Here is a 144179-nt window from a genome sequence, read left to right on the forward strand (position 1 = left end):
GCAGGGCCACCCAGAGCCAGCTGCCCCAGACCACGTCTAGATGGCTACTGCATATCTCCAAAGATGAAGACTCCACAACCTCTCTAGGCAACCTGTTCCAATATTTGGTCACATGCATCCAAAGCTCCTGGAATCACATCTGTTGATGGCAACATTCCAGTTCAACTTTCACTAAAAAAATTAATCTAATCAAGGAAAAAGTTTTTAGAAAAGGGCAGTGCAGCGGTCAGAGCAATTCTCAGGACATACAAGACACTCGGGTTCAAATGCCCTGCCTCCAGCCTACAAAAATCTAACGTGGAGGATCATTCCAAAAAATGCCAAAAAATGCCCTCGGGAGTTCTCTTATTGTATATAATTATATGCATTACCAAGTCAAATATTTGGGGCTGATGAAAGGGTTTTGAGAGGTGTATTGGGGGGGTGTGTTATTGTATTCATATTATATAAAGCTATCTCTTGATTTCCAGTACAAGTGGTGGGTTTGTTTTGGGTTGTTTGTTTTGGTTTTTTGATTGTTTGTTTGGGGCGGGAGGGGCTGGGGCAGGGTTTAACAGTATTCCAGCAGATGAAATAAATTTGATTAAAATGCTTAATTTATATAAAGTTTCTATTTTGGGATTTTTCAAGTGGATACATTAAATCCTCAGTTGAAAACACAGGTAACCAGAAACATGAAGGGTTCCATCCATCCCTCCCACAGAACCAAGCCTCTTTGTTTCCTACAGGACAAAAAGACAGACTTCATATATGAATCATTAATCAATCTCTTTAAATTATAGCTAACTATAAATCTTCATTATAGTCACTTAAGCGATGTCTAAATTGTAGGAATTAGGGACATTTAAACTCATTGTAAGACCTGGATACTTAAAAGAGCCTCTTCTCTCCCATATCTTAGTTTCCCTGGGAAGCAAATCTTGGTTTATAGCCTGGAGGAAATGAGACATACTTGGCAAGTTGCACAGTTTGGATAACTGAAGCACCAGGACTAAAGAGCAAACGTCTGAGAACATCTGATCCACAAATATGCTTACTTCAAAGGGATGGCAACTCAAAACTCACTTTCTTAAGTAAGAAAATATTGTCTGCTTATTTCTCTTGAATTAGCCTTGTACTGGAAATCAAGATATAGCTTTATATAATATGAATACAACATATATCTCTGTAGAAGTATATTCAAGAATCCTTGGGCATCCGAGCTACCATGCAGTGCTGAAGCAGTGCTTAGTGACTGTTTCAGCTTTGATTCTCCTTTAACTAATTTTACAGAGCTGTAACCACCATTGCCATTGAAGTCAAACAAGCAAACAAACAAACAAATATATGATGTATGAAACAACCAGACCCAAAGCTTCCAGAGTCAGGTCATGCTAGTAGTGCCTACCGAAATGATTGTTGCAAATGCATCTGGTTCATCATCCATCATGTCACATATTCAGACTGTCCAGAAGAAACTTGCAATTTTCACCTGGTATTTAGTCCAATTCCTATTGTTGTAGGTTAAATGATCTTGCAGAACATTACAGCTGTTCTTAGGAAGAACATACTATTCTTTGATTCTGATCTGACTCACAACTGAATGCCATTCATATAAACTTCACTAACTGACTAACTGGCAACTTCCCCCCCCCCCCTCCCCCCCCACTCAAAAAGTACATATTTAATAACGTGAGGCCTGAAAAGGCTGACTTTTTCAGAATCTCTGACAGCAGTCTCCAGGGAAATCCTGACGCAAGGTATACTTCTTCCAGTCAGCTGAGGGCACAGTCTCTAGATTCTCCAGTTTGGTGGAGTTAATTTACCAAGAAATGCATGACTGAAACACTTATTATAAACAGGCAGTGGGTGAGGGGCAGCAAGGATTTATCTGACCTAATCTTGACAGTATTTTGCCAATACTTTCGAAAATTTTCGGACTGGGGAGACAGACATTGAGCGTTTGGTGACATTAAAGGAGTTAACACAGCATTTGTGTTTCAGTGCAAATGAACTTCCAGAGGTAGTATAAAAGACCACCCGTTTTTAAAAAAGACAGATCAATTTTAATCCACACAATCCCACTTTTGAGTTTAAAATAAAAATGTGAATACGGTGTCTCGAATTTTGAGAGATCAATTACTAAAAGATACTAGCGTATTCTTTCTACAGGCTGTCTTTACTGAAAAAGTGCATGGCTTTGTAATTATTTTGAGTGTAGGTAAATGACACAGTGCAGTTTTATGCAAAGATACCCTTATATAACACCTGTGTTGGCTTCTATTTCTCTGTGGTGATGACAATACTGAACTTCCACCCTCCACTTTCAGGAGTGAACTTTGCTCTTCTATGACTTCAAACTGCTTCTTTTTAACTTCATAGTATCTTTCTTTTCATTCTCACCAGACTCCAAGCCCTTATTTTCCTGTTTTCCACATTCCTCCAGACCATCCCTTCCCTATTTACGTCATTTCCCCATAGCAGTTTTCCCAAATTCTAGCTTCTCCCTCATCTTATGTCCCTGGGGCCTTCCTGAGCTTTGGTGCAAATGAAATATTCACTTCAAACCAAGAGTTCAAGATTAGGAAAAACACACCATTGAAGTAACACTCATTTACTTAATTATACTATAATACTTCTTCAAACCATGACCAATGGCCTTCTCATAATGTATTGCATTGATACTTCATCAGAAAGTTGTTTTCCAAGACAGAATTGGAGCCAGAGAAGATACATATCTAAGGAAGAATACATATGAAAGGTAGTAGTGAAAAAATCTGTTTTTTGAGAAAGGTAATAAACTTACACATTTTTCACTGTTTATTTTTAAGAAAAAAAAAAAAAAAGCTGTTGTTTTTTTTTTTACTTGGTTAAATGGCTCATCATTTCTATTGTGTTCCAATTCAAATCTTTATCTTAACCTGCTTATTATAACAAAACTACATAACATTTTCCAATTAAAGCTATATTGTCTTGAGGCTTAAAAAGCGACTGCAGCATTTGATGTGTATATGAGAGGAAACAACAAGTGGGAGGAAGGAGGTTACATTACTGTAGGTTACTTAGCTATAAATTAGATTCAGGATTATTTGGTAGTAAAAATGAGAATGTTTTTGTGAAATTAGTCCCGTGCCCATCCCAGCAATATTTCATATAAATAGTAACTGCTTCTGTTAGAGGAAGGAGTGATGATTCATGCAGCCATGTCCTGGTAGTAATGGGCTAGCTGACTTATCAAAAAGAAATTTTATATGCAGCAACCTGAATCAGGCACTCTGTTCTAATAAACTGAATTTTAATGAGAAAGAGAATCAGACTTTATATACTAAAGACGTTGACTCTACTCAAGGTGATACTTACTGCTACGAATATTGCCTACTATTAAAAAAGAAAATGTTCGCTGCCATACACAACACTGGAAGGGGAAGACAGGAAAGCATTAGATTACCCTTTCAGCAACAAGTCTATGCTACAAGATAGAACTGCCAGTGACTTTAAAAACATTACAGAATACACAGCAGGCAGCATTAACTGAAATCAACTGGTGTTTTTTACAGGATTGTCAGGACTTTCACAGGATTGTCAGGATTTTGGCCCTGATAAACCATCTAACCTGATCTAACCAATAGTAAAGTCACATATTTAATAACTACACTGACATTTATACTTTATTCAAGTATGGTGTTGCTGAATCATCAATACATTCAGAGGAAAACACTGGTAACTTGTCTATTCGATGGATTTCTGCTACAAATTGTTTGTACAAGATCAATTTGACTCCACCAACAATTGCCCTGCTGCAGCTCATCTTACCATTCTTACCACTTAAATTTCATACTGACCCATTCCTCCTACCCAAGTTATCTCAGTTGATCTTGACCTGTTGTACTATCAAACTATCTCTATTAACAAAATTTCTGCTTTTTTCAATTGACTCTCCTCAGCATTTGTGTTCTTCCCTTCCAGTTTACAGTGACTGCAAGTTGCTGAGGCCTTACGTCTATCTAGTTCAGCCTGGTCACATTATGATAGAAAAACTGCTTAACACAGAGCATGTAAGTACCTCAGTTAGCTTTGCTGAATCAGGATGATTGCAGTTAGTTCTTTTGATCTTGCTGCCTTATATTGTTTTCATAATATTCCTTCCTCAGAGCTAAAAGCTTATGTTATTTTTGGTTCTTTGGTAAATAAATGCGGTGTTATTATCTTTGTTTATTTGTTTGTTCTACAGTACAAATGTGAACTACCCATATATTCAAATTAGTGCTGTTCTTAAATAATTACAGTTGCAACAGAACCACTAAAAAATCTTTGCATCTGACAAAAAAACCCTTTCATTATTTGTGTCTCGTTTCTTCCTATGCATTTGGGTAGAAGGCTGAGGCACTGGCACTCTACCAGACTTCTCAATGGATAATTTCCTCTAAATGATGAACCAGAGCTATTTTTACTTTTGTATCTTAATATGCACCACTAGCTTCCTTTTTGTTATTGGTATGAGAGAGTAATTTATTGCATTGTTATGCGACAACCAGCTTCTTCTCTTTCTCCCTCTCTTTGTTTACATATGCCTCTCTCTACATATACACATATATCTGTTTACTCATTGAAGTAACGCAGCAAACTTGTCTTGATATAAAACCTAGGAGACTCCCAATACATCATTCTTCATTCATGCAATTTGAAGTGAGACATTTGAAGTAAAATCAAGAGTGTTCTACCACTAAGTCTTTAGTGTTGTCAGTCAAAATAAGAAGGGAATAACAATAATGGTCTTTGGGATCTTCCTCAGTAATTCCAGAGCATCTAAGTTAACACTTCCATCTGCTAACTTTAGTCCTATCTATGTCCTACGGGTAGAGCAAAATATTCAGGAAGGGCCTACATTTCACCCTCAGTCACAAGTGAGATGTTATGTCCTAAAATTGTTTAACAAGCTCATTTGTCTGTTTAGCTTCCATACAACCAATCCAGCTTTACTTCTACATTCCTGCTAATGTTTGCAAGGATTTCCCTATAAATACTGAAAAGACATTTTCTGTCCCCTTTTAAATCCTTTATGAAAACCCTGCCTTTCTGCGAAGTCTATAGAACCCTTGATACTGATACGCCAGGAAGCAATCTATCTATCTAACCGGCACTATTTATTGGGTTTCTTTAATCTTCTGTCATACCTACCCAGCATCTTATGTCTCTGACTTAATTCCTCAGCACCTGGGGCAAGGATAATTTATTAACTGTGTTTGTAGAACATCAAGTGCAACAGGGTTATGATTCATGCCAGAGCTGACAAATTAAATAGCCTGTCTGCTCCCTGAGATTCTTGAACACTGGTTTTCAGAACATTAGTAAAACAAAAACTGGAACTAAATAAAGTGACTTGGATGGTGAGCACAAAAAATAAATTCTATGGGTATTTCTCTCAAACTCAGGGATGCTGATTCTCCTAAATACTTGTGTTTCAAGAAATCTTTCAAATTTTTTATTTTTTTTTCCCAACAAAAAACCCTGCATAAAGTGAACATAAGTTTAGGTGCAGGAACAGAATAGTAGGAACTATGGATTGATAGATACAGGTATATATCAATTATAAGACACACAATCAATATTTGTTCATCACTCTCTGGTTTTCTGGTAAGCACCTGATCAAACCTCAAAGACTGCCTTTCATCAGAAATAAAGTAAACATATCTGAAAGCTGCATACATGCACACAGACTGGGTTTTTACATTCATAAATATCTCCAAAGGGTGTTATATGTCTAAGAGCTCACATGACATATCTGTTTTGGAAGGAACTACTTGGCTGTGTGCATGCAAAGCAGGTATACTTTGGCATTTCAACTTTCTAAATGTGTATTATTCCTTCTGACTCTTGAGAATAATATAAGAGATTCTTTAGAAATGGTTTTGATGGAACTGTTGAAAATCTGTTGCACTCTGTTCACTGATAAAGAGTCAAGCAGATTCAGTCAGAAGCATTAGTGTTCTATTCTGTCACTAGACGCCTTTGAAATCGACCTACTTAACATTTAAAAGTTTTAGCTTGCTGGATTTGGCATAGATATATAAGCCCTTGCCACTATTTCATGACAGGTGACAGAGAAGAGATGATGTCCTCTCAATATTTTGCTCCAATCCAGCTCAACTAGTGAAAAGCTCCTACTGAAGAACAAAGAGTAACGGTTTTAAAAGAAGGGGGGGGGAATAAAAGGGGGAAAAAGAGAAAAGAAAAATGAACTAGCATGGCATCTGAGAGATGAATTCAATCTGGGCCATCCTAATTACCACACTAGGGCAAATCCTAGATTTTGAGTGACTTAATACACAAGGTATGTCAAACTGGACTTGAAAAACTATCATATTACCATTAATCTATCATAGAACTCACAACGAATCGGTATACGGTCCCACATATCCTGTCACTTACTAACAGAATTCAAAGGCTTCATTTTTTGTCATTCTGAAAGAGAGTTTTTCAAGATGAAAGTTTTTTCACCTCTGTGACCAATATAGTCTTTCTACTCATGCAAACAGGCATGCTGCTCTAAGAGTCCATGAAACAGTGAAAAAACCCAAGTCATCAATTACATGCTTAAAAACATACGTAACTTGACAAATATATTTGATATTTACTACAATACTTCACCGAACAGAACATGCTCATTTCAGAAAAGAAGTAAAGTAGCACTAATAGCAAAGACTCTTACCTGGAGAGGCTAGGGTCACAGCTCTTACGTATGCTAAGAGAAAGCTTTTCAAAGATTCTGTTTCCCAAAAGGCTTCTCTTCAGGATATATGGCAACAGACTGCATACTACTAAAATTCCAGCCTATACACTGTATTAGCAAAAAATCAACACCATGTATATGACAAGTTATTATTTCAGTACAGATGCAGTCAGTCTGACCTGTAATGTCATTCAAATTGTATGTGCAAACTCTGACCTCAGTCAAACTACAGAAAGAATGAAGAAGTAAACTTCTCCTATTAAGTGTTACATTTTCTGAAAATCTGACCCCAGGGATATAGATTTCCTTGGTTAGCCTTTACAAAACTGAAAACATGTCCAGCTCTATTATTTTTCATCATTCAATCAAATTTAAACAAACACAGTTTCCCCCTCTCACACTGACCATACTTGTGCACTTGTGCTATTGAAACTAAAAGACATATCATTAACAAAGGACAAAGCAAATGCAGAACACTAAGACTGCAATATTTCATTTCTTCAGGTAGATGGAATTGTAAAAGATGGCAGAAAAAACAGTAAATAGAATTCCTTAGAAAAAGGATTCCTTTCCAAATTGGATAGAAAGCCAGTTGATAAACTGGATACAAATCAGATAGAAATAGATAATTACAATCTACCTTTTAATATTCTAGCTAAATTTGATTTAAGGCCATTTTCAGAAGGAACAAGTGTTCTGCCCAGGTAGACACACCAAGGGAAAAAGATAATAAATTCCAGCATGCATGAAAAGCATGCTTTAAAACTATGTGTCAGCAGAAAAACACTGTTACATGGAAGAAGGAAAAGTACAAAGAAGAGATTTTTCATGTCAAAGGCAGTGCTTGACAAGAGAAAGGGCATCAGCTTCCTGAAAGAAATAAACTCTTCTCCATGCAGTCTGACATGAACCCCCTGGGAGAGAAAACGAACCAAGTCAAAAGTACTGCTCTCACAATGGCCGACGTTCTTTAATCTTTGTTACCCGTGGTCCATACAACTTAGAGGCATAGCTTCGCACAAAAGAAAAATTCTGGGGATTTAAGAATAAATCTGTCTCACTCTGCCCTTTCTTAAAATGGCAGGTCTTATTTATCCTATGCTTATTTTTCCCATTTTTTCCTCTGGAGTAGCAACTGATGATTTATCTTGACAGATACAAAAGATGGCTGAGGGGGAAGGTCCTTCTGGCCTACAGCAAATGAAAATTATTACAGAGAGATCTAGACTGTGAGATGTCGCAGCAGCTGGAATACACACTGGCAGAGAGGAGGCTACTGTCTGTGGAACACCGGATATAGCATGCAATATTATATGGCCTGATCATGAGTACCATGATACAAGCATATGTTGTGCTTCTCAGGCAAATTTCCCATAATCATACTTCACAGATAGCCATGTATATAAATTATTCTCATATGCTTGCTATTGAACTGAAGCAGTTGTCCTCCTGTCTAGACATGTGAATCACTGCCACAGTCTGTAGACAGATTACCATCACTGAGCATGAGCTACTTTGCTGTGGAATCACAACTATTACATGATGAAGTAGCAACGGCATTTTTCAATCACTTTGTGTTGATTTGCCACTTGCTGCTCATCTCTGTGCAGTCAGCTGACCTAAGTCATTTTGTAATCATAGGCTATACAGCCACTTTAAAATGTTATCACAGTCACAAGAAATTATGTGCTATTATAGTCAAGGGATATCAATGCAGGACAGCTGGGATAGCTCATGGACCAGGCTTTTTCTAAAGTTAGGGTCTTTGGAATTTTGTAGTGTTGCGATCAACAAGTAATTTAGAGAATATTAATTAATTAGTTAATGCTTAATTTACACAGATTAACTCACACAGGTTGCTCAGGGCTTTATCCTGTCTGGTCTTTAAAAACCTCCAGGGTTGAAGACTGTACAACTTCTGTGGGCAAACTGCTCCGTTGCTTGACTTTCCTCATAGTGAAAAAGATCCCCTAAACCCACCCTAAATTTCTGTTGCTTCAACTTTTCCCCATTGTCTCTTGTCATCTTACCATACACATGTCAAAGCCAGGCTCCACTTTCTTGATCATGTCATCATATATGCTGGCATGTGGCTGTTATGTTCCCTTGGAACTTTCTTTTCCAGTGTGAACAGGCTTCTGTTCCCTCATGGCTCTCAGGCACATGCTGCAGCTTCCAACCATCTTGCTGGTCCTCTGCTGAATTCACTCCTCTTGACTGATGTCCTTCTGTACCAAAAAGCCCAAAACTAGATGTAGTATTCTAGGTTTGGTCTAATAATGAGTGCTGAGTAGAGGTGGATAACTTTCCTAGGTGTTCTGACTACAGTTGTGCTAATACAGCCGATGATGCTATCGGCCTTCTTTGCTACTAGGGCATATTACCAGTTCATGTTCAGCCTGTCAGGACACTCAAGTGTCATACCATAAAAAATTTCAGCGGGGGGGAGGCGGGAGAACACACCAAACACACCATGTTTTAACAGGCCATTAATTTGGCATTGGAGAGACCTGACCAATGTTTACTGAAACCTATCAAATCTTGTTGCTTTCAACCTTTCAGGAGCCTGGTCCTAACTACTGGTTAGAATGAAGAAACTCAAAATCTGTGTTGTGTGTTCCTTTCTTCACTCTTCTGGCATACAGGTAAGCCTCTCTAGAGTGCATGCACATATATGTGTACCTTTAAGAGCTTCACTTCTACAACTGTCTTGTATCTGGGACAGGAAAATAAAACTGCAAGGTATGCTTGGTGGATAGTATTGAAATTTCCATTTTCCTCTGAACAGAATTTTGAGCAGAGATCAAATGAAGAACAAGGACTGCTAAAAGCAATGAAGATTGGAAGTGCTATGAATGGACAAGTTGCAGATCTTACTCAAGAAAATGCTCCCCACTGAAGAATGCATGATTAAGCTCCAGATAAATTTTCTAAACACTAAAAGATTCCATTAATAGTTTTTATTTAACAGAGGACTTAACATGAAACCTTAATTATCAGAGTGACTCTCTAAAGGCAGAAGAGAAGCACTGGAAGATAGAGAAATATAACATCCACAAAATTTGCACTACAATTCACTGAAATACAGAGGACCTTGGATTTTTAATCAAGCCCCTACCCCAGCAATGAAGGCTATGTATGAATATACACTAAGACGGAGTAATAGAATAAGGATCAGTTAAGGGAAAGAGATAGCCAGTGAACAGCAACAAAACTGGAAATGGGACAATGTATTTAAATCAAAGATTGATATGTGTCATTATCAGATGGCCTTCTAGTGCTTGTTTTCCTAGTGAGTTTAATACTGCACGTGACACAGCTATACCCCAGTATGCAATACAGACACTGTAGGTTATACTACTAAGCTTGGTTCCCTTCCATAATTATTAAATCACTTTTATTATTATTATTAATATTATTATATAATATATAATTTTATATATATATATATATAATATAATTATTAAATCGCTTTTGTTCTTTAGATTTATGTCACGCAGACTGAACTGTGCAAAATGACACTCTTGCGGGGAATCCGCAATAAGGACTGTTTTGTTTCATTGTCCAAACACAAGAAAGGTTGCAAGTCTGAAGAACTGCATTTGCATTTAAATACTTTTACCTTTCAAAAAGCACCTTCTAGAAGTACTAATTAGGCTGCAGTATTAAAATAATATCAGGAACGTGCTCAGGTAATAACAGCATGTCGTGTAAGAACTCACCTAATGCAAAAACAGTACCACTACAGAATGGTTGTTTTATGTTACTGAACACCATTCATACACAAACAACAGGTTTATATCTCATCTTTCTAAAATTTCTCTTACACAGGAGTATCACAGAAGTCTCCTGTGGAGAATCAGGTAGTTATGCATTGCTTTTACAGACGGCATACACTGCTCAGGTTATCAGTTTGATATCAGTTCTTTTGACTGTCAGGAGTTAAGCAAGGCTGCTAAGGTGAAAATCAATAGCAAAGAGCACAATGAGAGAAATAAGATATGTACAGCAAACAGCCCCAAAGTAGTTAAAATAACACTGGCTTGAGCTGTTTGCCAAGTGGGAGATAGTGGTCTGGCACCACCCAGGCTGCTGGCTGGGCTTAACCTTATCTGGCTGTTTGCCTATAGTGGAAGGAAATCCTAAACCTTAAAATGGTGTTGGCCAAACAAAATAGGAAAAGCTGAATAACTATCAGAAGCTTACAGCTTTAAACTACACAAAAGAAACAAGTGGATAGTTAGGGAGGTGCCCAACATATAAGACAGAGGTAATAAGAAGCCTGTTTTTCATACTAAGTAGCTAGACTTGAAGTCACTAGTTTCCAGAGTTAACCATTCAGGCAATTCGGAACACAGACACTCTTTGTAAAATAAAATCGTGCCTTTGAGTTGTCTAAAGCCATCTTATGTTCCTGAGTTTCCTCCCAGCTCTACTGCTACACATTACCTTTTCACTGCCAGAATTCTCATCCTCCTTTAATGTGAGAGGGCTGACCCACCCATTTTCTTTCTTTCTCTCAAAGCAAACAGAGCTTGTGCTTCTTTTAAACACAGTATAGTCTTTGAAATGGGTTTTGAAGACAAATTTGTCATGTTCATGCTGTTAAAATCTCTATACAATGCTATTTGGGAACACACTACCAAACTTTTCACGACGAAGATTTAATGTTTTATCTTCCAATGTACAGTACAAGTTCAGAATTTCAACAGACATTTCAGTATCTTCTTACACTTCCATGCTCCCTCCATTTCAGTTTTTCTAACGTCACCAGGTACCTTTTCCATTTTCTTTGAACAGAAATACCATATCCTGGTTCTTTGTTGTTTTTTTTTTTTTTTTTTTTTAATGCAACTGCAGTAAAATTTCTTACACAGAAGCATTTGTTATAAAATACGCAAATTCCAGTAAGAAAGCTAAGAAGGGTGGACTGTATCTTCCCATTAACTGAACAGTTTAAAACACAGAATCAAATCAATGCAAAATTCAAGACAAAATTGGGAAAAATTAGAGTGCTGCCACATTCCAGTCTAAAAGAATACATTCAAAAGACTGGGGCGTGAATGCCCTCAAGAGGATGTGGTCTGTGGGAATATAAGGAATGAGTGAAAGAAACACTTGAAAATTCTACAGAAGAAGGAATACCAAGTTATTCTGAAGATGCTCAGTGCAAAGTCTTTTAAGCAGGCTAATCCAGTTTCAAAAATAGCTTCTTCAAATGAAATCAACATTATAGATTCCACAATTTGGAATCAGAATACCACATCTGCTTCTCTTACATCTCACCAGAGAAAGCATTGCACATTCAGTAAAACGAGATATGTGACCATATATGACCCAGCAGTGACTGCAGAGCACCATTTTATATTGCTTCTATCATATCAGACAGATGTCATTCAGGTCACAAAGTTCCAATTGTGATGTTGAATACATGGAATATAAAAAAGCATGAAGTTTTACAGGTTTCTTCTTCTTCTTAAAAAAACATACAATTTTAAAAAAAAAAAAAAAGCTGTTTATCATGTATTGAATGAAATACCTATTTAACATACACGTACAAATATTTTACAGCATCTTCCATACCATGTAAGCGTTACCTGAAGACTATTATGAAGATCACAATAGTACTTTTAATAATTGACCAGACAGGGGGTGTTGTATAGTTGAGGGGGAAAAAGGGGTCTGAAAACAAGCTTTACCATCTCTTTCATGATTAAACTTTAGGATTAGATACAAGAATTAGTACTTAAAGCTCTACATATTATATCATTAACTTGGTAACTCAGTAGGAATTAAGAAAAGGTTTACAGACCATTTCATTGCAATGATATGCTCTGTAACCTACAACAGCACGTGCTTACCAGAAAGCCAATGTCAGTTTGGAGAGGAAACAGAAATCTGACTCTAGGATAAATTATCAGATACTACACTGTTGGTCTCTGGGAGGTCTCATGCATGTCTAATATATTTGTAATATGAAAGTGTTTCCTAATGATAAATTCCTGTTCCTTACATATATAAAACAGAGACAGCGCAAAACTGAGTACAGCTGGTTTTTCCCACTGAGCTGTGTAAATAACTGCATTGTCCTTGTGCTACCGGTTAAGCTAATGGAGTAGAAAGAGGATGATTCTTTGCTTCCAAAATTGAGTGTATCATCTGGGCACCAAAGACTCATGTGATATTCCTGTTACCTTTTTAAATACTCAGAGGATAATATGAAAAGGGCAAAGAATGGGTTTATGTAGGACAAAAATGAAATTACTTCCCTTGGCTTACTAGACAGTCTAGACAGTCATTGACAATATGCTGCAGATCTGCCACCTCTAATTCATGCATAGGACTCAGTATATCATCTCCTTTGCTATTCCTCTGCCTTTCTGAAGTAAGAAAGAAGTTGCGTAAATAATGACATTAAGATGATAAAATGCCTGTCCTCCTAGTTTGGTCTGATGCCTGCCTGGCAATAGTTCTGTATTTGTGCCAGACTACACAGACTGAATGCTTGCTGTGTCCTGTCCATGTCTCATCCCTTTCCTGTCAAAGTATATACTAATGCACATCTTTTACCGAGCTTTCACAATGGGAAGGTTCAGTGTACTTTCCTCATCTATCTGATGAAGCATTTCACCATTGCCTCTTGTGAACTCGTACTTTTTCTCTGAAGCTGATCATTAATATATACAAAATATGAACAGTTCAGATAATGGCCTGTATTCTGCCTGCTACCTGAACATTATTATCCTCATGCAAAATTTTCTATTACTATGTGCTGTACTCAATAGGTTCACTGTATCTTAGAAAGGAAAAATAAAATTACCATTGTGTCTGGTGCCCAAGAAATTATTCAGTGCTATTTTATTGAATTCCAGACTGTGGCACTTAAAATGAGACATAAATTGATAAAAGATGGTTCATTGTTTTTCACTTTCTGCCATTTTCCCCCATCAAAATCCTGAACATCACACCACTTTCCTACATCTCATTTTAAGGCCCATCCTATAGTAATGCCTGGTAGCACAGAGAAATTTATTGTTGTATATCCAAACAGTAATACAAAGACTACTCTTAGTAGCTGATGAGGCTAAACTTTGCCTAGAAAATCTGGTCTGGATACTATCAGACATACATGTAGAAAAACAGAATGGGAAGGGAAGCTGGAGTCAATAACATCTTATTTATACTCATTTATATGATAACTTAACATGAATTCAGTTTGTACTATGAACAGCTCCAAGTGCAATACATTCACTGATCTTCTAACACTTGTTCTGTTATCTAAGTACAGCACATACTCACCTGAACCTATTGTCTTCTTTTCTTCTACAATGGTTTTCTGTCTGCATTTTTCCTCTCAGTCTTTCCTTTGTGTCCTACCTAACTAGTATCAGTTTTCTACTACACTATCCTTCAGTGAAGCAGAGAGAAAGAAATAACTGATTGCTGGGTATGGAATCTACAGGTACATCTCTACTGTCACATCAGCTCACACATAAATTCAAATTCCACGGTTGCCCATGCTGCCTAGCGGTTTACTCCCCTCACTAGGGCCTGGCAGTGAAACTCAGACATATACAACGACCATCCTGAGCTCCAGTTCTGTCTCTACAGAGTATGAATGGCATAAAGTCAAGGATCATAGCATGACAAATTTGAATCCATATAAGATACAGCTAAAAAAGAACCTACAGACAGCATCTGAACTTTGTATTGTATTACATGCTTAGGGAATAGTCCAAACCTCAAGTTTTAGCATGCAAGCTAAAGCTTTAAGTTTATATTGGAGGATATGGTGTGCATTTATGTACTCGTAATGAAATACACCATCTAACACCCATACTAAGTTGCTGGAGAAGCAATAAATAAATGAGAATCTAAAATAATGTCAACAGCCAGAGGAGAGTAAATAATAATAATTTAAAAAAAAAAAAATTGCACATGCAAGTTTCAAACACCCATGATAGTTATAAGTTGTTGTGTGTACAATCCACAGGAATTGCATTCAAAGATTCAAAATCCTTTGTATTCCTGACTAAACTTGAAAAATGGTAGTGGCTTTAATGAACAGTGGTATTGAATGGTCAGATAATATAACTTTTTCCAGTAATGAAATAAAGCAACTAGAGATGTAACAACTCTCAGAAAACACCAGCTTTCTATAATTATGCAGTGTATTAGAGCAGGAAAGTTTGAATTTTAGGAATTTTCAAAGGGATTTAGGAATCCATGTAACTTCTTTCAAAATGACTTTGACATAGACAAGCCTGTCTTTAACTGAAAGTCAGGGGGAGTTAAGCTTTTCAGTGATTTTTAAGTATTTTAGGCATAGCAATTTATGGCTAGATCTTCAAATGGCATAAAGAAACACAGCTCCACAGACTTCATAAAGTTATGTGGCTTCATAGTGGCCAAGAAGCTGACCCTGTAACACTAAACATAAAGTTCTTGATGTACCACCAAAATGCAAAAGGTTTTGGATCAGTAGCTAAGTATGTTTATAACTAAAGGTCTGATAAACACTAATAACTGATAAGTTCAAAGTTTACTGTATATTACTCAGAAAATTTTCACATTAAAATGCTTTAAGACTTATAATGACCAGCAGGCCATTCCTGAATGATTTGGACTATTTCAAAGACCTAGAATACTTTATCGTCTCAGATGTAAACAGAAGAAATAAATATTTTCACATTGCTTTGCCATGGCACAAGATAAGATTGTATCTGACTTCTCTTCCTAAAGTCTATAAGCTATACTAGTCAAAAAATCAAAAGTACACTGTGTGTGATATGTTTGCCTATGAATCCTAGCAATAATATGTAAATAGCACTTTTTTATTTTTCTCTCTTTACCTACCCCACCCTCCCCCACCCTGGAAGATTTTACACTGCAGTCTCAAAAAAAGACATGTACGAATGCATCCTTGTCACCACAGCCTTGCAGTCTATAATGCACTGCAGTCCACTCTTTGCTGAAGTTAAATGGGGATCTAACAAACCCCAAGTGTAATTGACCAGTTTCCTTAAGATCACGCACAGCTGGATCTACGAAATTATTTAGCTTCAGGCATTAATTGAATTTTGAGTATGTATAGTCAAATCCTGACAGAGTTTGAGTACCTGCAAGCAGTATTTCAACTTCATCAGTCTTGTTAGCCACATAATTGCTGTTTCCAGTCTTACAGGGTTGGGGTATTTTTCATAACTGGATACATCTCACAGCAGGTGCTTCCCAGCAAAAATAAGTATTCATCATTGTTTATTTGTTATAAAACAATTGTTTGACTAGGATGAATTTCTGCTCTTAAAAGGTAGCCTTAAGGAACAGAACATTTTTCTGACTGTTAACTGAATGCTACCATGTCTCTTTTTCCACTTTGATTATACTTCAAAGAAACCTTAAGTGAGAATTTTTCATACCAGAGTTGTTGAAGGAAGTGTGAGGAAGTGCTAGAACCTTCATTAAGTTATAACACCAACATCACACACGAACAAAAACCCAAAAAACAGTTCCACAAAGGAAAGAAATTCAGAAAGCAGAGAAACAACAACTTCTTAAATTCAGAATTACTCATATCCCATCAGCAAAACTACCCCTGATATACTTTATTGTCTAACTGAATAAGGGAACTCTGGAAACCATTAGCAATACAGCATCACTACCACAAATTATTTTCACATATCTTACATGATCAAGATGACTTTTTTATGTCTATCCTTCATTCCCATAGTAGAATGTCATCATGTAAACACTGAAATTCAGTATTGGTCAACTTACAAATGTACTGTATTTAATATACGCATGGAAAAAAGCAAGTACCTAGCAGATACAAATTAGCATAATATGAACTGATATCAGTAAACTGTGTCTATGATTTTGCTCAAAAGCACATTTAAATGTATACCATTTATTTTAAAGTTAACTTTTTACACAGAAAAATATCACATTGTAATAGCTTTCATTTATTTAAAAACAAACAAATATCACATTGTAATAGCTTTCATTTATTTAAAAACAAACTTGATATTATGCATTTATTCAGGGAATTTTAATTTAAACTAACTAAAAGGAGTTACTGACTGTCCACTGGAATTATTCTGCAAGCAGTTATCTTTTGATATTAGGAATACTGAGAATTAATTTGTTACAATTGGTTGTTCTGGTGAAAATAACATTTACTGTTTTGCTCATTTCAGGAAAGGGTGAAAGTTTGTAAACAGCAGCCGTACAGTCAAGTTTTTCACTTGAAAAAAATGGCTGCAGTTAATCTTCTACAACTTTAGCTTGCAAAAGTCAAGCATTCAATTTAAGCTTACTTTTCCTAGGATACTTCTACAAAAAGCACAGACTGCCGTCACCTTTCCACTGCAACTGAGCTCATTCTGTGACTGAGGGACCTGAATGCATAAACTTCACTGCCTGCACAGGGACCCTAAGTGAGGAGCTCAGGTCTAACACCTAACCTTTAGATTATTAAACTGAGACAAATCTCAAGCAAAGAGAGAGACAAGGAATTTATTGTCTCTGGTCAGGCACAGCTCGTGCAGCCCCTGACAGGCAACGCCTGGGGACATAACACACACCTAGGCTGCTTATGGCTTTATTATATGTTGCACGTGTTCAGCATAAAGGACTGGTTAAACTTCATTTACCTCAAAAAACAAACAAACAAACTACAACTAACCTGTTAATCTCTGAGCCGTTGCCGAAGCGCGCAGAACCTTCCAGAAGGCCAGCTGGGGAGAGGCAGCAGGTGGCCGTTAGCACCACAGTTAACCCCAGCCAATCAGCGTCCAGCATTCCCTGGCCCTCCCGCACCTGGGGCCGCGGGGCGGGCAAGGCGGGAGGGGCTGGCCGGAGAACAGAACAGTTCTCTTGGAATAGAAGTTTTACTAAAAATGTAGTGATCATCTAGAAAGATTTTGGTAAAAACATAGCACCTATCTAGCCAAATTTAGGTCCCACTACAGTGAAAAATCCCAAGACAGCTAGGCTGCTATTACTGACTGCTGAACCCTACAGCCCGCTGACACACCTGAGGAAGCCAGGTTACCCTGGGTGCGGCCACCTCCACCGTCAGGCAGAAACAGGCACTCGGCAGCTGTGGCACAACAGCAGCACCCCCTGCTCACTGCTGGCTGAACCAGCCTGCACAGCCACCAGTTTACCTGAAAAAATGTTTTCTTCAATTAAAATTTCTCACCTACGCTCTTCAACGTCTTTTTCATTTTTGCCTCTTCTCTGCCTTAGTAGTCCAAATTTTGACACTTTCTATATCAAGAGTTCTGCTTCCCCTTGCCAGCCATGTGTGTTTGCATTTGCTAAACCAAATGCTTTGCCTGGATTTACCATTTAAATATTTCATCTACATCTGACGTTTCCATGCCTATGGAAAGCAAACACTGCAAAAGTTAACATACATATGGCATACTTTTAATCTTCCCTAATCAGAGTTTACAAATGTAGTATAAAAAAAAATCAAATTAGCAAAATACTACTTTGTATCTCTGAATAAAAACACCCAATATTTATCTCTGACTTTCTTGCTTTCTGAGTCAATAACTGCTTGTTTACAGATGAATAACATTTGCACTGGTCATTGTGTCGGCTTTCACCAGCACGTTTTCTAATTAATCAGTACATCTGTTAAACCACCTCAAAGCAACCTGGGCGTATGAACAGCCCGAACAGTCCCCACCCGCCCGGTCAAAGCATAACCTGGGATCAGCACAGCTGGTGTGTCCACCAGCCTGGTGGCCAGGACAATGACCACTGCAGCTCCACTGGCAGAAAAGCAAGGTGAGCTATTAGCTGGCACAAGACTAAAGCTACATTTTAAAAGGCGTGGAGACTAACGCATAACGTGTCACACACACAAAACCACAATTTACTGTTTGTGCAATCATTCTATTCTGCTAATAATGTTCTGTATTCTGCACAGTATTTTCAGTTGTACTGCTAGTGGTCTGAAATTGTATTTTTCATCCAGCTTGCTTTCTAAATATTCCAGCATGAATCTGTTTGTCCCAGGTGGATTTACTAAAATAAATGAGAATGTAAATTATGTATAGATCTACTATACTTCTACTAACTTGCTCCATTTATGCCTTATAAAAAATTAATACTGGAATACAAAAATCTTGACAAATGCCTTCACAAGCAATTAACCTGAGTTGATACTATGCTATATATTTTGTGCTAAACTCACAGCAAATTACATATAAAGGCAATATGGTAAAGATTGTCCAGTATTTTCAGTGTTTCAGTGATATTGAGCTACAATTCTGCTTTCATTTGAAAATGCCTAATGGCTATCAATGGTTTTGTAGACAAAACTACAATGATGAGTGTAGTCAGATGTTAGATATTTGAATCAGAAAATATAGCAGATATGTGAATGCAATATTTGTAATCATACAGACCGCTAGATTTTAAAATGCATTGTTAAACTTTACAAAAGTAGTGTCTAAGTTTAAACTAAGGAGACAAAATAATTTAATTTCCCTAAAGTGTACAGCATGAAAGCAGTATCAACTTCTACCCAAATGTTCAAAACCACATCGTCTTGGTCTGCACATGTATTTCACTGCATATAACTTTTATCTCACACATAGAAGTGGCTACTGCTCCCACAACTGAAGAACGCAGAAGTCTTGGTGTACTAGTGTAACTCATATTCTTAGTTCAGAATTGCAGTGGGGGAGATGCAGCTGACTTCATTCATAGCTGACTCCATCACTTCAGGTTACCATGTTAGCTCTATTTCGTGATCAGCAATAGTAATGAATAATCAAAGAATACCAGCAAGTCCTTCATTAATTGCCCTGAGTAACACAGTGAACATCAGTTTTCATATAACAGTCCAGTATTGAATCTGATTACACATTGGCATAATTCCTAGATCTAGGAGAAAACCAGTTTACACTCACACATTTAAAACAAAAATAAAAACACCCCACACAATTATGCCTGATTTTTTGAAACTGATTTCTGAAATCTGAATGGCTTTGGCCTATTTGGAGTCCAAATATTTAACACCAGATGTATATTTTATTTCAGTGCCTGTTTGGGACAGATCACAACTGTTTTAATTTAAACATACAAACAAGGTAACAAATTGTGTGGTCACCTCTACCTGCCTTTCCCATGTCCTCGTCCAAGCCTCTTCCATTCTTAGGCAGAGAAAAATGCACATAGAGACATGAAAAGACTCCCTGGTTACAAAGGTACCTGTTTCACCAAATACACATGGTTTAGATCTCATAGAACACAGCTGAACACACGTAGATGGGAAAACACTAATATTTAATACTCAACATATCTTGAAGATGTAATATCATGACAACCATCTGTTCTGCAGATCTGACAAGACCGAGCATTTCTGGGAATAGAAAACTGAGAGAATCTACTTAGCATTAGGATTTACTCTGCCATACAACCCAGACCTATTTATTCTAGGAAAACTCTCATTGGTGATGAAAGATGGCTGCTGAGGGGTGTGAGGATGGCCAAAAAGCTAACACTCCAAAGACATCATTCTTCTTGCATACATAAAGTGATTGGGCAGCTCTGGAAAGAATATCTATTCAACTGCCAAAGACACATCACACAAGACAATCTAATTATTAATATGCTCAAGTCTTTGTCAAATCACTATTTTTCATACAGAGAAGTATCTTCTTTAATAATCCTAAATCATGTGATGAACCTAACTTACACCAAAGAACCTCTTATTTCCTATATGTTAACAAAATCTGAGAAACTGAAGATGGAAAATTATTCTTCTCTAGAGATGAAGTTGGTATAAAGCACCGATTGCTTTGCACACTCTCTACATAAGGAAAGTTTTATTGGCTTAGGATAACAATGTGAAATATTCCTGTTAGGAGTTTGTGTATTTGTTAAAATTATGCTCAAAGTACCCCCTCTGGACTCTTCTAGATTTCTGCAACTGGCATCTGAAACAAATGTGGAACACTTAAGATAGTACTGAAGCAGTTAAATCAATCATCTGCAAATCACAGCTTACTCAATGTCCCACAGCATGGACTACGAGAAGAGATCATCAAGGGCACTGAGCTTTTACATCAAGCAATATAAAAGGTGTTTAAGTGTTCCAACAGCTGTTGCATAAGCGCTCCTGAAGGAAGCCCGCCGGTGTCTTCCTGAATATTGAAGACAATTTCATAATAGAATCAAACAAGTTAATAACCTAAAGAAATAAACTGAATGAGTGGTCTACTGAATTGTGTACTAGAGGAAACTTAACAAACTTGGGTTCTCGTCTCCATTCTGCTGACAAGACATGTAAAGGAAACCATAGTTTTTCTCACATAAAAAGTGAGAAAATGACAATACCTCCTTTCTCATCTACTAATGAGAAGTACAACATAAAAACCAAGCATGAAGTTATTTATAAACTGACACCTTAACAGAAAAGATGCAATAAAGTTATTGAAAAACACAGTAATTTTGATATTTTGTGTCTAAAGCTCATTTGCCAACATTAAAACTTATAATACTTTAATGAGAACACAGAATAATATGACAAGCTAATTCTCAGTTATCTAACGCTTTCTTAAGCTCCTTATTTATATCTTAAAACCACAGTAGCGACTTGAGCTAAAAGCAGCATCATTAGACCTCTGGGATTTGCATTATATTGTACAGACCATTAACTTCATTTTAAACTCTTTTATTCTTGCAGCCACAGATGTGCCCCTTTCTTGCCACTAACCACCATCGCTGCCATATGCTCATCCTTTTCTTTTTAATTTACCACATTTGTGTTAAGAACATTTTGACTGCGGTATTCCAGTTGAAAAAACCTCTTGCTTAGTACCACATGTACAGAAAATGTCAAACTGCCTTCTGAGGAAGATTAAATACAAGACAATTTTTCTAAAAATGAGTAAGTTGTAACCCATTATGATGTGCTCCTACAATGATTACTAAACATGTAGAAAGCACGACTCATTTAGATAAGAGTTATGATTCCAATAAGTTTGTGGGAACCAAACTCATCCTCACTAAGGCACTTAGTCATTAGAAAGCCGAGTGACCCTTCCAGGTGTGACTGTCGGCCTGACTCAGTAATTCCCTGTGTCAGTATCACTGCCAAGCTACCTTGGAGGATAAAACTCCTTCTACAACAAATTGTCAACTCACTTTTAGGACACTGATATTAGTTATAGGCTCGGACATTGATCTGTAGATCTTACAACTGGTCAGTGATTTGCTGCAGACAATGGCTCTGGCTGCAGAGTGTAAAAAGAGAACACCCCTCTCAACATCTATCCAACTCAATATTTTTCCCCAATATAATTGCAATTCTTTTTATGGGGAGGATATGAACTATGATTCATATGATCTCCCACAATCCTTTCATCATAACACATTGCTTGAACAAGCACCAATGATTTGTAGGTTGTCACTGCCGGTTCTCTAGGGAACAGTCTATTTCCACTGCATGATGCTAAACATGTGCCACAGACTTTTGAATTTCGAGATCATTAAATGTGTAATAGCCTTTCTAACATATATTAGAAACATATGGCCATAAGTAAAAGCTATTAAAATGTTTCTATTTCACCTTCCTTGTGAATACTTGGGCAGGTGGCACAGAGGTTCCCAATCTGTATATATATATTATGCATTTTTTGGTAATCCAAGTTACTACATGATTTTTCATTTTCTGTGCACAGACAAGGATTTCAAGGATCTGGCAAGGATCTCATTCTGAGGAACTCTCAACTCTCTGACCAAATCAGGAGATGAAGGAAAGGAAAGCAGGACTTTGCAGGGTAAGATCTGGCATTCCCATAAATTTTGCAGATGCTGCTTCACCACTCTAAATATTATTCACTACCTATATCATAACAACATCAACAGACTCATCATAAACTTCCACAAGTAAGACCTTCTCTGTGGATTCTGCTGGGTGTCTAAAAGTAAAACATCCCCTGATAAGGCTTGATTCTAGTTTTAAACCTAGGAAGGACTATTTCTGGAATGGCAACTTTATTATGAAAGACCAATAAAACCTTTGTATACTGTTAGTTCTCCTTGCAAACTTCAGCCTAAATAGATAAAATAATAAATAATAATAATAATAAATAAAAACAACCACCAAAACCCACAACCTTCACTGTGAAATTTTTGTGAGATAGAGTGGTATGTTTCCCAGAAAATATAACTTATTTTAATTTATTCCATGAGAATAAAACTTTGTATGCATTCTGTACAATACATATGAATTGCTGTAGCCAATTTGCATCAATGGAATCATTTTGTCTCAAGAGTTCTAGTGGAATTCAAGTTGCAGAAGCAACAGACTCTTTTTAAATGCTAATAGTATAAATTATTTCAAAAAAAACACCACTCTAGCTTAATGACTGTCTGTCAAATTCCTTATTTTAAATCTTAGTGTTTTGAAAGAAGACTAAAACAAGTATCGATCTATTAGTTGAAATCCCTGCCGCCAAAATCATCAAAGCCTTTTTTACATCAGGTTCTGTAGAGAAAATATGCTTAAATATTCATCATCCACTACATAAATAAAATTCAAATATCATTTCTAGTTCATAATTGCATCATTACCATAGCCAGGAAAATCACACCCCTACATTTCACAGAACATTCATGCACTTTAGCAATCTCCACTTCTATTCTTACGCTCTGGAGTATGTGCACCATGTGAGTATAGATTTTTTCTCTCTTCTTGTACCACTTCTGTGCAATGAAAGACAGAAATTTCTAGCAGTGCTCCAGAGAGGGTAAAACAAAGGCAAATCTTCCGCCAAACACAAATTTCTGCAGAAAGCCATTCCTGCTGCCCTGACAGAGAGACAGGGCAGAATGGGCAACTGGGTTGGTAGTACAGAAAAACTATGAGAGTGATTTTACTCACCTGTAAATATCTAGACTATGAGCAATCAAAGAGAAATGCATAGAAGTAGACATTTGGGACTTAATTGGAGTTTCAGTAAAACCTGATACTCCACAAAGTCTAACTGATCTCCAGAGTTCTGCTTCCAGTTACGCTGGGGAAACAGACATTGTTAAGGGCTTCTTGGCTGACAGTTCATTATTCCAGTAAATGCAAAAGCGGCCCTACTGAGGCTATAAACTATCAATGGAAATTTCAACCTACTCTTTCTCTTCAGAAACACGCTCAGTAATTAATTCCTGCCATAATGCTATTACTTCTATGACAGGTTGGAAAAATCTACTCGGTTTCACAAGATTATTTTTTATTGCACTATCTCTCATTTTATTCTAAGTATGTTTTGCTCTGTGTACTTGGAAAAATCTTCTGTTTTTTTCTTAATTCATTAGATCAAGATAAGAAAGCTACCACTGAGCTGCTCTTCCTTCCAAAATACTGTTCTCTACAGAGCTGAAAGCCTACTCTACCTAGTTTCTCTCTGAAAATGAGAACTTTACTAAGTCTTAATAACTTCATGATCTTTTTCTCACTTGAAAGACACAGTCTTATTACACAATATAATAATGAGAACTGAGAACATTCCATAGAGACTACAGCCTATATGCTTTTAATACTGTTTACCTTTACATTCTTCCTGTCTCCTCAAACTTTTAAGATGTTCTTAGAAGACAGAGGGTCAAATCTCACTCAGCTCCCTTTATACTTTGATATTCTGAAACTCTTACATGTTGAAGCTCTAAGTATGAGGTATATCTGATTTGATCTGGGTGCCAGTATTATACCTGTGATGTTCTGAAGCTCTTCTCCTAGATATTTTAAATGAATCAGTGCTAATTAACAATAGATTCATCTCATTTTATCATTAGTTTTAGCATGACAATTCACATTTTATAATGGATTTTCATATGGCATCCTCTCCTTTTGGAAGTGCTGAGCACTCGCTTTTGAAGTCAACAGAAGTTATGAATACTCCATACATCTGAAAAGCAATCCCTTGATTTTATGAGCATATTCAGCACCATCCATTAGAAAATTAAATAAATACATCATTGCATTATTGTCCTTCTTGCACTTCTGAGGCCTGATAATGCCCTACGTCAGTTGCACTGATTTATACATTGAACTGAGAACCTAAATCGAGTTGAGCTTTCCTGCCCTCCCTCAGCTTCCTGAGCAACAATTCAAAGAGCTGAAACCAAATCTGCAGGGCATGTAGTAAGCAGCCCTCTTAAACTCCCTCTGCAGTGGAACAACAGGAGAAACAAATAGAGAAGACAATCTGTGCAAAGACAGCACTTTTTTCTTCAGTGCTTTGCTTCAGGTGGAAACCTCTGACTTTCACGAGCTTGAAAAGGCTACAAGTTTGCACTAAGTCTGGTCTCTCAGGAACAAAACAGAAATGAGAGTAAAACAAGTATGGACATAAAGTTAAAAAGGTCATTCGCTTTTTCTTTTTTTTTTTTTGGCTATGAACACAAAAGGATTTTCTGTTTCAGCCTGTTATGTCCATGAACTCTGGTATCTTTTTCCTATTTGTTCCAGCAGGAAAAAAAAACCAAACCAGTCAACAATTCTCTTTCAGTTGTTTCTAGTATTCTAACAAGCTTCACTTGTCTGTAAGAAGTATAATTTATAATAATACCCTACATTTATCTAAGTCCATTCAGCTTCTGACACTTCCTCCTGCTTTGGAAAGCTTACAAGTTGTAATTCAGAGGTACCAAATATATCAGAAACAGACACATGACAACTACCCAGAAAAGTGGAACATATATATATATTTATATAGCTATATATAATGCTTCTATATTAATATTAGACATATCTATTACTAATTATGCATATGATGCTTAACTATGTACAAAGAAATTGTACTTCATTCATATGCCTTGACAGATGGATAAAAACACACCCATCTGTACCATGAATAGAGGGACATGATTTTATAGAACCCCAGAAGCCAGCGATGTACCATCACACAACTAAATGTACCTGTCTTTCTTTGCACTTTCACTACTAAAATTTTACACATCTTTCTGTCGAAGCCATTGCTGGGGGGTTTGCTGTCATTTGTTCCTGCTATCAGATGAAGAAACAGTTTTGATTGTCTGAATTCTTAGGCTAAATACCCATTAATTCTTAGATCAGCAGTTGCTGGTAAACTTTCCAAAAAATGGCTGATCATTCCAAATAGAAACACACTTAATGCAAGACATGAAAGACTTTTCTTCATACAAAAGGGACTTAATCAGCTGTGTAGCTGTACTCACAGGCCTAATCAAATTCTTAGTATTGAAATTATGATTTAGAAATTGAAAAATTCTAAGTTTCAAGACAAAGTTACCATTTAATTTATTTCTGAGCATTTCCCCTAAAAATATCTCAGAGCTCAATGGAGCCGATCTTTGGAATGCAAACAGGGAATTAAAGTTGAAACTAAGAAACCAGAAGATAATGTTAGTAGGATTTTTAAATATATGCATATACACACATAGCCCTTGCAATATGCTCTAGTTGATCTTGTTAATTTTACCTACAATTTAGGAAAGCTGATGGATTCCATACCAACATAATGTTTTGTGCAATTACAATTAAATATTCTTAAGTTATCCCTTCTAATATTCCTGTTGGTTTGGAGATAGTCCTGTCCTAGTGAATTATGATCTTTGTTTACTCATACACTTGTCATTTTCCATCCTGATTACAGAAGTTCAACAAATCAAATTAAGGCACAAATAACCTTTGAGAAGTTCTATCCAGGAAAACTGTCATCATCCTCCTCTGTCAGGCAGGCTGCACAATCATGCCAGACATAGTCGGAACCTTTTTATACACACAAGATTTTCATAAAAGATAAATTCAACTTCAAAGCCTAGTCATGTCTTCAGATTATTCAACAGCCTGGACCTAATGCATCAATCATGCAGCTGCTTGTGGCTGAAGGCTGAGACCTACACCTCACGCTCAGCCACCACAAACAAAGCGGGAGTCACATTAAAGCTGGGGCATCAGCTGCTATAAAGCCATGTAGGATATGGATGATTAGAAAGCTGCCCCCCACCAATTCCCTTTTCTAACACAAAACTGTATGTATTACCTACAAAAAATCCCTTCCTCTAAAAAGATGAGCCAAAAACCAAAACCCTTTTAAAGTCTATGTATTTCAGAAGTTTTTCCCCCCTGTAGAAAAGCAGTGAGAAAATAAACTATGTGTGGCACATCTTCATTCTGTTGTTTCATCAGTGACTTATGGAAGTGATCCCAAATGCCGCAGAGATGAAACAGTCAAAATGTGAGGAAAAAAGAGAAAATATAGTGAGGAAAGACTGAGCAGAGACTTTCCTCAGACAGTGGTCTGTCTCAAGGCCTTGCTCAAACTACGAAACTATAACACAAAACATTAATTAACTAATTAACCTGTCTTTCAGTACATACAATAACTAAGCCGGGGTACAGGAAGAAAAATAAATTAATGAAGTCAAAAGTGCTTATGAAACTTAATGCAGTGTCTTCCAGTTTAAACACTGTCTTTTTCAATTTCATGATGCATCCAGAGACGTTCATCTCATTCCTAGATCCACCTGCAAATTTCTGCAAGAGGCTATTACATATTTCTGGTTTGTTTCACTTTACTATGTGCTATTGAAAACAAAAGACTAAAATTACCTGTACTTTCTCAAGCACCCAGAACAGTTGTTCGTCATTTATATAAAATTGAATGCAGTCTTTGGGAACTGGCAGAGAAGACAACAAATACAGCATAGCTCACCCCAAACATCAAGAGTCAAGAAAACCTAAGAATGAGCCAAACTCACTGTTACCTTTACAGATGTATATGAAGCGTATTTTTAACACATATGTTATATAGGGTTAGAAAATAGTATAAATCTCAGTACTACCTGTCTGCAGGAAGAAGTTAATTTATCATGGGTAAGTGATCTGATTAAAAAATTTGTTTACAGTCATATTAAGTATGATATCCATCAGTAGCTGCTACAGTAATCTTTGGTAAAAGACTGATCAGTGTCTTGCCAAATGAAAACTCTGTCTAGCTATGCCTATGGGATATCAGTATTTCAAAAGCATCTCTGTACGTCAAGAGAAGGTAAAATTGTAGTAGCAATTTTAGTGTTCTAGAAGCATTAGAAGTTGCAAAATCGAGGAAAGAAGTTGTAAAATTGCAGGAAAAAATGGAAATAAAATACAAGTAGTTTCATTGCAAAATAATTTAACTTTCTAAAGTATTTTGGCCTTGCTCTGATACAGGGACAGCTTTTAGGATACTACTGAACACTGTGAGTATGAGAACACAGCTCAGAACAGCCCAGATTGCCCAACGCTATCTATATTCTTTGTGCACTGGGCAGGAGCTTTGTATTTCATACATAATTCACAACTTGCTGCAGTCATTCAGCAAGGTCAGTACATGCCTGACCGTACAGCAGTGGAAAAAGATTACATATATTTAGGGAATAAGACAATACAAAAACGTGAGCTGTTTCCTGCATCCATTTTAAAGTCTCAAGTTGCTTTTGAAGCAGGCAGTTAAGAACAAGAATAACCAAACATAGCCCAGTGATAAATTAAGATCCACTTACATACCAGGCTATAACTCCACAACACACTATATGGTTTTTTATACTTTAATCCACTTTTATCTGACTTCTCTCTCCAATGTCCTTTGTTATTGTAGGGCTCATTGTAACCTCAAGCACTCTTTACCTATTCTCCTATCAGTTTAGATTTGTGCATATTCTTCTCTACGATCACAAAAGCATTGTCTATTATCTTCCCAAATTCAAGAGAATTCTGATCTGCCTTTCTCTGTCTCTTGCGAGTCTCACTTTCTGCCACACTAACAGGAATACAATTTTCTTTACCTGCCTCCACGTCTCAGCTTTGACTGAGATGGAAAATCCTTTGGGGTGAAAGGATAACCTGAGCTCACCGGCAGTTTCAGAGCGAGGAATTCTGCTACCAAAGGAACCAATTACCATCATTTTCTAGCAGAGTTCACTGTGATGAGAAATAACAGGAGAAAGACAGCTGCTGCATAAATGACCAACTACATAACACGGATGGAACAAGAAATGTTCGTATTCCCTCACTTCTAACACTGATACATTTTTATAAAGTGGCTTTTCAGAAAGAAATCACAAAATATAAAAGAGGATAGAGAATTTTACATGGTTTAACCAGCATGTTTAGCACAGACTGTGTGTCACCATTTAATAATAAGCCATTTGAACTTATGTCAGTTTTCAACGGAAGATTGAAGTGAACCAGAAGTATGACAAAAGCATCCTGCAGACTACACCAGAAGGGATTTTCATCTGGAGGTTTATGAGATTATCACACGAGCTGTCTCTTAACTGATAAACAAACTTTTAAAATAAATGAGAAAGTAAGTTTACTAAAGAGTTAGCAGGACAATAGAAACAAGCAAGAAAAATAAACCACATCCTCCACTTAAGCTGCCTCGTGTCTTTTTCTTCACAGTGAACTTCTAGTAAATGCAATTCTATAGGACATTGTACTATATTAATTCCTCCAGGACTGATTCAGAGATGGTATATTAACGCTTTGCAATTTGTAGGAAGAGTACAAAAGAACTGAGACACTTCAGACTTTGGAGCATTATTTTTTTTGTTTGACCTAACAATGGCTATTATTCTGAACAAACTTTTTCATAAAAAATATGCTAGTTACACATTTTAAGTTTTAAAACAAAACAAAACTTTGATTGCAAGCATACTACCATCACTAAATGTTCCATTAGATTATTTTATGGTGTTTTTACAGACCTGCTAATTAATTCTGCACTGATTTTTATTTTTAAAAGACTTCAAAAGATACAATTTTCACTAAAACTTCTCTTGCTATAGCAATGATGTTCAGGGATTTCCCTCCATTTCCACAATTTAATTCTTTGTTTTTATATTAACATTTATCATTTCCTAATAAACCCGGCAAAGCTAACTCTTCAGGCATTATACCACCTAATAATCCATAAGGACAAACCGTTGTTTTAGATAAAGTGATTTGAATCACTTTTGCTAAAATGCTCTTTCTCTTGGAGACCACGCAAATTTGGAGAAATTTATAATCAGACTAAAATATGGAAATTCACAAGCAGAACATAATGACAATCTCTGTTTGTGTTTCCAACAAAATGAGTTAGTTCCATAGCTTTACATATAAGCCCCAAGAAAGAAAAGATACTGTTCAGCCTGATTGCCAGCTTTGCCTGCAATGGAGCTCAGCGCCAGGTGAGCAATGAGCTCGCAGGGACGCGCGTTCCCCCAGTCCGCCTGCAGGATTAGCTGAGCTCACGCTGCCTGCGCAAGCAGAAAGTTCTGAACTTCTACACACACTCACTGCGTACGACTGTAACCACAGGGGACTGAAAACTGACTCGGTTTAACTTGCAACTGGCTACCAAGTGTTCTTTTCTTTTTTCTAAAAAAAGAAACTGAGAACACATGAAGGAAAATTTTTCTTTGTGATTTCAGGGTCTTTGTTGAATTGAAGATTTTGTGAGCTAGGTAAACCAATAGGGCATTTGTTGCCTTTTTGCATTTGTCTTTTTTAGCCTCTTGGTTGGTAATATTGAGATATAGTATTCTTTCCTTTTTTCTTTTTTCTTTTTCTTTTTTTTTTTTTTACCAAAACGAAATAAGCTTTATATTAAAAACAAACCCACACAATGACAACACAAAAAGAACCAAGACATTTGGGAAAGCTGCTAGTCAAAGAACAGTGCTATGAACCATAGCGTGAGATAGCTCAGCTGAGAAACTGAAAAATGACCAAATAATTAGAGGGCAGGTAAGAAAATTAAAAACTGGGAGGCAAAAATAATGCTACAAGGATTAGTCACAGGAAATGCTGAGGTGAAGAACTAAAAACGTATTTGCTGTGCTTAGACACAAAATTTGTATCTGAAGGTTATATCAAAACTGTGTTTGCTCCAGACCTCATTTAGCAATCATAAAGCAAAAGGAATATGAAATGATATCATTTAAAAATGTGACAGAGTTCAGGACAATCCATGGTTTAAAAAAGCTTTCAGTTGGATATAGATGAAAAACTCTAAGCTGATAAAAAATACTCCTACTCCTTTGCAGAACAGCCCTTTCCCTATGTCTTTACCATATCTTTCTATGTAAATATGTTTACAATGTGTTTCAGGAGAGGTTGTAATTAAAGCAAGCCAAGCAGAGTCAAAACAGTTACAATCTTAAAAGCATACAACACACTAAAATAAATTATGAGCATAAAGCTAGTAATTTGTATTTATTAAGTAAGAGCACTGCATTGCTTCAGAATATTAAAATATTTAGTTAGAGGTGAAGTTTTAAGACATCTGTATTAGAAATATACAGAGGTCAAAAAAACACCTGGTTCCGAATTTTATCTTTGTAACCATAAATATGTATTTGTTCCACGGGAAGCCCTTTTTGTATGGATCCAGGCAGGAGTTTGCTGGCTGTGAAATATACACTAGAGCAGTTTCTATTATTATCCATCTAGGGTGTAAAATAGCTGTTTGTTCTGTACGGAAACAGGAGGCTGATTCAGATGCCAACAGTGCAGCCTATGCTGGCATCATAGTGCCTTCAATGCTCAGAAAGCCATAGACCCGCATGTTAAAGCCCCCATATAGTCAAAAACTTCAGTGATGTAAGGCACTAAGTATTAATAGTCCAAGCCCATATTAAGTAAAAATGAAATACTTAATACTTTAATGAGATCATGAAAGGCAGGAAGAGAAGACAGAACGGCCTTTCTTGTGACCTCATGAACATGAAGGTCCAGAATTCAAATTACAGTGAGAAGCGAGAAGCACGCGGTGATTCTCAAGGCCTGAGTGTTCCCTTTGTCCTGCCCAGACAGCTCACCTGAGCAGCCTCTGCTTGACAGGGGCTAGAAAGAAGGTGAAAGATTTTTTCCTTCAGGAGTGAAGCTCGCTCTTTGCTTGAACCCAGGGAATCCATGTAGGCCTCCCATGAAGTGTCCCCCTGACCATGACAGAGAATCCTTGGGCAATTGCTGCACTTCCCAGACACTGATATGAACTGAATAGGTACCATTAAAAAAAAAAAAAATTAAAACATTTTTAAAAAGCATACAAATTTTACATTAGAAAAGCTTAGATTGTGGGAAAATAAAAATTTTCTCATGGACTCCATTTGCTAGCTATGAAAATAAATGAAGAAAAATACGCTACAATGCTGTAGCTAGGGCAGTGGCCTGATGCATCCAAAAAGTAGAAATATATTAAGCAGGATACAATTAATGTTTGCTTTTCTTGAATTCAGGCATAGGCATTCCAAATAAACATAAACATATACTTAGCTCTGCTAGAAAATGCTCATACATGATGACAGTGTCATACACGACAAGAAAAGGGGTAAAGAATATAAAAACACCAACAGTGTGAGAGGAAATATAGGGAAGAATGGCTTTACCCAGAATGGTTCCATCTTCCCTTGGTGAAGAGCTCTAGACACTGATCACCTCAACCTCAGTGACCAAGACCAAGGACCACATCCATCAGCACTGACTACACAGCTCTGTGGTACTACCATTAATTTAGGATAAGCTTGTTAATAACAAGTGACTACTTTAAAGCGGTGATAATGATCAATAATGTTTAAGAACTAACCACTGGCAATATGTAGTGCTCCTAAATGTCAATCTAGTATACTTCTGTTTTGAAGCTTCAGACTGGCCTGATTTATCAGTTTCCAGGTACTCCACCGCAATCTCCCGCTCTCTTATTCTCTTACTTGCATACACTTACATTCACTTGCAGCTGAGCAAATAAAGAAAACATTGCTGCAAAATAAACTGTGAAAATATTGAAGTTGCAGGCTTGGAAACAAATTTTTATCTCACCAAAATTTAAAAGTCTGCATTTCTAGAATTTAGAAGGAAAATGCTGACATTTTTTACTAGCAGGTCTGTCAAGTCTCAAGCTGTCAGTACGAGACCTTTGCTGAGTTCTGATCTTCTACCTGCAATATTGGCATCAACTGAAGCATTATAGAGTGCAGCAGTGTCTCTTCTGCTTTGGGACTCCAGGCAAAAGCACCAGCCACAGCACCATGCAGCTCCAGCAGGGTCTGTGCCCAGAGAGGCTTTGCTGGCAGCACAAACCCCTCCCCTCAAACCACCTTCTCTCCTCCCTCAGGCATTTCTCTATCACACTCCACGGCACCTCCACCTCCCTTCACACCTCCTGCCAAAACACAGAGTCTAAAGCACTGGATTCACAATATTCAAGCATCTGTTCTATCATTCCCCACAGGTATTTCCTTATGGCTTGGCAAAAAGTGGAAATTTTACACAATAGGCTGTCTTGTTTCAGAAAAGTATCAGTAACATTGAGAAACAGACTGTTTTTTTAACAGGCGGGTCCAAGGAATTTAAAAAGAAGAAAAAAAAATTACTGATATAAGTATGTTAATTTAATCTCCAAAGGTCAGGCTAAGCCTGTTCTACACCAGCTTACTTTGCTGCTGAACCTGTAATAGAGCATTCACCATGAGGGAAAAGGAGAACGTACGTGCAACTGTGGCAACATAGAGGAGTTTCCCTGGAGAATGAAGTTAGACCTCAGACTTCTTCTGTGCTACACCACCTATACACACTTGCTGTAAAACTCGGGAAATAATTAGCAAGTATTGCCCCTCCCCACCGCAACCCTCACCTCTCCATGTCACCATACCATGTCACCTCTCCTCTCCTTCACCGTACAGCCAGCATAATCCTTCCTACAGCAACCACTCCATTTGCTACAGTGGTACAAAGAAAGGGAAAGGGCAAGCTGAGTTATTACTCCTGTCTGGGCTACATGGTATGGCTATTTGTGACTCAGACACACTGTTCTGACAAGTGTTGCCTCTGGACACCTCCAGCATCGTGAAGGAAGAACATATGAAACAGGAAAGAGTTCAAGGATGTACAGCTTTTAAAAGTTTGCGCCATTGCTTATGCCATTTCCTGTGCAGCCTGTATTAGATCATTTACCCTTCTGTGTGAATGATATTTTAATGACAATGTTATGAAGAGTAAAGAGTCATTGGAACCTTAGAGAATAAATGAATAAAGAAAAAAAAAAAAAACACACAACAAAAGCAAGAGAGAATTTCAGTGGAGAAAAAGCAAAGCTTTGCTTACTAATGCTTTTATCTTCTAGGTGCAGGGAGTTGCTACATCATTTGATTAATTTTCAAATGGCTTCCGAAACACTGAAGAAGAAAATGCAGAAAAGCTTCACACCAGAAGTATAGTGGACTAGTTGAATAGATTATATTTATTCCTTGCACCTGCTCTTCTCTAAAATGTCTCTTGCATGTAATGTACTGTTTACAGAATACTATTGTTTTATTTTTGATAACTCTGCAAATAAATTCTGTTTAATACTAAATGCCAACATGGAGTTCAGAGATTTCTGCATTCCATATTCCTTTAGAATTAGGTTTGCAATTCGAAGCAGAGAAAAAACTGTTGAAGAGAACGCCTGGTTCCTGCTTTTACGGGTAGCCCTTCCCATGCAAGGCAGCAGCAGTAAAACAACAAAACCCAAACTCAACCAGCCATAAGCAACTGTGGTTCCAATTAAAATTGTATTAGAGTGGCACTGAGAGAGAGATAGCACTGAGAACCCAAGGATACAGGAAGTCAGCTTATACATAATTAATTTGTTAATCTTCCATGGCATTTCATTGAAATGCGTTCTATTCTCAAATACATCCAGAAGGATGACAAGCTGTCTTTTCAAGTGTTTTATGTGCATGCGCTCTTCATTCCATATTTAATTAATAAATACAATGGGATGATGATGTTTCAACTACTTTTTAACATTTCTCCTAGCATTCTGGGATTTGTTTGCTTTGCCATATGTTATTTAGTGGCACATTTGTAATCAATCAGAGCATTCAATCACAAGAATCTAAAAATACCAAGTGGCTTTTTTTTCTTCACAAAGAAATCACCAGAAACTGACTCTTCAGAAGTGATTCAGTGTGATTCTGTATGTTTGGCGTTACAAATAATTTCAGTGTTTGTGGTTTAATTCAAACCACATATTTTATGAGGAACAATTCAACAAATGCATGCACTCCTGGGCTGCTTTGCTATTTTGTCTGACACTTTGCTGTCTACTATTTCCCAAACACTGAGAAAATAATAATTATCAAGACTCTTTAAAAAAAAAATCTCTGAGGAGGAGGAGCTACATTTTAAAGTGGTTTTACTGAGGTTGCAAATGGTAAAATATGTAAAAACCTGAAATGATACTCCAGTTCAGAGGGCTGGAATCTGCATGTGGTGTCAAAAGAAAAATCTTGCTACAAATACAAGGAGCAAAGCCCATACCTCACGGAATACTGTGAACAATATTAACAGAAATAACTTGATGCTGACCTTGAACACATAAAAATATCCAGTGCTGTATGTCAGTGCTGACTAGTGCGATGATGTTGACCTACATTAACATTTTATTACCTTTTGGCACTGTTTTTAAGCTGAGCCAAGGTAGCATTCAGTCATTACTTATTTCTTTATGGTGCCTGTTTACAACAGAGACATCCAGGTAAAAATCAGACAAAGGAAGACGAAACGAAATAAACAACAAAGTGTACTTAAATTTAGATTGAAGATATATGTTAAATACTCATCATGGAGTATTGACAATAATAGCACCTTTTTCTATTCTCAGCTGCTGTGATCTTTCGTTATGCAAAACATGAAGTTACATAAGGTTTTTATTAAAATTCTTACCAAGTAGCTACTTTCAATATTACCTATAGCTAACAGAAGGTGTAGGTAGTACAAATTATTTCAAAGACACACACACACATATATATAGATGTAGTTTCAGGATCACTTAGTAAATTACCTAGCATGACAATTACACTACTGCTAGACTGTCAAGAAAGCAAAGAGCTTCAGGAAGCCAGAAGTCAATGTTGCCAGAAGTATGCAGGCATTTAAGCAAAAGGGAGAGTCCACTGGACATAATCTGGCCATTGTCATACTCGGAGCCCAATGGTTTCCTCAGCCCTCACTCCAATGCCAACAGCAGAAAACTGGTCTGGAGGCTTTTCCTTCCTTGCTGAGCTTGCCATCAAATACTTACATCATTCTAGACTAAGAAAAACAGGAGACTCAACGAGCAAAGTAAACAATAGCAAATATAAATAATAGGATATCCACCAGACTTAGAATCCTAACCTAAACCCCCAAAATATTCAACATTTGGATTCAACAGTCAATTATCAGCTCCCCTGTTCTTTTAGCCCTTTCAATATTGAAACCATTTTTGTCCTGCTACATTGAAGCCTACTTCTTTAGGAGATATATAGCTCCAACACAAGAGATTGAACTTCATCTATAAATGAGTTTTTTAAAGCTTGTTTACAGAAGAAAAAGGAACAAATTATTACAGTAAGAAACTATGTTTTGCAAATAGAAGAGACAGTTTGAAATGAATGTTATTACATCTATAAATATACAAGAAATTACAACACTAAAGCTTTATAAAGCTTCTGTGATTGATGAAGAAAACCACAAGTATACTCCTATAAACTTATAAGTTTATAAAAAATAGAAAAAATTATGTCAAATTATAATTGGAAATACATTTTTCTAGTTTTTTAATTTAAAATCAATTTAATAAGCAAATTGAATGTATTTTGAATGGAAATAGAGGAAATGTAAAACTATCTTTGAGTACCAAAGATTTTGAGTCTTTGTTGATGAAAGAGGACAGAAAGCAGTGGACAAAAAGAAGAGAGAGGGGAGAGGAGAGGAGAGGAAAGGAGAAGAATGGTTTTATGTTATAATATAGACACAATAATATAAGCTGATAGCTGTAGAAATTAAATATAGGCAGACACATTGCTTGGAGCCCTGTAATCAGCTTCCAAATGAGATATGGTAGCACGTTAGGGTGGAATAGATATCAAAAACAATGCTCCAAGAGAGAAACAAAACAATTCCCCTGTAAAGACAGATGCTATTACTTAGAAAACTTTCTTTAAAGACCCTATAAAAAAATAAAAAGTAGTTCTTAAATTGCTGGATAACAAAAATCAACATGTCAGTACACAGAATGCAGCACTCTGAAAAAGTGAACTATCCTGAAGCTTATTCTTCGTTTTTGTCTAGTCTTGAAATTTGTAACCAAGTTGTTCCTTTTCTCTTTTCATGGCTACAAAAATTTTTATATTTGTGAGCATAGTTTATGTTATTGTGAGGGTGCTAAGAAGCTTTTTCAGCTGCCCTTTCCTACTGATGACACCACATAAAAAGTAAATCTCAACAGTTCACTAATTAGACTCAAACTGGGTTGTGAAAGATTAAGCAACTCTAACAAAGCAGTTTTACCTAGTAGACTGAAGACTATTTCTTCCAAACAGATTTTAGAGAAAATAACCTTGTCTTTACCAGGTATTCCCTGCTCTCAGCTTTACCACAGCTGCTGTTCTTGTTCAGCGATGTCAGCAGAGCTGAACCAGAGATAAAAATGGTAGTCAATGGAAAGAGAAAAAGATTGACTAAGCCAGATAGCTCTCAACTGCTCACACAACTACAGGACAGAAGGTGTAGAGGACTTTTCTATGAACGACGAGAGATCTCTAACATAAGCCTTCCTGTGTAACCTCATCTAAGTGTTCCTGCTCCAGCAGGGGTATTGGACTGCATGATCTTTCGAGGTCTCCTCCAATCCCTAACATTCTGAAAAAAAAATGGAATCTCTCTGATTCTTCTTGAGCATTCCAACCAATAACCGTTCAGAGTAATAATATATTAGCTTCTAGAAATAATTTCATTGGAACCACATGAGAAAGTAAGAGTGGCTAAATGTATCTATTTCAGCTCAGCTTTAAGTGCTGTACTGTTCATCCCAAGCTCATTCAGCTCCTTCATTTGTCAACAAAGTTGAAGGGTAAGAGTGGAAGAAAGTACATCTTAAAAGTACCATAGGGCCTTCAAATAGTGAGTAGTTAAAATGACATCCTTATAGAAGTGCTGGGAAACAGTGGCAATGTAAAACTTCCAAATCTGGGCAAAAGCTGTCAGGAAGCCACAGTCAGAGTTGTCAAAACGAAGGGATGTGCCAAGCACCTGCTCACCCTGGGTCTGAGCTGGCATATTGTGCCCCATTTGGAGCAGCACACTCTAAGATATATATCTCAGATCCAAAATAAAATGCAAAAATCATCCCTAAGAAACATGAATAGTGACACAATCATTACAAAAAATTTAAGTAACAAAGGCATAGGTTAATCAGTATGAAATCATCTGCATCACAAACAAAAGGTCCTACTTTTAGAAATCACAGAACAAATACCAGGTGATAAGAGGAACTACTTATTCTGGAATCAGTGATTTTTAAAATAATTTGAGGTTCATGATGAATAATCAGCTGTATAAACAATCATGCCCTGTGACAAATGCACTAATGCAGTTCTAGTATCTGCAAAAAAGAGACTCTCCTGTAGGACTAGGCAAGTCTTATTCCTGTACCACAAGGAGAAGGAGCATGTGTGTACATTAAGAGAAGCATAAGTGAGAGAAAAGAGGTGTGGAGATGAGAATTTATCACATGGCTTCTGTCTCTAAGAATGGCCAGTCCAAAAGTTCACTTTGGCATAATCTGATTTATTTTAGAGATGGTAGCAGAAAAGTATGTCGAAATATCTGTATTCAGAGTTGGTTCTAGGCCAATTAACAATAAATCAGTATAGTAAAGCAAAGTATAGTCTTGCTGTATATAAAACTCTACTGTATGTTCTCGAAAAAGGCACACAAGGGAAGGAATAAAATTGTTTCTTCAAGCAGAAAGATTCAAAAGCTTAACAACTAACTAACCCAAATCATTCCTGGATTTACAAATACAAGCTCAACCCCAAATTTAGCCTTTCACCTTCTTCATAAACTCTATTTTCTATGAATTCCAATCCATCTTTCATAAAAACACAAAACTTGAAAGCTCTGAACTAATGTCAGCACCATGACATTCCAATCTGCTACAAAAGCAGGCAATTTATAAATGATAACAAGGAGCCACAGAATGCTGGCACTAGTTTCCTAGGGAGGCAAAACTAGTTCTTCCAGGCAGGCAAAAAAGGTGCCCTGCTCCCGCCTTCATTAAGAGCCTTTGGGAGCTCCATTTGCATGCTAGTTTACAACTAGTCAAAGGTATTTGAGTTTCCTCTCCCCATCAGATAAGCAACTTTTCCTCATCATTCTACACACAGTGAAGCGTGAGTACATCTAGCAGCTTTTTAATGAATCTACTTGTTTAGTATCCACAATTTTGTCTTGTAGCACACTACACTTACCATCTTTGGTCTTTACTATAGTACTGGAGTCATTACAGAGAGTTGGTTCAGAGCATGCAGCATAAGCATCCTATAAGTCTTTTTAAACTGGTCCTCAAACTGTGCCTTTGTCTACAATTCTGAGCAGTGGAATTGCCACTCCCTTCAAACACGTTCATTTCTAGTCCTGTGTTCCTATCAACTACAAATAAAAGACTGAATAAATGCAGTGATGTATGATTTTATCCCATCCATCTTCTGGTTTTTTACCTATGTTACATCTATGGTTTTCTTACTTTCTTTCAAAGTTCAATATTATTTGAATGGACACAACTCAGGCAGCAGCCAAGGAAATAGAAAAAAATCTAGGGGATGACTGTAACTCTGGAACAATGGATGACACCTGTGGATAGAGCTCATATGTGAGATTGTGCAAGTCACTTAAAACAGACCATCACATGGCTCATAATTGCATACTTCTAAATGCCCTGGTCTTGAGATCAGCAGAAGTGCCAAATTCCCGCAGCTGCAACTGAAATTAATGGGAGCTATGCTTTAAGCATACTAAGTGATCGCATAATAGTAAGTCTGAAAAGTAAGACTCTAGACATTCAAATTAGGCATGTACAGTGATTGCAGATTTTTAACTTTGAAATTTCTGTATTCTCTCTTTGAATTTCTAGAAAAATGAGGCTAACAGTGCTACCCCAATCTGCAAGTACATTGTGGAAATGTATGTATTTTTAAAAGCACTCATATTTTAGTTATGAACTTCATTTAGAAGCTCATAAATAAATTACTAATAAAAAATGCCATGTTTAAGTAGTGTTTTGGGGGAAAAAAGATGCCAGAAATATTGGAGAAAATATTACATAGATGCTCAGTGAGTATTGTCCATCTTGGACCTTGAACAAGGAATGTGCTCTGCAGGTAAGTAACACAGCATAACGGGCAGGTATTTCATACAATAACATAGTTCAGGTTATGGCACTTCTGTTAAGTTGGCCAGGTAGCAATATTGACATTTCCCAGCTTCTGAATACTAAATAGTTGCAAGTCTTAGTCTTCTTTTAATCCAATTTCTAGGGTGCGTCTGCACGAATCATTCATATTACAATGCTTCTTCCTCATGATAAACACTACCAGTCATTCCAAGAGAAGATCTCTTCACATTCACCTCTGATACACAGACACATACCTCTTCAAAGCACCTCTAACCTACATCATCCCCATGGTACATTACAATCTTTAAAAAATAATGTATTCAAGGAGACACTGCCAACAGAAATGATGATTTAGAGCACTGAATAACAAGAATCACAAGACTTTAGTGGAAGAGAAAATCAGGCACACAGTTTTAAATTTAAAAAATACATACTAAATGATAAAAAAACCTACCAGAAATAATACAGCTGACTTCATTATTTAAACCTGGCATTTGGTGTAGTAACCATATTTTGTGAACCGAATTTCTTCTCTAGGATCGATTCAAAACAACTGGATTCCTTTAAGCGATGCTACACCACATTGTTCACCAGAGTCCTGTGCAGGTTCCTCTTTCCATCAGCAGGTATTTTGTGATCTACCAGCTGCTGCACAGCTGGTCTGCTTGAAGTCTGACTAGAAACTGATACTGTCTTCACTGCCTTGAGCATGGTTCATGAACGGAAACCAGAAAACTGTGCTATGAGGTCTACAACACAAGCTACTGTTAGGTAGAAAATGCACAGAATTAATAATGATTAGCCCTCAAGGGCATGTATAGCTAAAAATCAATTATAGTGGCAGCTTGGTTATCTTTTATAGCTAGATCGTTTAATGTGCTGCAAGATACTGATGTCTATGATGTCTAAGTTTCCACCAAGGGAACACACTTCGAAAATATATGTGGGATGTGAATACCTTTTTCTCACTCATGGCAAAAATAATAATATTGTTATTGTGGAAGTATTCTTACAAGGACTCATAGAACATAAAATTTTCATTACAGAGAGCAAGCATTTCCTCTCTGTGGTTTCCTTCTTCCGTCTGTTGTGAATGTCAAGCATTTCAGCGTCATTATGAGAACCAACAAAATCCTGTAGAAAAGGTGGTTTGTTAATCACAGCAGCCCACTCACACGGTGCCTCTTTCAGGAGCGGCGCTGTTGTGACTGCTGATGGAAAGCCTTTCTTTGAGGTTTTCTGAGCAGGAGGCAGCTGGTACATGGTAACTAGGTAACTAAGAATGCATGAATGTTAATTTCAATTATTCCATAATTTTGGGTAACATAAACCATATTGCTTTACAGCAAGCTGTCACTGTAATCTCTTCCTTATTTTGACCTAAAAATGTTACTATCTGAATCACTTCTGTTAGTAATTTTTTTTTTACTTTCTCATTTTATGTGTACTTATGCTTCAGATATTATATTTCCTTGCACACAAGCAGAACGACTGTGTAATTTTTTTCATAAAAGTATCCTTAAATCACTTTTAAGCTTCTCAAAAACTTATTTTAGAGCTGTCTTATATTTGGACCTTCAACTAAAATTGGTCTCACTCTTTGGCGAATAATATTAATTACGATAAACTTCTTTAATTTTTCCAGTATGTTCCTTCTTTGCTTGGAAGCTTCTATTTTCTGCACAAGAAGAGAGACGGAGGTGAAGCAAACAACATGCCTGTATTTAAATAACTGGTTGTATAAAATACTGTTAATGTTTATGAAAGTATGACAAAGGGGATTTTCTGACTAATGAAGTTACTCAATTAAAAATAAGTTAATGTGCTGGATTAGCAGGCTGTTGGGGAAAGACTGAAACAGTTACCTGGCAATTGGTCAAGGAGCCTTGTCTTGCAGAACAATACCGGCATAAAAATAGTTCATACATCTGAAAGGCTGATTACTAAAACTGTTGTGGGAGCTTTATTTTTTAGAAGAATATAGAATTAATGAGAAATAATACAAAGGGGGAGTTTAATTATTCTGAATAGAATAATTTTCTACCCTAGCCTCTCAGGATGGGTACGATTATGTAGGTCACATATCTAAAATGACTTTTATGAATATTTCATTAAAAGCCACATCTTTTCATGAAGGATAGTAAGCAATAAGCCGTCTTCAGACAGTACTCTCTTTATAGTGCCTTAAATTAAAGCTATTTCCCTTGTGGTTATGGAGCTGTTAAGAGGAGCAGTCAATAAACACAAAACCAGGTGTATTTCATTTTTAGGTTATTGTTTTCAGACAATTTTAAGTAAGTTGTTTTCTTTCTCCCTCTCTCCAAATCCCCACCATCATTTTGAATGCACAGCAATTAGACATTGGCCAGGATTCCTAGTCTGCTTGTACTTCTGGAGTGTTGCTATTGAACTGATGAGAATACGAGATAAGCATTTTCATGTTCATCCAAACAATGAGATTTTGATTCTGAGTTGATTTGTAAGACTTTTAATGAAATTGCACAAATGCAAATGAAACTAAAGAACTTCAATAATGAAATTATTGATCACAGATATTGAATTTTCTTAGCTGGTACCACTTTTGCTGGTTTCAGACAGGAAATATTTTTACGTTCCATTTTAGTGTTTTTCTGGTTTAATTTTTAACTGGATTACAGATTTTTTCATTGTAATAAAACATTCCTCATGAGATGTACACATGTAAATGCTTTCAATTATGTACACAGTCTTTTAATAATTGTTGTCGACACCCCTTCTTAGCTGCATGGCTGAGTTTTGCACATACAAGAAATGGGGGAAACGTTTGGTCCATTAAGCATCAGAAAGACTAATTATGATTTAAATTATCATTTTCTGCTTAATCTTAAAAAAAGCTAACATGCATAGTGCAGGGTCAGACGGTTTATCAGGTACTGTCATACATTCAGGTCTCACAGCTCAGTACCTGAATGGGTATGAAGTCCCAGTTTATCCAACATATTCTACTAGTGAACTGAACTGCACTTCATCGCATGTGTTCAGAATGAGAAGTCTATGTATTGACTTACTATACTACCACATCCATTTCGAGTACTAAATAATCACTTGTAATATTTAAGTTTAGGAGAAATACATTCTTGGCCATTTCTGTATTCCTGCTTTCATACAGACTCAAACCCAGATACAAATAACAATAAAGATAAAGCTGTGTTCTTGTTAAATAATGAAGACACAATCTCTATCCCATTTTGGTATCTGTCTTGGCTGAAGAACTGTGTCTAAAGTGTTTGAAGGAGCTTCTGTAGTATTCTTCCAAACTTCAAGTAACATCAATATTAATTTCATGGCTATTTCCGTAGCTGAGCTATTCTAATTTTCAATGAGCACTAGTTTAGAGAAGGGTAGTTGGGGTTAAACTGTTAACTAGACACGAAAAAAAAAAGGACAACATGCAAGGGATGTGGTTTAGCTAAGCAGAAACATTATCAATTCATCAAGGAACTACTCAGCACTGCCTCATACAGCACAAATCATGGTTTATTACTTATTTCCCTTGGTTAGAGTACTGTCATCAGTCCCCATACCCACTGCTGAGACTGAACTGCCCTCCCCTTGCATTTTTTACCCAGTTCCTTCCTCAGAATACTGACTCTACTTATCTTCTTCAATGCCACTGTGCTCTGGCTTATTAAGGGTCCAGATCCTTTCTGACCAAACTGTGTCAGAAAGGATCTGTTCCCTGACAACTGTGGCACTCTGAACTATCTTCTCACTAGACAAGACTTTGGTTGGTGTGAAGTTGCCAGCCTGCACTAAACTGGCCATGAGGGTGTGCTGGTTTTGGCTGGGGTACAGTTCATTTTCTTCATAGTACCTAGTATGAGGCTAGTGGGGTGGGGAAGGAAGCAAGCGGGGGACATATCAATGCCATTCTGCTTCCTCATGCTACCAAATCTTGCCAACTCAGGGAAATAAAAAGATGAAGAAAACATTCCTTATCTACCCCTTACCTCAATGACCTAGATATTCTTCCTCCAGGTGTATGCTAAAATCTTTATATGTCTGAATGTGTAAGAGCCCGTGGGACCAGTTCTCAAGCAAGAGGTGACATCTTCCAAAGGACCATGGCCTCCTCCCACGTGAATTCACAGGGCAGGAACAGGCAGGGTCTGCAGCTGGCTCTGATACAAACAATTAATGCTGGATTAACCACTTCTCCTGACCCATTTTTTCCCCACAGAAATCCACATGACTTAGCAGATCCTATAGTAGCATAGCCCTCCAGCGATTCACATACAACACAGCTGGAACAAGCAAGAAATATGAACTGCTTCAGAGTTGCAAGTAATTCATGAGCCAAAGCTTGGCCCCCCTAGAGCCATAAAACATTTATGAGCGAGTGAAAAATTATAAGGATTTTCATATATCTGCTAATGCAAAGAACCTAATGCTATATGCTTAAGCTTATTGATACTGACAGGAGACCTTATTGCTCTCTACAACTACCTGAAAGGAGGTTGTAGCATGGAGGGGGTTGGTCTCTTTGCCCAAGTAGCAAGAGATAGGATAAGAGGACATGGCCTCAAGTTGCGCCAGGGGAGGTTTAGATTGAATATTAGGAAAAAATTATTCATGGAAAAGACTGTCAGGCATTGGAACAGGCTGCCCAGGGAGTGGTGGAGTCACCATCCCTGGAGGTGTTTAAAAAGCATTTAGATGAGGTTCTTAGGGACACGGTTTAGTGCTAGACTTAGGATAGGTTATGGTTGGACTCAATGATCCTAAGGGTCTCTTCCAACTGAAATGATTCTATGGTTCTATGATACCTTTTGTGCTTGAATTTCATTTTGCTTGTGATGCTTCTTTTTGCTTAGTTTTCATATGCTGTCTGTATTTAGGGTACTTAATCTGGCACAGAAATTACTGCTAGTCTGCACAAGACCATATGCCACACTTCGAGAGCAGAGCAAATACAAATAAGGAGCTTTTGTTTAATCTCTTATTTAATTTGCAATGATCTAGACCACTGTGATCTGAAGGAGTACCATACCAACACCAACATATAAAATCAGAAGAAGAGTGCAGATAGCACACCTGCCACATCAGCTATATGGTGCCTGACCTCACCCACATATACATTGTGACTGGACACAAGATGTGCAGCTTACCACAGAGCTCATAGGAAAGTAACATTTTTCCAGAAATTACTACTCTGAAATGAAAAGAAGAAACAAAATGATACCCATGATCTGTGCACCCCACTGTTTTTACCTGGTAAAAACTATCCCAAGTTCTTATAAACAGTTAGACTCAGTCTCAATGTTCACAAAATATTAGCTTGATAGCTATTGGTCTGAGCCTAAGAAAGAAACCAGAAGACAAAACTGCAGTAGCTCTTATATACACAATTAAAAATGGAAAGGTAAAATCATCAGCTTGGCATCACAGATGAAAAGTAACAACTGAATAAACTCTGCATTTCCCAAATAGATTCCAGCTACTTGTACTTGTACTTTGCCGCAGCTAACAGAGGTTCCATCCAGCTTAGCTCACGCGTATTTGCTGATGCTGCTTCACGATAGCAATACAGGGGCTGTGCTTTCATGCACAGCAACTGCTTCCTCCAAACACCTTCTCAAACAGCATTTGTACCAAACATCTTCTCAAACAGCATTTGTACCCTCAGAGATGGTGTTCCTTCAACTCTGCCTATGTCTCAGATGCTGAGACATAACAGAGGCAACACAAACATCAACACTGGGATATTTTCTAGTATAACAGATACTCAATCAACATCTGAGCAATTAAACTATCTTTTTTAATATCATTGTAGATTACGCAAGAAAAAAGAAGCAAACATAACCTATTCATGTTACATATGTCATTTACACTGAATGCGACTTAAAAGGCAGCAATATGTGTATGCATGCAAGCAAACCAAGACTTTGGTAACAGAACGCTACAAATTAATGACAGGTAACTACCAAAAGGCTCCTGATTTCAAGTCAGTTCACCATCTCTAATTATTAAATGCCTTATCTGTAAAAAAGAGCTATACCTATGCAACAGGTTTATATCACACTAACAGCAAGTCCTTGCTAATTAAGAGTTTATTAGAAACTAGAAATACTACAAATGCAATGCTATGGGACTATTTTTGCATTTTCAGTTTTAGTGACTTGAAACTCAAAATGTATAACATAATTCAAAATAATAAAAATTAGTAAAGCATGTGTTTTTAGGGTGTGTTTAAGATTGGGTTTTTTTAGTGCAAGCAGGCAATAAAAAGTTGAGAAAATTTCAAGAGATCGTTCTGGATTTGTTTTCTTTTCTGTATTGTTTTGTCACTCAACATTTTTGTTCTGGCCACCCTCCCTCTTTTTATACCTCTGTTCATAATCCCTCCCCTTCTCTTACCTTCAGTGCCCTTCCACTGCTACATGCATAATTAATAAATATCTGCAGAGTAAACATTTTCTAAGCTACCACTCCAAACTCTAAAAAAAGCCCTGATAACTGAGCAGGTCAGAAAATATTAGGACCAACAGGAAAGATTTCCTTCTAATTTATGCTCTCTTAATTACCAACAAACATCATTCTTCCTCGCAAAGATTGAAAACTTATACCAAAAACATAAAAACTGCCCCATTTAGTCTTCTCTATGTGTATGTAAGTTCTATACGTACAAAAATAAATTAATATAAACAGTTTCATATGCAAGTTTTCAACCAACCTAATTGTATATTATTCTGAAGACTACAGTTTGAAGCTGTGAAACACACAGAGCAACATTTTACATAAGTATTTCTAGTATCTTCCTTTACTAGCCTGGATAGCTGTGCCATCTTTACAAATCTTTGTTGTCTTATGCAAATCTTCTTCAGAAAGGACCTACTGCTTATATTAGACTTTTGTCTCATATCAGTGCCTTTGATCCTGCTTTGATCTCTCTGCAGTCAGTCTCACAGAATGAGACTCAAGTCACATTAAATCCTTACCGTGTTTTTAAAAGCTATCATGGAATCCTTTGGAAAAGCAAGACTGTTAAAAAACTTCTAGCAAGATTTCTGTAGAGCTTTGACTGAAAGAGGTAGTCTTAAAAAAAAGTTTTACTAATGTCAATATATTTGAAATAATATATTTTCTAAATCTATTTAGGCAAAACATTTTCTCAGTTTAGAAGACTGGATAACAAAATCAAGAGCTTCTAGATCAGTGTTTTCAAACAATCAAAATATGCAGAATGCCTGTTAATTTCATTTAGGTGAAGACAATTCGTTACGAAATTACATTTTAAACATGTGTATCCCCATTCCTGGGGATACAATGTCTGTATGCCAGCCCAGTTAGGCTGCTGTTTCAAAGGTAATCTTATTCTTCTATCTGAAGCCTAATTCAGAAGTGTTTGAACACAAATTATAGCTACAGGTCTATAAGGTAAGACAATTTAGTACTATATTCTAATATATTTTGTCACAGACCTACACGGTATGCACACAGGCATGTACCTATTTGAAAACCAATAAATTCCAGATACTCTTTTTTCCAAGCATTTGCACAAAGAGGCTGGAATATTTAACAAGCAACCATTAAACTGATGTCATCAACTCCAGCTGAAGATTTTCCCATCTGGACACAGTGTACTAAATGATACAGAACCCTTCTCTGTCAAAGTATGCTCACCTTGTCCAAGGACTTCTCAATATCAGATGTGTGAGAGATTCCTTTGGTCCATGACTAGTTCAGAAGTAAAGATACACTGATCACTCAGCTAGCAAGTCGAACAGTACAGGAAAATATAAGACCTTTTCTCTGCTACTGTAGGTCTGTCCTCTGTACCAGCATTAATGCCTTTTTACCCAAAGCCAGTAAGAAATTCATTCCTTTGACACATCTATCCCTCTATAAATTTGGATGAGATTAGAACCCATCTAATTTCAAAAAAAGAATGGGAAGATGAAAGAGGAAGCAAACAAACAATGTGAATGCTTTTTTTTCCCTGTAAAAAACATGACTGAAACAAACAAGCTAGTCAACCCAAAGTCTTTCCAACATAGTTCATCTCTTGTCAGTCTGCTACTGTTAAAACAGTTCTCCGAAACGCATCACTTCCACCCCCCCAAATAATTATTTTCAAGTATTTAATGTTTTGTTGAACTTAAGCCTCATACCTTAGCAATGGACATCCTGCACATGTTCCTTGGCAGATGGAAACAGCATCTTCTCAACTAATGGCCCAGGGGTTTATCTCAGGCTGTCAGAAGTTTGTCCAGAGGCACTGTGTGCCTTCTCTGCCATGTCTAGCATTCAGTTCCTAAATTAAACCAACAGATACCCACAGCAACCATTTTATTAACACAGTAAGAACTTCAGTAACTTTCCAAATAACTAATTCACATACAGAATTTTAAGCTATTATAGATTTTTAAGCTTTTATTATTCTCCTTCCTGGTTGATCTCGCAGTTCTGCCCAATCAGAAATTTTCCTTCTTTTTCATACTATTCCTATCCGCATTAAAGCATAAAAAAAAAACCCTGACTAAAATAATTTGGACAGTTTTGACCATTTCTATAAGCTAAACAGAATTTTCACAGCATTAGATTTATATGCAAAATATTCAGTACTATGGCCCTAGACAATGCCAATACCCTATAATTTTATTGTAAGTATCTCAGCACAGCTGAGAGACAGTTATAATGGCATCAAATTGAAAGCTTACAGCGATCCAAACTGTTGGTTTTCTTGGATGAATGAATTAACGAGAACCAATGTTTAAAGTCTTTCTGTAAAAAGACTAAGACTTCCTAGTCTACAGGTGATTGTTTTTCTTTCTTCAAATTATTCTTCTAATGTAACATTAATATTCTGAGCTGTGATTTTACTTTGGCATTCATTTTGTAGCAAGCTCAAACATGAGACAGCAAATGTTTGCCTTTATACACAAATAAAATAAAACCGGAATTGATTGTGTGAATAAAGCTCTCCTTTCTCTTTAGTCTTCTTTAATCAGTTAAGAAACTAACACATCTGTAAAAAGACAGGAACACCGATTTGTGCCTTGTATTACTTAAATCCTGTCACATATATCATAATAGTTTGTTCTTGACTTTTACAGACGATCCAACTGAACTCACACTCCTTATTAACTGCAAAAATCAACTAGTTGGGGGAATATAAACAAACAAACCAACTAACCACATTGTATCCTACATTACAGGAGTTAAGTTCTCAATGGATAGGTGTAGAAGGGAAGCCTCCACAATCTGAAGCACAGAATAGAAACACAGTTGGATTCCTTTATGGCTGTGCTGGTTTTAATATTTCAATAAGCCAACAAATAAAGCTTCAGAATGAAAACAAAAAAAAACAACTGAACAAACAAACAAAAAAAACCACAACCAAACCAAAGAAACACCAACAAAAATGACAAAACAAACAAACAAAGCCTCACAATATTTCTATTGATAAATAGCAGCATTCACAAAAATTCAGCTGAAGAAATTCTCCTGCTGTTTATTTACATGGCTTGTACATCTGCTGGAGCCAACCTAAGCATTTGATTGTCTGCTAGATAAGGAGAGATGTGAATCAATGAGCAAATTACTTGAGCCACTGCACTGCCAAATTGGAACCAAGAGTGACCAAGCAGGACAGTACATTATAGTTGCAAGTATCTTCTGCATTCATATTTAACATAAAGAATCTGCAAGATGCAGGTGACTGCTACCACTGCAGGCAGTTCATGACAAAAACAGTTCTCTCTACTAAAAATAAAACAACAAACCGCTCTCCCTCTTCTTTTTTTTTTTTAATGACCTTTCATAACCTAATCCCCAGGCCCTGATCCTGGTACCACTCAGATACGCATGTGTGGAAATGTTAAATTTGTCCTTCAACGTTTTAAACACCAGGGTCCTGAACTGCACTCTACTGGTTTTATACTCATCCTTCCTTCCAACACCATTGTATTCTAGGAAGAAAGAGATATAATTTCACAATTAATTCTGGCCTGCTGTGACAGTGCCCCCTCAGGGTAAAGATGATTTTTTACATTAACACACTGAAAGCTGCTGCAGTGATTGACCCTAAAGACACTGACAAATTAGTTACTTTGCTAGTCAATATGGCATTGCAGCTTAAAGACTGGAGCAGATACCCAGCCAGTTAACATCACACATGCTGTCATCTGCTGAGTGTGACAGCAAGGCATTTGTACTACTCTTCCTGAAAGAAAAGCTATATAGAGCCTTCCAAGACATATGTTACCAACCCCCTCGCTCATAGCTTGCTTCACAAGTTAAATAAAGACTGTTCAGGATCTGTAAGAGGACTAATAGTATCTTAGGGTTTTTTGACCCACAGGTTTAAAATGAAAAAGGATACTATCTCAGATAATTCATTAAAGCTTTGGTTTTGAGCCCACTGTTTAACAGCTGGAGCTAGGGTATGTTCAAAAAGATCATGAGATTTATGTGAACACTCATACAAATGCAGATGTGAGCAAGGGAGTTCATATTTTATGTACGTCACTGTCAAGACTCAGCGCTACCCTGATTTAAAGAGCTCTCCTCTGGACTGAAAGAAAAAAAAATGGCAATAACATATAAGCTGAAGTTCCTGCAAAACAATGGTCGTGGCGAACACAGAGGAGTGACTTTTTAAAAGAACATAATTATGAGAAAGCTTGACACCATTCTTAGAAAGACTACAGCTATCTTCTGAAAAAAAAGTGGAGAGGTACCAAAACTCCATACATCTTTTTTCTTTCTGATTTTCAATAAAACACCACCAAATAAGAAAACTGAGTGATTTGTACACTACTGTTCTGTAAATAAAAATATACATCAAGCTGGCCTAAAACTATAGATATACACATAAAAATATGTACATATATATACACATAAAACTATATAATTTACATCATATTGTTCCAAAAATATAGACTGCTGGGAAATACAGCACCCGTTTTCTGCCAGACATGTTGAGGGATAAAATAAGTGACTCCCTTCTCACACACAGCAGAAGAGGTGAACCAGCTGTGCAGATCCCCACTGTTACACTGATATGGGATCACAGGACAACTCAGGCTGGAAGAGACCTCAGAGGGTCTCCAGCCCAAACTGCTGCTCAGAGCAAGGGCAGCTCTCAAGTCAGTCGGTTACTCAGAGTTTTATTCAATCTGGTCCAGAAAATCTCCAAGGACACAGACTATACTACAGTGCTGGGCAACTTGTTCCACTGCTTCACTGTCCTAATGGTGGAAAAGGTTTTTCTTATGTCTTCAAACATGCGGTATCTATAGCTTCTATGCTGCCTGAATATCAGATATCATGGGTACGATTCACTTTTCAGACCCACTAGTTGTAAATGGGGGACAGATGTCCAAAAGACCAACAAAATTACTGGAATGTAAAGCACAGCATGAGGGAAAACAAGACCTTTCACTTCGAAGTATAATTTTATTATGATTATTTATTATGGATGATTTAATCTAGTTATTCCCTATAGAATTTGCAAATGGGCTGATATCCTACAGAAAATTGAAGAAAATCTTTAATAAATTTTCTTCTCTAAAGATGAGATACTGTGTTTACTTTGACCAAGTATCACAGCCAAAGCCATGAATGAGTGGAGCTGGAATGAACAGAATCATTTCATCTGTTCATCTGCTGCGCAACAGGAGAGGAGTAAAATCAAAACAAAACTAGAGCCAACTCTCAAGCATTTGTTGTAACACTGGGCAAATGGAACACGATAAAAAAGGGATAATATGTGTCACATGCAAATTATAGTTTCCTAAATTTGATACTGTAATGAGAAAACAGAAAACAAATGACACTGTACATATTCTGGAACACAGGATTTGCTGAGCTGTGAAGTCTACCAGTGCAGCTCTCGGTGAGCACACCTACAGTGCTTCGAGACTCGGATGGAGCCACTTTGGGATCTGTTCGCTCATGAGAATTTGTCTATAACCTGGATAATTTCCTCACAGATTAAGAAGAGCAGATACCATTTGATAATTGAAGAGAGACACACCAATTTACCTTTCAGAAAGACTTACTTTAGAACCTAAAAAATCTTGTATGAAGAAAACTGAAATATCTTTTTAAAATATTTCTCTTCTTAAGACTCGCCTTTCTAAAAGCCATCTCCCTACTTCAAACTAATCTCAGAGAGAACACTGGCACATACCTTTCACAGCCACGAGCCTACATCAGTATTCAAAACCTAATCCTACATAAGCACAAGGGGAATGCCTGTAAGCATCACCTTAGATGACTACTTTTTTTCACATATTTTCTAGCATCCAGCTGGAATGAAAATATCACATATGTGTCAACTAACAAAAAATTATCATAACAGTGCCTGAGTTTATGTCATCTGCTACAACAAGCATCTTGGCTATGTGGGACAAAACCAGGAGTATTGCAAACAGCACCACGCTACTAGGTTCCTTTAGAAACCTAAACTGATTAAAAATCAAAGCAATGAACACTGTATTACAGAAAATGCTCACCCCTTAAGCTTATTTGACTTTGTGGCAAGTTGTTACACAAACTTTTCCTTCTCCCTTCTTTCCAGCAGAAATTTCTGCACAGAAGACAGACGTGAGATACTAGATACACTGATTGTATTGTACATTGCCCCATTTGGGGCAAAATATCTGGTACATAGGTAACATTCACAGCCTTAAAATAGAACAAAACATAAAATCCATCAGAATGTTTCTAATGTATTTTGTGATCATGACCTAATCTTCTAAGTACTTTTGCCTTTACATGATTGTGACAAATACTGGTATTGCAATTGAACTTTTAGTAGTGATTCCTTGTTACTGTTTTTATTATTTTGAGAGCCAGTCCTGCGGGATGCTGAGTGTCAGAAACTCCCCAAAGATCAACAGCTGAGGATACCCAGGTACTTTCAGTTCCCATAAACATCATATCATTACACAGGAATATTGCAAACAGCCTCTTTACTATAACACTCCGGTCAAAAACTATCAGAAATATCAGGAAGCTTGTGAGCAGAGTTCCGTAACCTTCTAGGAAAAGCATTTTTGCTAGATAACATTCCTCATATATGCTGTCACTTCCATGAAGAAAGCCATTCCTACATTTCAAACTAATACAATCTTTGATTTCATATTTTCATTTCTATTTATACAGTAATTTATATTGTTATTTAACTGATTTGTAATTCTGAAAAGACTATAGCCATGTGGTACTCTAAAGTAAGGGTGATGCTAACTCCTAAAAGACCAGAAAGTGAAGGATTTATTTTACTAATTTGTTTTTGATGCTTCAAGATACTTCAAGAAAAGTAAATTATAAATACGGAACAGTTTCAGAGAAATAGCTGGAGATGTAAAAGAAGTGCTTAACATGCTGCTGAGATCTAATTTCAATATTGCTTTGTCTTTTGGAGAACCTCAGATGTTCAGTGCTTTGGTACTGGTACTTATTATGGAATCCATATTAATACATGCAGCTGTCCCTTTTTAGATTTGTTTCTGGTTATTTCATAGAAAACAGACCTTTTACATTTTTCTACACAAAAAAATAGCCTCCTTTTTGTATCTTTTGATCTTTTCTTCATAGAAGGAAATTCAATAGTCTGTATCAGAGGGGATTCTCTTTCCATTGTGGACCCTGGAATGTCAATGGAAATTCATTCATAAATTCTCCTATTTCCTTTTTTGACATAAGGAACCACACTTTGCAGATCCACCTTCCATGGAAATGAAAAACTATACCTTTGTCAAAGATACTGCTAACCTAAAGGGGGCTTCCCTAAGTCATCTTAGTATAAAACTTAAATTTTTATTCACTTACCAAAGAAAATCCATAGAAGAAATTCAGAACTCAAAAATACAATAAACCACTGCAGGAAAAATTGGCATTTTTGATTGGGGAACATTATGCCAACAATATACGATCTTTTCAGATAGTACATAGGCAGAACAGTTTCTGCTCTATTTGTCTTTCAGCAGTGGTCTTAACTCTTAAACACAAGAGACACCAATCTTGTAGACTTGGAAAGACTAAGTTTGAAAACCATGTCCTGTCCATACTCATACTAATAGACATGCAACCAAAAAACCCTTCCAAGCTTAGGTTTTTGTTTTACTTTTTTAAGCTGAAGTTTTGCATATTTAAAGATATTTTTATCCTAGCTTCCTCTTTGTTAAGATCACATAGCACCTAAAAATCTACAACAGTGTTGGCTTTTCAGAGCTAGCTGCTGAAAAAGTGCACAACATAGACCCCAGAGAATCTAATCAAGACTAAAAAATTGCCAATTGTAAAGCTAATACATTTTTAACATGCAAAGCTGAAAAGCTCGTTTATAATAATATTAGTTATAATATTATAAACTATAAATTTTATAACATTAATATTATACTAATATTATAAATAAGGTTACCCTGACCATAGATTGTGAGCTTGAGTCTTATAAGGGAAAAAAACTGCAACTTCAACATACTTTGCCCATGCTAACAGGGTGGTACTAAGTGCGATTTACATTTGGGCCATACTCAGCTGCACTGAACACGCAACGCCGAGGAAGGCAAATCACCTTCCTACTGGTACTGCCTTATCTGTAGCTGTGGAATCATAGAGTGAAACACAGAATGTCCTGAAGGGACCCACAAGGATCATCGAGTCTAACTCCTGTCCCTGCATATGACAACCCCACAGTTCACACCATGTGTTTTAGGTGTTGTCCAGTCTCTTTTTGAACACTGTCAGGCTTGGAGCTGAGACACGTCCCTGGGGAGCCTGTTCCAGTGCTCCACCACCCGCTGGGTGAAGAACCTTTTCCTAATGTCCAACCTAAACCTCCCATATATCTCTGTGCAAAAGCGACCACGAGCTGCTGCATAGGCAGCAGAAGCCCACCAAGAGCCTTGGCTGGCAAACTGGTGGTATCTGACTACAACACGTTTGTTGAAGTAAAGGAAACTCCTGACTGCACACCACAATGTGCCTTTGGGAGAGCCCCCGAAGAATTCTTCAAGCAATGACTTCCACCAACCTTCACTTGCACAGGCCTTTGTGCCACAGCTCTGGCCAGATGCAAACAGACATGACAGTCCCTTGCTGGCTCACGGTCCAACCAGAAAGCAAAGTGGTGACTTTTCCCTCAGCTAAGCCCTGACTTAACTTTCTAGATGGTGGAGTGAAAGGGTGGGATTCCCCAGACAAAAATCCCTCTCCCTGCTGCGGCAGCCACACATCCCAACAGCCCGCCCTTGCCGCCTCCCAGTGCTCCTCTGCCAGGTGCTCCTTCCAGGAGAGGCGCACCTCCCCGGGGCGGCAGCGGGCAGAGCGGTGCCGGCTGCACGCTGCTCTGCGCGGAGGGGAGAGCCTGCGGCAGGCACCGCTGGGGTAATGAACCAAAGTCTGGCTGAGGGGTCCGCAGAGCCGCCCCGTCAGCCGGGATATGGCACTATAACCGCGCTGCTCCTCAGCCTGTGGCTGCTGGTACCCTTCAGCGTGCTCGGCTCGGCTAAGCCCGGCTCGGCTAAGCCCGGCTCAGCGCAGCCCCGGCCGCTCCCCGCTAACGCTCCGCGGCTCCCTCGCGGCGGCGGTGATGTCACATCCGCCGCCAGCCCCCGCGCCCGTCCAGCCGCGCTGCCGGCGCCGTCTCCCGGGCCCAAAGTTTGGCGGTGGGCTGGCCGGGGGCGGAGGGGAGGGGCGGGGGTGGGACGGGGCAGGGAGCCGCTCCGGCAGCACGGGCAGCGCCGGGCTCGCTCGCCCTCCCCGCGCCGAGGCTGCCCGCGGAATGAGCGTCCCCCGGGCGGCTGCCGCTGCCGCCTCCACTCGGGCTTCGGCGGGCGGGCAGAGAGTGCGGCTGCCGGCGCGGTCGCTGCAGCGGGAGCGGAGTGAATGACCGAGAGGAGCGGCGCGGAGAGGCAGCCCCGGAGTCAGGATGCGGGCGCCCGCCAACATCCTCAACCTCCTACTGCTGTCCTTGCTGGCCGGCCTCGATCCGTCCCAGGTAGGAGCCGGCCGGGCGCCCCCGCGGACGGCAGGTGCGGCCGCCCCGCGGCTGCGGAGCAGGGCGGGCGGTGCCGGCCCGCGCACGGCTTATGCGGTAGCGGGCGGCGCGGCTGGATCGCTCCGGGGAGAGGCGGGTGCGCGTCCTTGGTTGTGTGATCGGCCAGGAGGGAGAGTTCGTCGCGAAAACGGCTGTTCCCGGGATTACGGGCTTCCCGGTGCGAGGCGGGGAAGCGCGGGTGCAGGCGGCCGGAGGGGCGATGGGTGCGGGCCCGCGGCACTGGCACGCAGCGCATCCGTGTCCCCGCACCTCCAGTCCCCCCACGACCCCCGGCAGCACGCCACGCACAAGTTCTGCACAAGAGGCGGCGGCGGAAGCGCGGGGCCGACCGAATCGGGACCGGGAGCTGTCCAGCGCAGGCGGACAGAGGCACCAGCAGCGCCCGGGGACTGCACCGTGCTCGGCAGGGGCCGGGAGCCACAGGCTCCCTCTGGAGATAAATTCGCTTAAAGGGGAACCGGAGGCATCACGTGAAGATAGTGATTTTAGTACTACAGCCACGCTCGCGGCTGCTGCAGAGTTTTGTTATTTTCAAATGTGTTCCGGTTGCCAAAACATCACAGCTGATACTGAACTAATGATAAAAGTAAACAGTATGTCTTAGCCCTGCTACCTGGCTTGTGACAGGAATTTTAGATTAAATAATTTTTAAAAATCAGAATTGCACTATACCACTTAAGAGGAATGATGACAAAACCCCCTAGGCCTGCAGATGTCTGTACTGCTGCATCTCATAGACATAGAACTTGTCTCACCTGTCTTTTTGTGACATGCAACCTTCTAACTGTGAGCATTTTTTAAAAGTAATGAGAGAGAAAACATTCTTACAGTATTGCAGTCCATTACCAGCAGTAGTTCATACCATATTGCCACAATTTACATTGTGTGCTGGTGAATGTCATTTTAATGATGCTGTTTAGGTACCAAACAACCGTATGAAACAACAGTTCAACTCTTGGGCAGATTTTTTCCTTTAAAATAAAGGAATTAATCACATACATTTATCATATAAAAATATGTTCTGAATTCACAACAATATGAAAGGGATGTTCCTCTTTAAAAATATAAAGATAGAACTTTAAAAGGAAATCTGATTTATGGCTGCAGTATTCTGACCGCTTTTTAATCAGTAAGATACAGTGACAAAAAGGCAGGAGGTGGTACGGTATTAATAACATTACCTAAACAATTAATTATATCAATATTATTAAATATGAGCTATTTGAAAGTACCAGCTAGTGCTATGTCTGTAAGGAGACTCATCAAGCAACACACAGTTTCCACATCTGTGTGAATAACAGCACATGCTCATGTTATAATTACAGGTTTTCACACACTCATTTTTCTTCATTTTTGTATCTTCTTTTACACTTAACTAAATCTATTAAAGTTAAGAGACTTAAAGGGACTGTGTGAAAGCAGGAAAAGCAAAATGTGTGTCACTGTCTATCCAAAGAGAAGTAAAACCACTAATGAAGCAAACAAGCTTCAGCTGACAGAATTATTCCTTTAATTCAGGTATCAGAGATAGGCCCCAAAATAACAGCAGGAAGAAATTTTCCATCTTACTTGTCTGTCACCATCCAGCACTACAAAGCAGGATGACCCACTGGAATGAAATGGCATAAATTAACTTTTGAAACTTTGCTTCTAGCCCTTTTTGCTGTGGCATATTGTGCAGAGGGCATAAAAATGGCCTTTTATTCATCAGTCTGTGTGACATTTTCTGGGATGTTAAAATGTTCATTGCAGGCTCTTTCGACTTCGTGAATGGGTCACGAGCCAGAAAGCTCAGAAGTCCTTAAAATTATATAAAAATAAGAGCCTTTAATCAAAATCTGGTGTTTACCAGAGCTATCAATAAATTGGATTTTCGGAAATGAAAACACGAGATCAAATGGTTACTCAGATCCTTGGTTAAGATGCACATTAAGCACATAGAAGATGCCACATGACAGGTAATAATTTAGTTTTGTTGAATATGAACAACAGATCTCATATTTCTGTGAAAAATTGTATATATAAACTGTTTATAATTTCTTTTAGAAAACAAGTACAAGTTGTGATTGAAATCTCACTTCAGAAATCAAAGTAGTGGCTCAGTTATTTATCTTGCTTTATGCTAGATTGGAATAGAATAATAATTTCTGACTTGCAGGTTGGAAATCAAATATATCATATGAAATTAACCGTAGGAAACAAGAGGATGTTAAGTTCATTCTTTTCCAAAAAGAATTGTGCAATATGGTCACGGCTAGACAGACAACTTTTTACGTGCCCTTGACACTCACAAACTATTCAGCTTATGAAAATGAACCACCATCAGACATTTCAAAGTATACGTAATACATTCCTGTTCATGTCCTACATAATTAATAATCAAATTATAACTTCTTATACTGATTGACTACTTTGAAATAATGCCTGGGAAAAAAAAAAGGCGCTTTGATTTAGTACCAGGCCATCACAGACTCAAGACTGCTGTCCACAGCCACTTGTATTATGATGGGGCTTTTATTCCAAACTTACTAAGTTATTTACTGATCGTAAAGTGTTTAAGTATCGCCATCTTATGGTAAAATATGTAACAAATATATATTGTTTACTCTTAAATGTCTGGGACCATAAGATTTTATTTCAACTACAGTAATTTATTGCCCATGATTTTTTTTTTTCTAAACATGAAATAGAATATTGACCAGCTCTAGAAATTCTTCTTTAATAAATGGAAGACAGCTCTCTACTGCTTAATTTTAAACACTCTTAGAGCTAATTACAGAATATCAATTTTAAGAGACTAAATAAATGTTATATCTGTTAATTTGATTCTAATTGTTCTCTGTATTTACATAGAAAAATACAATAAATATAATTATTAATGACAATATATTTCAGTAAAGCTTTATTTCCAGCAGGGTGGGTAGATATTCAGCAGAAAGCCAGATATAGGGAAAGGACTTGGAATATAAAAATTTCCTTTCTCCTATACTTAAGTGCAGTATCTTGAAAGAAGGGGCTATTATATATTACAAAATTTCTAAGAGTTACTGCTAGATGGCATCTCTGTGCTGCTTTTCTACAAGCCTAGAGTTTTCTGTAATGACCTTCATAGTATGTAAAGTGGACTTCCTTTATGGGGGTTGCTTTTGCTGGGCACCATTTGATAAACACAGTAGCATAGCCAAGTAGAGCATTTTAGAGTGTTGTAATGCTGCTCCACATAGAAATCAAGCTCAGCAGGTTTCAAAGTTCAGATGGCATTTTTTAAGTTTAATTTTGAAAACTTAAATAGATGTGAAATATATGTTCATTTTTCAATGCAGCTAATGCACTTCATGCCTTTAAATTTTAGAATGGCTGTATGGGTTTCAATTATTTGAATTTCACAAAAAATATGTTTCAGAAGAAGACTGGCAAGTACAACCCCAAACAGAAGCTAAGTATAGTATCATTAAGAACAGTTACAGAAAGCAACTGTTACCTGTATTAATTGCTTGGCATAATAGGATGCTTGGGAATATTAACATTAAAAAAAATAAAAGCAAATTTAAAACCAATCATCTATTTTTGAATGCTTAATTAAACTTTGCATTTTGATCTTTGGAATGGCTGTGTTTCTAGATTCCAAAAATCTATGATTTTCACAGAGTCAGACTACACAACTATAGCCACCAAAATCTTCCTTTTCACAGATTTCAAGAACTTGTCAGTAGGAAGAGTGTTGTACTGTAATGCTGCTTTGCAATACAAAGTCATTCATCCCTCTTGTGAGGTTTTATAACAAGAATACTATGTATAAGAGTTACCACAATACACTATTTTTGTTGGAAACATGACTCATGGTACTACAAAACACTGCAAAATTAAACGGAAATTTCATTAGCTACCTGGAAATTTATTTACCCTGTTTCCTACAGTATTAGTCAATATGAAAACCATATATAATTATTTAGCCTGCATGATTTAAGAATGCTCTAAATCACTAATTGCTGAACATGGCCAACTCTCGGTTGGTGTCTGCTCTCCCATTTCTGAGCAACACGATTCAGTAGCCACCAAAGAAGATGCTATTGCCATCAGTATATCCTGGGCCCTCTCCTAGGTGTCATTCCAGTTACTCTAATAACTTCAGTCAATGGGTAAAGACCAGAGACCGTTGATAACACTACTGGTTCTTCCTGCAGTGGTCAATACAACGCGCCTTCTAACCTTTCAGTCCCGGGGAAAAAGAAAAAAAAAAAAAGCTTCATCTATTTGCTATTCATGCCCACTCAATGACACACATCAACCATGTGTTGAGTAAAATCACATAACAATATTCACTGCATCATTTTAAGTAACATATACAAATGATACTGGAAGAGACTATGCAAAAACATGCATGAGTGACACCTGCACGACTGCTAACTCTGCTGGTGCTATCAGACACCACATGGTCTTTAACAGCTTTCTAAGACGGTTGATGCTGGTGAAGAGACCTTTTTTTCTTCCAGCTAAAACCAGATTCCTCTGTTGTTTACAATTAATATGATTACTGCTTCTTTGAAAGCACTCACACACTGGTTATATATATATATATATATATATACACAGACGTGCATACAAATACTAAGTAATTATTTTCTCACAGGAAACAATTATTTTTTCATCATATGCATATCGCCTTCAGGTAACCAGGCTTCCACCTTTCTTCTATTATTTGGTCAAGTCATAAGCCAATAAAGGAAGAAGAATTCACAAAATACATAAAGAAGAAAAAGCTAAAGCTGAGGAGGTGACTGTCAGGAACAGGAAATGCAGCGTAACAGCTATTAAAACAACATCCAGCTCTAGCTCTGAAAATGGTGTTTCCAGCTGGCTACAGATTTAACACATTTAGAAATTTCAAGTTAAAATCCATGAAGTTCATAAGGGGCCCATTAAGAAATGAACAGGGAGTCCTTGGAGAGTCTCCCGTCTATTCGGGCACTGAAATCCCTTTTTCGATACTGTACAATGACAAAAATGCTTCAGAGCATCACATAAGCATTCTTACTGGATCCTCTGTGAAAACCAGGTAAAATTTAAAAGCCTTGTGTAAATTTTTGCAGCAGTATTCTGGGAGGAGTCCTGTCAAAGGCCACCTTTAACAAGAACAGCAATCCATCCTACTGCTTACCTTTCACAAGGCAGGAGATTTCTTGTTTGAGATAAAACCTGGAGAAAGTGAGAACTTTGTGTGCCTGGGTTTGATTGAATACAGAATTCTTTTCATGAGGGAGAATTCAGGAATAAGTGGAAAACTTCTCTTACCTACAGAAATGAACTGAAAATTTCAGAAATTCTTGTATTTAAGCCTAAGTAGCATAAAACCAGAAAACAACAATGCAGCTTAGAATTCCAGACCAGATCTATTATTCACATGTTTTTAAACCAAGATGTGTGGCACAAGCACGTGTTTCTATACATGTTAATCATTCCACCTAAGAACCCAGACAGTAGAATTCTTGGTCCTCCAAGCCAATAACAGAAATGCAGTAGCAGTACATATAATTCTTAAAAATACTTCGAATGGTCTACAGAAAAAACATTAAAGTGTTAAACATTTTTATGTATTTCAAGAATTCTGAAACAAGATCAAAGAGTTTAAATTGTACTTGTTTTACATAAGGATGCAGTGTGCACTACTTCCCACATGGTCAGCTAAAAAGTGTGCACTTGGTGCACCTGCAGAACAGTTCACCTCATGTGACCTCACTTTTCAAAACCACACACACAACCAGCTCCCGATCTCCAAATCTGTACCTCTTCAGTATTTTTACTCACTTTTTTTTTTTGATTCCTCAAGAAGAAATGATCTTCATGCACTCACAGGGAGATCTCTTAAGAACTCTCAAAGTATACAGTATCAATCTTCATGTACTTCATCCTGGCATTAATGATGTTTTTGTTGAGTTTGCTAAAAAAAAAAAAAAAAAAACAAAACAGGAGATTATTATCTTAATCATTCCTTTATTCAGTCAGCTTGGAAATTTCCATAACACTAGAAAAAAATATTTCGTTTTCTAGAGGACACAATTCCTCCTACTTCAGTACTAAGTTATCTTTATCACCAATTCAGAAAGTTGATTGTATTTGCCCTGGAACGCATTGAATATTAAGCAGAAAGGCCAGTGAATGCTATTCAACAAGAAAGAATATAAATGAAATAGAAGTGTAAAGGTAGCTGTTTTGTAGTGACAGCTGCACAGAGCTCTAATTTAGAAAGGGACAAAAAGTTGTAAGTGCAATGATTCTGATGATGGCACATTATTATCTAGCTAACTGAAGGACACCCATCCACCACTGATGGCCACTTGATACCCTTCACTGAAAGAAAGGAGTTACCTTCATTTCAAGATGCAGGAATCGAACCTGAGTAGTTCAGTTAAGGGAGCATTTGTCTCTGCTCATGAATTTAAGATTCATATTACAATGTTTGGCTGATGGTGAAGCTCAAGCAAAGACAATTCTGAGATTATTTCTTAATGTTGTGCACAGCACAATGTCAAGAAATGTATCTGAAAAAAAAGGAGACTGAACTTGGACACAAGCTCTTATGTCACAGCATTGCTTCCAAGATTCAGTGACACTTCACTGCAAGCACAGGCTGCAGCTTCACATTTTTTCATTAGTGACTCCAGTCTTCAAGGCAACTGAACTTCTAACAGCAGCATAATTTATCAGAACACTTGAAAGTATTTCAAAAACATTACTATTTTTGTTGTTACTGTTTTATTCCTGCCATTAAAGGTTTTGTTTGGAATTAGATAATTCTTTTTCTGCCTGAAAGAGACACCAGAATACAAAATAACAAGTCCGCTTATATGGGTCATCTTATCCCCATTTGTAAGACCTTCTCATTGGGTAGAGTAATGAAAGATTTTTTAATAAATAGGAAAATAACTTACATATCAGCCAAAGCAAGTTAGTACCATTTGTCTAGCTAGCTCTATGCTGACTAAAACTAAGTGATCTCTAGTCTTCATCTTTACTGGCCAGCTTCTACAAATAGTTTCCTAATAACTGCCTCTTCTGACAATACAACTGATTCATATTAATGAACTAAATATGTGGCAAAATGTGCGTGCTTAGGGAAGCAAACTCAATGCAAAATGTTAGTGATACAAGCAGTTAACATTTAAGGAGGTAACTGTGTTTACGGTAGTATCACACATAATATATACTTTTTTTAATATGCTGTTCTATGCCCCCTTCCACTTCATGACAGAGGTTTGCTCATCAGAAAAGCAAAAGAAACAACCAAGCAGATTTTTTATAAGTTAGTAAACAATCATAAATTGGAGCTTGAGTTGTAGCCAAAGCAGGTTAAATAGGAAATACCAGGCCTGTGGATATAGGATTTTGTAAGCTCTTACCCAGCTGCTTCTATATCTGTCTTTTCACAAGAAAGAAAAACGTACTCTGTAATTATTCACAAAATATGCTCTCCTATTTATTTAAAACCTTTTTCCTCAAGAGAAATTGAAGTAATTTTAATATTCTGACCACTTCTGAGCCTTTCTCAGACTTCTAAATCACTTAACTAAAGCAGCCCCAGATAACACAAATTTAATTATTTCATCCTGCATTCCCCTCAAGCCCAGTCACCTGCCTGCTGCACTGCCTTCTAACCAAATCAATTGTTGGAACTGCGAATGCAAATTTAATATTTCTATTTATTTATCAGTCAGCATAACAGCAGCTTCTGAAAGCAGGTAGCCCTCTTCACTCCTGTGGTTTTGGGAAATAGTATTCACATCCTCCTGAAGCTGTAAAGTTATTTATAAGGGGGGAACCAGAACAATTGGAAAAGACTCATTCAGGTCAGAGAACTGCAGTTTCATAAACTCTCTTATTAAGAGCCAATCACAACACTGTGAGTAATATTATTCTTAAATTATTGGTGCATGTTATTAAAAAAACTAAAGTTTTATACAGATTTTCATGGACCTCCTTTTTTAGAATCACTCCTTTAGAAAAATACTTCAAAATGTGTTTCAGTGTATCTCTTTCAAGGAGATAATTAAGAACTTAAATAATTTTCCATATATTACATTGTAGATGTTATTTGAGTTTGGACTTCAGTTTTAAAATTGGATTTACAGAAATATGAACTTCCGTATGTTCAGAATACATTAATACCTCCATGACAGCAAATATTATTGATCTGAGATGTCATAAACACAAACCTGTCACATACTTGCTTACTCATATTAAATGGTGGTGTTCAGTCTCAGATCATATTGCATAATCTCTTACATGTTATTCTAACAAATCTGCCTTCTTATCATAAGATTCTGTGCATTTTAAATCTATGGTATTGAGAATTTTCCAAGAAAACGCATAGAAAACAGTGTAGTAACACTGAGCTACTGTACTAAGTAACAAACAGCACATAGAAGAGAGGATGGTATGAAAAAAAAAACAGATACAGCTGCAGATATACACGTTCTCTGTTCTCAAAGCAAGCGTGTGACAGGTTTGGGTGTATAATGAGATCTCAGATCAATATTATTTGCTGTCATCACAGGTGTTGCTGGGCTCTTGCATAAAGAATAGAGTTGCACATCAGGCAGAGCAGCAAATGAGCATGTTACAACAAATATGCTTTTTCTGACACATAAAGTAGGGAACTTTGAATATTTAGTAATTCATATCTGCAGAAATCAACTACTGATTATGTCTGGTGTCTTACTACAAAAAAATTCAGATAAGCTCAGACATCACAAAAGTCTACAACCATATTAAATAAGAAAACCCACAGGTATGTAATATTCAAATTATTGCATCAATAAAATAATTGTAGACATTAATGACAAAGTGCTAGTTAATGAAATCAAATTGCTAAATTCTTAAGCTTTCTTGAAGAACTGTGACTTCTTATTCATAATATGCCCTGCACATATTTTACTCAGAATGACAATGAATTGGAAGCTCTTGGGAAATAACTTACTCAGAGAAAAGGTTTCTGCAAAGCAAATTTAAGCCTGAAAGTTACTTCTGTTGCCTCAACTTAGCCAAGGAATTATTTTAAAATCTATGTTTAAAAGAACGTCCAAAATGGTGGTTGTTTTCTTCACCGTCAAATTACATTTCCTGTGAGGTCAGCATCATTCAACTGATTATTTTCTTTTAAGTTAGTCTAATACACTCAGTGATTTACTTTTTAAATCGGTAGCTATTTTTCAGATATACAAAAAGCCTTGTTCGAGGTGTCAGTTATAATGTTATATTCACTTTATTCAGCCTGGACATAACTTCTGTTCTGATAACTGATTCAACTTGAACAGCAGTTACTTAACATACTTTCAGGAATTAATTTACTAAGAGGAGTAAAGGGCCGTGCAGACTTCCCCCACTATTGGTCTCAGTGCATTCCCAGGATCTGTTGTATGTCCCTGGCTCCACAGCCAGGACGTCTTCATGGCTACAGTACAGTAAAATCTGCCAAAATCAGAACCTTAAATAACTCTTTCAAAGGTTACTCCTCCTGGTAATTATTTTAAGACACGCATATATATATATAAATTAAATTAAAAACAAAACAAAACCACCACACACAAAAAACCACCACCACCATTGAAATATAGTGTAATTAAAACATAATACTTGGTAGTTGCTCTTTTACAGCAAATGAATCCTTAAATAGCTGACAAAAATCTTGCCAAGGATTCCTTAATAGTCTGAAGCTGGTTTATACAAAACAGGCTATGAAACTTTATAACCTTTGTTGGTCTTCAGGTCCCCACCTCCAGCATTTCATAGCTCCTCTGAACAGCAGCTCTGACCTTCAGCTACTTCCCCAAATTTGGTATCATTCTGCTCCAGTATCCTGAAGATGTCAAGCAGTGCGAGCCCCTCAGCAACACCCCTCACCAGCAGCTGCAGGTCAGACTTCAAGCCACTGCTCTTTACCAGCCCAAACATTTTTCTGCCTGCCTTGTAATCCACCCCAGTGTGCCCACAGCAGGGATGCTGCAGGGTACCCTGCCAAAAGGCTCAGGATGTGACATCCCCTGCGTGTGGCTCAGGTAATCTGAGACAATTAGTGATGTGTTTCTGTTCCTAGTTTTCAATCAGGCTCTGTTGTGTATGGTTAAAGTCCATTCCTAGAGGAAAAATAGTTTTATCCAGTGTATAGAAAGAGTAATTGTGAGCTCATATAATTGCCTTTTGGCATTTGCTTTCATGAAGTCCTAAAAAAATTTTCAGTAAATACTGAACTCTTCATAAACTCTATGACAAAAAGAAACGCTGGCATTTTTATACGATGATTCACATCCAAGTCATTGTCTATACAACTTCCCAGTGCAATGTTATCATGAATAATAGTTTTCAATTGAGTGATTGTGATAACATGATCTTTGTTTTTCTTCTTTTTTATTGGAAGAGGACATACTGATTTTTCCAGCATCACAACTCTTATTCTAAAGCCATTAAGACTGAATTTGTATTTCTCAATTTTTTCAGCAGCAAACTAAGGGCCACAAGTATAGACTTGAGTGAAGTTCTTGGATTGGTTGATTCTGAATGACTGGAAAATTATTTTGTTAGTGAGATACTGAGATATCTCCTGGGCAATTTTTTTTCCTATGTGAGATGCAGAAATGTTGTACAGTATACTGCGATCCATTTTCTTTGCCACTTTATCCACAACAACTCTTAGTTTATTAACAGCCATGACTTTTAGTTAAACTGAATTCTACCTAATGACAGTGGGTTTTTATTCACTTTTATATTTGAGAAATAATTATCTATTGGTATAAATCTCTCCATTTTAGACCCAGGATATAATATCCTTGCCCACTTGCACTACAACTACGGGTACTTCTCAGTCTGTTCCTTTTTTAAGTAAATTTATTCTGGTACTTATTCTCCCAGTGGTCTAATAGATTTTTCAGCAACTGTTCTGTCCTCACAGTTTATTCTGCTTACTCCTTTTTGAAGTATTCTGAGAGAAACTCAGAGTTTTTGAGATGCACAGTACATCACATAGGGAGAATCTGTCATATCTTTGTCCTAAATGTATCTCTGGTCAACATGGAGGACACCTGGTTCATGGGTAGGTTTGTTCTCTGACTTGCAGCACTATTCACTCCTTTTTGCATGTATCCTAAAACCAGCTCAAGATACAAAGATGGGCACTGACCTGTTTCCCATCCTGTCACTGCGTACTTCACAATTATCAAAATATCAAAAACACATGTGTTAACAATCTCCCATGAGAATCAGCTTTAGCCACAAGCAAGGAATACGGTCTGCATTTTTGTCTTTTCAAACCTCATGTTCCCCTCCAACTCTTGAACCTAAAGGCCAATCCTACTTCTGCCTCTGCCCGCCACCTAACAGGCAAGAATTTACTGACTCTCAGACACCTCCTCAGTCCCCAACACAAATTTTGCAAGTGCTCTTGCTTTTCTTTCTCTTTGTGATTAATATGCTTATATGAAAATGATACAGACATTACTGTTTAACAAGCTCAACAGTACATGTGTTAGTAACACATGCAATTAAATTAGATACGCAAAAATACAGCGGTAAGGCACACGAGAAGCTATATTCCACACTCTGTCACCAAAAATTAGTTTCCAGCCCTACCGAAGTCCCTCCTGGCCCAGGAAAGTATACTGAAACCAGAAGCAAAGATGACAAGAAGTTCCTCTAAGCTAGGAAGATCTATAAATAGTGAGATATCTTTACCCCTCTACTGAATTTGTACATAAAACTTCTCGAGTTAGGTATGCCCCACATATTTCTACATTCTGTCATATTACAAGTTCACTTACAACATGGAAAAATCTGTCAGTTGTGGCTGTCACAAGGTTAAATAGGTGATTCGCATTCTAATCCTTTTTAATAAAGTTTATAAAGATAATTTACTGACCTTCTGCTATACTGGTCCTGCAGACACTGCTAAAATAAATACTTGTGTATTAGCAGATGGTATAGCAATACATTCTGCCTTGTTCATTCCACACCTCCTGCTGTGATCAGCAATCTATACAGCACAATTCAAGGAGTTCAGATTTCAGTGCTGTAGTTGGCTGATCTTTCTTTGCCCTCCAGACATACTTTCTCGTAAACCCACACCCATATTGTGTTAAAGCTCAAGTCAGTGAACGTGAATATCTTCAGGGCAGTGATACAGTAAAATCAGTGTGTCCACAGTTCCACCCATTGGCCGTACATTGACATATAGGACCCCAGTGGCTTTAAATGGTTGCTCTTGTCCTTATCTAGACTGATTTTCTGAGATCTCCAGAGTTTCTTTAAATTTAAACAGCTTCTAGATATTTCTTGGCACCACAGCCGGAACATTTATTCAGGTGTCTCTCACAAAGTAACTTGATATGTAAGTCATTTTGGTTAGTGCTGGTCCAATGCGTTTGAATCAGAAGTACTAGAACTTGCAAAATACAAAGACCGCCTACTACATCATTTTTATCATAAACCCTTCAAAGTTACATAAAATCTATTTTTAAAGCAAATTGCAGCATCCAGAAAAAAATTAAAACTAGATATACAGTAGTTTATGCTTCCCGTGATTGTTTTCCCAGATCTAACTTTTGCTGAAGTGTTACAGACTTATTATCATGATCCGAGACAGAAAATACAGTTGTTTTGGAGAGACAAGAGGCTTTTTATGGAGAAATGCTCATGAAAGAATAACATCACAAATTCTGTTTAGAAAAGCTAACTATGGAGCCTATGGATTGTGGCTCTTTGTGAGACTTTGATTTATTATCAAAAAAGCAATGGCATGAATGCTGACCCTTTCTTTGGTAATGGCTAAATGTTTACTTAAGGAAAATAAGATCTCTATCTCATTTTACATTATGCACTCTATGCCACCAATCTTTTTTCATAATCTCTCATTTCCAAAGACAAGTTATCTTTATTATTTCTAATATTTATTTCCTGCTCATTTATGAAATATGTTTAATTCAGTATATCTATTTTTATTGATTTAAAGAGACAGCTTCTATTTTAAATATTCATTTCTTAGAAAATTATTTCTATTGAGGAATGTGAAGTATTAAGGACTAAGGGCAGAGGAAGTAGCTGGTTTCTTTTGGTTTTATAACCTTTCTATAAATTAAACCTTGAGCATTTGCATTAGTCCTTTCAGTAAGAAGTCCATTTTGGGAAACACACACTTCCGAAGTGCAGCATCCTCCTTTGTGTCCACTGTGTTTGCTTTGGTGTAAAACACTGCTGGACAATAAATGATGTTCAGACAGCAATGTTCTGTCCTTTGTTTCAAGCAGTAAAATACAACTTCAACCTGGGGACATACAAACTTCTTCTGCTCCTCTTTGTCAATTAAAAAGAGGATGCATTTGAAGAAAATTTTTAATGGAAATATTGACTGAATCAGTGATCTCAGAATGTCCCATTTATTGAGACCATGGTGGTTATCTTTTTGAAATATGAAGCATTCCCTTCTCTAAGGTGGTCTTTCTCAACCCAAGGACACAACCATGAAAAACTATTGGCTGAAACACACAATCATCATTAACAAGTATTTCATGAAGCGATAACTTTGCTTTTGTGAGTGCTACCAGGGACTAGACTGTGGAATTTTGGAGTGGGCAGAGAAGTACAGTTCCTCTTCCCTAAACACCTGTATCTTACACTGCAGTCAGCGGTTGCTTTCCCCCCAGTCCTCCTCCCATGCTGAGCTTCCAGCTCCAGAAAGCAGCACAGGAGGAAAGACACAAACACTACTCGTCTGCTCTTCCAGCTCTGCCAGCATTGTCTGTGTGTGGAGGGATGCACAGGCAGATCTGTTCCTCCACTTGTCAGACTAGACAATGACATTACCCCTGATGGACAGGGTGCACAAGGAGAGGGGAGGCATGCGTTGGCTTAATTTGTGTTTCCCCTGGCCTGAAGGAGAAGTGAAGAGACGCTCTTCTTCCTTTGGAGATCTGAACACTCTCTGAAGACAGAATGACAACGGCTTCTCTGATAAGGCCAATGTACAAGAAATCACCAGACGATAATGAGAGCCTTGAATTTTAGATTTTTTTTTTTGAGAAAATGAAAGAAAAGGGATTTTGATACAATACTGACAGTAGCTGTAGAATTCAAATTTGCCCAGCTCTAGATTTGTCAAGTGAGAAAGCTACACTAATGGCTATGGTTCACTGCTGTTGTTCATAGAGAAGAAAAATTTACCCAGATGCTACTGGTATTCATATTGCATTCATTATTCTCTGTCAGGCATAGAATAAATTGCTCTTGTCTATAGTTCTCTCCTATTTTGAAACGCCACAGAAATTAAATAAGGTTAAGGTTGGTCATTGAGTCCATCTCTGTACAAAGGACATGACCAATTCAGGTTTTCTCAAACAGTTCCACAGATCACTTTCTAAATGGATGGTAACAGTGATGGTAGTTACTGAACAAAAATCCTGATAAGCCCATATCACCTATTTCTGTTAAACAGAAACAAGGTTGCAATTTTTTCTCCTTTAGAATTTTTCTGAAACAAGATATTGTCTCATGCCTGCTTTCCCCTTCTCATTAGTATTCTTGGACATATACTGTTTGTATTTTGTGATTTTCCTGTTTTAATAGCCTTACCTCCAGAAAGAAATCTTTTAGCATTTTTTTTCATGTTAAAATATTACTCTTCTCTCATGCATTGGCATGAATTTCTATTGCAGTTCTAAAGATTGGCTATAGCATGTCATCATTAGTTTCCCAAACGTTCGCAATTTTTAAGTAAACTAGTAAATACGATAACTTTCTTTTCTAATATTTTTGCTTCCTCTGTGGAAAATGTGCTATTGTTAGCTAATTTCTTACCGAAGGCCTTAGGCTTCTCCTTTCTTCTCCCTCCAAAATGCTAATTATTCTGTACTTGCACACTCCTTGTTTGGGATCTTGGAATGCTTTCTCACATGTTCCTCTCAGAGCCCCTGAACTGCTGGGCATTTGCTTTTGCTGTGTTCAGTTGTCTCTATAGGATGGTTTCTTTTTCCAGGGACCTTTTTGAAATTTTTCAGTTTTGAGAGATTCTTTAGAACTGGTGTCAAACTCATTTTTACAGGGGGGCACATCGGCCTCGTGGTTGCCTTCAAAGGGCCAAAGTAATTTTAGGACTGTAGAGATGTAACTACTCCTACATTTGTAGAGTTTTGCTAAGTTTTGACAGATTCCTCCAGTCTCCTCTATATCACTTCATATGCTGAATTTTGTTATTTCTATTATTTTTTAATAATGATTGAAACCAAATTATCTGTGCTACAAATCAGTACATTTCAAGCCAAATACACTGTTAACCTAAACATTCCAAGATTACAGGAATGCACATGATTATGGTTCATGCACCATATATATAGGATTTTACTTAAAAGTCCAAAACAGACAGATCTAGTAACTTGTTCACTGGACTGGAAAGACTTTCAACAATCCTTCCAAGGGCATATATCCAAATTCTGGAACAGTTACTCCAATTAATATCAGTTTAACTAAAATGCTTTATGACAGGCATTGGGAGAGAAGAAGGAAGAAAAACAACAAAAACCACCACACTACACTGCCTAAAGGTAGCTTTTTTATATATATTGGTTGTTTTGGAGAGGCCGTTATTTAACACGTCTGCTTCAACAAAGTGTTGACTGCAGCAAGGGGAACTAATGATCAGCTTACCTACCACCATCAATTTAAAAACACAAGCTTAAGAAATATCTTAAATAATACACTGTGTTATTTTAAGCTAAAAAGAAAAAAATTTATCCAGTCAATTGACATCTAGAGATCGGGCCTATTATTTTGGAGTCTCTGCTTTTTCTGCTGAACTATTCTTTGAAATCAAAGCATTTTAAAATCAGCATCATCCTTTTAAAGACATCTTTACACTAAACTGAGCGCATCCTCTCCATTCCCAGTCAATAAGGCTTTGCAATGTGCTCAGACCTACAATCACTGATGCTGGGTAAATTCTCGTCTAACAAAATGACACCGTTGATTCCACAGTATAGCGAGTGCTGTGGTGTCTATTCATTACCAGACTCTGCTTGATGATCAACTTCCTTGAAAAGTAACTGGCTGAAAGACCAAAGATAATACTGGAAGTAGTGGGAACTTCAGAATAAACCCATAATGCCTAACAGTGGGTAGCAGCTAAGCCATGGCTGACTTCTACAAGTGACCTGTAAATCCAATTCAGAGCTCCATTCTAGACCACCATGGCTGTTTCCCTGGAGGCATGCCAGAGGAAAACCTTCCAGCAAACCACCTACAGGCATGTTGCAGTATGGACATTCCCAGCACCACACAGATTAGGTGTGGCACAGAGGAAGCCATACAGGCTTAGGAACAACTGCAGAGATTAGATATAGATGATAGATATAGATGATAGATGATAGATAGAGATATAGATATATAGATATAGATATATAGATAGCTGGCTTGTACTCCTTTTTTTTTTTTTTTTGAGAGCCAAGCACATCATGAGTTTCACTGGGCCTTTCTTCTCCTTATATTTTTACACCACTGATTCTGAAGCGAAAACCGGCATGATGGGTGTAGTTTCTGGTACATTTCCCTTACAAAATCTGTTTTCTACAAGTGAAGCACCTCTTGGTGACAGAGTCTGTCTCTAGACTGAGCGGTAGATACATGCGAGGGTACATCTGGAGGCCTGACTTGTGCATTTTCCAGTGAGGGTCAGTGGGCACCAGGACTTCTTTGCAGGCCTCCTTCTTGGGCTTGTCTCTCACTGAAACCAAGGTATGGGGGAAGCTGGTTAGATGTCCATAATTAGACTTATGTGGGCTTACAGCCAAAGCCTGTACCCAGAGCTAATACCTTGCAAGCACTCTCAAGAGCACAAACGTAGAAAGTCAGAGTTGAGCAGATAAATGCGTCCAAATACTTTTTTTGCTACATCAGTTGTCACATGGCACAAATCCTGTTTCTTCTGAATTGTGTTCTTTGGAACAGTTCCTATATTATAAATGGTGAATGGAAGACATATCATCCTTATTGGATGAAATACAAAATCAATCTCAAATGAACAGACTGGTACAATGATAGGTGGTGATGGGAAGAAGGATGGCACTAACAGGGACTTCGCAGAATGTGCTAAATGGTGGGCACAGTGTGAAAAATGCACTAGTTACTCTGAGAAGTGGAAAGAATGGGCTTAGGGAAGGGAAGACAGGAAACGCCAACGATATGATGCAAGATCAAAATCAATAATTCTACTGGGAATACCCTGAAAACACTGAAAATGGAAAAAACTTGAAAAACATGATAATGTCTTGAGGACTATTTTGCCTTTCATAAAGGTACTGACCTATTAACAAATGAGCATATTAAAAATCAGACTAACAGTACCAAAGTAGATTGTGACTGGAATATATTGCATTAAAAAGTAGTCTGCTGTTTGCCTAAAGCAAGCCCTACGGCTATACCTCCCTCTGCCTTCCACCGAGGACAAAACCAAGAGACCTCCAAAGAAAACGCAATGGCCACAGCAGCAAAGCCAGGTTCATTTCTCACGTGTGACATCAATCAGTTGTGAGTCAGAACATTACCACACGTGTGACCGGGTCAGCAAGCATATACCCATCAAAGATTATCTCTTACTGGACAAGTACATCAGTGCAAACTGCCTATGAAGAAAACGAGAATGAAAAAGATTAAATGATTCAATATTTTTCTTTCCTAATGCACTGTCCTCTGTAGACAGGAAAGAAATCAGCAACAAAATCTTCCACAAATAGTCATTCTAATTATTAAACAAATGTACATAAAAATTGTTTGTACTCCTTTTCTAGCAAGCAAAATTGCTGACAGAGTCTTAGGTGAATACTGTAATATATTTTTGAGTATGAGGTTATAATTTGTACTTGCATTTGTACAGGATAACAAATTTTGCCTGCTCATTTAAGAAATACCAATATATTTTAAGGCTTATCAACTCAAAAGGAGCTCCAATTTTAGCATCCTGGTTTGTGAATTATTCATAGAATAGCTACACGCCAGAAGCTATTTATAGAAATGTTGCTGAAAATAGTACTCTGCCTTTAGACAGATTCTAGTAAATATGAAGCTAATTTTGTTAGTTGTTTAGATCAAATTATCTGCTTAGTCTTATTACTGAGGATACAGTGCAGTCTATTTTTAAGTATGTGATGGAGCTCTCAGCACTTCTCAGAAGAGCAGGACAGAGTCCAGCACATTCCACTGCTGCAATTTTTTTTTTCCCACTTCTTCATACTCAGATTCAGTTCCTACTGCTCTTTATAACAAAAGCACCCAGAGCTAAGTAATGCTAACAAATGCAATATCTGTTTTCCTGAGTACTGGCGAGAAGAAATATATGCTTCTGTTGTACTTTCTAGAAAGTAATTCCACAAAATTATGAAAAATCAGAGAAAGTATGCAAAGGATCTCTGACTTATTGTATAGACCCAAAGAAAAAACGGGAAGAAAAGCGCTCAGTCATTGAAGCCTTAGAGAAGAATATTAAGTACTATACAATGGCAGGGAAGAGTGAAAGACAGAGATGATTGATTTTCTTTCACCCTATGCCTGAGAAACATGTCACCAAGCAAACAAAGCAAGGAGTAAGCTACTATATATTTGAAACAGAATCCTACACAAAGTGCTTTACAGCTATTCCCAGGTTTTATCATTCTTTAGCGAGCCATCAGTTTCAAGTAGTGTGGAACAAAAAAGCCCTTTCCTACTAGTTTTATAGTTTCTTGCAAGATCCTTTACTAGATTCTGAAGTAATTTGTTTATATCTCAAAATAATGAGCACAATAACATAAATGCATTTTAAAGGATAAGGGAAAAAATTACATACTTGAATTTTTAAATAATTTTTCCGTTTTATTTGTTTATTTGTATTTTCAGTTGTATTTGTTTTTCCTACTAACAAACGTACAGACCTTTGCAGGATGGGTCTGTATAAACAGATCAATGGATACACATGAAGAGAAGTCATTAGTTGAGATCATGAATGCAAATATCAATACTATTCTAAGGTGAGATCACATTTTCTATGCTGCTACGAAGACGGGAAATAGCAATTCTAACTCTTAGTATTCTCTCACATTGTGTTAAGACTTAAGCAAATATTACTGGGATATTCCACTAAGATTTAAATAAAACTAGTACCATCCATACTTATTATAGAATCATAGAATCATTTCAGTTGGAAGAGACCCTCAGGATCATCGAGTCCAACCATAACCTAACCTAAGTCTAGCACTAAACCATGTCCCTAAGAACTTTATCTAAACACCTTTTAAACACCTCCAGGGATGGTGACTCCACCACTCCCTGGGCAGCCTGTTCCAATGCCTGACAACTCTTTCCATTAAGAATTTTTTCCTAATATCCAATCTAAACCTCCCCTGGTGCAACTTGAGGCCATGTCCTCTTGTCCTGTCACTTGCTACTTGGGAGAAGTATTCTTTCACTTTGTTCCTTTTCAAGACCATTTTTCATCTTAGATTTTCAATAGTGTAGATACACATACAACTTTAAAGTTGTGAGTTTTTTCAGAAATCCACGTTCTTAAATTCAGACAAGTATTTACACTGGAAATAGCTTTCCTGTCAGGATTCAAAAATAAGTACATATGACTAATGTCATTAGTCAGAAATTAACCACATAAACTGGAATGCTGGATGCTCTCAGAGACAGATTTGTAACAAAACTTCAAGGCAAGGGTTCAGGTGGATGGATACTGTAGCTTTTGCCAAAGACACCAGAGGACATCAGTCTGGAATCAGGTATTTTGTGGTTAAACAGTGAAACCACATCGTATTTTCTCCAAACAGTCCACCCAGCTCTTAGAGTTGTTTTTCTGACAGGGAATAGATAGCATATATGACTCCAGAAGGTGCCTTCAGAACTTCATGAGACCTAATAGCCTTTGGGTAACATAAAAATTAATGTTACTAAAACTCCTCAAGGGAATGTCCCTGTTTTCTTGTCTACCTGGGAAACAGATGTTGTTTTATAGACCTACCACAAATACATGATTATGAATAGATCCAGTGTATGGATTTGCTTTCAAGTAAACCTTTCATTGTGTTCCTGGGAACTGCTAAGCCATTCCCTTCTGTTTCTGTCCAGATTTTTTTCTTTTGAGGAAATCATACAGTAGGCAGAAAAAAAACAACAGATAACTTCCATATGAGAAAGAGCAGAGTAAACAAGATTAATGTAATTGTGGTGTTCACAAGGGATTCGTACAGCACAATCTCAGGGCAATAAATTTCCTTATTCTATAGCTAGAAAAAGGATGCGTTGGATTTAAGTTAGTCTGAGGTAAAAGCACAAGGACACCTAGGCCAATGTTTCTGCTCAAGGACCAACATAGTTGCAAACAATATCTGCACTGCAGCCAGGAAATGGAGAAGACGACTAAGGACTGACTTATGACCAAAGAACATCAAGAAAGGCAGCTGATCCTAAAAGTTCTGTCTTACAGAACTGGTATACAGTTTTTATTTATTCGTGCTGAAGAGTTCTAAAGACATTTTATCAGAAAAAAATACATTCACACTGCACTCCAAACTATTTCCTTGGGGAAAAGAGTGATTTTCTTTTCCTATTTCAGTACTCTTTTACTGCCTGAGGGAAAAAAGAACAAAAAAATTTGAAAGTTTCTGCAAGTTTGGATGTCTTAGCTATTTTTGCTCTGGCTTGTCCAAAGATTCATAAGGAAGAAGAAACTTCTAAAACTGAGAACAATAAAAGCCAGCATATAAGCTGCAGGAAAGTGAGAATGGGAATTAATTTCTTCATTAATACCAGACAAAGTGATTGTACATTAAGGGGACACAATGACAGACAACGCAGCTTGCAACCCAGTAATTATGTTTGGTGAACGACGATATGGAGCATAATCCTTAATGAGTTTAACTGAATAAGAATTTAGGGATCTAGCTCTACATAACAATTGCTTCACATTATTCATATATTATTTCTTTTACCATGTTTAATGGTGAAATAATATGTTGTCACCTACTGTTTAGTATTTATTGTACATAATCCAGAAACAAAGTGCATTTATGTGATGTCTCACACATGCACATATAATCTCCATATATTGTGAAGTAATATATAGACATGCTACTGAGCCATACAGAAGATATATTTATGTGACATCATTTTTGTAACAAACCTGCATCTTAAGGGCTAGATTTCATCACAGGAGTATTCAACTACAATCAACAGACATTACATTCAGTTCTACATCTATTGCGGTCACCCCAGGGTTTTAGGAATTTAACTGTAGTTTCATATCCATGACAAGAACACACTGTTCATGCTGTATAGGAAGTAACAGGATTTTAGAACTCCTCTTTTTTGGTGGGCTGGACTGAGCATGTCAAAATAATATAGTGTCCTTAGATTAAAGTTTCTGTCTAAATTGAAGTCATTATTATTATCGAAGAGAAATGAAAAAGCAATTTGAAAGACAATTAAGTGGAAAAGAGTTCAGACTTGTTCCAGACTTAAATACTTAATGTCTTTCTGTGAATTAGAATTTGGTTGAACAAAGAACCTGAGCTTGGATAACCCACAATTAACCTATATGAAGTAGTTTTGTGGAGCCCTCTGAGGAGTCCTGTGGCACTTGGGAGGTGGCTGATTAACTGCGCTGCTGGCACAGCCTCCACCTTCATGGAGTTGCCACAGCATCCCCATCAGGAAACCCTCACTGTAAAATTAGTCTACTCTTTACTGAGTGAACCTGAAAAGATGAAAGCACAGGAGAATTATTTGCCAAGTGGCACAAATTGTTCCCTTTTCCGTAATGAAAACTGAGTTCCAAACCCTTCAAGTTTTTCCATTGTGTAGTGTACAATTCATTTTCAGATGATCTAAGACCATTCTTCCTCTCTTTATAAGATTAAGCCTTTGGAAACTATATAGGTCATCTGCCTCCAAATTATGCCCTGGGGATAGAATTCTTAATGAGCATTAGAGTGTTTTACTATTACACAAACAGAACAAAGAAAGAATTGTTTCCCCCTTTTCTCCCAAAGATGTAAATTATTGCTGTTAAGAAAGTATTTACTATTCTTGTCACACTGGCTCACCCACAGTGGCAGATATCTTGGGAAGAGAAGAGGCAAGCCTGTATATGTTTTTGTATTCCTCTCTGCCCTGAAATTCTGTATGGCTGTCTGTGGGAAGAACAAAAGAACAAGACTCATTCTTCCTTAGTTTCCTCAGCAGTCACACAGCTGATTTCACAATATAGTGCCAGATTCGTAGTGCTTCCAATGTTTACCAAGATAAGGGAGAGAATGATGTTTGTGTTTTACTTCAAATTAGGAGATTTCAGGCATGTATACTCCTGTATCAACTGGAGGAGGAAAGGAGTGGTCCAGAGCTCAGTTTGGTTTTCAGTGTTTCTTGCTCTTCCCATTATTATTCCATCCCTGTTTACAAAAGGAATAATAGAGAAAAAATACTTGTAAAGGGACAAGGGAGGGACCCTTCCTTTGTTCACTGTGACATTTCCTTGGCATTTGTTTTATCTCAGTTCAGTAAAATTACATTGCAGCTGTCTAGAAGTGTTATTTAGTCTGTTATGAATTCTGCATGAAGTACTTTTAGATTTGATTTTGTGGAGCCTCCCCTGTTGTAGTAAGTTATTTCTAATGCATATGAGTTACATGAACCCAAGAGCTCCATTAACCTTCATTAAGCCATCTCTGCAGTTCATAGTCCGAGCTCACATACAAGCACAAGGATACACATGAACCAGTATCCGCCACCCCCCAAAAAAAAAATTAACAAATGAACTATTAATTTAAGGAGAAGCTAAGAGGCGCAGCTAGTTTATCTATACTAAGACAGCACAGTTGTGCTATTTAACTGGGTTTAGTAGACCAGAGCCTGGTGCTGAGTTCTGTGTCTTGGTTTCTTGGCAGCTGTATCGGAAGAGTTCGCTTTCTGTCACTCTGCTGCCCCCTAAGTACATAGCTCATTTTAATGGTATTTGGGGGATTCCCCCTCAGCAGAAAGCAGTGACTTTCTCTCCATTTCCTGGAAAAGTTTCTCAGAGTACTTATTTTTCAACTGACAGGGTGTTACCCTATTAAGACAATCTCAGCCATTCCCAGTGGTACATCCTCCCTCCTACAGCACTGTACAGGGTCTGGGTCTGAACATATGGCTGTTGCTGTCCTCTGGAAGTGCCTCCTCTTCTGCACAGGATGAGACACATTTGCCTGGAAAGGTTTGCCTCAGTGTTCCTATTTCAGAAATCCACTAAAACACAATATCTCTCAAGTAAAGGATATTTCATCATGTAACATTGCAAATACCGGTGGATTAATTGGTGGAAATGATGACACATTTTTAGAAATTAATATTATATTTTACAAAACTCTTCAAAAAGTTGCAGAACAGTTTCCTCAGTTCTAACTCTTCAATTCCTGTGAGTAACCAGTAATTTATATTTAACTTCAAGAGCAGAGGCAGAACCCATATTCTCACTCCTGTGCACAGGATATCCATGAATCTGTATCCTGAGCAGGAAAAAATAAGTGCTGAAATAATAGTGGTTCCATAAGAGGTTCTCTTTCATAATTTCATTGATGAAATAGTCAACTTGTAGCTGGAAATTGTCTCAACTTGTTGATTGGAATGGAAGATGCTGATCCTGAAGGTCTCTTCCAACTGAAATGATTCTATGATTCTGTGTTTCGCTGGGTACTAGTCACGGGAATTTTTATTCATAAGTACTTTGTGTATCAGTAAATCAGACTTGGGTAGTGTGATTAATGAATGTATGGAATAAAAACCCATCAAAAAGCACCACTGTATATGAGATTTTTTAGTGATATGTGCCCACTTCTTTACCATTAGCAAAGAACTCAGAAGAAACAGTAGCACACCAGTCTTTACAACTGTATCTCATGCATCAGCCTGGCATTTTGGCTGCAATTTCCGAAAGATTACAGGTTCACTTTTCATGAACCACTGACACATATCCAGTACAAGATCAGATGACAAGAGCTAACATGACCATAAGTCACTTGCAGTACTGCAGCCCTGGTGTTGCCAAGAGAACCTCCCCATCGTAACATCAGTCAGAGCTGCCTGAAGGCTGTGATGCCAGCAAGTGACCTCACCCCAGAGCTCCAGGAAGACAGTGAGCAAGGGAGTCACATAACCCAGAGATCTCTTCATGCCAACACGTCCTTTCTCAGCCAGCACAGGGCAGCCAGAGACCCCCAAAGCATCCTCACAGAAACCAGGAAGAGTCTGTTTTTTGAATTGTGTCAGCCTTAGTTCTTATGCTTTTGTTTCACTCTCCCTGTGAAAAAGCTCAGTTTTCAGCTGCAGTAGTTTTCTTTTCATAGATTGTTTGCATACTGCCTAGTAAGAACACGATACTAGATAGACTGAGGAAAAATCTTATTTAAAAGGGTCACTATAAAATAAGGAATAAAGAATATTACTTCGTTCTGCTTTCCATAATTTCGTTCCAGACTGTGTGCCCAAACACACATTGACTCCCTAGTTTCTTTACATTGACTGCCCCTAATATAAGACAGACAGAATTATCCATTACATCTCAGGTTATTCTGATACTGCAAATATTTTCTTCTGTTGTAATCTGTTATTTTTATCTGTATAATTGAATTTTCCTTCTTCTTCCCTCCTTTCTCATTTAATCTTGTAAGTAGTAGACTATGTAGTATTTTTGCTTTTTTCCCCTTCTACAATGGATTGCAGACAACTGTTTGCCAACCCAGAAGACTTAAGTTACAGTATGAATATAGATTGTGAATTGCCTGTGATTCTTCATGATTACTAAAGGCTAACTTTATGTAGTAACGTAACTATCTGTATAGAATGCTGGAAGGCTTTTATCCTAATGGTTACATTTATAATGCATGAAACAATATACCATGTTATAGCTATACCGCAGTTCATATGCCTTTGGCACAAGTAACTGCTTTAACTAATATGGGATTTATCACCTGTCCTTCAACTTCTGACAAATCCCATTGTCCTTCAGGGGTGCTCTTCTTTCCCAAGATACTGATATTCCCCCAACTGTCAGCCCTTTCAGTTTCTATTCTATTTTTAAAGGGTCTGTATGGTGATCTCAGGCACATTATTTTCTCCAGGTTGTCTCAGTGACAGTAATATGTTTTTTATCTTATCTACAGGTATCTAATATTTAAAATTTTAATTCTTTCACATATAGACTGTAGGACCAGTTTTCTCTCTTTTCTATTTCATAAGTTCCTGGAGAATTGTTTTGTCTAATGGAGCAGTACTTGCATTTTGTGCTCTGAAACAATGTTGTTTCCAATTCATTACATGAGGAGAAATGAGGAATCTTGTGAAGTACCGCATTAGACTATGAAGTCAGAATGTCTGCACTGCTGAACCAGATTGGTCTTTGGGGAAATTGCATCTTTTCACCTGACTAAGAAGCTATTATAATCACATTCTTTTGACTGCCAAGAAAGCTGCACTAGAGACTCCATTTGCTCCTTCCTTAATGCATCTGACTTCTAATACCTCACTCTTGAGTCAAAGCAAGAGATTTTACTATTCTTGTGCACCCCCTGATTCCCAACCTTCATTCCACTAGATTCTAGTAGTACCCTTGCCAAGTTCAGGACAATGTAAACTCGCAGCAACGCAGGAACAACATCTTCTGAACTAAACACCAGTTTCTCCAAGGCCAAATGTGCAAAGAGGAAGAGAAAAAACAATAAATGGCATCTATATCTAGATAGTATTTGTCACCTTTATAGACTCAACCTTAGCTTTCCAGCTTTATCTCTAGAGCACAAAGCAACTAAGGTAAAAGCTGAAGTTTCTCATCTTGTATGTAAACCAGTCTTTCCTCATCTCCTCCACTCTGCCTCCTTGCTCTGACGTGTTCAGGGCAGAACTGCCTATGATCCCACATTTCAGGTTTGAGAGAAGTACTCCATTCAAGGCTGCAGGAGTCCAACATACTTTCTTCTGTAGTCGTGATCAAGCCACTGTTATTTTAAACCACCTGCAGCAGTTTGTCTGGACCTTCCCTTTACTTCCATTTAATTTCCTGTTTGTTTCAAGTTAGTGATATATATTGAGAAAGGACAGCATCACACAAGTGAGCTCATTTATATATGATATCTTGTTATGTTTTGAAATAAATATTTACAAATGTAGTATATTCTGTTTGCCGCTGGGACTGATGACTAGCTCAATGGATTTATAGCCATGATATTTCCCATACATCTGGGAATTCACAGCAGGAATTAAGGGAATACTACTTGGGATATTGCTTTGTCTTTTGCTATCTGTTCTAAACATACTGCACAGTCCAAAGTTTATTTATAAGCCATTAATTGTACCCTCAAGGAACTAGGACGGCTTGGTAGCAAATGTAAGTCTACAGACTGATACCTCAGTTCCTTAACAGAGGTACCCTCAAGCTACAACTCCTAGGAAAGTATTTGACCATGCAAGGAAAGATGGAAAATCTGGAGCCAGATTAGAGAAATTTTCTGAAAAGATACCCAGATTTAGGAATGTGATTCTGAAATCAATTGTTCTAAACCCAGAAAGCAAACTGTAGCACAGAAGACTAATACATGTTACGGGAGTGTTCTAGATTCATGTATGCACATAAGCCAAGGTTTTAGGAAGAGGTCATACCATGTATCAAAAAAACTGATAGAGTTATAGAAAATGGTTTGCTAAAGGAAAAATTTGGCAATTTGTATCACTTAAGAACCCATAGTCATGAGTTCTGAAAAATTAAAAACACACAAGAACTGCAGACAGCATCTTCTGTACAGCTCAAACGTGCATCTTAACAATAAACGCACATGAAAGACTGCCACCAGCAGAACATTTGGTTAGATTTCAGGATGAAACAAGATTGCTCGAATGTCCCCAGATAAGTGTGTTTTTGTAGGCTCTGGATCATTCCCATAGGCCATTTTGCTTTTAGAGTATGGCTGTACCTACTAACCTGTTAAACAGCAAAGCAAGTTGCTTTGTTTTGGTTTATTTTTTTCAATTCTCTATCAATTTTTCAAAAGAACTGAAGTGTTTAAGCTGGTATTTATTCTAAACCCTTTGAAATGGGAATTTGAAATGGGAAATGGGAAATATCCATTCATGTTACTAATAAACTATTGTATTTATGTAAAGTGATTTGATTGACAAGCTTTCTGTAGATGAAAAAGTCATGTGCAATCTAGGGACTTCTCTCTTTAATATATTAACAATTGATTAAAAGGAAGCATTCCAAAATATTTATTATTGTATCAAAGTCATTTAACAAGATCTCCAGTGCTAAGTTTAATATTTTAAGTTCAAAAGAATATTTTTATTTCATCATACTATAGATGAAAAAAATGCATGTCAATAACTATGTCTACTGAGTTTCCCCTTAACTCATGAAATGACTCATCTGTATCCCTAGTACACTGAACAATGAATTGAAAGTCTTACAGTCCAGAGCAGAGCTTAACGTGAGCAAAGGCAATCTATCCAAACCAAAAGAACCGTGATATACCTCTTGTGCAAATCATGCAAGTCATGCTTTGCCTTTAAACTGATTTTGATTATTTGCCTATAATAAGGAAAAAACATTTGCAAACTGACCGTCATTTAATTAAGTTACTGCAGAGCTAAAATTCAGCACTTTATTTTAGAACTCCACTTAAATTCTTCCAGGAAAATGTGGTATAAATTCAAGCTGGGTTTTATTGAAGTGCCCTTCAGGAAATGGCTGGTATTATCTGTAAAACATGTATGTGGTAGTAAAACAAAAAGTGCTCTCATTGGAGATAATTTAGAAAAGTATTATTAAGAGTCTTCAGCCTCAAGCAGTCATTGCTTGCATCAGATTTAAGATCTGCAGAAGTCTGTTTCCTGAACAGTGTAAAATATGCAAGAAGCTGCAACAAGCTAATTATTGGTTCATTTGGTTCTATGGACAAAACCAATGTATTTAAAATCACCTGTTACTGTCTATCCATTAGGCAAGTTTTTGTGTTATTACTGACTGTGCACTGCTGAAGTCGTGCATTAATATTTCTACATTCCTTGCTGCTTTGACTGCAAGAAAGCTTATGAACACGGGCAGCAGGCATTTCCCTATGGTAACCATGTTTTCAAGCTAAAGAAGGTATTTTCACCTTTTTTTTCCACATTATATGCTACATTAAAATAAAAAAAAAAAAAAGACACCTAATTTTTGCAAATAGCCTTATAGCATCTCATCTGACCTGAAATAAGACAAATATTTTCCCTAAGCAGTGGCTGAGGTGGGTTCCATCTGGAATCACCTTTCTCCTTATTTATAACAGACTGTGTTATGTTCAGAAGAAAAAAAGAATCAAACAATAATTTGCTAGTCCATCAAAAGCAAAAAGTCAATAAAAAAGTATATGTGAAATACAGTTTCTTCAGCTTCCCACTTTTGACCTCTGCAATATTTTCTTCAGCATCTTCCTATTGTCTGTCTCTTTTTATAGAGATTTTAAATCAGATTATTCTAGTTATCAATTTAAAACTTATTTCCAAGGCTAACAATGATGGAACTTATTGCTATTTAATTGCCTTAACACCACCAGCACTTAGACAAATTGGCTAAAATGTATCCCATTTTTTTCCAGTTTCATGTTAATAGTTTTTACTTTTATAGTTTAACATTATGGTGTTTTAAAAGTCAATATGTAGCGGCTAATATCTGAACTTTGGGTAGGAACACACCAATGCAAGACAAAAACGCAGAACAGAATTTTTGCTTGGCTGGGACAGATGGCTGTAAAATACAGAAAAGGACTGTCCAGGTCTGATTATTTCTGCATTATGCTGCTTAAGCAGCAGAACGGCAAGTCACAGCCCTTAATAGGATGAGCACTTTGCCTGCAACTTGCAGGCAATTTTATTAGCCTTCAAACAAGAAAAGGAAAGCTATGATAATTTATTAGATTTCAAATACTAAAGATTTTAAGCCCACCAGCAATCATCGACATCCCTATATTTAGAAGTGCCTGAAAACAATATGTAATCCATGGTATTCTTTAATTATTTCTGTATGAGACATTTTGGAAGTATCAACTGATTCAAATATTGCTAGAAAACATAACACTAATATGCTTTACCCAGCTCAGGATAAAAGGTAGGAAATACAATTGCAGCTATGGTATAGCCAGACCTTTCACTTCCGAGGCACTATCTCTACTGTTCTCAAGATGGATTAAGATGAGAAAAAAGCAGCCGGATTTTTTTTCACATGGACTTTGCTGGAAATATTAAATACTTCATAATTTTCTTCCCCAATCTAGCTTTGAAAATGTAAACTCTACTTATTTACAGCATTTCCTACCTCTCTCTTGCTATCAAGATGCAGAAAAAGACACTTTCACCCCTCTAAGCGAGAAGTCACATACAGCACACATTGCATCCCTGATACAATGCACAGAATCTGGGCAACAACCCCAGGTTCCAGTATAAGTTGGGGAACAACCTGTTAGAGAGCCGTGTAGGGGAAAGGGACCTTGGGGTCCCAGTGGACAGCAGGATGACCGTGAGCCAGCAAAGGATATTTAAATATGAACAACAATGAAACATGACAACCAATGATAGGACAAGGAGCAGTGGATACAAACTGGAACATAGGGGGTTCCATTTAAATATGAGAAGAAACTTCTCCACAGTGAGGATAACAGAGCACTGGAACAGGCTGCCCAGGGGGGTTGTGGAGTCTCCTTCTCTAGAGACATTCAAAACCCACCTGGACACGTTCCTGTGTGACCTCATCTGGGTGTTCCTGCTCTGGCAGGGGGATTGAACTGGATGATCTTTCGATGTCCCTTCCAGTCCCTGACATTCTGTGGTTCTGTGAAAATACTTTCCCATTATTAAAGAAGTTCACGTTTAGCTCCAGTAAAAGTGACAACATAATTTCAACAGTTTTCCTCTGTTGAAAACCAAAATATAAATATTCTCAGTTACTTTCCAGTGTATGAAGGACCAATATATGAATGGTTTGGATGCAAGAGGACTCTATTTCTGGATCTTGAATACTATTTTATATACTATATGACTTCGGGGTTTTTTTTTTCCCCCTTTTAAATTACAGAAAAGTGCATGCCACATAGTCTAGAACTTAAGCTTTCATGAAACCCAGATAAGCAAGGTGTGGCTGAGCCAGAGCAGGGCACAGTGGGGCTGTCACCGCCTCCAGCTCGGTGGCGATGCTGCGCTCCATGCACCCCAGGACATGGTCCACCCTTTTAGCTGCCAGTTATGGTCTATCACAAAAATGAATTTAAACTTCCTCTCCCCAAGTATTCAAGTTCCAACAGGCCTGGAATGAGTTTGTGCGTGTTTTTTAAATGGTTGGTTTGGGACTGAAAACACCTTTTGGGAGCTTCAGCACAAGTTGTCCAAAGTCCTTTTTTGCCCTTGTGCAGAGTTCCTTCACTTTCTGCATTACTGTTAGCCAAGCTGCAGAAACTAATTACAAGATTTAGTAAAAATCTTTTCTTAAATTTCTCTGTCGTTTGCTAATGAGTTAGCTGAATCTCCCTGTGAAATTAATATCAAATCTCGAAAGTTATGTAAATGCCATCATTAAGCAAAATTTTAGCCCTTTTTTATTAATTAGATCTAAAAGCTTATGTAAGACTTCGCCAGCTTGGCCTATGAATTTTACTCTTCGCAATCATAATGCTAAGCAGTCCTTTAAAGACTCACTGACTTTGTGATTCTTAATTAGTGAATTCCCCCTAACTCAAGGTAAAAGAAAAATGTCTGTATTGAACTTGTGGACAGAAACCTTTTTCTCTGGAAATCTTTGCTTCTAAGCTAGTCATCAATGCCCACGCTTCACACATTTCATGTTTTTCACCTATGAAACAACAGCCATCGCTACAGTTTTTAATTTTGAAATTGTAAACAGAGGATTATGACTGCACACAAGGATTAAGTGCTAGAGATGGTACAAAATAGCCTTAAACCACTGAAAAGTCATTTTAAAAACATAGGTTACAGACTGCATGGCGAGTATCAGTAAACAGAAAGCTTCAGAGGGGGTATCTCCTGAGTCTTCATCATTTATGCTCCTCGGCTGTCAGCCCACTTGAACCCTGCAAAACTACAAAATTCCAGTCATCTAAGTTGGGAATGACCTTGTTTCCATTGGTCATAAAATGCAACTACAAAAGAACCAGCGTAACGTAACATGACATCTACCCAGTTACTTTTTACAATACTTCACATTTGGGAGCTCAGATGTGAGCCTTTTGTATGGGTAGGTCACTGATTGGTTTGATGCCAGAGCTGCAACCATGTTCTATAACAACTGTAGAAATCACTCATTATTAGTCCAAGACCACAGCTTTCTAACTCAGAGAATAAGATTTAATTCTACATCTATCTCACCATTTACATTGGCTCACAATTTTCTTTGCCCAATTTTACAAGGACTTTTACAATGTCTATCAGTCGTTTCTAATGAGAAGAACATGGCCTCTCCTGAGTTAATAGCCATTGCATACATGGATTTTTCTGAGTATTATGCTGATATTAAGAATATTGAAGCTCTCAAAAGTGCTACACCAATCACACCTAAACAAACTGCTGGTAGAAATGGAGGAAGGACAGTCAGAATACAAATTACTCCTTTCAAAACAATGTGGATATCTGTGGTTGTCCAACACTCTTGCTGAGTCTGGGATCCTGGAAAACCATAAGCTGTTTGAACTACAGTAGAGGTGGGGAGAGCGGATTCCACTAAGCATATTAACCAGTTCAGGATTTTAATTCTCAAGGAAGGATACCTACCATCACCAGCAAACTGTATTCCTGAGGGGACAGAACGACACGCTAGCATGACTGTCACTGTCCCATGCATAAGTACTAAATTTGTAAAAAGGTGGTTTGGATTGTCTGTCTTCTAGGTGTCTTCCTTTTGTTCTATTCAAGTGACAATTTAAGAGCAAATAGGCAGCAATCACCAATACCTCACCACTAAGTATGTCTCAGTACTTACAGCTCCATTTTTTCCTGTCTTCCCCCTCACAGGTTTCTTTTCCTTTCTCCTATTACTTCTACAATGCTACTTCAAAATTTTCATGTTCAAACAAGCTTTTATGATCTCACTTCTCACCCATATGCAGGAATCTCAATTGTCCATATCAAAACTTACAAAATTGGCACTTCGTCGTTTCAGGAAAATGGCAGCCAACATTAAAGTACATTTTATTGAGTGGTTTGTTTACTTGTACAAGCCAGTGTTACTACATGAGAGGTAAAAGCACTGATCAGGGACACATCTGTGTTTTTTTCATACTTCTATTTAGTTTTGTTCTCTGCTGTGCATTACAGAAGTGCATTTCTCACAGTAATATCTTCAGACAACAGCACCGATTCAATAAATTTCTCTTTTCGCTCACTAGGGGCCAGGAACAGAACCCTGGACCGTAAATACAACACCCAGATTTCTCACCCATGACGAGCTCCAGCTCCCATTAGCATCACGGCCCTGGAGAGGGCACCCCCATGGCTCAGGGGGTGCGCCCCGCTCAGCACCCCAGGCAGCACACAGCGGGTCAGGAAATCTCAGTAAGACAAAAAACCACAGGGTAAAGGGCAAGCTACGTAACAATCAGCATTTGGATCCTTAAAGTGAAATATGTTTTAAAACTTTTATTTCTGCTCTGTAAACAGAAAATTTAAAAGGCAGCTAGAAAAAGAATACGTTGTAATTTCAATGAAGTCTATGATACACCTGGTATTATTTTTCTGCAAGTAATACAATTTTGATACACTTCCAAATAAATATCTTTGGTTCTTCTCAGCATTACTGAAATCAGAAACTTTCAGGATTGTGACAGCCTTACAAAATAACACGTGTTTGCTTTCTATACCCTTATTTAAAGATAAAATCATTTTATTGCACCTTTGATCTCAGATCATTCTTTGTGGCATATCCATAGACTATTTCCTCTTTAATGAAATGCAGCCATCTCTGAGGTGAAACACACCACCTATTTAATCGTATTCAAAGCTCTATACAGCATTTAGAACCGATTATGGAATTCACTGATTTTCATGGCTCAAGCACTTCTTTAGGATTATATATGATCTAACTTCATGGTGAATTTCAGCTTTTAGACATCTTAGAAGAACCAAGTTTCTTTTTAAATTTATCCACAATGCAAGCCAGCTCACCTGTCCTCAACAGAAGAGTATGTATTTTTAGGACGGAATTAAGACAAAATTACATATGGTTAAAAACCTTAAGCGTGAGGATTATTCCAGGAGGAATTATGCATAAATCCTTACATCCAGTCCCTACAGTTTTCAAAAGAACATTGAGGCTGCAGTTCTGTGATGCTGCCAGGGCCAGCCAGCATTGCACCCTGCCAGCCTGGGGATGTCCATGGCAAGAGCAGGGATGCCAGGACCCTCCAGGTACATGCAGAATCCCAACCTCTGCTGCAGGGAAAAGGACTCTGCACAATCTTTAGTCATCCTCTATGAAATAGATATCTCTCTAGATTTTAGAAAAGAAGCTTTGTGAGTATGCACGGAAAACCTTCATCACTCGGAGAATTAAAGCGGATAGAACAGAAAATAATGATTTTTCCAAACTCTTTTTCTCCCATTAGATCTATCATCATATCACACGTTTGAGGGAAAAGCTTATGAGGTTTTGCTAAGTATCTGATATAAATGTTACTGAAAATGAAAATGGCAGGAAATCAACTGAAAGGATTTTTTGTTTTCATTTCAGTTAGTCCTCCCCTGCCCATTTGTTCCCCTCAGGGGTTTCAATTAAACGCAAACTTTCGTAAAGTACATTGCCTAGTCTGTTTCTGGTTTCAGGCAATTCTGGTCATGAACTAAGCCCACTGTAGACACACTGCTTTGTTACTCTGTACACTTGGGAACTGCTAACAGCAGAACACAAGAGAATAGGTGGGAAAAAAACATGAAAAAGGCTTCTAAGAACAAAATCTTCCTTCATTCAAAGGAAGCTCCCTGAAGCCTGAAAAACGAGCAAGGAGACAGCTAAGACCACTTCCAAAAGAATGTCACCTCAGCAGCATTGGTACAGAAGCACATAAGGGACAACAGACTTCAGAAATCCCTTGCTCAGTACTGCTGTCAGTGGAGATGCCTGACTGAAGAATGTCACCAAGGATACACAGACAAGGACATTCTCTAGAAAGGATACACACCTCTCAAACTGCTCTTACAAAGAACCTGGATATTAGTACTCACAAGTGACACTGCAAAACCAGAGGGTTTTGTTGAACAGAAACATCAAGTTAGATGAAGAAGCTGATGTTTTCTCAGTGTTTCTAAATTCTGAGAATTGGAATTGAACTGAAAGGGCACCGATGTACTTGCTCAGTCCACCAGAGCTCTGTGAATTTTAATTGATATTCAAATTCTAAGGACTTTGCTTTATTCATGCATTAACCTCATGTGAATAAATAATAATGCTCAGGAACATGACTAATGACATAAATTTCTTAAATCAATGTACTATTGAGTCACCGCTAGAACATATCTCATGAAGACAAAGAACTCTACAGAAGAACAACACTATAACAAGGGAAGCTTTGACTTTTATGCATGAACTAACTTTCTAAACCTCACCTGTCAAAGTACAGCCTTCCTGTGGTTTAAGATTCCTGACTATGCTCTGTTTCAAAGGAGGCTATTTAAGACATCTGAGCCATGAGTATGCACTCAGTTTGATCTCTATCTGCATAATATGCAAGGTCGTAAGCAAAAACCTTTATAGCATTTACTCATGAACACGATTTAGAATTTTAAGAAATATTTGGGAATGAGGCTTTTTTTTTTTAACATACATTAAATGAGCTGACATCAGGGTTAAATGACTGCTGCTGAACTTCACATCTCCTCTTTCTTACAATCACTTTTTCTTTTCCTCCAGTCAGGAGGTAACTGGACATTTTTCATGTATTTATGAGTGTGTGTCCACATATTGCTGACTCTTGGGACATTTGCTTTGTTGGGACTTCTAAGAGTAACATTAATTACTTTTATAGTACAGAGAGCATTGTACCTCAGTTGTAATAATGTAACATTGGGCTGCATTCTCATTTACATTAGACTTTATTTAACCTAAATCAAAATGTAACAGGATCTCACTCAGAGGCAAGAAGAGCCTCTGACTGCTTCTTATGTCATATGCTGAATAGGACAAGCAGGAGGCCAAGGCCCTAGGTCACACCCGAAGGGTAAAGCACAGACACCCCTGCAAAAGCTGATTTATGAAACCTAATACTGCTATTGAGTCCTTTGGAGTCAACAGAACACCACCAAGTAGAGTCACCACTGGCTCTCAAAAGGTATCAACAGTGTTAGGAAATTTAACAAGAGTTGTTTTGGGGCTTTGATTACCATATTTTTAGTATCCAAAATGGACTGATGGAGAGTTTTTTCTATTAAGTACCTGAAAGCCATTCTAGTTGTTGGAAGTAGATGAAGATTATATATTTTTTTTAATTATTATTTTTTATTTTTTTAAAAAAAGGTTTTTCAATGGAAAATTGCATATTTGGATTGAACACCGGCATTTCTCAAATTTGCAATCCAATAATGACTTCTAGTAAGTACGTTTTTCACACAAGACAAACTGTGGAACTCCATGACAGTGAATGTTGGGCCTCCTAAAAGTACAGATAAGTTTAAAAAGTTACTTGAGAAATTCATGGAAGGAAGCATCATAAAAATCTGTTGAACATAAATTTACAACCTCTTGCCCAATAAGTACTACAGTTTGCTGGAAGGTTACACCAAGGAAAGTATTACTGTATGTTTGTTCTCTTCTTACACTCTGTTCTTAAGCATCCACTGCTGAGCATTGCTAGAGAAAGGAGCTCAATGGATTAAGGAGATTGATCCAGTGCAGTGGTTTTTTACTGGAATATTTTTTTTGGAACTGAGCAAAAATGTGTTTTCTTATTCAGACATCAGTGTCATCAACTAACAGGTCACATTTTGAAAGCAATCCAAGTTCTGTAGAGAAAACTGCCCTTGTGTGTTATCTTGTCCCACAAGTTCTGGTATCAGTTAGATGAAGTATGTGAAATAGGTCAAAACGCATGCAAACAAGTGTGTGCATTTAATATGCTACAGGTAAATAAAACTATAACATGCTCAGTATTCAATTATTATTTTTATATTTAGCTCTTTTACAGCAATGTCTATATATACAGAAAAACTAGCAAAAAGCAGAATCTGTATATTAATGAACTCAGTCTTTCACTGTTTTCAAATGCATCATACTTCACTGAATTGGGCTTTCTGAGTATTTGAAACATTTTGCAGCTCCCCTTACTGTGTAACTCCCAGAAAACATTTAATCAAAGAATTTCCCTCTCTATTCTAATGCTGGAAGACTCCTCGTAAGATTATATAATAGCTCTCAATGTGTTTCTCAATTTCTTTTTAAACAGTTTTCCATGTGTCTTTATTAAACTGCAGAGACTTATTGAAATAATTCTGAATGAATGTTGGAAGAAAAAAGTCTAACCTGAATTTGGAGTACGAGCTCCGAGAATCTGAAAAACTGTTTGCAGGGGTTTAGTAACTTTAACAAATACATTCATGATCACGCATTCCTATAAAAATGATTCCCTTTAGTTTCACTACAGATTTCCTTCATACAAACCACCAAAATTCCTTAAGAAAAATATAGTCTTTTGGAACCAAATTCAGAAACAAAGTCCATAACTGCCTCTGGAATATATACAGTAGTCTATCTCTCTGCAAACTTTTAAACAAGTTCTCTCTAAAATAACTGCTGTTAGAAATACTTGCTCAGCATTTCTTTTAAAAATAATTCTGAAAAAGGTAAAACTACCCCAACGGCACAATGACTTCTACACTTCCCCCCACACATTTGCTAAATTTATGAAAAAGATAAATTGCTACTGAACCTACAGGACTAGAGAACAGTAGACTTAACAGCAGATTAGAGCCAAAAGAAGCCTCAAAATGCGACATGAGCACCCCACAAGCTGTCTTCTCTTTCCACCCAAATGGCAATGAAGAAATATCAAGTCTGCCAGCCCTGGATGTAATGCAGTAATTCTCAGTATAAAAACTTACAAACTAACAAGAACACTGAGAAATGTGAATCTTTACTGCTTCAGTGTTCTTTTATGAACAATAACTATCTTAACAACAAGCTGTGCAAATTATAAAGTCACTGATGTTTGTAATTTACGTGAGATAAACAGATCAAGGAAGGTTCAGAAAGGTTTCTGGTGTTTTCCTGGGCAGGCTGACAGTTCTCCCCTTTCCCCATCCACTGGCACAAGTGTACAATCATATTTAGAAGGAAACATGAGCATATTTCTACCCAAGCAGTGATGGGAACTGGGGGTTATTTGTGTTTGGGTTTGTGATTGGGCTTCTGCATTTCAGGCAGAACACATACTACTCCACGAGGACTGAACTAATTAAATGCTAATTGACTCTGTAGCACCTATAAAGAGGTAACTCACCCATGCCATCTCCCACTGGAAACTGCAGGGATGATCAGCATAGAAAGGGCTGCTTATTTAGTGGTCAGAGTAAGACAGTCATAAGTATTTGTTAGTAAGAGCAGAAAAACAGAGGGCAAATAAGGATATGAGTGTTTTAAATGGGTGATTAAATGTGGGTAGCTTGATCTCCTCTCCTGCTGTGGATGCTGCGTGCTGCAGTCACGCCTCTCCCTGCCAGCCGGCACCGGGATGAGCATCCGTCACCATGAAACCTCATTAGCTCCACAGCAATGAGTCCTCCACTGCTGAAGCTTGGTGCTGTTCTTAGTACCATGGCAATGATCTCGAACTGGATGTCCCAAACTCTCCCATCTCTAGTAGGACTAAATACCACCAGAATAATCACTTCAGATACTCTAGTAAGTAGCTCTGATGTGTTGCAAGCCATGTTAATGCTGAAGTAGTATTTAAGTGCCAGCAAAAGCTGTACTTTGTTGCCTCTTTGTAAATCTCTTTTTAAGCTACTAATCTTCCTGTCATCGTTTAATGCATGCTTCTCTTTGGGCATCTTAAAACTGCACATTGGTGAGCATGTTGTGGTCTTACTATGAAAGGAAAGATTTTTGAATAGTCTCCTTAAATATTTAAGAATAAACACCATCTTGAGTGTGAAATGCTAAAAATAGTACGGCAGTGTAATTTCATTTGTCTAGACTTTTTTCCTATGCTTACTGCTCCAGAAAAATCCATTGCATTATTAAGAAAAAAAATCTCTAGCAGTAAGTTTCTTTTTGGCTGAATAATGTTACATGTTAGTTATTCACTACAATATGCAAGTAGTCTGATTCTTTCCTATTTTCCTTTATCAGAGTACAGTTAAGCAAATAAATAGCTGTCAGAAACAAAATAAAATTGCTTCTAGGAGGCTGGGCACCAGAATTTAAGAAAGGCTGATACGGGAATATTACAAATGACACAAATATCACTTTGTATGGTTGATACTCATACACAGCAGCCTCTGTTAATGAAGACCTACAGAGAAGCTGTGATTAACTACTCATGAGAAACCTAAATATTAAAGTAATACCTAATTGGACAAGAGGGAACACTATACTGATATACATAAAGTAAACTAGAACACTGTTTTCCTAAATGTTTAGTAAAACACTCTCTGTATCTTTAACTGCAATCAGTTGTTTACATAATAGTATGTTATGTAAAATCTACATTTAACTACTTGTGCAGTAGTTCACTATGCTCAGAAGTGAGCATTTTAGTTGTAACTAAAAATGATACATTTAATCAACATTTAATTAACTGAACATATGTATGCAGGAAATCCATTACTGCAGAAAATGACTGCACTTATACTTTAAATACTACTACTTTAAAATTAAATATATGATGCTGTAAGAAAGAATTGTGTTATGTTTTAGAGCAGTAAGAAGGTAAGACAAGGAAAAGCTCTATTTTATTTTCCTTAGATGTAAAGTGCTCATTCTACTATAGTATGTATTACTAGTTCTTGTGGCAATGTATTATAAGCAATAAAGCTCCCTATAACATTTAAATCCAAGTTTAAAGTTGTAACTGAGTAACTAAGAGACACACACACATATATATTTATTTATACACACAGAGACACATATATGTGTTTATATATAGTACCATGCTCAGATTCCCAGTAGTGTAAACTCTCATGCTTCCCTTGGCTACAGCAGAGTCCTGCTCATCTAAATGCCTCCTACAGATTATTGAAATAGTGCTCTTGGCACTCACTGAGTTGGAAACATATTTTGTGTTTCAAGAGGGGTGGCAGACTGTAAAGCTGGGGAACCAATCATAAAAACCTGGTTATCTGAGCTTGGCAACATCTGCCAAGTAAAAAACAAAACAAAACAAAAAAAAAACACACACAAAATGAAACAAACAAACAAAAAAAACCCCACACTTGAATCATGTGGGGTTCTTTCAGCATTAAACCAAACACCCTAAATCTGCTACCTTCTTCTAAACTTCATATGTTGGCTGAGAGATTTTATGCCGTAGGTACTCAGCATTACTGAGGTCATCACTGTATTTAACCACCATCAAGAGTTACCCACTGGGAGCTTGTCCAGCAAACAGTGCAGCACGTGCACTTCGCCGGTTCTTTCCTAGCACATACACAGCTCATGAATTGTGTGTATTGTACCAGGAAAAAAGAAAAAACCTCCCAATTTCCTCCCTTAAGCTGGAAGAATTGTACAAGGATGTGGGCTTGGGGAAGGGGTCTCCTCTTTTCAGTTCTGTTCCAGTCCCAGGATCAAAATTGCAAGACAAACCAAAAAATACTGTTTATATTTAAGCAACCATATTGAGTATATGTACTGCTATTTGCCCTGTCATGAGTAGCAATGGAGGCAGCTGTAACAGTTTTATCAGAATATATAAAAGTACGAGTGAAAAAATAAATCTTTTGGAGGTAAGTGAAGTAAGTGTGCAGCACAGCAGCCTGCCAAGGCAATGATTAATACTGCTCTTTGTACAGACACCTCTGTTTTCCCCAGATTTTCAAGCACTAGCATAATTTATTATCATTGCTGTTGTCTACTTGTTATTTCTTTTTCCCGTGTGTTTACTAAGGCCTGTCAGCAGTAAGCCTGCATTTGAAGAGTAGATTCAGTGGTTTCTGTAAGGTTTTGATGCCTTGTAGCTCTTTCCCTACACAGCAGTTTCTGCTTGAGGTGGGGATAAAATGTCAAACTAAAAAAAAATAATGGGGAAAAAAAAGGCAAAGTGTACCTGCACACATGTGCTTGTTGTTCTTTGTGATCACTCATATTACCCATCCTAATTAATGAAGGAACTCTGATGGCCCAAATACAGGGAACCTCAGAATACCACAATGAACTGCAGCCTAAATAGTAGGAGCACCATGCGAGCGCTTACCTCTGTATGGCCAGCCAACAACCATGCACTCATATTGGGCCTGACAGCCTCTCACTGGGAGAAATATTTTCCCAAATAGCAGTTACTTTTAAAAATCAAGCTGTATGTTAGACACCATAAGAAAATATCTGCTGAGTTAATCAATGAAGTTGTGGGTTTGTTTTTCCTTAGCTAAAGCTGAGAGACACACTCATGACATCACTGGAATACGTAAGTACCTCTGATAGCACAGCCTGGGTTACAAAGGGCTTACTACAGACTCTCTGTGATCCTCCTACCTCATACATGCTCTACTGTAGAAAACTTACTTGAACGAAGTAAACCCAGCTGCTAACCAATCTAAATTTACTCATATTAAGTATTTCTGTTCTAAAGGAATTACAGTCCCAAGCTCTAGGCTCCTGCACTCTGTTTCCTTGCTCTTGTGTGACAACACTGGGCATAAATTCTACAGAGAATCATGGACTCTGCTGGAGTGAACAGACCTTATACTTTACCAGCCTTGATAGGCTGCACTTTTTCAAGCTTGCAATCTTAGTTGCTGCTCAAAACCAATTTAAATTGTCTCCGCAGATGTGATTTGGGTTAGTTTTTATTGTTCTCCATGTCTTAAATTAGATTCCCTTTGCCCTAGATTAAGGCAAAGAGAACACCACAGAGGCAGTGTAATTTAGCACTGAGCTCTGGATATGCCTTTCCAGCAAAAATTTAAGGCAAGTTCAACTGTCCCCTTTTTACAATCATCTACATTATGACACTCTGGTTTTCATTGCAAACCAGGAGAACAATACAATTTTGAGTTTTCCATTAACTCTGCAGTAGAAGAGGTCACTGCTAGCTTCAATGACTTCTTCAGAAGAATTATTATTGTGAAAAGTCTGTGCTCTTTTCTAACCTCAGTCTGCAGAGATATTGCACCTGTTCTGAGGTGAGGAGCTCTGCAGTTTGCTCTGCACTAAGCCACCACTAAAGCATCAATATCAAACCTGCCAGTTTAAAGAATTACTCTCCATGCTGACACTGAATACATTTTTATAATATAATTAGTAACTGATTCCAACTGTGTCCAGACCAAAATTATTTCAATGGCATCCATTAGCATCTGTACTATGAAATTCAGTGGTCACTACTATATTATTAGAAAAGAATAATGCGTAATATTAACTTTAAATTAGAGATTTAAAAGAAAGTAAAATAATTACTTCTTGTGTCCATTAGTTTTAATTCCATCACCTGAATCTTTTCAATCATATAATTCTAATATTTTCTCTCATTCTTCTGCTGTGTATTTCTATACGTTCATAGTTGGACTTGATGATCCTGAGGGTCTCTTCCAACCAAAGCAATTCTATGATACATGCCATTGAATAGATAGATAGATAGATACCTACTCTCAGAAGGTATCACACAAACTTTAAATGCAGCACAGTGTTAGCCTGCTCTGCAAGCTAAGTAACAGATTAGCAATTTCCAGAATTATTCTGTCCCAGTGAAGGACATGCAATGTCTTAATTGCTCTGTGCCACGCCTGCCATGAGCCCCAGTCGCCTAAGCTAAGCAGAGCCCTACGAGTACCAGCGTGCAGCGGGGCTCTTCCCCGTGCTGCGTGTGCAGGAGAAGCCAATGCACAACAGTTTTCTGCGTGCTGCGTCTCTGAGAGCAAACCTGCAAGCCCACATCCCCAACCACTTCGGAACCAATTCCCAACGTGTGAGTCACATACACTGTGCTGTCTCTTTGGGGTTTAAATTTGTTCTTTTCTGCCTTTGTTGTTTCCATTAGTCTAAACTAAAAGTCATTCAGGCTGAAAGGACGTGTTTGTTCTCTGCTGATGAAAAACTATACGAAGGTGTGAGAGATGACAAAACTGTGTGAAACGACCAACCTGATTAGTTAAGAGAATAATAAATGTTGACTAGGAGGAACCTCATTGCAAAGGCATACTGCAAAAATAAACAAAAATATTCTGAGGTGGTTGTTTTTCAAACAACAAGAAAATCAGTTCAGCTCCCTTTATTTGTACTATTCTGTTGTTACAGACTCAGATTAGCCCCAAGGAAGGGTGGCAAGTTTACAGTTCAGCCCAGGATCCTGATGGCCGTTGTATTTGCACTGTTGTTGCACCCGAACAAAACCTATGTTCAAGAGATGCCAAAAGCAGGCAACTCAGACAACTGCTAGAGAAGGTAAGTTTTCCCAACAAATTCTTCCTTTTAATCACTAAACTTCCCATGGAAATCCACTCTTTTGCCTCTAAACTTAATACATAATGGAGTACTGAAGAGTTATCTAATACATATATTTCTTCAGGGTATATCCCCTACTGTGTTCTCACCCCTGATCATTATTTGTCTATTTTCCTTATATCACACCTTTCCTACCCCGAGCCACTTACCTAGCAAACTCAAGTTGCATCTTCCTTCTCGTTCCCTCCTCCAAAAATTCTTATTTACACACAGACAGGACTGATTTTTCTGTGTAAAAACAGTTACAAATCCCACCTCAAACTAGCTCGTTGCTGTGGAATTTTAAACTACAGCTTCTGCTTCAATCATTTGAGATTCTTGAAGGGCATTCCTTGTATCTTACTAACAAATAACAAGATACAGACATGATAGCACCTGCAAAGCTGACTGTACAGAACAGCAATGGTTCTAATTTTCTTTTATTTGTTTTTTCCTCTAATAATACTATTTCTTTATTCTCTAGTGGTGCAAATTTTGCCTGAACAACGCAATTTGTACTTTCAGCATTATCCACTATTCCATGTATAGTAAAACCTGCCAAGTGTTACTTTGCATCAACATCTAAAAAATGCTGCAACCAAGAAATCACAAACTATTGTTCTGCATTCCCTGCACAAGTCACCAAGGTTATAGTTATTGTACCACAGCCAGTGGTACAGAACCTCAGACCTGAGTGTTTGAGAAGCAGCAGAAAACAACATAAAATACAGACTGAAAAATACATTTTTAGCATACAATTTTCAGCATTTTTCTAGCTATAGAAAAATCACTCCAGTACTAACATAGCACCAAATCCCTGCAGATTTGCCCTCCCTAAACCTCCATGAACTTCAGCAGGGCCTTAGTTTCAGGTTGTGACAGGACCCATAGCACGAGATGCAGGGAGAGGACATTGGTGATCCAGCACACAGAAAAGGAGCGACCTCCACTCAACGCTGTTTACTTACCAGAGGAAGAGTCTTTGCTGTAGCAGATTTACCAAATGCTAAAATAATAATGAAAAAAAACAAAACCCAACCCAACAACCAACCAACACAACCCCACACCACCACCAAATAAACCACATTACTTTCTTTTGGGGTGAGGACTGGGGGGTGTTAAGATCTCAACATAGTTTTTGAGCTGCCACAGAAAAGAACCTAAAACATGTTGTTATGAATAGAACTGTGGTAATAATGTGTATCTTATGTCATATTATAATTTCACTAAATCCACGCAGAGTCATTTAATTAGAGTCTCTACATGAATGCTGCTTCTGCCAAATGGAACACTCTTCCAAAACCCGAAGGACTTTATTTTCCTACTTTCAACAATTAGAAAACGAATAAAAGAGAAACATTAACTTTTTTCATTAAAAATACTTTCTATGAAGCACTAATGGTAACTGCAAAATGACTAATGTATACTATTTTTAAGAGTACTTTAAGAGGATTTCCTGAATCCACACATTATGTAAGCCACAATGCATTCATTACATGAGTATCATGTAATATACTGCATACTCTTGCAAACAACAGGAATGCTGCTGGGTTTGTCTTTTATTAGGAAGGTAGGTTTGTTTGGTTTTTTTTCTCTTTAACCAAAACATCCATATGGTACAATCTACTTTTTCATGTTTTGGGAAAAAAAAAACACCTATTGAAATGGAATAACTGCACTTGCAAAATGTGTCATTTTTATGACTGTCAAAAGCATTGCTTTTGTAACAGATAATGTCAAAATATTTATGTCATTCACTCTAGGTGACAGTTATTCTTGCTTCATTGTGGTAAAAGTGCTCACTATAGCTACAAGGTCACTTGCTCTGCAAATGTTACCTGAATATTCACTACTTCTCGTCTGGAAAAAAAAAAAAAAAGTGTTTTTCTATGAATGAGAAAATTGAATAAAATTTCTAATTTTCTATCTATTTACCAAATGATAAGCAAACACCTATTCAATGATGGGCACACCCCAGCTTATCTCTGCATAGTCTCATGAATTCCCAAAACAGAATTATTATCGAAATGCCTACTAACAGTCAAAATCATGCTCTTCATGCTAACCAAAATCTCCTAATCTCAGTCCTATCTGTCCTGAAGAGCTCGGGAGGAAACTCACGCCATACAGCACGTTCTGCAGACCCGTCAGCATCTACTTCAAGTGCCAAAGTAGACTCTGCTGCCTAACAGCCTTTTTTGATCCGGTTAATAATGATGCTGAAAGGATTTCTCTGTGCCTCAAAGAAGCTAGACCAAATTGTTTATGGCTTGAAGGTGTCACTGCTGATAACCCGCTGTTAGCCTTGTTCCACAATTTTGGTACTGTCTTGCAGTTATGGAATTTAAAGCTATACTGTGGTATAAATGACTCATAACTAAAGCATTGACATTAGCTCATTTTATTGCCTGATATTTAACTACACCAGGAAAAAAAGTAAAGCAACAAAAAAGTGCATTTAGAGAGTGTTCTTCTTTAACAGGTTCAGAATATGTCCCAATCTATTGAAGTTTTAAATCTACGGACTCAGAGGGATTTCCAGTATGTTTTAAAAATGGAAACACAAATGAAAGGGCTGAAGGCCAAGTTTCGGCAAATTGAAGATGATCGGAAGACTTTAATGACAAAGCATTTTCAAGTAGGTTTTATTTTAACACTAACTTTGAAAGCCTGCTGGAAGCAATGTACTAAGCAGCAATGCATGGAGTACTAACATCTCAGTTTGAAATGCTCAGACAGAGCAATATTAAAAATAAAAGCATAATAAATCTTCCTTTATGATTATAATCTTTTGCTCTGTTCAATTTAATTGTAATAGGGAGTAACCATTAATTATTAAGTCACTAGAGAAATGTCACTATAAACAGATTTTTGTTTTTTCTGTATCAATGTGCATGTCATACTGATAAATTAATATTCATTCAGGCTCCACTGATAAATGGGAAGATCCAATGGAATTAATAGCAAACAACTAGAGAGTTCTGCACTTTTACCATTGCCTGACATTTACTGCAGCTGAAGGCAAGAAAGCCTATAATAAATCAGGTTATTGTAATTTTTATCCACTACAATTAAGATTCAATTTCATGTGTGACAGTTTGCTATTTTGATTTTGGGATAGGAGTGTAATCATTCCCAGTCACATTTGTGTGATTAAGAAAGACTTCCAAGGAATTTTAATGACAACAAAAACTACAAGCCAATCTTTGGTGTGGAAGGAAGGTCGTAGGCATTACAAAATAGCATTCTGTCTTATGAAAAAGCAATCTGAAGTACTCTTAAGGAAAAAATGTTAAAGGACCTATTTAAGTTCTTTAAATATGAAGTCTAATAGATTGATATTTCAAGACAGCAAGACAGAAAGATAGGGTCCAGAAAATACATTCTGGAGACTATATTATGTTAACCACACATATATTTTAAAGCGTTTATAAAAGTTCATAAAATGGACTTAATTTTCTAAGTGGTGCTACAGTTAGATACCTGAACAATTACATAGCTAACAAGTCTAATTTATTTTTCAGAGACACTGAATACCCAATGGGCCTTAATAATATCAGGAATTATAGTACACTAATGATCTGACTATATAACTTTACTCCTTATGTCATCCATCATTCTTAGTTTATAGTTTGAGCACATACTTCCCGTTATTTTCAGGTAGTAAGAAACATCTCCACCTTCTTTCCCCTTCATCACTCATTGCTACAATAACAACACATTTGTATAATGTCATAATACGTTCTGTATTTTTGTTATAGTTGTCCTTGGGAACAGAATATCAAAATTTGAATACCTGATACACAGTGTCAAAGGTAGCAGATTTCTGCAGTACTCTAACCTTTTAAATATTCAATATTTGTGTTGGTCAGTCACTTAACTTCAGTTTGAGGGTTTGCCAGGAGTATAAAACAGATTTCCAGGCAAATTACAGAGTAATTTAAAAGGTCAACAGAATACAACATGCTGCTGGCTTTCTGAAATTTCACATTCCAGTGCTTTATCTTTCCTGAGACAAAGAAACTCATTCTGGATATACCATAACCTCTCATATCAGCAGGCAGGAAGTGCCAGAATATGCCTACCACCTACCTGTGTTGCAATACAAATGAGTTCTTGTACCACCCATCACAGCAACAACCTAGGAGTGTCAGCAGAAACCAATAAAATTATTTTATCACACACACAAAAAATCTTTCTATCATTTACAGAAGTGTGACATTCTAACACTTGCAGTTTCATGTTGATAAGAACCAAAGAGTACAAATTTCACCCAGATGACACTTGAACATATGGTCAGATTCAGTCAAATCAGTACTTATGCCAGGTCAGCAAAATACCTGATCGCCACAAAAAGTTACAGCAGTTTGCTCAAATGAGAATTTGTCTGGCATAAATCCTATCAGAAATAAGCTACCTTCACTAATTCTTTTGAACATGTTTTATCTTCCAGAGCTTTTACAAGCTTTGCATTTTCCCCATTGGGGTTTACCCATCTTTTTTTGCAGTTCACTGCCCCACAGAACTAAAGCCCAAGTTCATCATTTCAAAATGAAGTGAGAAAAGCTTTGGCCCCTGGAGCTCTGCTTTCTGTGCCACAAAGCCTGCTCTCCTTGTCATCAAGGAGAAAATAACTGTTTGTTTTAACAGGCATAAAGTAGGCTCAAGTTAAGTTTTTAAAAAAAACAGTCAAATAAAAATAGTTTTAACTGTAGATAAAAAGACTCTCCACTTCTGCCCATTTCAGTAATTCTGCTACTGTAATGTCATTGGAAGACCTCCGATAATAGAACTCCTAATACTCTCAAATCCATTTATAATGACATATCCACTTATAATTTAAAATGCAATTTTCTAGCTATTAAGATGACCTGTGTGCAAAATACACTTCCTAACAACACGTAAGTCTTTATTTTGAGTAAATAATAATTCCAATATGAAAGCAATTGTTAAAACAGTATGGATATATTAACTAGGTGATGAAGAGATACTGCAGAACTCTCAAGCTGTCGTAGAAAAAGTTCAAGAGGCAAAAATTCAGAGGTAGATCTTCAAACAGCTCAAATGGTGACCCTGCCTGTCAGCTTCTTTTACATTTCCTTAGCAAAAATGCATTTGGCATCATCATGTTATTTATTTGGGAAATGTCCTGCCCTGCTTAGTGCATCTGCAATACAAGCGATGTAACAAACTGCGTGCACATCTCCGCACACCCCAGTGACTACGCTAACCTCTAACCGCATTTGCTTCCACACCTCTTCCTTGTGCTTGGGCTTCCGTTTCGATCTCTTCTGCTTTCCCCCTTCACCTGCTGACTACTCCAGCTGTTCTTCAGGACTTGATTTTTTCAGCCCCCCCAATAGCCTGTCCCTGTGTGTCCTCATCTGTTCCCAGTGTCTATTATCACCTAATGCTGGTGCCTAACAAATCTTTATTTCCATCCATTGCCTTGTTTTGTCCAGGCTTGCGTCTCCTCATGTCTCTTCTGGCATTTGCTCATGAAGTCCTGCTGTTACCTCAAATCATAAAAAGAGATGCAAATCTCTATATACAGATGATACATCAGGGACAAACCTGTCTGCATTTCAATAAAGCAAAACCTTCTGACTGCAAAGATTCTTTGAGGTTTTCTACAGAATAATAACCAAATAAAGAACAACCTCAAACCGTTTAATAAAGGTGCATTTAAAAGAATAATCAAGAAATTAAAGATAAGCAGCCAATATAGGTTACAAACTCAGACAAATTCCCAAAGTCTAGGACTCAGCAAAAGTCTGAGAAAGGGACAACACAAGATTCCAAAGTGGAGCCTTATTTTATTTAATCAGTGTTTAAAAATAGGATTGACAATGCAACAACAACTACACATAGCCAAAAAAAATGATTTGTGATAGTCCAGAAGAAAGATCAGCTGAGGAAGCTCGAAGGCACCTAATGGTGTAGCATGATGACAAAGCACAGTTAAGAACCATGGGGTTTTGACTTCAGAAGAAAGAGGTTTGTATCACTGTGGCCGAGCCAGAACTAAACAGGGTTCAACAGCCATTCAAAACAAATTCAGTAGTGAAATAGAAATTAACTGTTCACCAACTACAACAGCACTGTAAACCAGGTAGTATGACCTCCTTGAACATCACTGCGTGTTCAGGCCTAACCATCTTCTCTCAAGAAAGATACGCTTACTGGGGGTTTAGATCCCCTGGATGGAAAGTCAGATCTTCAGCAGGTTTGATTCTGATCACGTGAAGGTAATTCTGTACTTCCAGTAGAAATACTAGTCTCTCATGAATTTTATCTACTGCTTACTACCATTAAGTCTGGGATTTCTAAGACTGTCAAAATACACTAATAACAGATATGTAACTAAAATCAACAATAATTTTCAAGTCATTTTAATAATCAAGCATAAATGCCACATTAAAGGAATCAGGGGATTGAACTCCTTTAAACTACTCTAACACACATTTGATTGCCTTTAACAGGAGTTGAAAGAAAAGATGGATGAGCTCCTGCCACTGATCCCAGTTCTGGAACAATACAAAACTGATGCCAAATTGATCACGCAATTCAAGGAGGAAATTAGGAATCTGTCTACTGTCCTCACTGGGATTCAGGAAGAAATTGGTGCTTATGACTATGAGGAACTACACCAGCGTGTACTCAGTTTAGAAACCAGGCTACGAGACTGCATGAAAAAGCTCAGTAAGTTAACAATTTCATGGCAAATATGGTCCCTCCGCTGTATATTTTTAGTTGTCTCTCTATTGAAAGATTAAGTTTTCTTTTTTCTTGCTTGATGAAAGACCGCATTTTATTCTGATCTGTGCTACCCTAATAAAAGTCAAGAGTAACTCAACCTAACATCAGTCATATCTTACATAATGATCTGCCCTGCTGTATACAGATGGAATTAAGATGGAAAAATATAACAGACAGCAACTTTAAAACCTTAAGAGATCTACAACAGTTGGAGAGCTACAAATATTCTTTAAAAAGAAGTTCATGTTAGGTCGTGTTTGGGATGTCAGTCAGAAGAAAAAATAGTGGGAAGTAGACTGGGATTGGCTTTGAGATTTCCACATCATAAGCCTGTCATCTTGCTGTGACACCTGAGATGCCGCGCTGACGGTACTTAGACCTGTAATAGAAGCATTAGGAGAGGTGTGACACTCTCCAATTTGCAATACAATCTAATTAAGAATTATCCCTCATTTAAGTGAACAAAGCATGATTTTTGTAGGAAGCACATCACCAAACCTTTGCGAGCACTGCATTAGATTTACACCAGGCAGCCTCCGTCTTGGTTGTCACACGCTGGCTTTAGCAAGGAAAAGTCAAATGTTCAGCATCTCTGGAAATCACCACTAGCTCATTATCAGCTACCAGAACTAAAAGCCTGAAGTATCATAATCAAGTGTCAGCCTTAACTTCCATTATCCAAAGAGGCATAATTAGTACCTAGCTGCTTTACAATCACAATGCAAAGTCTCACCCCTTCCTAACCCATCCGTGCGTTCTGAGACTCCTGAATGGATCTCCATTGCTATCTGGATTGCTGTAGCAAATAATCCAGCCCCTCTATGAGAAATAAATGCTTTGTAAGTTAATACTAAAATTAGAAATTCCAAAGTTCAGTCTTGTGATTGGTATCTCAGCTATGAAGTCTGGGATGTTTACTTTTAAATGCTACACATGACACGAAATACATTTTTAACTTCATAAGCAGTACCTCTTTATTTTTGGGAGGCCATCAGATAAGGAAAATCTAGGTTATGTTAGCCTCTTAAATTATTTATTTTCAATTTCTTCATTTTACACTAGAAATAACACAGTGATGATGGGCTAAAACACATGAAAGGCTTCTTCAAACAGAAATTCCTTGTGATCCTATTTTCCTCTCAGCACACACACATAATAGCACATTACTGCATTGACAGGAGGCGGTCAGGAGAAAATGGCTGCAGTGCAATACCTCAGCAAGCAGGAAAATTCATATAAATAGACAGTATTTTCTGATAGCGAGTGCTTCAGTAAGTTTATTAGACACCAACAGATCATCAGCTTATCTTTAATGAGTATCTTGTTTTTCTTTGCTTTTGCAGCATATTCTTGCAACATTGATAAGTGAAGTGACTACAGTATAAGATACATTAATACATCAGAACAACTAGGTGTATTCACAGGGGGCTCTCTTCTCAGCAGTTATTTACTATTTCCCTATTTTTCATTCACACTTCCCCTCCTATCTATCCTGAATTCCTGGAACACATTCTATTTATCTTGATGTGCTAATACCAAAAAAAACCTAGTAAAATTATGTATATTAAAAATAGAGAGAAAAAAAATGTATAAAATAGATTATTAGGCACATCCATTATTAAAAGGGGTTTGGCCTTCTCAAGCTCTAATACAGACTTATTGGCATTATTCCCTGGTGTTAGATGCTTAAATGACTTTTATGCTCACCTGCTAATGGACTGGCTCTATTTCTGGCCTAACCCTATGTGCCTTTTAAAGTAAAACCAGCTTCAGTTAGGTTTACTGTAACTCCTCAAAGCTGGTGTTGTGTGTGCAGAGCAGCACACGTAAAGGAAAAACAGCTTTCCTGCCCAGCCCTTCTCCCCAGGCACACTCACCCCGCGGGAGATGATCCAGCTGGGACTGCCTGTGGCAGCAGAAGGCGGACTGGCCCCTGTGTGCCACAGGACCTGGCTTGAATCGGCACAGATTTTGTTGCATTTCACAATATAATTATCTAACCAGTGTGTGTGAGAGCTATTTTCCATTCTTCTCCCTAGCAGGTGTTTTTCAGCAATATAATGCATTATTTATATTGTCCTGGCCACTTAAAGGGATCTTCCATCTGCACTGGCAACACTTCAACACTCATTAACATACAGTAAGCAGTTGTCTGACTTTCTCTGAGATTTGACGATTACCACAGCAGTTGTAGTGACAGAAATGAGCTCCTTCTCTTTGAAATAAGAGAAAATTCAGGCTGAAGCCAGTGAGAAATTTGTCCACAAAACTTTAAAAGGCTGCATGCAATTAAACACATACAAATAGAGTGTGTATGACTGCACACATGACAAATTCACAAACAGTTACGCACATATAGGTCCTTTTCTGGCAGTCACGAAAGGCATGTGCATTTATAAGGGAATGCAGGTTGCACAGTTTGCTTGGGACCCCCCTATTCTTGTCATAACGTGTTTATGAAATTGGAAAAAAAAATATATGGGCAGCATTCATAGAAGCCAATGCTCTGCCAAATGTTGCTCGTGAACTATTAAGAAATAATTAGAGCAGATACACATTGGATTCATTTGTAGCTACATCTGACTATAACGTAGAATCTAAATAATATTTTCGAATAACATTTTTGGTTAGAAATTCTAAAGATTAATATTCTACGTATCCAAAGAAATGCTGTTACATCAGTGGCAGAAGAGGCATTAGTGCAGGCATGAGATTACTTTATTGATTGCAGCAGTACTTGGACTTCCAAAGCATCTTTCCCTTTGGGATTTGAAGAACTTTACAAATATCATTTAGTACAAAACTGTGCAATAAAGATATATATTGTTATCCCCATTTTGTAAATGAAGGCACAAGCAGGCCAGGAGGATAAATTACTTCCTCACAGATTATGCAGCAAGTCCCTGCATACATGCAAAGAAATCCAGAGGCTTCCTCGCAGCAAACTCTAATAACTAGGCTGGAGTGCTTCTGGGTTTGTGTTATGTAGGACAAGAGACATACATCCATTAAGAACTAATTCTTCATTCCCTCACATTACAGAGTAATGTAATGACAAATTTGATCATAAGCAGGAAAGTGCAAGTAGTAAACACTTGGAAGCCATTTCTGCAACCACTGAAAGAAATACTCACTTCATTTTCCCCTATTTATTACCTACATTAAATAGAGTAATAATGCTTACAAACACTTGAAGAGGATGTTTTGATTTTATTTCCCTTGCAAATCCTTCTATAAATCATACACTCACTTGGCATATATAGCAGCTGCCAATATTCATTTGCATCACAGAGACTGGGACTATCACCTACCTGTTCCCAGCTATCTTCAAACAGCTCCTGTCCAATGGGTGTATCACAACCTTCTCCTATTATTTGCTCACTTTGGACCAGCTTTCCAGATGTGTTCTGCCCCATAGACTTTCCTAGCCCATAAGGTTAGCACATCTACTTTCTTTTTTAGTGGTCACTTTGTGCTCAACTTCTTCCTTAATATAAATAAATACAGGTCACAAATGGACTTACTGGAGTCCACAGTACAAAACTGTTATAAGAGAGGAACCAAGCCATAAACAATCGTGCATTATATGGCGTTCCTTCTACGGTTCAATTTAGGATGGATAAACACTCAGAAGCTTAATCTTCCAATTACTACAATCAGTTATGGTTGGAATTTTCTAATGTAAGATGCAGCTGCAGAAGGGGAGGACAATCTGGCCTCAATTACTTTTTCTTTGTATCACATATCCCTGCACCATCAGTCAGCAACAGGTTGACTGTATTCACAAGACCGGTATTTAGCAAGCCAGTTGATTTGAGGAACACTTGGCACAATTTACTTTTACAAAAGCTACTTGTGCAGCCTTAAACAGTTCAAAACAGCAGGAGATGATTTATGAAGTTGACCATTCAGCCAAGACATGCTTTGGAGCCTCGTCCTGTTCTTTCAAGTAGTTCTTTCTGAACTGAGAGAATTTCCTGATAAGGGGTTCCAGTCCACATGTGTCTGGAAGCAATGCTTTGAGTTCTGACTACTCAAAAGAAGAGAGAGATGACACCCACGTACTTACCCCTGAACATTTTTCAAATTAACAGACAAGTGAGGTTCTGAAACAATCTTCTGTTGGAATACGGGTGAGGGTAGGCAAATGTAAACAATATTTCCCCATTTTTTAAATAATGTTAATAGTTTTATTAAAAGGTTGTCTGCAATAGCCAAGTACTAGACTTATATTACTAGAATTTTGGTGGAGAGTTCACATACTAAAGTGCAGTGCCTAAGGATCTCCCAGCTCTAAGAGGCTGTGTGGACACCGACAGCTCCACTGCTTCCTCTTTACTGCCCACACCATCAGCAAGATGGGATATGGATTACCGCTACAATGGGAATGGCTTACCATATGTGGAAAAATACTTGTAGTATTATTCCTCAGTTTTAAAGACTAGTTCCATCAAGTTATATCACAAAAAAACAGATTTATGGGTTTCTGTTTGACGAACAAGGAAAATAAAAGATAGGACATATTATAAGGCAGGAGGAGGAAAAAAAAAATTACTTGTGCCTCTTTCAAGATGCTCTGGTTTGTGATACCGAAAAGAGAACCTTTGTCACTTTTTCAGTCAACTGCCCCTCAGCTATATAGCGACTCTCCTAACAGTCTTCCTTTCTTGATATCACTCCATGCTACCAGGGAATAAATATTTAATCACATATAGTCTGAACCAAACTGATTATCATTTAGTGGTTGAAATATAACAACATGTGTTTCTTTTCACATTGTACTGTATCTCAATACATTCTGAAAGATCATTCTCTAAAAGCATCTGACTCCTGTAACAGGAGAAAGCTGCTCGGTTCACATAGTTCAAACCAAATCAAGACGGGAGAGGTTTATTAATTATTAACAACACGTAATTAAATGGCAATCAGTGAACTATACATTCAGCATCAATACAAGTAACATAACAGAGGAGTAGTAGAAATATTAATAAACCTACAAATTTCTAAGCACCCTTCTGTAGTTGGTACCAAGAAGCCCCAGTCACACACGGTGCCCCAGGCGCACAACCACCCACAATATGAGGTGCACACACCCCCAACAGCCACCGCAGGCTACCACGAGCCCACCCCATTTGACACGTTCTGCTGCTGGAACCGCGGGGCCTCCAGCGCCCATGTCCCCGCTGCCCCCAGCCCGACACTGCCCACAGGGGGACACGGGGGGCCCTAACCCCTGCTGCCCCCATTCAGTTCAGAAGTGAAACTTCACAGCTCATTTTTGATTCTGCATGTAGCTTCCTGGATATTTTTTCAAACAGAATAAACAGGGTTTCAAAATTCCAAATTCTTTGCTTATGTTTTCCTACTAATTTCAATACTGTGTTCTAAATGCACCAATTAATCTATCCTTTAACCTATATATTCATTGTACTTTAATTATCTTAAAAGCTACACATTCGGGAGCTGTTATTTTTTTCCTGATTTCTTTCTATTCATTATTGAGTTTCTCTTGCCCATTTCTGATACTGCTTACTAACATACTATCTAAAAATAAAAGCCTTCACATAACAGGATACAGTCCTCTATTTTCCAAGCTAATAGCAGTTCCTTGCTGTAGAAAACCAGCACTCAGCACACAATACAAGCAGCCTACCTGCAGAAAATTCCAGAAAAAAAACCAAACATATACTGCAATAACCAACTGTAGAAAAACTGTAAGATTCTTTAAAATGGGAGATTCCAAAATAACTTCAAAAGACTGTAAAATGCATTGAGATGTGTAAATAATAATGCCTTTGAATTGACCCAGAAAACAGACACAGCCTGCCCTGCTCATTGAGGGCTCCGCGTGTACTCAGTTGTGTTTGTTTTCCAGCACACCCCTGGTCCCTGGCCATGATCAACATCCCCATGAGCAGCCCCTGAGCTGTCACCCCAGCGTTAACCCCCTTCCAGCTGACTGCAACGGGCTTGCACAGTGCATCCCTTGCCCGTGACATTAAGAAGAAAATACAGACTTGATGTGACCTTCTCTTTTGAACTGAATAAATTCATTCTCAACACCAGATACAGTTTGTTTTCCACATTTCCTAGATAAATGGGGTTACACAATACAGCACAACCATGTGTGACAGAGAAGCACTTATTTTAAAAAAAATAAATTAAATGTGTCACTTCTTTTTACATTCTTATTGAACATCTTTTCTTCAAAAACCTGTTATTTCACCTAATCACATACACACCACTGTAAGATATTAGACCTCTTAGTAAACACATGAATTCCATCAGGGGCTTGTTGTTAATAGGTATGTTATTAACGTCCCCTAAAATATAGATTTTTGGATTGTTAGGAAGGTCGACATCCAAGATCATATCAACTCTCATTATTTCCTCCCAGACAGTCTAATTTGAGGCAGCCTAATGGATTAGAAGCCAGCCGATATGGCCAAGGTTGCTGAATAATTCTCGTATTCGCTTTGTTAACTCCAGACAGGCCCCTGGTACTGGAACAGCTGTGTGTGTGCAACGGGGCCACCAGCCACAGCCTGTGGGGTGCAGCTACACGTTTGGTGTATAAGCTCATTCCTGTCTGCCTTGAACCTCCTTGTTACCCTGGTCAATGGAAAACAAACATCCATCAACCCTGGCCTTGCACTGAAATTTCTGAAGGCAAAAAGCAAGGGGGGTGCATGTCTTATTTTCATTTCTTATTAAATGTTATTCACTTCGGCTCAGAAGATATTTAACTAGATTGTATTTTTCTTTATGTGCAGAAAATGTAGCTGTGCTTTAATATATATGTAATCAAAAATATACATAATACATTTTCATTTGTATATTTTGACATATTTATATTACTGCTCAGTATGGAAAAGTTCATACAGTGAAGATGACAATCCATCTTCAACATAAGCCTGAATCCCCTGGAGCCACTATTTAGTTTAGAGCAATTGGTCTTGTGCTCTGACTGATGTCAAGGAGAGTTGTGTAATTACTTGCATTAATGCATTTGTTTTTCTAATTTCAGCATGTGGCAAATTGATGAAAATTACAGGCCCCATTACAGTCAAGATATCCGGAACCCGATTTGGAGCCTGGATGACAGATCCATTAGCATCAGAGAAAAATAACCGAGTACGTTAAGACACTGAGTATACCTTTGTGTCCTTCTGGAGTTTTACTTTATTTTAATCTTTGAAAATGTATTTTCTCCCCCTGGGAGGTTACACATGCAAGCATGCTGCTTCTACTTCCATCATTTTCACTGTTAAACACCTTCAGAGAAAAAGCAACAGCATTTATGCAAAAATATCCAAAGACAAAAGTTAGCTAAGCACCTTTGTGCCATGTCCTTCATCTGCTTCAGGATGACACACACCTGTCTGAACCAACTACATTATTTTATTCTTCCAACCATATTTAATTGGGCTTTGATCTTTAAGAACCGAAGTAATCAAAAACATCAACACTTTTACCCAAGAGTATAACCCATAATGCAGCACAGTCAAAATTTGCAGGATTAGGCCCCATATAAGCTGTATTGAGATCATTTGCCACCTCAGATCCAAGTTGTTACTGTTTGGATCTGCAATAGGATCTTGAGCTGGCCACAGCTTTGAGGAGGTGCTCCCTCCATCAAAGGGCTTTTGAAGTCAAAACACTAGATTTCATGTGTGTGAGGCCCAGAAGGTCCATTTTTCTGCATACAGAAAAACCCAAAGGCAACAAAAAAGGCAACGTATGAATGGTGATAACTAAAGATACGTGTGCAACTGGTGTGTCCATGCAGGTTTACTACTCACAATCTACCGTCTCTGCTACAATCTCAGTTACCTCTAGGAGAGTAGCAAACTCTGCCTAGCCTCATCTTGTCCTGAGGAAGATTCTTGTGCCACCTGAGAGCGCCCATGGCTGCTCCATACCCATCCGGGGCCCTCACCTCCACCAGCACCTGCTCCCTGCACACCCGTGGCCCTGTGCCCCCCCCCCCCCCCCCCCGAAAGTAACACAGAGACTACCTGTGCACCTGCAAATCAGAACAAACTGGATCCCTCCTCAATTGACAGGAAGATGGGCAGCTGAATTGGTGTTTATACAATTTTCTTAATGCCAGTTCTGAAATGAGCCCAAAAAATATCTCCACAAATTCTTCTATTCTTTTGTAAGTCAGGATTTTATTTGTTCTGACAAACTAAAAGGAGAAAAGGCAAAATGCATGAAAGAAAAATGGGGGGAATGGAAGCTGGCATACAGAACATTAAGAAAAAGTATTTGTTTCAAGGGGAAAAAAATGGTTCCTAAACTTTATTGGATTCACTGCTATTGCATTTGGTTCCTTTACTAGGACTACACTATTTTTCACTGATTAGAGGCTCAGTTGAACAAAATTAAACCAAATTTATTCCTAAGCATAAATCCAAGCTTAGTTCACATGCCATTTCCAATCTCACGCTTTGACTATTAGTCTCTGGAATTATCTTTAAGCAACCCCCATATTGCAGAGAGCCAAACACTGAATAATCCAAATAATCCATAATTCAGAAATCCAAGAGTTCCTCATGCTTTGTAATGGTTTTAATGGGAATGTAGGCAATATTGTACTTTGGTAGCCTACTGCACTCCTAAAATATTTTTTCCTTGTTTTTCTGCAATGTATCCATCGTGCCATATCATGATCACATACCACAGATGGTGTTCCAGGTGTTCACTCCCAATTTTTGTTTCCTTTCCAGGTCTGGTACATGGACAGTTACACTAACAATAAAATTGTCCGTGAATTTAAATCAATTGCAGACTTTGTCAGTGGGGCTGAATCAAGGACATACAACCTTCCATTCAAATGGGCAGGAACCAACCACGTTGTCTACAACGGCTCCCTCTATTTCAACAAGTATCAGAGCAACATCATCATCAAATACAGCTTTGACACTGGGCGGGTGCTTGCACAGCGTAGCCTTGAGTATGCTGGCTTTCACAATGTCTACCCTTACACCTGGGGTGGCTTTTCTGATATTGACCTGATGGCAGATGAAATTGGGCTATGGGCTGTGTATGCCACCAACCAGAACGCAGGCAACATTGTCATCAGCCAGCTGAACCCAGATACGCTGGAGGTGCTGAAGAGCTGGAGCACAGGCTACCCCAAGAGAAGTGCTGGAGAATCCTTCATGATTTGTGGCACCCTGTATGTTACTAACTCTCACTTAACAGGAGCCAAGGTCTACTATTCTTATTCCACAAAAACCTCCACTTATGAGTATACAGACATTCCTTTCCATAATCAGTATTTTCATATATCCATGCTTGACTACAATGCAAGAGATAGAGCTCTCTATGCCTGGAATAACGGACATCAAGTCCTGTTTAATGTCACCCTTTTCCACGTCATTAAAACTGAAGACGACACATAATTTTCTTTCCCTTCCTTTTCCCTCACCTTCCTCCCTCAAAGCAGTATCATTTGTGATAAACCCTAAAAGCATCCATCTCTCTCATTTCCTTTCAATTTACATTCCTCTTTTTTTTTTTTTTTTTTTTAAGGAAAAGCAACATTTTTCTACCATATAATGCATTTCAAATATGGCTGAGCCTGTCAAAAATGACCTGTTGGAAATAAAAGCATATTAACTCATGATTCTACAAGGTCTGTCAAGACCTTGTCTTGAAAAGCACTAAAGAGGATTTAAGTGGCTAAAGATAGTTTTAAAAAAGTTTATGATCTGCCTTATTTTAGAGTCAGAGACTAACGGTGGCTTAAGTGCATGAATGTCTTTTTTTACCTCATTTTTGGTTTTAATTTCTTGCTGAACTTCAGGAAATAGTTGGGTAGTGTCAGACATATATTGCACATTGTATTTTTTATTTATTTATAAAGAAAGACTTAGGAATTTAATTTACTTAGACATGTAGTATGATTCATTTTGCCATCACCCAATTTCAGATGTGGTGCTGTACGGTATGTTTTTAAATCTCTTGCAAACATTTTATCTACTGTATGTGTTTCTACCATTGTAACCACCATTGTGCAATTGTATCTCTTCACTTATCTGAAAGTAAACTAAGTACTATTTTTTATAAAATATATTGAAGCTTAATTGCAGTTCTGGCTATGAAAGTGATAAAAAAAACTGAGAAAAGATTGTTATTTCTGAGAAAGACCAATAGTTTCTCAGGTGCATGATCCCTCTTCTCAGCTTTGCTCAGTAGATCCCTTCTTATTCATCATTGGTGTTTACTGGCTTTACAATTGTTTGCCCTGTCCAATTGTAATCTCATGCTGGGAGCTGCCCTCTGTCAATCTGTTTTTCTCCTACTTTCTTTCCTTCCATCATTTTCCTTCCCTTGGTTATGCTCACACCCTGAGCTGGTCTTTACAGGAGAAAACCCGAAAGCAGCTGCTACTGGTGCCTCCAGCCTGAGGGTGAGAGCGCATCCCCGATTTGTGCCGTTCCGGCACAATGAAGAGCAATGTTAGAAGCCCAAGTTCTTTCCTTAATCTGCCTGTCATCTTACTCATAATAGAAGAACTCTCTGTTGACAAAGCTCTTCTCTGAAATGACCGTAATCAAGGAGAAAACACAAAGGAAAAGGTTCAAAGCCCAAATGATCAGTGTGGCACCCAATAGCCTCCGTATTCCTTGCCCTTGCTAGAAAACAGCCACAACACCGAGGCCAACCTCTCGCAAAGAGGTTTGGGTTTTGCAAGCAGTAGTATTGTTACTTATGGTCAAAACAGATGCCTTTAAGAAAGAAATATTTCTGAAGACTACGGCTTGCTACACTATCTCAGAAATGGGGGGAGGACATGTTTTATTGGGAAAAAGGAATGAGGTGCTATGTATCTATTTTGCATAAATGTTAAGAAACTAACATTAAGAACTAGTAGAAGACTTTTTATTAAGCTGGGCTATCACATAATGCAAAAGGACAGGTATCTGAAAAATTATGGGAGAGCTGCATTCCTCACAACATCTCAGATTCTCCTCTTTATACCCTTTGAAATTGGGCTCATAGAAAAGAAAGAATATTTACAAAAATCTTCCTATTTAAGAACAAGAAAAAAATTGAAATGCACTAATATTTTGAGAGATCTATTCTGAAGACGTTTGATTTCCTGATTCTTCCAACATACCAGCTGAGTCCACCTTATTTCTCATGAAAGTTTTCATTATTATAAATATATGTCTATATACATTTACAAGTCTCCTTTACAATATAAGCCCACGTGAACCTGAGTAACAAATTGCCTTATTTTTCATTCTGGTTGAAACCAGAAAACTACTGATTAGGTTTTCAAGAAAGCAGAGGGGCAGAAAAACAAATGACACTACAACATAACCAGAGAAAAGTTACTCTCCTGCCTCACTGAAATGATAGTTCTTATCCCTTGCAATCAGTTACATGGGATCTGGGGACACCGAGTTCAGCTAAACAGACAAATCAAACCACTTCACTCCTGTAACCAGCTTTCCTGTATCGACAATGAAATCTCCTCTGTGACACATGAATGTGTATACAACTACTCATTTTAAAAAGGTTTTTTATGTCATACAGGAATGTTTTATGAAAATGAAGTATGTTCAGATTTTTATCAAAAGCCTTAAAACAAACCCTAGCCCTTCCTGCACACAGAGTAACTTCAACAAAGTAGAACTTTTTCACAAATACAGCATTCTTACAAACATTAGTCATTAGATTGAGAAATTAAACTTCCTACTGCTGTGTCACCATAAACTAGACTAATAGTCACGGCACGAGGATCAACGCGTCTGAAAAAAATGGTTCCTACCATATTTCTTTGTAAGAATTTCATATAATGTAATTAGCATGCATACATTAGTATAAGTCCTTAAAGTAAGATTAATCTCACTGCATCTCAACGCCATTTAAAGGGTAACAAACTCCTATTAGTCCATGGAAAAAATTAAAGACACACAACTACAAGGTGCTAGAGGTGGGTGGGTAAGAGGGAATAAAATAAAATAACAGCTTGCGCAGCATCAATACAACAGAACCTGGTGAGGTATTATCACTGCTTCCCACCAAGGAAAGTTCATTTTTCTGTGAATCAGTATTCATCACCTCTCTTTTCCAAATTGGAAATTCCAAAGGCATATTCCCAAAAGGCTAAAAACATCATGCTTCAATATCAGAAAATTTGTGTGGGAAGCTTTGCCTTCATAATTGAGCAGAACAAGCAGAAAATCATCATTATATAGCAGCAACCTACATATCAGCAAGTAAAGTTTAATTCTTATAGTTAAAGTATGGGCTGTTTGTTACAAGGAGGTATCGATACTATGGGGGGGAAAAAGTAATCTCTCCTTAAACATAAGAAAATTCATTGTAGAGCCTATTTTAATAGCTTAGTAACCTCCTGCTTCAAGAGATAAATACGGAGGAGGACTACATTATTCCTGCACCCAAAACAGAACTCTTAACTTCCACAGAGCTGTGCTGCCGGCAGAGCGGGATGCCACAACCACCCGTCTAGCACAGGAACACGAGCCCGCCAACCCAGCAGACAGCCCTCTCCTGAGGGAACCTCAGCAACACGAATGATGCACACCACAAAGCCCACAGCTTTCTCCCTAGAACAGACTAACCATTCCCTGTGACAAAACAGGTAGAACAAACCTCCCCAGAGAAAGCTTCCAAGGACAGTAATCATTTTTTATAGTTCCTTCTGGCAATTTTTTCCAGTGAGTAACTGCCAAATCTATTGTTACACACGTAGGCTGCTCAGCCTGCCCTCCTGTCACCCTGTGCAGAGCAGAGCACTGGCAGAGTGACTGCAGAGCCTGTTCAGTGCTTTACTCACTGCTAGCAAAACAGGGGATTCAATCTGAAAAATGAAAACGGAATAACTGAATGAGACAGAGTGTAACAATGTTTTAATCACAGATTGCTCATATCCAAGTATTTCCAGGCAAGCTCGGGAGCAATAGCTGTCTCTCAGCTCAGGAAGACAGGATCTTGGTTTCATACCACAGCCTGAATAAAATGGTTACCTGGTAGTTTGTCATAATAAACAATTGCTTAGAAAACAATAGAGATAAACAAACCATGCACATCTAATTATTCATCCAGTAAATTTTATCCTTTCCAGTACAAGGATTGCCAGGGAACAATCTTGATTCATACTGATTTTTATTATAGTCAAAATGTTCTTGGAAATCATTTGGATGGGCACATATCTTCCTATAAATCATCCAAGCATTCCCTGCTGCAAATGTTACTCTACACCTGTGACATTCAGGAAGCAATGCTGAGCATCTGGACATCTTTTCCAGAAGTATCTGATGAGTGCTGCAGCTGCAGAGCTTTGGGACAGAGCTGATCTCAGCCCACTGACAGGCTCCCCTCTGCACTAATTCTGAAGAGACCAACTCCTGTTCCACCACACCCTGTGACAACTGTATCCCACCAAAAGCTCACGCTCAACAGACTCAAACGTGCAAAGACTGACTTCCACAGATCACAGAGCCAAGTCCTGAAATTCACTTCCCTTTCAAAAATAGGGGCCATCTTATTGCAAAAACAAAAAGCAAAGCCCATTTTCTAAGCTGAGCTTTCCTCAGTAATTCTCCCACATGCAACCGTATACATAAACATCAATATGCAAAAGCATATAATTTAACTGTAAACTAATCCTAGAATTCTAGAATAACAAGGTTATTTCTCTCACAGAAAACAGACCATTTAGATTACACAATCATTATTCCTGGCGTTTCTACACTCAGTTACTGGGAAACTAAGGGGATGCAGACTTACCCAGTGCCAAGTTGTGCAGACTATACAAAAATGAATGTTTTGTGCAGTATGGCTTTTGCTGGGCTCTAGAACACAGACATACTGCATCAATGAAATAGCTATGATCACAAATTCACAAAACTGAGATGTGCAGTTTTCTCCAAACTGCAAACAGATCATCCACCTGATCAGTCTAGTATTATCATTAATTACCACTCTTATAATCTATGAACTCTCAGACGTCGTTGCTGTCAGTCAGTGTGTTTAGTAAGCATTTCAAGACAACCTCTAGCCCCCCACATCTCTCTCTTCTTCCTCAGAGGCCTCTTGGGTAACTAGCACACATTGTGTCAGGCTGCAAGGGTGATGAACAAGGGTGATTAATTTCCCCTGAAACTGCCACATGGAGGAAAATCCTCACTTTTAAAATAAAAATAATGTTTATTGATTTTGTATCTACAGGACTTGCATAAACTTCTCATAAAAGTGTTCTGCCTCTTAAAGATTAAGGATATTTGTCTCTGTCTCTGAAATGAAAGGAAGAAAATTCACATTTGTTTATAAACAGAAATTTCTGGTAGATTCATACACAGCTTCCCAGCTGAGCATCAGCAGCAGAGCCTGTGGAGTTTGCTGTATCTACTGCTTCAGAACATTCAATATAATTACATCTCAGAAATATTTCAGCAGTGCGAGTGAAACAAAGCTTCTTCAGGATTCTGTTTCAAAAAACGGCATTTTAAACACAGCCCACTATAAAGACAGGTAATAGTCATATCAGCTGCATTTAGCCTCCACCTTGGAGTCCACTGTACAGAAGTCACATTTTCCCAGGAGTCAATTGTTATATGTGCTTTATGTAAAGTTTATTACATAGAGTTAGTTTGAAAGGTGACTGCATGAAAAACATTTGGAGAGAAAAATACCTATACAAAGCTGCTGTGTTAAAGTAATCTGAAAGAAACGTACCATACCTTATTACTGAATTGTGTTACTCCTTTGATTTTCTTGAGCTTCCTAAAGTCATTCCCTTACTTTCAACACATTATCAACCACATGTACAACCCACTCTACGTTATTTTTCTTTGCATTTTCTCTTCTTTTATTCTAATCTTCTTGATCTTCACCTAAATCTGCCCCAACCCCTCTCATCTTGCAGAGTGAATTTTAATAAAGGGCTGTTGAGACAGAACTCAAACTACATGGAAGATTTAGAGCACACCAAGCTTCATCTGGAGAAGGCCTAAATTTATTTACTCAGTTATGTAAAATTTAGCTCTAGTGTGCCCATAAAACTGCCTACAAGTAGTACTGATTGTATATCATGGGTTGCTCTACAGAAATAAGTTAAAACAGATTCAAGATAGCTTTGTTCCCTTTTTATTTATTTATTTTTAAGGAAACATTTTGTTTCATTTCTGCAATGATGAGAAATTAAATTAGCATGATCTTTCATCACAGCATGTTTAGACAATCCATTTATCCATTTGGATCACACCCTCAAGGTGGTCAGCAACATTTCCATCTCCAGGGAATCAGGCACCACAGTAACTGAGTGTGCAGCCCACCAAAGGTGCTTATGCCTCTTGAGTTAAGCTCCAGGTCTGTGCCACACCATGCAGACAGGCCATTTATTTAGGCTTCCCTCATCTGGGTAAATTGGGCTTACTGTCACCTTGAAGGACATTACAGATTAATGGTTATTCAGGACTGTCACTATCAGCATAGCATTTGAGAGAGAAGTGCCTTTTGGAGTAACGTACACAGAAGAGTTGCTTTAACTCATGATTACAGCTCTACCAGTAGCTCGCTCCTGGAGAAGCAGCACACACCACCTGGCATTTCTGTAGCAGCCATCTCTTCAGGACTGCCAGGCAATTTACAGACACTAATTAACACAGCTTCCTACCCCATCAGCAAAGAAGGGAAATTTTTACAAATCTCAAATCTTCCGGCTGAGCAGTCTGGACAAAGATCAGCTCAGCTTAAGCCTAACAGGGTTTTCTTTGGCTCACCAGGAGCTGATGTTAGATTTCCAGTATCTGGAGTCAGCGTACCATTCATTAGCTCTCCTGCAGAAGCAGATATCTGTGCCCAAAAGTTCCGTTCTCACACTCTTACACCAATTCTTTAATTAATTTTCCTATTTTGTTCTCAGTCTAGCAAAGAGGCCTTTGTTCATTAGCAAGGTGTTGTTTTTAACTCGAGAGTTTCAGTCTCAGTGGTATGTATTGCAGAGGTGACTAGTTAATTCATAATCCTAGTATTCTTGTCATGGACAACAGCCTCCAATGATTTTTGATGAAAAAATGTCACTTCTAGAAGGAGGCACTTTGTTTGCCTTCATGGAGAAGGAATCTAAAGGGTGCTGAATGTGACCTACTTTCATGCTGCCTGTATTTTGCATACCTCAAAAGGTCTGTCTTTCCCACAGACTGACTCACAGCAACTTCAAGACTACCAGACTTTACCAGCTTCCCTGGGTCACGAAGAGGATCAGCCACAGCACAGGGCGTTTGATCCAACCCAAGATGCTCCCAGAGCAGGGCAGTGTGCAGGCTGGGATACAACCCCACGTACAGCCCTCAGCAGAGCTCTGCCCTGACCCGCAGGCAGACAGAACACTGGGTAGCCACCAAAACATCTTTTAGGCTCTTACATCTCAGGACTAGCTCTCTTCAGAGCACAAACCTCATCAAAGTATACACAAAAGCAATTCTGTTCATCAGGCCCAATGAGGGGGGAAACATGACCATTTTTATAGGCTTTTACACTGATTTGAGAGCCGAAGTAGGAATTGGGAGACTCACATGCCTCATTCTGGCCCTGTGCCCAGGATTTTCACTGACAGACTAAACTGCATTCTTACAGCTAATGGTAATATGCTGTTATTCTAATAGTAGGGCAATATCATGAAACAGAAGAGAAAAAATGACACCATATACAGCAGAGCCCATAATCTGAAAGACAATAAACACTGTAAAATTTAACATATTAAAATTATCCCAATGGACTGTTTCATATACACAATACATCCTGTAGCTTAATAGCACTCAGTTATAGTTATTCAATAGAATATACTAAATAAATACCAACTCAGTTGATTTTATTAGTGTTTACTGAAGTCAATATGCATGACGTATGTCTACATAATTATGGAATTAGATATTCATGTGCCATACGAAAATGGATATTTATGTCATTCAACTGGCTCACCAAAAAAAAAAAAAAAAAAAAAAAAAAAAAATCAAGAAAATACTATAATTACAAGCATGGAACACTGCTTATTTGCCATATTAAAACAGAGTAAGAAAACATATGGAAATAGAAATTTTTTACACCCCAGGGTAAGACGATACTTATAGTAACGATATAAATTAGGAATCTGTAAATACAGTGCATCAAATGCATCTAGACAAAGGAGCCGCATAAATTTCAGTTTTATCTTTTCCCTTCCCCGTTGCACTTAGAAAAAGCACAGAACTGATTTTACAGATAATATAGACACATAGATGCAGATGTAAATAGAGATACATGACTGTACCTGATTTCTGGATAGTATTTACGACCATGCCTAGAGAGAATCCAGCATCTCTGGGCAATCACTTATGCACTGACTAAAGCAATATCATCCAGGAAAAAACAAAAACTACCCCCTTGGTGGTCAGACTCCCTGAAACTGAGATATTTCTTCTACCTAGGACAAAGCTGTCAATGCCATGCAGGGGTTGGAGCCTGCCAGAGGCAGCAGGACAGCCACGGACCAGGGGCACAGGCAGCTCCCCCCGCGCAGTGCAAACTGTACATTCATCCTATGGGAACTGCACAGCTCTCAGCAGATGTTCCTGAGAAATCACAATGCTCCTCCTTTGCTCATCTGAATAGTCAAAGGAAGCTTGTTAATAAAGTCAAGGAAACTGTACAGTGTAACAAACTGTGTAAGAAAACAACCTTAGCAGAGCCAGCTTGTGTCTGACAGAACAAGCCCCATTTCCCAGAGTTTCATGGCACTGCCCAGCTGGTCCACTCAATGGCACAGGCTCACGAAGAGGGCATGTGTTTCCATGTTTGTCACCTGGAATTTGGTGAGGGAGATGGGGGAGATTTATTACAGAATTTTGATAAATGAGCAGACAGGTACAGCAGGCCTAGAAAAGCTAATCAGGCTTTTTTTACAACTTTTTTCTAACTTGTATTGTTTTGGGATACCTTACTCATCTGCTACTAAATAGGGATTCCTCTGGCCTGCCAAATAACCCATTTAAATTAGCATACATTTACATACATTGACATACAAATTGGTCCCACTGTCACATTTGGATATGGTCTTGTCTGAATCCACGTATCAATATCATGAGCTGAATTATAGTTCACTGACACTACCAGGCCCGCTCCTGTGCAGCTGTTCAACCCTTTTACAAGGTATTTCATTAAGTTACAAACAAGCGGCTTTAACATTTCATGCAATTCGATATCGGTTTAGTAAACGCTCTATTTTCCATTTCCATTCTTACGTAAGCAATACTGTCCATTAGTTTTAAAAGAGGCACTAAGTAACAACTTCCAAGGAGAAAACATTTTAAAGTCAGAGAGAGTCATGAAGGAAGTGACGGAGGAGATTCCTGTACCCAGCGATGGTGACTACGTGTGAACTGCCATCAGTTACGCCTCAGTTTTGCCTCAGTCAATCCCAAGTTATCAGGCTCAACAAGGAGCCCACACTGGAGTCAGTTTTGGAGAAGTGTAATGGTCTATGAAATAGGAAAGGTCAGATCGGGTGATGCATTATTCATTATAGCCTTAAACTCCGACTGCATGAATCTCTGACAATATTTAGATCTAAAGCATTTATTGGCGCTTTTGGGTGCATTCTTCCATTCAGATTTATAAAGACTACTTAAAACATAGCAATGCTTCAAGAAACACAAAACGGTCAACATTAAAACATTGTCCCATTGATTTGCACTTTCCTGCGCTTATTGAATTACTGATCTAGAAACTCACATTCATTTATGAAAGTTGTTATGAATAAGCGTTCATGATTTTGTCCTTTTCAAAAGTACATAGCATTAAACAACGGTTACTTTGGGCTGACTTTTGGGAATACATATAAGATACCACCACTTAATTGTTTTTTTAAAATTTGTCCTTAACAGAAAAATCATTAACTTTGGGGATTTATTGCATAAGTAATTTCCTTTGAAAAACTGCAGAGTGATTTCTGTTTTGTCAATGACTGTTACAGACTTGGCATGAATCGAGACTGCAATCACAAGTTTCTACTAAGAGTATAGTTTCATATTTCATTTTCAGTAGTAGTAAATCCAGTAAAAGAGCTTCCCATGTTTTTCTCCTTGTCTTCATTCCCACCGCTCTGCTGCAACTCACAGCCTGTTTGCACTGACGCAACTGTTTAGCTAGACAGATATTACCAACACAGACTGGGAAAAACAGCCAAAAGTGTCGTATGAGGTAGAAAAACACAGTACTCAGTGCTTTGAATTAGAAACTAAGTAAATCAGGAAAGAAAGATTTGGTATCTGCTATGATTTTGGAACATGATTACAAAATTGGATATTGAATTGTAACAAAATACAAACTCCTCCAGACCTTTATCCTGACTATAGTAAAGTTAACATCGCACAAGGAATATAAACGTTAAAGCAAGAAATACAAAATCATCAACTACAAACAGCAGGATGCAGCAAACTGACTTCCGTATTTTTGGCGACATTTAAGATTAAGTTTAAAAAGTGCCTTGGCTAAAACAAAAGTATGTTACAATAGCTACATAGAAGATCATGGTGATCTACTGATGGATTTGGCTGAGTAAACTCCCTTGGATAAGGAGAGAAGCATTAGAGGGATTGCGTGAACTCCCCCAATGGCCCATGGTGCTGACTCTCTGGCTGGCTCTGTCCCACAGGCACACTGAAGGGATTCAGTCTGTCTCGCTGTGGCTTAAACAAATCCAGACAGTAGGGAAAAATACAAGCCAGATAATCTTGACAGAGATTAGCCACCAGATAACACGACCTTTACTTCTACATATTTATGAGTCAAGAACCGGCTGTTTATTCACTTCAGTGAATATTGCGGTGTATGTATAAATTATGCTCGCAAATAACAGTCATCTTTCTCAACCACCACCTTTTATTTTACAAATACACAAGAGGAAGTTAGAGGCCTCCATATTTCCATTTAATTTTATTATCAGAAAGAGAAATCCAATTATTTTCAGTGTACTTTTTTTGCTTTTCATCCTTGAAGATGCAACAGCAGTCCTCTGAGAATATTTTGTCTACTCAGCTTCCAAGTCAGTACATTAAAATGCCACAGACAGAAATATTTCTAAGAGAATATACAAAGACACCAGCCTCACCTTTCTGAGTATCTCTGAGGTATCTGATTTATCTTCTTTCTAAAAAAGCTATCATTCCCTTCAGGAAGTATTTTCTTGATTAATTGATCCAGGCCTATCCATCTAACTTCAGCAGAAAAGGCTAAAATAAGTACCTTTCAAACTCTTTTATAAAAATCACATGCAATGTAATTTAGCAGACAACCATGAATTTACAGAAAACATCTATACAAAAAGTCACATTATTAGACAATTTTCTGGCTCAGTAAACCATCCTCAGGAATCTCCACGCCTGTACTAAGTAACCAATTGTTGCTCCTTTTCTGACTCAGCTGACAGAGGCAGCTTTTCCTGCATTAATATTCTAAAAATTCTTCCATTCTTTCAATTTTACTGAACCCATCCATCAGTATCACTTACAACAGCAGTGTCTGAGATGCTATCCTACCATTCAGCTATAACTTCCAGAGGTACTAAATAGCTTTTCTCACACTAATAATTCAGAAGCTGAAGTTGCTAGACCGTATCAGTTGTGTTGTTCACAATCACTGAGGCTTTTTTTGGGGAAAAGATGTTGCACCAGCTTCACAGCTACCTCGAGGTAGCATAAACCTATATAACCAGCAAGTTTTACAGCTAAGTTTCCGTCTGTGCTGTCACACCAGGTAGCAGCAGCTGTATCAATCTGTCACTTGTGGAAAGTGGAAGACATTCTTTGGATCACTGTTGATAAAAAATACACATCATATGGAGGAGGCTCGGACTGTGGGAAGATGAGCGCTCAGCAGGTGATGGTTACTTCATCATTCTTTATCATTGGCCAGTTGTGGATAATTTCGTTCTACTTTACTGGGACTACAGCTAGCATAAATTCAAAGACTCTATTCAATGCAGTCAATAACAACAGACAGAACAGACACTTCAAAGCCTTAAAAGAAATAAGTCCACATTTTATCTTCTCGAATTTAGTATGCAGCTTCTATAAAGGTCTACATTTAAAATACAATAATACTTTGATGGGACTTGCTTTCTCTGCTTGAGAGACGGATCTCTATTTGTACACTTTAAAGTATCTAAATGCTAATAAAAATATCTTTGGGAAAGAAAATTCCCACTAGAACTTGCATATTAAGTTAAGCCTTTCTACTGAGAATATTATTAAATCCCACTAAATCCTATTTCCATTCAGTCAGCAGCAGCTCTGCGCATAAACAGACAAAAGCATGCTATAAGGGATTATGTTTGTGAAAGAACTACCAGCTATCATTTTTGGCTCATTCTTTAGCAACAAAATAACAATGATTCTTTAAAAAAAAATACTCTCTCTAAATCAAGAGGTTATTGACAATATTATTTTAAAACACATAAGTACCTTCCTGAACTTTAGCAAGATCAAACCACAGGAAAAACTGGAGACAAGCACTTTTTGCTATGTTAGAAGCATAATGGCCAGGAATACAAAATGAGGGATTATATTGAGATTTGCCCCAAAATACTCTGAACATTGGTGGAAAATGAAAGATGCCAATAAACACATAGAGAGAAGTATTAAAAGAACTTGCATATTTTTTTCATTAGATTATATGAACTTAGCCAACAGGGAGAGAGTTCTTCTGAAACAGTTTTTTCAAATGAGAAGAAAGCAGATGTAAGATGTAAAATATTTCAATAGCTTTAAAACAAATCCAGGTCAAATGAGAAAAGACACTTTCAACCCAAATATTCTTGCACACAGACTTAACTTGTAGAATAATGTGATACTTCTGAATAGTATGTTGTTTCTGAACTACTAGTGCAAAGCTAACATATTTCACTTCGTGTAAGGGAGAGTGATTTGTTTTGCCATTATGGATGAAAGGGAGAAGAGTCATTCATACAACAATTGCATTGGTTGCCAGAAATTAGATGCAACACAAACAGCATATTGGGAATTGTCCAGGAACTGGTCACCACATGCTGATAAGCAGCAGGGAGCTCTTTCCAACTGCAGAAGTACCTGGTTCAAGCCTCCCCAGGGATTCTTGCACCAAGGGCAGTGGAAGAGTCCATTTCTGGACCAGCCATCCATTCTCACAACCCATTTGTCAGCACTTTCATCCAGGAGGTCTTAGACCTTCCATGTCACTCACATGTTGCTTCGGGGACCAGACACGGATTAACTCACTCTCTGTGCCTCCTCCTCAACAATCAAACTTGGTGGTAGCTCACACTAAGAGAAAGTTAATTCCTTGAGAGGGCCTTTAAGGTACATGGATGCCATAGAATTATCTTCTCATAGGTCCTGCCTCCGAGCCTACACATCTTATTTTAATACTCAGACTTAATTACTATTTCCATAACTGCCCTCAAGGGACAGACAGGACAATGTGCCTAATCCTGTCATCTCCAAACCTGACATGGTACTTCTCTGTCTTTAACCAGCCAAGCCTGTACTCACTCAGGACAGATCTTGAAGCAGGAAGTGTTCCATGTTGGCCAGAGAAGAAAAAGAACTGATCGAGCTTTACTCATCACCTCTCAGAATCAGAGGGTGAACACTCAGTATTCAGGTGTCATTAAATTTATATCTATTTTGAAATATTGCATTTGTTTCACTAAGATTTGAGATTTTTAATATACTTTTATGGCAAATGCTTTTCAGAATGACAAAGAATTCTCAGAGAAAGTTAATTTACCTCACCTAAAGCTCTTTCTTCTGATTTAGCCATTTTCCAGTCTGATATGAGCTTTAGAATTTATGCTGCTAACTGCGTGCTACATACAGTGATGACTTTGAGGGTTCTGGAAAGAAAATACTGTGTTTGGTGCTATTCTTTCTTCTCTCTAAGGATAGTTAGTTGCTCACCCCAGTGGCCTTAGAAAATATTTAATCCAGTACTAATAATGAAAGAGCATTTTGTTTCCAATAATGCAGTGATGGTGGCTGTACAAGCAGTCTAATTTTGCTCCATGAAAAAGACAAACCTTTGGAGCCAAACTTATTTCTCATTCACAGAGACTGTAGGTTAAAAAAATATCTGTGCATGTACATATAAAAACTCTAGTATAAGTCTTCAGCTTCCTAAGGAATTTGCTTATGGCATTTTCTATGTTGACTTTCTCATAGTTAAAAGTTTCATATTTTTAATGTACATCTGCAGTTTCATTTTGAAATCTGGCTTTAAAAGCCTTTTCCTATGTAGTAAAGCAATTTCAAATGCTCTGTCTTTATATATGGCTATATTTAGATTCAGATAAACTTTCCCTGTTTCTTCATATTGGCTAGCAACAAGTACGTTTAATTAATGTTTGAGGGATCTTCATTTTGTTTTTAAGACCATATAAGACAGAAACAGCAGGATTTTTGTGCTTTTATGGAATTCAGATTATGTGACTGACAACCACAATGAAAGAGAGCACATCGTACCACACAGGAACACCATGTACAGTAACAGACCAGATTATTCAAGCAGCATAAAAGCATCAGTTCTGAATTTAAAACTACATTATTTTCTTAGCCTAGAAAACATAATTCAGCAATAGGTGCTGTTGGAGCTAAAACCCTGAAGGAAATGGAGCGTTAGTCTCTAAAGCACCAAATGAGAAATTAAAGAGAGATGTGCCAGTGTGTGTGATTTCCAGAGCAACCCTCTTCTTCCTGAGCTTCTCTTGTACTGTTCTAGGTGGACCTGCTTTTAGACCATTTCCTTCAACAGTTTCCAAATCCATAAAACTACTAAAAACCAAAAGTGCAACAGCTGATAAGGTGATAAGATACAGCGAACTGTATAGTTCACAGGCTGTTTCAAAGCAAATCAATGAAGACAAGAATGCAGCGAAATACAGGATTTGCTTTTGCCAAGTCCCGTGCCCCAGACCTGTGCTGAGCTCCCAATGAAACAAAAAGTTACCTTGCCCTCAAGAGGAAATCTGCAGGGAATTAATACCTTCTAATTATCGTGCACCATACGTGTTACAAAACAGCACCACAAACACCTTCAGTTTAGACATGAAGGGACCTCATGTTGGCTCTGGATAAGTTATTTTCCTGCCATACCAAAGAGCCAGAAGAAACAACATCAGATTGAATGATGTAGGGAATCACTAGTTGAACAGAACACCCATGCAGGTGTATTACAGTTGAAAACAACTACCAACATTTAATGCCTACCATATTTTTCTGAATTGAAGCAATTCTCTCCATCCTGCTACCTAGTCTGGTTTCTGCCAGGAAGTAATGCAGAATCTTACAACTCTCAGATAAATGTTGGATATGTAGAATTTTTCTTTTCGCTTACTCAAGTCTTTTTCAAGTTTTGGAGAAGGAGAGAAATACAGCAGATAGCTACAGGAGGCATCATAGTGTAGTGAGAAACATGAGAACCTGAAGTTTCATACCTTGAACAGCATTAGTCATGGGGATAAATAAGACAAATAGATTAAATGTGCACTGTAATGTCAATTATATTAATAAAATGAGAAGCCCAGTGAAGAATAACTAATACTGAAGTCCATCCACTCACTTCAGTGCACTATAAAACCATCAGCTGTGATTACTTTATGCATTCCATTAGCATAGCTAAGTCCCACTACAAGGTGTCTGGTTAAATGAAATGACTATCAAAATACATAGTTTAACTGTAATTTACAGTATTTTTTTACTGTGACTACAGAAAAATCTATTTTTTTTTTTCACCAGTACTTAGGCTCAGATAAATGTTCACAATCCTCCTCTCCTAAAGCTGTGACATTTTTCTGTTCTGACCTTTATACAGCATTTATGATGGATAGACATTGCATTGACAGTATAATCATACCTAAACTTAAACTGTCACAGCATGAAGACAAAATAATGTATTAACAGCAGCCAGAAAAGACCTCCACCTCCCATATTCTTTTCCCTTCTTCGAACTAGAAGAGTCAGCTGTATGCACTTAAAATACCTGGCTTTCTTTAGATTACATGCAGATTATTTTTAAAAGTCATAATCAGTTTTCACGTATGGAAAAACAAAAGGGAGATTTATGGTATCTATTTGAATAGATAGACAAGCTGCATTCTTCACTTTTCCATCCATGAAATGCTAAATATGACTGAAAAATAAGCGTTATTTAGATACATAATGTGTGGTGATAGACAATAAAATTATTGTATTAATCACTTTGCAAGGAGGAATATTTAGCAGTGATTACTTTGATTCCTTTTAATCTAGTTAGTAGTTACAGTGTTGTGTATAAAAAAAAAAAAACACACCCACAAGATTAAATCCAGACTCAATGTTTCCTCTAATAAATCCATTTCTAATCAACGCGATTTTCCTGCACCCTAGACTGGCAGCACTAATATGGTTTCTTGAAACTGCACAGTGTCTTTTGCACATTTCAGTACTTTAATATAGAGTGCACAACAGAGTTATGCAGTTTAAAATTCACTTCTGCAAAATAATGAAGAGGATGAGTATCTGCCTTAGCTATGGAACAAGGAGTGCTTTGCGATCATGTCTTCATCCAGCAAACTGAAGACATCAAGCAGGTTGCCCACACTTCTCTCTTCCTTCATGACATCCAGTCTACTCTGAGTCCTGTTGTTTTTCCCTAACCCACGGTTAGCCCCTCCAGGGCAAGTTTCCTTCCACACAGTGGGTAGTATACGCGTATGCTTAGCATTATAACCTGGAATTCCCATGTCATTATAGAGATGAAAGGAATAAGAGGATGAAAGAGGAGAAAATAAATGCTGCCTTCACTTTAAACCCTGTTTATATATGGAATGTGAGGGCTATGAAAGGCAAAACAGATCAGAAAAATTAATGAAGAACAGCCATCCGCAAAGACGTGCCGTGCCATACCTCCTGCCAGAGACCCTGCCTCCTGCTCCCTGTCCCATGAACACAGTGGGCAATCCACAGCTTCATATCATTACATCTTCACTCACATTTCAGCAGATCAATAAAGACTTTAAAAGACTCTTTGTTCCCTACTTCCCTACAGCTAAACATTGATTTACAGTCACTAGAGTAGGTCTGTCAGTCTCTGTACACATCTCTGTGCACTTTTTGTAGATGGCAAAAGATTTTGTTAGGCCTCATCAAATGGTGTGAAGATCTTGGAAGTCTCTGTGAAATGCAGCACATTGTTAAGCATGGATTAAAAATAAATCTGTGGCAAACTTCAAAAATGCCTACTTGTTTTCTGAGAATTGAAATTATATTTGCATTTCACAGCTGTGGCTGTACAGCATGTGTACATGGACTAACTTTTGGAATGCACTACACGGATCATCTTTCAACTACAGAAACAGACCTGTGGAAATAGATAGTTCATTGTATTGCTTAGAGAAGCTTTCTTGCATCAGACAGGAATTATTAAAGTTCTATCCCATAATAAGTCAATGGTAATGCTTCCCCTGAGTGGACTGTGGAGAAAAATATACCACTGTTTGTTTTCTAATAAAATAAATAACTGAACACCCGATGTTCTTAGTCTCTAATTGAGAAAGGAGAATAGACTTCATTCTTACTGACAACTTATCTGTTACATTTCATAGACTTGTATTTCAAACTCACTCACTAAAAGATGACATTTTAAATGTAAATTGCAAATGTACTTGTTTGTTTATACACATGCTTATTAAAATATAGATTAAAATTAATATCCAGGTTTCCCAAACAAAGTAATTAATTGTGCATTAGAGAAGGTCAATACTAACCCAATTCATGTTTGAAAGATAAAAGAAAAACATTCCATGCAAAATTAACAAAAGATTCAGTTCTGTTCTCTCCCCACTAATATTTGGAAGGGAAATATTGAAATATTATTTGGATAGACAGTCTTGACTGATATCTGCTGTCTATTTTCACAGGGATCTGAAGTGTTTTGAAAATTCAAAGCCGTTCAGAATAGCATCTCTAAGTCTGTTGACAGGGTCTAAAGCCAGATATTTAATAAAAGGATCCTTCTGTATATGATTGCATCACAGCAAGTCCTTCAGGACTTCTGCTTTGTCCTTTCTGACAGCATTGTGCATATATGTCGCAATATCTGCATATTAGCTAAAGCATCATTTCAAGAGAAGCAGGTCTTCTGTCATGCAACTGCAGTAACTCTTGGGTTTTTCCTATTAGACCATAAGCTTTATGTTCAGAAGTATGCTCAAGGTACAGCATTATGAGTGGCTAATAGATATACTGGCCAAAAGCTACAGCACACAGGAGAGCAGAGATGCTTGGAAATAAATATTCCATACGAAATCTCTTTAATCCTTCACAGGAATCAGAAGGATTTATTCAGTTGGCAAACCTTATTTCTGGAACTTAAATACTGTATATTGGAACTTTTTTCCACAAAGGAAAAAGTCAGTTACATATGACTTCATTAAATAACTGTCTGATATGTACAGAAACAATACAGAACTGGCTCCTTAAACTGGCACAGTTACACTGCAAAGGAATCAGATCCATAACAAACAGTTACATAAAAAGCACTGCTTGGGTACCTCTGGAAAATCACCACTGCTGCTGCACGTACTCATGCTATTCTTCTAATTGTTCAAATCTAAAAGCATGCAAGACAATGTCATTAATATCCTTACAAGAGACATAAGAATTTTTGTAGAGGAAAAGTACCATATGTAAAATACTGATTTTGAATGACACCAAGAAGCAACGTTATAATAGATTTGGAACTGGTTTGAATATTCTCTGGCTATCATCCCATGGCTGAACACAGGAGTGGCAGCAGAGATGTGATAAATTCTGGATTTTACTGCCCACTTAATTATTGAATTTATCATTTATCCTAATGCCTGTATAGGAAGTATTGACTCCCTTACTGGTAAAATAATAAATTAGACTTCATCAGGAGCTAAACCTCAAATAGCACATCAAACAAGGCTTTTGGTTGTTGAAATTTTCAAATCTGGCTTCTAGTAACTGCATCCAATGTTACATCTAGTTTTTGGTGATGGAGGCTGAACTCTATGGAACACATTATGCCAAATGCTTAATTAGTGGGAATTAGCACAAATCTATAGACATCTAAGAAGCGGTATCATGATAGCATCACTTCACCTCTCCTGAATTCCTGAGACTTCAATTCACAGTATGTAACCAAATGCAAAAAATTGCTAATTAAAAAATATCACTCACTGAATGTACTTTCTAAGGTTTATCTGAATGCAAATATTAGCCTACTAGTCATTTTTCATTTAAATGTTTTCAACTTAAGACAGAAACATTCACATTTCTATAGTAATCCTTTCAATTTCCTCCCTCAGTAGATGAAAAGACCACATTCAAGTATTCAACTGGTTCACCAGCTATACAACAGTCTGTACAGAATAAATATTAAGCACTCCAGTTCTCTTAATTTAACCATGTCAAAGTAGATTACAAGCCTTCAAGAATATCTAATAAATAATAATTCAACAGAGTGAATACAAGGATCCAAAAAAAGTGCTAAGGTATAAGAATAATATGTCTGTTTGAAGAAACAAAACAACCTGACAGTTTCATTAATTTAAATAGCTCATTAGCTTTGCCATAGGAAAAAAAATCCATCAGCATTAAGAATGTAAAGAACATTTTTAAAGGGTGAGAGACATACGCAGCCACAGTGTCAGCAAACAGCAGAAACCTCTAGTTACGGCTTTCTCAGTTTTTCCCATTTGTGCCTCAGATATGCATATATGCCACCAGTAATTATTTCAGCGATATACAGTGTCTCCCGTGTGCCTGATATAACACAAAATGCCCATCTCATTCTTAGTCAATGTTTATTCATTTCCTCTCAGTTTGCATAGCTGAATGAAATGTTAGCTCTAAGTATAACGAGAATTGTTCCAAATCTCCAGACAAACACGTTGCCTTAAGTACAAAGTAGAATCTTTAACAAGGCTTTTCACCTCATCTCCAGTGCACTGCCCATGAAACTACTCTGCTTCTTAAATCTGCCTAGTTACCACATACACAGGCATTGTATGTTTCATTGTTCATGTTCTTTGCTCATCACACAGATACTGAGCCTTAAGAGGCCAAGCTGATTCTGAGACCAAAAGGGCAGTCCTGTTTATTAGGACACCAGCATAGGAGCAAAGGCTCCCTCAGGATGCAGGAGAGAGAGAGAGAGAGTCGTGCTTCTCCACAACTCTGCTCAGTTTTCCGAGTCTGGAAAATCATAGGCTGACAATGGGTTATATAAGAATCAGAACAGTAAATCCAAGGTCAAAATCAAAGACAGGGACACAATCAATGTTGCAGCATACATTGTTTCTTGAGTTAAAGACACACATTTAAAAAAATGCTTACAGGAAACAAAAACTCTAAAATTTTATATGTTCATACATAAAATATTGGTGACCATGTGCAACAGTCCCTTAAAATCTGTCCTACTACCAATATCCCAGAGACAGCCCATGTAATATTTTTTTAATATCATTTTTTCAAATCCCTACTGAAGCCAGTCTCCATTGACATTTCCCTGTAGACAAGTTTAAAATTAATAAAACCAGTAATATCTGCAAACTGTGTACACCAAGACATCTCAGCAATGTCTGAAGTGAACTGGACATGTACTTCCCATTTTTATTAATACCAGAAAACCACGCATTGTGCTGAAAATAACTTCCGCATAGCACTTTTTATTTGTATTAAACATTATTGCTGAAAAATGGCAAGTGCCATGGGGCATCAGTGTCTTTTGTGGGTCACCTAATGCAGCCATTGGCTGATTTAACAGCACCTTGACAGCCCCCCAGCAAGCGCTGCAAACCTCCCTGCCACTGGTCTTACTATTTAGCCAGGACGGATTTGAAAATTAAAGGAAGTTTTCTTCCATGCTCCATTTAGAGAGTTTCCTTTTGTTTGACACATATTCTGTACAGTTAAAAATGAAAAATTTGAATGGAATAAATGGTATCTTATCAATGCCAAGCCAAATTTTATTTTGCCTAGAGCCACAAAGTAAGGACTTGCTATATTTTTTTACTAATGTTGATAGCACTGCAGATCCAAACAAAATGTTTGTGTACTGTTGGGAATTGTAAGGCTCTCTCCTGATGAAACTATTTCTGATTAAATAGTATGAAAAGTAATGGAAGAAAAAAACCCACACCACTAAATTGTCTGAAATACATGCAATACAGTGCAATAAGTGTCAGTACAGAATGCAATTTTCAGTCTACTATGAAAATGCAGGAAAGCAATGGCAGTTGTTCTGCAAAAAAAAGAATACAGGGATACTCTTGACCTCCAGCTCAAAGTGAAATTAAAACTCTACTGCTGGGGGTGGGGGGGGGAATCAACTGTACTAATATGCATGTTGGTACCTGTAACATACAAGTAGAGGTGTTGGACATAAACTAAATCTCACAGGCTCTTAAAATTCATCACATAGGCTATAATGCTGTAGCTGATTTACAGCATCCCATTCAAGAAAGATAAGAAACAACTGGACAAAGCCCAGAGAACATCATGAGGTCATCTGAAATCTAGAAAATATAACCTCTGCTTGAAAGAGTTTGGTTTCTTCACAGTATGGGAGAAACAAAAATAAGGATTCAGCAGGTGATTCTAAGAGACTGCTGTGACAAAATCAGAAGTAAACTGTACTGCATATTCATTGTGGGCAGGACAATTAACAAGCTTCAATTGCAGAAGATCTAAGTTAGATGTTGTGTAAAATATTCTCGCTAAACAGATAAGCTCCTCAAACTACTGTTTCAACCCTAATCTGTTCTTCTGTCAGCTGAATACATTTAATATGTGGTCAACCCTTATGTACTGTGAAATGTATGAGTTAATTTAAAAAAAAAAAAAAAAAATCAGTTATGAAAAAGGTGCCTCATTTTCTAAAAACAGCACCAAAAAATCCCATCAACTGTTACAGGTTCAGGATTTTGTCACATAACAGGCAATGCTGCATGCAATGTTATGGCTTTATTTGCATTTTCTTTCCTAGTTGGGTATGTGTGAAAAGAGAGAGTAAGAAATATTTTCCTGAGTACATAAAGTGCACAGCAGAAATCAATGTTACTAGCAGTAGCTGCAGAATTCATTCATTTTTCTAAGGCAGTACTACATCAAGAAGAATTTTGGAATGCTTGGAACAGCTAGGATTTTTTTTTTTTTCCATAAAATTAGAACCACAGCTGTATTTTGAAACACCTAAAAGGCAATTAGTCTGCTTTGCTTGTTTAATAAATTTCATGTTAATTGTGCTACGTTTTTCAGACACTTCTGTTTCCTGATGCTAAAAAAAAAAAAAAAAAAAGAAAAGAGAATATTCAAGAAACATCAAGTGTCATATTGACAGTTTACGCTTTTTTAAGGCCAATAACCATGTGCTGGTGGTGTGTGGATTTTTTCCTTTATGGTTCACCTTGCATAAAATCCAATCTTATTCAGTTTTCTTAAGTGCCCAAAACCCAATATCCTGGTAAGAACATTGTTGAAAAAAGTAATTGAGTAAATCAGCTATGAATCCTGGCCCTGTACTCATCTAGCAAGTACATGGCATTACAGAATAATTGTCTTCACTTTGCAGATACACCAAGAGCAATATTTTACAGACAAAGGCAAAAATACAGAGTGAAAAAACACTTTATTTTTCAGCATTACTTGGACAACAGCTCAAACCACGCTCTGTCAGCTCTTAACAATTTTGCCCCCAATTTTGTACATTTGCTATCAGACAATTTCAAGTCAAATCAGGCTGAAAGTTTGTACCTGTGCTATCAGTTCAAAACTGATGGGATTTTTGCTACAAAAGGCTTTCAATTACTTGTCTTTCTGAATTTATAAAAACCTTCTCCATTTGGGGAGCAGACTTAAATAGGCATTGCCAACTACAGCACTGTGTGTTGAATTTTTTAAATATATATTTTATTTTTAAAGTACAAAGAATTTTTAGATAAAAAATTGACTAACCTTAGGGTGGAAGGATTTATAAACAAAACACAAACAACACCAACAATAACAAAGGATATTTAAATATGAACAACAATGAAACATGACAACCAATGATACGACAAGGGGCAGTGGGTACAAACTGGAACACAAGAGGTTCCACTTAAGTATGAGAAGAAACTTCTTCTCAGTGAGGGTAACAGAACACTGGAACAGGCTGCCCAGGGAGGTTGTGGAGTCTCCTTCTCTGGAGACATTCAAACCCACCTGGATGCCTTCCTGTGTAACCTCATCTGGGTGTTCCTGCTCCAGCAGGGGGATTGGACTGGATGATCTTTTGAGGTCCCTTCCAATCCCAAACATTCTGTGATTCTGTGATTAGTAATTTCATATAGAATACTTCAGAGGTAAACATGTGATCAAGCACTCAAAAATATTAACATGCTGAAACTTCATGACAACATAACGAACCTTGGTGAGTGAGCAATGGTTCCCATTTACACCAACTTCATTTTATTGGTTCGAATTAAAATAGGTTGAGCACGCTGTATTTAATCTGCTGTAGCTGTTTGCAAAGCGGACATTCCTGTAAAACCAAGACAAACTTGGATTCTGACCCATCCCTCCCTCCCCGAGATTCCTAAGGCAGCAGTGCTGGGCGACTGCCGAGGCAGCGGCTGCTCCACAGGAGTGCACAGGGACCATTCTCCAGGGGTCCGTGGGTGTCCCACACTGCAGCAGCTGCCAACAGAATCATTTCTATTACATTTTCTAACTGCTCACGTTATCTGACTCTTCTCACTCTCTTTGACAACATGCGCTCATCTCTATCAATTGCTGTGAAAAGTGACCTTGTGTTGTGGATTGGCATTGTAGTGAGGCTAACCAGCCATAACTTTGCACAGACTTTATTTGCACTTATTCTAAAAGAATAACATTCAGAGCAATAAGCAGATTCTAGAGTTCAAATAAATACAAGTACAATCCACTGCAACATCGCGGTCAGAGTATTAAGCTTGCCTCTCCACCTTGATTATCATGTTTTTAGACCGCCTTTATGTTGTGCTGTTCCATACAGATATTTTACTGGTGAACAAGTGATGATTCTATATTATGTATGAGGATTATAAAGACGCTTTCGAATGCTAAAGCAGTGCAAGAGAATGATGCTTGCAGATGTTACATAAGCATCACAAGCATCTAAGGTTTTGATTTAGTTCTGGATATTTTGTTAATTACTCATGAGAACAAGCCCTTACCAAATTTCAGGTTAACATATGCTTCTGCTTGCTTATACATAACGAATTCTCTATAAGTACATTTTCACACCTAGCTACCAGTGCTTACAATTGAAAGTTAGATTTTAAAATTGTCTTGGGGATTTTGTTCTCTCTGCCCCCACTCTTCATGGGAACAGAACAATTTCCATTTCCACCCTTCTGTAAAAACTTGAACTCTTTCTGCCTGTCTGAAATGACATTATTGTACAGAGCTTTACTGGAAAGGCCTCTATATTTTGAGAACATAAATAATGCACCTTCAACATTTCTTCAGGAAGCATCACGTCTGCCATTGATTTCAGCATGCTGACTCTCAACCGTACACTGATCACACTTGTTACAATATTTCAGCAAGGACAGTAACAAAGTTTATCATCCAGAGCAGACACCACTCAATTACTATTTTAGTGAATATTGCTAAAATGCATCTGACCACTCTCTTGAATTCAGGTAATAAAGAAAAAGACTACATACAACAGTAAGCATTTTAATTAGGTCTTCAATGTATTTTGGCTGCTTTTTTAATTAATAAATTATGAATACATGGGGCCAATCTATTGAATTTATTTAAACTTAAGATCCTTTTGATTAAAAGATACTTGATTTTCTATAGTTATGTACTGTTCCTCTAGTTTACATGTGGCCTATATTCTATCTGTCTTCTTATTGAAGTGCCACTTTGGTACTGTGGTGTTAGAAATAATTAACGTTGCAATAATATTATGGCAACTTGTTCCAACACACACTCTAGGCACTAATGGATTTGTTTTCATTGCTTTTGGATATCTCTATATTTGATCTGGCAGCTTTAGTCTGAATTCAGTTCAAATGTAAGAGTCAGTTCTACTATCGAGAACATAACTCATTTATTTCTAATGAGGTGTTTAATCAAAATATATTTGATATGATAGCTGAGGAAATTTACACGGAATATAATGCAAGCACAGGGTCAAACAATGGGCCAGAAAATATCCTTAGTTTTCACCCTGAATTGTTTATGAAGAAATTGTTTCAGAACATGAAAAGACATCTCTATATTTTAACCCTGAATACAGAATTTTAAAACAGCATTTAGATAAACCACATATTAAATTATATCAGAAATAAACTGAAGTACCTACCAGGATGTATTGCACACCCAAACAATTTTGAACCTAAAGATTAAAATTTGCTGTAAGAACTTCAGAATCTGCAAAAGCAACGTGACAAGTTGCAAGATGTTAGAGCTGTGTTTGTTTTTTCCAGAAACTATTTTGTGAGTTAGGATTACACTGGCACTACGTTCTGCTTCTTTAGCTCCAAGGACCAGCAATGCTTTCCCTTTGCGCTGAAGCAACCTAACAGTGCATCAGGAGGCCTGTCCAGAGCTGTGTGCAGCCCGGCTGGCAGGGGCAGGTGGAGGAAGCTGCATCCAGGATGAGTTGTCAGCTATGCTACTACTGACATGTTCCCCTGCAGGAGGATAAGAATTAACTAGTGAGGGGGCACAATGCTATAGTCTGCCTCCTCTCTATTTTAGCACTGTTCCAGCTGAAAGGAGGAAAGTCCACAGAGGACATTTACATCATCCTTACTGCACAAACGGTGAAAGGAACAGGTCACTATGGGATTTTTACAAAGACAGATCTCAACAAGGAAAGTAGGAATAAGAAGGATGAGAAACTCCTAGTTCTGCACTGAGTACACAGCACCATATCTATACATATGCTAAAAAAATTATAGATTTGTAAACACTGTTAGGGGCCTCTGGCCTTTTAGATTCCTCCCAGCGTAACAGCTTGAGATATAGGCAAGTGTAAAGTCAGATTCTGTATGTTCTCCAGGCACTGACTGTTTGGAGCTACCATTAACTCCAGCATAATTTGACTGTTATCAATACTTCTCAATAGTAATATAATTTAAAATCCTCTACAGTTTTCCCCCAGATCTCAGCTACTGAAGTCACAGGCACAGCTCAAGTCATACTTTAGTACAGATAAAATATATCTAAGGGATAAACATGTCAGTCCATGATCAGGTTAGAAAGTGATTAGTGACTTCATCCATCTCTGCTTGTGGATGCCCGAAGTCAGAGACCTTAAAAGAAATATTGATAAGCGAAGTTCATTCAAAGACCTTTGCAAAACCCATAGTGTATTGGAAACCAAAGTAGTCTTGGCTTGAGAATATAGATAAAATGAGAAAATAGAAATGAGCAGTCATTTGCCAAAAAAAAAAAAAAAAAAGGAAAACAATTCAAGGAACAGTTTCATCTCCTCTCTGATGCTTGTAAATGCACACACAATCTGAACAATTCAGGCCACGGTTTCATTCCCTCTCTCATGCTTATAAAGACTCATGCACAGAATCTGAACTGTAAAACAGAAATCTAGGTTGGTTGCAGCTGTATCTTACACTAAGGATGACCATGGTAATATATCCATTTTCCAACTCTTGAACATACACCATTCATGCAGAGACCTTGCAGTATTTTGTTTTGAAAAACAGAAGTTAAAGAAAGTTGAAGAGTGACTTAATATTTTATTTTTATAAGGAATTTCACAGTTTCTGAGACAGATTGATTACAACCAAGCCCAAAGGATTCAAGTTATTGTATTTTTTAAAAAATACCCGAAGGTCAGGAAAAGTGGGTTATGACCCAATAACAAAAAGCCTTTCAGGGACACACTGAACATACTTATTCTCTGATGTAAATTAGAGCAGCTTCAAAGCTACTCTAAATTCCACTTGGTTTGCAAAAGTCAGGGAAATTATGCCTGCCAGAGGCTGCTGCAATCCAGTATACTCTGAGGATGAAGAATAGAGCAGACAGCTAACCTGCTGCCTTTTTGCTGCACAGGAATTTATCTTACCAGTCAGCAACCTTAGCTGCCCAATTACAACAATTTCTAGACTATTGTTTTTAAGATATTGAATACATGTAATTTAGTAGTCCTGTACCTGCAAATTTGTTTTTGGACAACATCACGATAAAAGGCTATACAGAGTGGCCATTTTCTTACGCTCATCTACAGAACACAGGTGGTTTAAAATATGCCAGATCACTGTGAAAAGGAATCACTACACGCCAGTCTCAACTGCAGTAACTTCTTTATGAAAACCCTGCCAAGCATTTGTGGATACGTGCAGTGGTCCATAGTTCATTTCAGACTTCTGAAGAGACAGTGTAATAAGCCAGAATAAATGTTTTCAAAACACTCCTGGGTGGAAAAGCACCTGTACAGAGACTGCCACAAACATTTGGTTACACAGGCTTGGACCACCTCTACAGTGTCTCATGGCAACACCAGAAATTAAGATTTTTCTTTATAAACCTATGTAGAGGATTAGATGATCTTTTGTAGAGACTGCAGTCTATTCTTACAGGTGATCCCAGCTCCACAAACACAGAAGTAGGGACTGAGCAAGGAACAGAGTGCAGCCTCCAGGGTTTCTGCCTGCCTGAATGCCCACAGCAGGGATTAGCTCTCACAGTGATAAAGAACCCAGCAGCTTCATCTTTCTCAGTTTCTTGACAGGACACAACATAGCCTCAAGGAAGCTGGCAGGGGAAAGCCTCCAAAAGGGATGATTTGTGAGCAGTACCAAACCTATCGCTCAGGATTGTTCACTCTCAATTCACATGGGAAATTTCCCTTTTCACAAATAGTCCACTTCGCCATGTCTACTAGAAAAGTTAAAATTGTAGCATTTTTAATCATGCTCTATCAGGAAAGGGGCTTGAGTTAATAAAACTCTGCCAAGCTCGATTATTTCTACAGAGGAATGTTGGTCTTTTCAAAATGCAGTCTTCGAAGTGTCCAAACAGCACTTGCTGTGAAGTATGCACAGGTGCTGCTAGCCACACCTCAGCTGCGCAATGCTAAATCAAAATACGAAAGCCTGCCATGTTGTGCTTGGAATGAACCCTGAGACTACTCTACCCCAGCAACCAGAAAACTCAAGCTACGGGCTTTTGAACATGCATTTTGGACCATATTCTGATTAATTTTCTCAAGTTGAGTACTATCTTATTCCTCAAATGATTGTGTCAAAATGGAAGTATTTGTACAGTTCAACCCAAAACTGCTGTATTTTAATATATAGTATATATCCCCATGTACTTGGTAATGCATCTGTGCTATATATTGCTGCCAGGAACAGATGAAAAATATTTTTGGCAAGGCTTTTTTGCCATTCAAGTAAATACAATTTATGATATCATTAGGTTTTGATGTCATATCTTGACAGGAAGCCTAACTGTTGAGGAAAGGCTATTCTGCAGTTGCTCCTACTGGATGAGACTGTCCATATGTATTTCCTGGTGGCAAATTAAAGCCTTCAGAGTTGTGAAAGGACCAAAGTTATTGTCATTGTTTTGACAGTGTCCTGAATTTATAAGCACTAGATGTTGCAAACCCCTTGCTGCTTATTTTCAAACTACACTCAGTGGTAAAATACAGACTACTGTCCAACTTTACGACAGATTTTTCACTAGGAAGGAAGGAAGCCTAGTAGTTGTTGTCTTTGCCTTCAGAGCAATGGTGTGAGCTAAACTCAGGGGACTGCTGGTACCCAGGGTGACACATGACGTGTTGTCTAAGCAGGAGAAAAGAGACCATCACAGCTGTTTGACTCTTACTTCTCCACCTTTTTCTCCTGGTGATTATCTCCTGTTATTTTTCACTTCTTTTTGCAGTAGCAATAAAGAAATGATGTAGTAGCACTGGGGAAGACAATGCAGGTAAATCAGAGAAAGATAGATGCTTAACAACTATATAACTCACTCATTTTTATCTACGTTGTTCTATTACTTTGTGTTACGTGTAGCTTCCCATGATGGAAAGTAATGCACATAATTACTTTTCATGGATTGTATTTACATGACTTCTCTCTAAAATAATAAATTAGGAACGCTTTTGCGAAGGTCACCTTGTTAATACAGTAACACCGAATACAACAGGATCAGCTGCCACTCCTTATTAATCTGGAGTAGAACCACAGCTAACGAGATTTGCAGTTCTTGGCTGGCAGTCTCACCCAGCAAACAGCCACATTTCCATGCACAGCATGTTTCTGCCAATAGCACAGACTCACCCTCGCCACGTACCAGCACAAGACTCCAGGGACTAGATTTGGGGAAAAGAACACAAATCGAAAGTGACTCTTCAAAAGGGCTTGTTCTAAAAAAAAAATTTGTAAGAATTGTTATGGGAATTACTGTGTGCTGGCATTTTATTTTTCACATGATAACCATTAAGCATTATCCATGAAAACACAGATTTAGTTTTGAAAATACGGCCCAAGCTGAGAGTAAACAAAACCTAAAAATGGGAGCTACTTTAAGAATCTGAACTTCAAATGTTAATGAAAACCTCAGAAACCAAAAGCTTTTTAAAAGATACCATTGCTTTCAGGAGCCAGCACTTGGAAAAAATTCCTCTGAATTGTTTTTAAAACATATTTCTTAATTGTTTTATTTGGGCAAA

General features: G+C 37.7%; 1 protein-coding gene across 5 annotated transcripts; it reads left to right on the plus strand.

Annotated features, from left to right (window-relative positions):
- The first annotated feature begins 55618 nt into the window (after positions 1-55618).
- On the plus strand, positions 55619-115536 carry OLFM3 (olfactomedin 3). 5 transcript variants are annotated; one of them, XM_065072487.1, is made up of 7 exons: positions 90442-93941; positions 96625-96663; positions 98493-98639; positions 101161-101316; positions 105161-105380; positions 112465-112571; positions 114170-115536. In XM_065072487.1, the coding sequence occupies exons 1-7, from the start codon at positions 93813-93815 to the stop codon at positions 114845-114847; spliced, it is 1476 nt and encodes a 491-aa protein (XP_064928559.1). In that variant the 5' UTR covers positions 90442-93812; the 3' UTR covers positions 114848-115536. The 5 variants fall into 5 exon arrangements, with proteins under 5 accessions (XP_064928563.1, XP_064928561.1, XP_064928562.1 ...); XM_065072489.1 differs by lacking the exons at positions 90442-93941; positions 96625-96663 and adding an exon at positions 55620-55927; XM_065072490.1 differs by lacking the exon at positions 101161-101316 and having other exon boundaries at positions 89067-93941.
- Positions 115537-144179: the final 28643 nt, after the last annotated feature.

This window comes from Columba livia, chromosome 8, assembly GCF_036013475.1.
Source record: "Columba livia isolate bColLiv1 breed racing homer chromosome 8, bColLiv1.pat.W.v2, whole genome shotgun sequence".
NCBI classification, from domain to species: domain Eukaryota; kingdom Metazoa; phylum Chordata; class Aves; order Columbiformes; family Columbidae; genus Columba; species Columba livia.

Coding starts and splice junctions, on each gene's coding strand:
- OLFM3 (XM_065072487.1), top strand. CDS start 93,813: ATGAGTCCTCCACTGCTGAAGCTTGGTGCTGTTCTTAGTACCATGGCA. Junction 93,942..96,624: donor TAATCACTTCAGATACTCTA/GTAAGTAGCTCT, acceptor GTTTTTCCTTAG/CTAAAGCTGAGAGACACACT. Junction 98,640..101,160: donor TCAGACAACTGCTAGAGAAG/GTAAGTTTTCCC, acceptor CTTCTTTAACAG/GTTCAGAATATGTCCCAATC.